Raw genomic sequence first — 144,179 nt, forward strand, 5'->3', positions numbered from 1 at the left:
CATGTACAATACCAACCAAAGGCTCACTGAGATCAGTTGAAAAACTCAGCATTATACCTAACAGGACAGATACACTCACAGATTTTTCTGAGATGTGCACCTCCCTGTGATATTTCATTGTTCATATCAAGGTCAGCTCTGGAATAATGCTCTGATATACCGTCCTAGGATATTTCACTACTGAAAACACTTTCAGATTACATGCAAAATAGCAATCACGAAGACCCTAATGTCACTCTAAATACACTTTTATCTTTTTTTCCTCTTTCCTAGCTAATGTCATTTTGAGGACACAGCATGAAGCTCTACTTATAACCCTCCTGGTGTAGTATATCTGAAAACTGGGATAATTAGTTTGGACAAACAGACCAAAGGCCAGAGCTGGAGGACATTCTTCTATGGACATGGTACAGTTCAGACTCTGTTCTGATTTCAAACAAATATATCAAGGGTCAATCACTGTGGTGCTAGTTTAGGGGGGTTTGTTTGTTTGTTTGTTTTAATATCATTTTTCCTTATATATGTAACCAATGACTTGGAACTTTGGTGAATTTATTGGTGAATGTATTGCTTGGACTCCTTTCCTAACCTGACTCTGCTCACTAAGCAATACCTTAGCATTTGGGTTTACTGGTAGGAATGTTGACCAAAATAGATCCTTTGCATCTTCACATGTTCTGCTGAGGTTGTTTTTGAATTATTGAGAAAATGGTAAAAAAGGAAAAAAAAAATGTGCTGGGCTGATTTTCAGAAGTAATCAGCTCACATAACACAAAACCCAAACTCACAGAAATACTTTGCTTCCATTGATGTTCCTAAATGATTTTCAGAAATATTTAGTATATCCACCAGTTCTTGCTACTGATATCACCCAATATTAAGCGTAGAGAACATTTGAAAATTTGATCATACATGTATCTTTGACACATACAAATAAGAGCTCAAACATCAGGCCATTTACTTATTACCATAATACATGGTAATGTATTACAAAATACAGAAATGCAACCTTTGTACTCCACCAGAGAGTGAACAGCTTTAAAGTACCATTCAGGGACTAAGTGTGAAAACTGTTCAAACACTTTGTGTGTCCTGTATGAGACAACAACAAATAAATAAATAAATAATGAAAGTTAATTCTTCTGAGTCTATGAAAAAATGCAACAATGTAGATGTACTCTGATGATATAGTATTTTGTTGTGCTAGGATTTTTATGCTGATATTTATATAAAATGGACATAAATATTTGTGGCTCTACCAGACTTTTCTCTCACATTGTTTCAGACAAATTACTCATAATTTCTGTCCTGCAGAACTCTGCCCCAGAGCCTTACAGAAACATCAGTCTCCTTCCATAGAGTGACTCCAGAGGAATGGGTGTTTCTCTCTTACATCCCTAAACACATTTGAAGGAATATTTATATAACTTTTTTCAAAATCTAAGAAGGAAGCTCATATTTTTTTTTTTCCTGGGCTTCCTGTAGGCACAAGCTCAAACTTTCCATCTCTATGTTTACCTTAAATATTTATATGGCATACATAAACTTGTATGCCATATTTGTACTCTGTTTTCTGAAAATTCGGACTACTGGATTTATATTTTCCCTGACTTTTTTTTCTCCCCACCCCCTCACCCCTTACTCTTATGGTTCAAGGTAGCTGGGAAAATTTTATTTGGATACACTACTTGGCTGGAAGAAAAATATTTTCATGACAATCAGAAAACCTTTTGTTTTTATGAGATTACATATATATATATATATACATATATATATATATATATGTATATAGATATATTATTTAGTTTATAATTTATATATATTAAAATATATAGTTTATTTATATATTAATATATATTATTTATATTTTATTTTATATATATCCCCCAAAATATCCTCAAAATCCTCAAAAAGTAGTTGCAGTTCTACTGAAAGGAAGTCTTCAGTGTAGTCTGCAAATGTTTTAGAAAGAATGGGTTTCACCAAAATGCTCACTTTTTCATTCTATCCCAGAATGAAGATATTTCAAAACTAGAAGATTACCTAGGAAACTAAAAATATAGTTCCCACCTAACTCGGAAAGAAGAACAGTCACATTCACTACTTAAAGCCATTTATTTTCTTTAATACTGTTTTATTTTCATTGATTAATGATCTCATATCAATAAATAAAATTTCTCTTAAAAAAAAAAAAACAAATTATTACTCCTTTCTTCTATATAGGTACATTAAGGAAGAAAAAGCTAGGTTCCAGAATTTGCATAAAGGACTCCACTGCCTGGATGACTCATGTTTGGGATGCTATGCATTCTCTTTAGATCTATAGTTCTGAGACCCCTTCAAAAAGTTGACCTGAATTACTAACTCCAACTTGAACAGCAAGGGAGAAATCATGGGTCTTTTGAAATTAATAGCAAAACTTCCAAGGTTTTCAATTGAGCTAGGTTTTCATCACAAATCTGTCTAATGTAATAAAATCTAGCTCATCAAATCCCTAGTCCTGGACTTTAAGCTCTGGACTTTCTTTTTACATTTACCACTGTATGGTTCATAATTGTAATGAGAATATTTTTCCCCTCTTGATGTAACATCTCAGGGATCAGCAAGTCTAGGTGGTCCTTCCACACCTAAAAGAACTGAAATTTTTTAATGGAAATTGGAGCACAGATGAATGAGCTAACAGCAGGGTTCATTTTTAATGACAGCAACAAGGAATTCTGTAATTAAGCACATTAAGGCAGAACACCCTCTTTGAATTTCAGAACATCTCTAGTTCATGCTCTAACATCTGTTTTTCTTCCACTGCTTTAATCTGCATCCTCCCTTCAGGCATCTTACACTAAGGGCTTGACAGACTTTCCTAGCTGACAGTAGCTGGCATCCTTTTAATTGACAAGGGAGACCACTGTTGAAAGAGATTGGGAAGAGCAATCTCTCTTCCCTCAGGGTCTAAATGTTCTGCTTTTGCAGAACTCCTGCAGGACATGCAAACTAAAGACTTGACCTAAAAACGTAGTTTTTGCAGAATCCAATGAAGAGCTCACCTGAACTTCACATATGTTCCAGTCTCTTTTTCTTTGGATTTTTGGCTGGAATCCCAAGCAGAGGAACTTTTGTATGTTATTCCCCATATAACTGTTATTTTAGCAGAAAGTGGGATAATCTCAATTTTCACAAAACACAAGCATATGCTTATGTCCCATTAAAATCAGATGTAAACAAGTCTCTACCTAAAATTGTTGTTATATATTTGGTTATAGAACTGAAACACATTCTTTTTTTTTCTTTTTTTTTTTTTTTCCCCTTTACACATAAACCAGGTATAGAAAAGTGCTATGTGTTGAAAATCATGAACGATTACAATAAAAGGATTTATGCCTCATTATACCAAGTGCATTCACAAATTTGCCATCCAGTCATGCTGGTTTTTACACACATTATGGGAGTTAGTCTGTTTAGATTGTATGCTTCTGGTCAAGAAGTCTTACCTTTGTGTTAGTATTTGATGCATCTGCTACTGCATAAGAACAGTGGTTTTAATCACTTGTTCTCCCATTGTTGTAATCCCAGTTATTTCGCTTTACCTGCTCTCTATTATTTATGATTCTTGATTGTATTTGCCTAGTTGAATAGCCACTCTCTGCTGATCTGCTCAGATTAATAGTACAAATTCTTTCTAAATACTGTTTTATGTGTATTGAAACTGTCTTGTATTTTTCGTGATCTGTTATCCCATCAGTGCACGTCATTAGGTGTCACTGACTGGGACATCCATTAAATTCATATATGGCTTTCAAGAAAGACTGAACTCCAAATCATCAGGACTACTTCAATGATGATGCAATAATTATAATTGAAACTCAGCTGATATTTCCAATTCTGCAGCCAGTATTCATGGTTTTATTATTTTAGTCTTCCACAAAATGAAAATTGATTATCTGGATATTTTTTAATTACCATTATTATTATTATTTTAATGAAAAAAATGAACTCTAGATTCGTTAATCTAGGCCTTCATCAATTCTAAAACAACTAGCTCCTCTGCATAAAATTCTAGACACAATATCATGGTTAAAAAAAACACATTGGTGAAGTAATACAACATGTTTTAAGTCTTGTTATTATTAGCCTTTTGAAAATAGAAACCTTGCTGAGATGTTCAGAAGCCAGTCATGGCACATTATTTCTCACTACTGGCTTAGCTCAGCATTGTGTTTGCTTCTCATTCTACATTCAAACACTTCCCTCAATCTATTGTAAGCATTCAGCTAGTTACAGATCAGAAATGTAAAACAAACACAATACTGAAATGAGAGTAATTATTATTAGGTACACTTATAGCTCCAGTTTACCACCCTGTTTTATCTGTTGGTTTTGTTTGATGAAAATATGTGCTAAAAAACAGACCATAGATTCAAAAAAAAGAACAAAGCAATTTTTCATTGGAAGGATATGCTCTCAGACACTGTATTCCATTAAGAAGTGGAAGCCCCAGGCTTAATGCCATAGAAAAATATACACAGTATAATGGCAAAAGCTCAATAAATGGTACAAATCACTTTCAAGACAAAATGTACCTACCCAGGAAGAACGTGGTCAAAGGGTAGTGTTTTACTAGTAACTCCATCACTCTTAAACTGGACCCTGTGATGTCCAACATGTCATCATCCCCCACAGAGGACTCCCCAGCACTGAGCTGCATTCCCCCCCACACCCTTTAGAAAACATTTAGTTTGTCATAACATAACATAAGCTAACATAAGCTGAATACGTGGATAAACCACACTATTTTGCACACCTCTCTTTTGAAGAGCTGTCCAGACTGTTGGCCAGTGTTATAACAGCTTCTATTATTTATTTATTTATTTATTTATTTATTTATTTATTTATTTATTTATTTTCCTCAGAAACCACATGCAAACTAGTTTTATCCTGGTTGTCTTTTATCATCTGATGTTACAATGCACTCTATACTGTCTGTAAGCTTCAGAACACATACTGACAAAAGAAGTAGTTTCCCTGGTAACAAGGACCATATGAAAGCTCTCAGAACATATCCTCCCCAGGAGTTAATTTGTTTCAGATGAGAAAGGTGATTACTTATAAGAAAAAAGGGAAAACAGCTGAGCTATTTAAGGATGAAATAGTAAAGAGTATGCCATGTTATTTGTTCCATATCCACTGTTTTCATTTATATGCATATGATATATATGTTTATTTATGTAAATATATATGTTCTGTGTAAAGTATCATTGCATAAATGCTAATAGAAGCTTGTAATAGACTTAGCTATGAAGAACTTCTCTGAGGGCTTCATTACATGACCAGAAATGAAAAATCATCTCTCAAATGAAAAGTTTAAATATTTCACAAAGATTCCAATAATGTGAAACATCAAAACACTACAGGACACCTCAATACAGTTCTAGCCAAAAGATTAAGAAATGTGAAGTGATTGGATTGCCAAAATTGAAGGAAAACAAAAACAAAACAAAAACAAACAAACAACAAAAAAACATCACATAGAATAAATAGTGGCAAAACTCACAACAATATTTAAAAATAAAGCTACCTTTGAGGATATGATGTTCATACACAGATATCTACATTAAGAAAAGTTCTTTCTGTTTCCCCTGGAATAAGTGGAAATATTATGATGTGATTGATTCAAATGGTCTTCCAGATGTAGAGTGTGGACTACGAATGATTTATGGCTCACTAGATTCCTCAATCAAGTACCATGTGACTATGATTGAAAGGGAAAGTTTTCTGTGCATTCATGAGCTGGAGAGCAAATGTCATCCAGAAGTGGGCATGGCAGAGGAAAGGCATGTTGCAAGAGTCATGTGGTTAAACCTGATCAGTGCAATGAAGGCTCAGGGTGACTGCTGATTTGAGAATGTATATTTCCTGAAATATAATCATTATATCCACGGAGATCCTTTGTCATAACATTTCAGTGAATAAGGATTCCTGTGTGCTTTAACAAGACCCATCTTTCTGAAAATAAAACAAATGAATGGCCAAAATATCACTTGGAAAACAAGCAGCAAATGAATCAAATATATTTAAGATGAAAAATGTCTGCCTAGATGTGATTATTGAAACAAAGGTTTTATTTTTTAAAACATTATTATTATTATTATTATTATTATTATTATTATTATTATTATTATTATTATCAGCTTGTATTTCTGTGTTTTCAGTTTTTGAGTGTGTTTTGTTACAGAACTGTAGGGAAAACTAATGCAAACATACAGATTACCTTGACCTTCACAGAACATTAAAACCATTAAAGCTTGGGTAGGTTATATTAGAAAGGTCTAGGTCTCTATCTGTGTTGTCATAACTGTGAGAGACAATAGAATGTCTTTTTTTTTTTTTTTTTTTTTTAATTCATATCATTCATATTCAAGTTTTTAAAGACAATGTAAACATTTTTCCTTTCAGTTAAAGGAGGTGTGAAAATTACTACCTTCTTGAGAAAGTTATAAATAAGCAACTAATGACAATGAAAGTATTTCAAAACACTTCATCAGAAATTTGAAGGAAGGAAGGAAGGAAGGAAGGAAGGAAGGAAGGAAGGAAGGAAGGAAGGAAGGAAGGAAGGAAGGAAGGAAGGAAGGAAGGAAGGAAGGAATTGTAATATATCTTTAATATCTCCATTCCCAGAAAAAAAGACATGAGTTAACTATTCCTACACTTCAGTCATACATTAAAAATGTATGAAGGAATTCCTATAAATCGTACCCTTTGCAGTGTGCCACACCTCAAATTATTTGGAAACTTGAGCTGAGCTCCAGCAGAAGATTGTGGTTTTCTTACTGAAGAGCTCTGCTTTCGGGGAGTATGTGTATTCCAGAATTTCCTTCTAACCTCAAAGTATTTCTGGTTACAAATCAAGATATTGCTTTTGTGTTTAAAAGACTTCATTGACTTGGACCAAAACTTTGAAGAATGTAGAAGTGCCTTCAAGGTCAAGTCTCAGTTTTAATAGTGCTTTAGGCACACTACCTAAGGACAGATAGGTTCACCAAAAGATTTCCAGTGTGTCTAAGAAGCTAAGTGCTCTCTGTGGGATGGCCTCTTAGTGTATGATTCTATTCTCAATATGAACTGTACTATAATTTCACTGTCATAGTTCCTCAAGTGAGTAGCGAGATGTCTCAAACTTTCCTGTCACCTTTTCCATCAAACTCTTTCTACCAAATTCGTTCCAGTACATACTGATGGAGTCTCACCCACCTGTGACTAGGCTTACTTTTATAGTGATTGTTGGAGAAAATCTGAAAGTTTAAAATATTTACTTACTTCATTACTTTGTCTTTTTTTTCCTTTAACAGAACCACTCTAATCCCAGACAGTACAACTATTTGGAAAATATATTTGCAGATGTACTCAAAATGAGAGGCTTTTTTTCAGTCTCCTTTCAGTCATTCTTACTGTTAAAAGTTCTTGGAGTCTATTGTTTGTTGTTTATTATTTTTTTTTTTTTAATAGGGAAGATAAAATTTCCCACATCTTTATCTTCCCCCTTTGGATTCTATGCCACTACTAAAAGAGTGTGCTGAGGAGCCCAGTCTCCTTAATGAAGATAAAATCATTCACACTCACATTTTTATTGCTTTTTCCCCTGTTCCCCCACCACCCCTTCTCCTCACTCTGAAGGTCTGGTCCCTTATTGAGATATCTCTCTCTCCTAAAATAATTTGTGATACCTTTTTAATTTTTGTTACTTCGCTAGTAATTTCCATACTGCAACCTTCTTCTTTCTCTCCCCAATCACTTTTGGGCAAAGGGTTCATAGACGTCAATGATGCAATTAGTAGTAATCACATTGCCTTACCAATGCTATTAATCACTGATGATCTCCTCCTTGTCTTCTGTGAGCTCCTGCATTTGCTATAAAGTAGAGGTTCTAAAATATAGATGACACCAAAATAAAAGATGATATTAAACTGAAAGAAAAATAAATTAAGGACTGACACCTAATATTAGTACTTACTTATTTTGTAATTGCCATACTAAGTAATTAATTATTACTGTTGCTTTTGAGGGTTTATTATGTTCTATCTATGTCTATACCTTTGTAAATACCTTTATATATATATATATATAAAGGTGTATATATATATATATATATATACACCTATATACACCTTTGTATACCTTTATATCTATGTTATATCTATACCTTTGGGGTTTGTCTTGTAATCAAGGAACAGCCCAGACATATAATTGAAATAAAAAGCTGACTTATACTCTGATATAAAGTAATGAGACCATATGGTAAAGAAAATCCTCTATGTTAATATCTAAGCATAGCATTTTTTTTTTCAAAATTGATTCAAGATGCATTTTATCTGTTTTTCCAAAGGGCAGAACAAGAGGATATGCCAGCAGAATAGCTGTTGATACCATAAAACCATCAAATAAAAAACATAATTTCAAATTAAACACTGGAATCCTGTCACAAACTAAACACTCCATCTGGTGCCATTTAACTGAAATAACTTTAAGGAACCACTCCCATGAAACATACAAACTTCAAACAACATTATTTTACTACAAATGTGGGCTATAAAACTTGATAGAAAAAAAAAAAAAGAAAGAAAACCATAAAGTCCTCAAGTTCCCTCTGAGCCTGAGCTAGAATCCAGATCTTCCTGAATTAAGTCACTTTCAACATGTTACAACAGATCATCATACAACTTAGGGTCCCAGCAGATATAAGTTTTATTTTCATAATTCATCCTCAGTTTGGCTGGGAATGAAGTAGCCACCTCCACATTTTTGGCACAAGAGCTTTCTTTACTGGAATAAGGGTCTGCTTATTCAATGGGGTATTTGGCAAGAGATCAGGAAAAAAATAATATCTGATTTCCTCTACACTTCCTCTTTTTTTTTTTTTTTTTTTTTTCTTTCGAGGTTTAGTATGAACTTTCTCTTCATCCTTCAAATCCTGCAGCCAAACTATAACTGCTTTGTTAGCTCCCTTTTGATCCACTTGCATACCCAATCTTTTATATCTGTTTTACAAATACTGTATTTTTAATGACATCGAAACCTGTGAGATGTGGAAATTTTTTTTTTTTTTTTTTTTTTGGCCTTAATTTCACAGCTTAATAGAATCCAAGATTTCTTTACCCATAGGATGATTATTATGCCAACATTATAAACCTCTATTTTATTTTACAGCTTAAAGATAAGTTTTCTTTTCTTTTCTTTTCTTTTCTTTTCTTTTCTTTTCTTTTCTTTTCTTTTCTTTTCTTTTCTTTTCTTTTCTTTTCTTTTCTTTTCTTTTCTTTTCTTTTCTTTTCTTTTCTTTTCTACTCTAAACATTCATCAAGGGCCTCTGCTCAGTATATAGCTCCTGCTCTTAAAGCCTCTTTTTCCTGGTTATATTTCTACTTTAATTATATACCAATCTACACTGTGGATTCATTAGTCAAATTGAGCCTCACCAGAGCCATCATGGTATTCCTTCCACACTACTTTTTAGAGTTTTAATATATTAATGCAAGGGATTGCTACAATAATTCTGCCTTTATAAATTAAATTTAAGTGCTATTCCTGAATTAAACTGAAATAAAGCACTAGAGAGTCTGGTGCTAGTTATAACTAAAAAAATTATTCTGTGCAATTTTGAATTTAGAAAAGTCTGAGCAAAACCAATGATTCAGACAGCAAAACTCAAACAGCTCAAGAACACGAGATTTCTGCAGACTTCTACAGAACATCATAAAGGTACAGCTGTCTATAACAAATTTCCCCTGACATAGAACATCTACTTCATTTCCCTCTGAAACAGAAATGGCACGTCTGTTTGGAGCTTGGATGAAGCCATGTTTTACCTGAATTTCATGAAAGACAGCAAGCTTGAAAAAGAAAAATTTACACACTGAGTTGGAAACCTCCATGCTTTGGAGCTAAGCAAGTAGTTGCAACTTTCTCATAGCTCTGTTATCCATGGCATTAGAGCTATGATGTTTAGCAAAAATGTGTCTATTAGATATGATACAGACCGGGATTACAATTTAGGCAAAAATAACAGCAAAAAAATGCTGAGAAAGTTGCAAACTATTGAGTAGAGTTTTATATTATATTGCTGCTCTCAACTTTATTCCATACCACCTATAATAGAGAAGAGCAAATGTGTTATTAGGCATCTCCATGCTGTTACAGGGGAATTGCATATAATAAAAAACTAATAGAAATTTTGATAGTGGTGATGTACCAAGGCCAATTTTAAAATGCTATTAATTTTATTTTAAATTCCATTGTACTTGAAGGGATATATCTAAGGTTTAAATGGAATGAGATGTTGTGGGAAGCTCTCAAGAGTTCCTGGAAGCAACTTGTTAAAATTCTGTTGCCAAACTGAAGGGAAATTGAGGATAATTTTAAATCTTCTAATGAAACTTCTACGTTCTCTGGCTAGAAAAACACATCCCCACTTGAAATGATTGGTCCCTGGTAGCCATGAAAACAACTAAGAGTAATTTATTTTGCTTTTGGAATGCACAGCACCAGTCCCAATTACATTATCAAAAATGTCTTGTGGACAATATAACACAGGCACCTACAAGGTTTTCATCTCCACTCCCTTTTCAATTACATGAGATGAAGCTTGTGCTGTCCTATCACAAGACTGCATTAATTTTTTTTTCCTTGGTCTTCTTTACGAGAAGGCTTGTGTTTTTTGTTGATGTTGTTTTTCTCATTTGTTTTTAATGGGTAAGAATATCAATAGATTTTCTGACCTAGCACTTTTCTCAAAGTGTGAGAATTACGGGCAAATTTACACAAACTATAGGAGAAAATGTATGTTGATGCCTGAAGGCAGTAAAGTATGGAGAATGCAGTATACCATTGTCTCCTTGATGTGCCTGAATATACAGTGTCTTGCATATGATTTTAGAGACTTTGTGATTGACTTTGAAACAACTTTGTGCTTTTATTCCATTTTATTTTATATTCTTTTGTACTTTTTATCAACACAGAGAGAGTTCTTGTGTGAAAATTTAGGCTCCAGTCCTGTAAGCACACACACATTTAAACAGCCAAATAACCCTATTGCTTTCTGGGGGATCTCTCATGTATTTGAAGCAAAGCATTCATATTCACATTTGCAGGAAAGTAATTTGCTAAAGGTATTATGAACTATGTGGATTACCATTATAAATGAATTTCTCTCCCAGCAGAAATGGCTAAGTCCTACCCCTTCCATAGCAGTGGCATGAAATAAAAACGTAATTTTAACGTTGCTTACAGTTTTTTCTCAGTAGCCATAGAACTAATTTTAGCTATTGGCAGACATGCACAATATTTAAAACCTTAAATATCAGTGTTACTTTAACAGGTTCCATCCATATGAAAACTATAGCAAGGAAATTATACATTTATAACTAATTCAATTTTTCTGTATCTTTTGTTTTGAGTTGAGGCAAAGTGTCAATATTGAAAAAAAAAATGTATATATAAGCAAGAACAGAATAGGCTACAGCCTTTGCTAACCCAAGATCTATAAAATTCTTTTAATAGATGATATTCTTAGAGAAAACAAACATGGATGTGAAATATTTACTCTTAGTACAAAATTCACAAAGTGTACTATAAAGTTTAAGTCACCACCTAATATTTAAGTTTCTAAGTCATCTTGTAATATCATGAGAATTTTAAAAGGCCAGTACATCAGAGGAAGATAAATATTCACCTGGAAACTATACAAATCTATGTGCCCTTTGCCACCAGAATATTTCTGGTAAAATTAGGTAACCAAGGCCCAAAGTATTGATTCCCCTAATGTATTTCTAATATCTTCCCTAGTATAGTCCTTGGAATGCCTTTGAAGATGTACATGACATAACTTATGCAGGACAAAAGCAAGACAATCCTTTTGAATTAATACTTTTATATTAAATAATTTTTCACCACAAGGAATACACAGAAATACTTCACCTAGAATTTCAGTGGCGGCCTATTCCAATGCTTGCACATTGTGAAGGAACTCTTTATTTCAGTTTGGGTATTCAAAAAGAAGTAGTCAATTTTCAGATTTACTTCAGGGTTGCTATACCCACCTACAATATCAAAAACAATCTCTTTGTTGGCTTTAATAGCAGCAAATCAATATCATGTTGCAGATTATACAAATGAACATAAAATAGTTGAGAGAATTGGAGTTCATTCTAAATGCTTTGCCAGTCTTAATGCCCATGTTTTACCTATCTGCATTAAAATGTTTTTATAATCTCATAGTACTGTATTCATTACTATCAGTGCTATAACTAATAATACAACAGACAATGTATTTTTTGAGAACTTTCACCTTTAGGTTGAGTTCAAGCACTAGAGATTTCATCTCAAAAGGCAAAGGAATGAAAATAATAGAATACTTTTATCAGGGTTAGCCTTTGTCACACCACAGTGAGAGACTGAGCGTGTTTTACTGATCATATTGTGGTACTAGTGCTGCCTGAAACATATATAAAATCCTAGCAATGTAAAAGGATTTCATTTTTCAAGTATTTCAAGTAAATGTAGCAGCTGTACATAAAACAGGACTTTCCAAAGCCTGGGTCTAAATTTGCTTCCATTAAAATCAGTATGACCTCTGTAATAACAGTCAACTGGAAAATGTCACACATTTTTGACTATTCCACCTTTAATTCTGCGAGTATTTTAGTTGCACAGCTGGTGCACTGTATCTCAATCAATCTGCATTTCTTTAAAGCACTCCTGTCATGCTGAATTGACATCATTCTTTCCAAATAAATTAATGTGTAGAAAGGAATGAAATTGTAGGAACTTTTGTTCAGTTACATTTCAACTGATAACATGTTGCCATACATGACCACAATACCTCTCTGTTTCTGTGGTTTAAAGAAGGTTAAACTGTGTAAAAACAGAGTTCAGATGTTCACCATATGTAAAAAATCCTTCAGAATGTATGATGTAAGGCAATGGTCACTCCTAAAGACAACATAACATGTAACATCAGTTGGATAGAGCAAGTTTTAATTTTACTGGTTGAAGTAGCTAAAACAACAGAAACACAAGACATTGTTTGTTGTACATGTTCTCTATTGAATCCAAAATCATAAAATACTATTATACTCTGGAAGCTATAATTTTGACATTTTCAGAAAAATCCTTGCCCTTAGATGACTAAAAGAAAGTCATAAATACAACTGACCCATGTTGTCCTCTCTTTTGTAAGTTTCAGTTCCACCTTTCATTAACATCTTTTGTATATCTTCATATTTGCCTCCAGAACAGACAACAAATTAATAATCTTAAGGAGATTTCACACTATGAGGAAAAATACCAGCTAGAGCTTCTGGTTTTACTAGTAGTTAATGAACATTACTACACTGCACATATATATATCTTGCAACAACCTATAGCTAAATGCAACTTTCTAGCTAACTATGGTCAGTGACCATGAATCACATCAAGCAACCTGGTTTATGGCATCAAAGATGTATGATATAAACATCCTGACTCCAAAAGTAGTAGACTTTTGGATTGTTTCCTCAGAGCTATCAAAGCAGAATTAACCACCTTATTCAAACCTCAGAGTAGCCTCTAAAACTGGATTTACAAATGTTTTGTATAGATGGAAATTTTATAATTAATGTTGATCTCTGTTATGTTTTCATACAAATAAGATTTGAATTGGAATTACAAAACACAACCAAAATTAAGATTCTTTAATATACTGAAGATGAAATGGTTTAGGTTTTTAAAATCAGCAAAATTATCTTAGGATTATGCTTGGGAGCATGCGTGGTGTTATTACTTATTCCATGTGATCCCAAGCAACCACTGAGAGATTAGTTATTTCACTTTACTATTACTATTCTTCTTCTTCTTCTTCTTCTTCTTCTTCTTCTTCTTCTTCTTCTTCTTCTTCTTCTTCTTCTTCTTCTTCTTCTTCTTCTTCTTCTTCTTCTTCTTCTTCCTACTATTATTTTTTATTTTCTGGAGATTGAATTTTAAAGATGAAAACATAGCTTAAAGGACAATGGTTTGACTTGAGCATCCAATTTCCCTGTGGATTTCACTGAAATTGTTTTTTTGTGATCTTACTCCTAAAAATGGAATTGACTGTAACACAGCAGGCATTGGATAACACAATGCTGACATTCAAAAACAATTAAAGTAGCTGCAGTTTTATTAATAGCCAGGGAATATTCTGCTTTCTAAAACATATGCTTTAGTTATACCATGGAAATTTAATACATCAGTTGTTACAGAATTGAGCCATATAGCTTTTAATAGTGAACGTTATTGATCATTAATCCTCTTAATTTATTTGGCTTTATTTGACAGTCTTTCCGCAGTCTTTCAAAGACTAGACTTAAACCTGAGATATCTAATAACAACTGCTTCTTATTAGTATAAAGCAGTGGAATAGTTTTTGTTGTTGTTGTTTTAATTGGAGGAGTAGTTTTATCCCGTATGTCTAAGTGAGAAATGAGCTTAAACTAGATTAAGTCACAGCCCTTCAAGGCACCTGGGGACAGAACACACCATCAACCAGGGCAACAATACGTAATGGGAGCACATAAGAAGAAATAAACAAAACAAGACAAATTTTCCAATTTTTTTTTTTTGTATTGTTTAAAAAATATTGTGGGTGGAAGCTGGAATTCCTGGCATTTTCCCTCAGATACATTCTGCAGATATATTTCTACTTTGTTGAAAGCACATTTCACCTACTAACTTATCCATAACTACAACCTGTTATGCTGTCATGCTTCCATAGATAACTTAGTATTTTCAAGAGACAATCAAAAAGTACAGGAAGTTTTGCTAGCACTTAATTTAAAACATTATATCTCCCTGACAGTCTAAGCAGAACTTTTAGTTGCACAAGATCTGCACGTCTCCCCTCTGATTATGTGCCTTGGCTTTTTGTCTTTCACATCAAGCCTGAACTTCTGTCCTTGATTTTCAACTTATTCTTCTTTGTCATCCCATTTTAGCCTGTCTCAGCATTTGAGTCACTTTTGTGTAGCTTCTTTGTTTGTTTGGTGATCAGTTCCGTGTGCTATTGATGTTAATTAAAATAACTTTAAATTAACTTCTTTCCACTAATGCTAATTCATTTCAATAAAGATGTTATCTACACAAATAAAAACACTGTAACATACTTCTGTAGGTTTCTGATGTGGATCTTCCTATGCATTTGGGGATGGACTTATCTCATCTGCATATTTAGACTAAAAAATTTTCATGGCAGGAGTTATGTCTCCTTCTCTTCCTGATTCTGTAAAGCAGCATAATGCTGGCACCTAGCAGGTAATTTCTAATTAGAATAATAAACCATGTTTTGCCAGGCATGATCTAATGTTTTCTTTTTTAAGGTTATGTAGCAAGTATGAGACAAGGTATTTTTTTCTTGAATTAGGATGGCTACTCAGGAATATTCACATTTTAAATGTTAAAAAATGTCTTGTTTGTTTTTGTTTTGTTTAACCAAATTCTTTTTCTTTAACCAAACTCATTTTTCACACTAAAGCTGTTTGTAGAGTACAGCTGATGTGATTTCACCTCAAGTAATTGGCAAGGAAGCCAGTCTCAAATCTATGACTTCAAAGTTTTCCAGAAAAATCTCACATGGAGTGTTGCTGAAATTGGAAGGGAAGTTCTCTGTACTCTCGAGCATCTCCATGTCCTTCTTGTAGCGAGGGGCCCAAAACTGAACACAGTACTCAAGGTGCAGCCTCACAAGAGACGAGTATAGGGGGACAATCACTTCCATAGACCTGCTGGCCACGCTGCTTCTTATACGAGCCAGGATGCTGTTGGCCTTCTTGGCCACCTGAGCACACTGCTGGGTCATATTCAGCTGACTATCAACCAATACTCCCAGGTCCTTCTCCACCAGGCAGCTTTCCAACCACTCATCTCTCAGCCTGTAGCTCTGCTTGGGGTTGTTGCGCCCCAGGTGCAGGACCCAGCACTTGGCCTTGTTGAACTTCATACAGTTGACCTCAGCCTATTGGTCCAGCCTATCCAGATCCTCCTGCAGAGCCTTCCTACCTTCGAGCAGATCGACACATGCACCTAACTTGGTGTCACCTGCAAACTTACTGAGGGTGCACTTGATCCCCTCATCCAGATCATTGATAAAGATATTAAACAGGACTGGCCCCAGTACTGAGCCCTGGGGGACGCCACTAGTGACCAGCCTCCAACTGGATTTGTCTCCATTCACCACAACTCTTTGGGCCCGGCTACGCAGCCAGTTTTTAACCCAACAAAGTGTACGCCAGTCCAACCTACGAGCAACCAGTTTCTTGAGGAGAATGTTGTGGGTAAAAAATGTCAAAAGCCTTACTGAAGTTAAGGTAGATCACATCCACAGCTTTTCCCTCATTCACTAAGCACATCAGTTTGTCATAGAACGAGATCAGGTTCGTCAAGCAGGACCTGCCTTTCATAAACCCATGCTGACTGGGCCTGATCGCCTGCTTGCATTGCAAGTGCCACATGATGACACTCAAGATAATCTGCTCCATGAGCTTCCCTGGCACTGAGGTCAAGCTAACAGGCCTATAGTTCCCTGGGTCTACCCTACAGCCCTTCTTGTAGATGGGCATCACGTTTGCTAGCCACCAGTCAACTGGGACCTCCCCCGATAGCCAGGATAAATGATGGAAAGCGGCTTGCCCAGCTCCTCTGCCAGTTCTCTCAGTATCCTCAGGTGGATCCCATCCAGCCCCATCGACTTGCGTACATCCAAGTGTTGTAGCAGATCACCAACCATTTCCTCATGGGTAGTGAGGGACACATTTTGCTCCCCATCCCCTTCCTCAGGGTACTGTGTATCCAGAGAACAACTGCTCTTGCCGCTAAAGGCTGAGGCAAAGAAGGCATTAGCCTTTTCCTCATCTTTTGTAACTAAGTTTCCCCCTACATCCAGTAAAGGATGGAGATTCTCCTTAGTCCTCCATTTTGTGTTGATATATTTGTAAAAACATTTTTTGTTATCTTTAACAGCTGTAGCCAGATTGAGCTCCAGATGAGCTTTTGCCTTTTTAATTTTGTCCCTGCACAGCCTTGCAACATCCTTAAACTTTTTTCTCCCCAGTGCCCAAAATCTCTGCGTGTATGTGAATGTTAAAAAACGTTAATTCTTTTCCCTATTTCAGTATTAATATTTGGTATAACAGAAACCTTTTAAAGCTTGCTCTGAAAAATATTCCATATTCCATAGACACACAATACCTGAGGAAGGTCTGCTTGTCCAGCATTCTTGCTTTATAATTGAGTGAAATTTTGCTGTTTTCTTCTGACAGGTCTCAAGCTCCTCCATGGCAGTCCAAAATCTTCCAAGCAGAGAATCCATGCCATGGGATGTGTGCTTCTCACATGTATAATACCTTTTGCTGGAAGAGGTTATACAGCTGATACCAAAAGCAGGGGAAAACTCAAACACTGCTTTGACTGTTTTACCAAAGAGTTTGTCATACTCATATCAGCTGCAGCAGCATTTGTACTCTTTGTAGCCAAATATTGACATCTCAATATCTTCTTTTGTACACAACTTCTGCACATAGAAGATTGGTATTCAAATAAATACTTTTAGGATAAAAACTGTCAGGACAAACATTATTATTTTTGCATTTTAAAAACGGCTGTGTCAGTGAAACAGCGTGTTAAAAATCCCTTTCTAAATATTTTATATTATTGCATCAGATGATAGTAATAATCATAGAAAGCCTATAGCTATCAACCACCATTATTATATCTCAGTATTTAAGCTAGTTTCACAATGACTGATTTAATTAAAGCTAATCAGAAATACTTTTTAAGAAAAACATTGGCCAGACACATATTTTCAGGTAATTAATCCAATACACGTATGAACTATTATTTCTTAATCATGGAAGGATTTGGTTTTTTACACATATAGTTATATGTATGTATTTTAGCTTCCATAAATATGCATTTATATATGTATATGGTATATACTTCAAACATAACCCAAGAAATATTTTTGTACACAGGAGAAGGAACACATTTTATACAAGCTAAGAATTATTAAATAAAACACCAGAGTACAGAGGTACAATCACCTCCATGGTCCTGCTGGCCACACTATTCTTGATACAAGCCAGGATGCCGTTGGCCTTCTTGGCCACCTGAGCACGCTGCCAGCTCATGTTCAGTGAGTGTTGACTAACACTCCCACATCCTATTCCTCTGCACAGCTTTTGAGCCACCCTTCCCCAAGCCTGTAGCTCTGCATGGGGCTACTGTGGACCCACCACTTAGCTATGTTGATCCTCATCTCATTGGCCTCTGCCCATCAACACACCCCGTCCAGGTCCCTCTGCAGGGCCGTACTACTCTCCAGTAGATTGACACTTCCCCCCACTTGGTGTCGTCTGCAAACTTACTGAGGGTGCACTCAATTCCCTTTTACAAATCATCAATAAAGGTCTTAAAGAGGATGGGACCCAACATTGATCCCTAGGGAACACCACTGGTGACTGGTCACCAGCTGGATTTCACTCTGTTTACCACCACTCTCTGGGCCCAGCCATCCAGGTAGTTTTTAATGCAACAAAGTGTACTTGTCCAAGACATGGGCTGCCAGTTTCTCTGAGAGAACACTGTGGGAGACTGTGTGAAAGACCTTGAAGTCTAGGTAGACTACATCAACAACCTTTCTCTCATCCACCAGCTGGGTTACCTGGTCATAGTAGGATGAGGTTGGTCAAGAAGTACTTGCCATTCATGAACCCATGCTGGCTAGGCCTGATCCCCCAGTTGTCTAGCACATGCTGTGTGATTTCATTCAAGATGACCTGTTCTATCACCTTTCCTAGCACCAAGGTCAGGCTGACAGTCCTGTAGTTCCCTGTGTCCTCCTTATGACCCTTCTTATAGGTGAACATCAAATTCTCAAGTCTCCAGCCATCTGGAACCTCTCCAGTTGACCATGATCACTGATAGATTATGCAAATTATGTCAGCAATCACATCTACCATCTCTCTCAGAACCTTCAGGTGAATTCCATCCGAATCATGAGAGGTTTATTCTGCTCCTTGTCCTAGACTTCCAGGCTGGGAGGCTGAGTACCCTGAGGATAACTGGTCTGACTAGTAAAGACAGATATAAAGAAGGCATTGAGAATCTTAGCCTTTTCCTTATACTTAGTTGCCATGTTTCCCACTGCATCCAGTAAGGATGGAGGTTCTCCTTGATTCTCTCTGATTTTTTTCCTGCATATGCTAGCAACTTCCTTGTACTCTTCCTGAGTTTCCTGCCCCTTTTTCCACTTGACATAAACTATCATTTTCTCCCAGAAATTCATCAAAAGTTCCTTGTTCAGCCACACCAGTCTTCTTCCCCACCAGCACAACTTATGGCACATGGGGAAGAAGATAATACTATTAATAATAGTTTAATAAACACTGCAAAGCTGTGCTCATTTCTTCTATTTATATCCAGAATTGTATACCTCTATTCCTAATTGCTTCCAATAAATTCCAATGCCAGAATCTGATTATGAATACTAAGGTTATCCAGTAGATTTTGGATTAGGCCCAACAGCCAAGTCAAAAGTCAGAGTACTAATACATACACAGCAGACCTTTTGTTGTTGTTGTTGTTGCTACCTCAAATGAAATTATAATTAATTACAATTTCTTATATTAAAATGCTGAATAAGAGTCTTAAAGTAGTGGCTTACTCAAACTTTTACCTGAAGTTCTAACAAAACCACCAGTTACCCAAGAGTTCTGATATCCAAATCAAGAATTTGAAACAGAGGGAGTGGTAAAATTATTTGGGCTGTCATTTACAGATTGGACTGGACAATCTTCTGATCGGTCTCACCTCAAATTACATAGACATCTTTAAATCTGAAGTTGTACTGCCTTGTGCCTGAACACTATGAGAGGAGGCAGGGTTTATATAAAGAAAATAAAACAGTTTGTGCATTGAAAGATTTTGTTTATGAAAGCATTAGTAATTTCAATAGAAATCTCATGGGATAGATCAGGTCTTGAACTAGACAGGTGAAATAATGAGAAATGACACTGAAAATGAATGGGGAGAGCAGAAAGAAAAGACCACATAAACAAAAGGACTGGAGAACACTATGTTAGGAAGAACATGACTTCAAAACATTACTTTAAAAAGAAAAATCATATTCAACAAGAAAAAGTTAAAACTGGACTAAAGACTTGAACTTGTCACTACAGGACAAAAACTCATAAACAAGAGTTTTAGGAAGAGACCTGGTATTGTAGGAAGTTGAATGAGTTCCAAAAAGAAAAATGACCTCTCATTAGTAGAAGGCAACACTAACACAAAGACAAAATGAGAGTGCAAAGGGGCAACAGAAAACAAAAAAAAAAAAGGGGGGGGGGAGTAGCAGAAAGGAAGGATAAAAGCATAATTAGAATGCCTTGAAGAAGCAGAGCCAGTAGACTGCCTGCTAAGGGGAGAAGATGTGCTTGTGATGTAATGAAAATGATTGATAGGAAAGTGGTTTGCATAAAAGGAAGAGAAAAGTACAGAGATGAAGATAAAAAGGAAATGTAAGGGAGAACCTATTTAGAAAGTTCAAACAATTCAACCTAGCAATTCAACCTAACAATTCAACCTAACAATTCAAAACCTTAATCACAATTTTGCTTACAATATGCATTTGTTTCTCAGATGTCTAGAACAAGTAGAACATGTAGAACATGTAAAACAAAAGTAGTAAAGCTAGTTTCTCTCAAGGTTGCTTGAGTGAGATTTTTTTCCATGCTTTACAAGAGATGTCCAAAAATGAAAGATTTTGTCAAGCAATAGTTCACAAAATAATAATCCTATAAAGTGCCAATTACTTTGGAACATAAAAGGGAAAAAAGTAAAAAATATATATACCTCAAGTGACAATTATTTATTTTTCAAAGAAAGTCTTCCTTTAATCTCAATCACGAAAAAAAAAAAAAAAAAGGTCTCTTCTTTATGTGTTTATAAATGTAAGGAAAATATTGGTTCCTCATATTACTAGCTTCACAAATATTATATATATATATAATTATATGTAAGTGTGTATATATATAATAAATATTATTATATATTTATAATAAATATTTATATCAAATATTTATTTGGTGTATTCCAGACAAATCAGAACAAATACATTGTTCATTGACATTAGAACCAAAAATATTGAAAAATTAGAACCAAAAGTATTGCAAATGAGTCCACAGTGAGGATCCATTATTTTTCTTCACTGTCGTAGCCTGGAATCATTCCTAATCCAAAATCATATACTTTTATTATTGCCATATTTTTAAATGTTGGCCACCTCAGCATATTTTCAATGTAATTATGAGTTGTGAGATTGGTATTTTAACATGCAGTATATCTGTATAATTGCAATCTATGCCTCAAAGCTCACTTTTCAACTGCTAAACTGAACTACAAAACCTCTGTGATATTGCTTATGGAAAATTCCGTATGCTTTTTAGGGCTTTTGACATAGATTCCTTCATGGTTTCCAAACAAAAATTTCCCAGACTTTACCAAGAGACTTGTTAAGGAAATAAATAAATAAATCATTTCACTGTTTTGTTTTCTGAAGTTATAGATCTCATAATAAAGAGAAAAAATCATTTCTGCCAAAACACTGCCACTGTGCAGACTAGCTGTCTGTAAGCTGATACGTGCCATCTATTGTTATAAATATAACACACAAACTTAAAAAAGGAGCAACCACAGTTAAAGAAAATGAGGCAGTTGTTGATAAATGAATTGAGCTGTAAGAATAATTTTATAAAACAATGGTAATAAAGAAATGCACTCACAAAGATGACCTAATGGTTTATAGAATTTCTTTTCTTTATCTTCCTGAAATCCTCAAGATGATTTTTCTGTGGAGGACAAAGACAAAGAAAGAACAAATTCACAGTAGAAGAAATGAATATTAATTTATAATGTACTGCTTAATAGTTTCAGCCAATGGTAACAGCAGGGCTTAAAGCCTTGTGAACTCCTATCAAAAAGGGTTAGCTTTTCTGCTGAAAATGTGCATGAATATGCAGTGGTACAAAGCTGAAGAAAAAAATAATAATCTGGAAGTCTCTGATCTCAGGTTACTAGACTTCTTCTTTCTAAAGACTTACTTGACCTTACAATGGTGTGTCAGTAAATTAGATTTAGGTAATTCTTTTCCCAAGAGATCTAATTATGGCTCATATGTATATTCAGCAATTCATTAAAAAAAAAAAAAAAGTATTATAACAGAATTACTGATTTGCATATACATCAAAATAGAATCATAATAACCATAATTTACAGAATGATTTTTTTTTTGTAATTTTTTTTTTTTTTTTTCAGAATAGTCTAATCATGGGTAATTTACATTTCTTTTTTGGAAGTGGCCAGCACAGATAACTTCTGCTCAAGAACATCTAATAATATGAAATTTAATTCTAATAAAATAAAATAAAATAAAATAAAATAAAATAAAATAAAATAAAATAAAATAAAATAAAATAAAATAAAATAAAATAAAATAAAGAAAAGTGAACAAACAAACAAAGAAAAAACGACTGAACAGATTGCCCTGTTTGGGTTTGACATCTAGAAGACAATGAGAATACAGTAATGGGAATGGCTTATGTTTCCTATTCCTTATCCACAATGCAATCTTGTTATAGAAATGGATTACCTGCAGGTTTGTGTTGTTTTCAGTTCTTGTCTTGTCATGGTAATAAGACATCAGAAGTTTAATGTTTAATATGCTCCATAAAATACAATAGGAAAAAAAAGATTTGTGGATATTAAAATGCTTGCTACCTCAACTTCTTCCCTTCAAACATGTATCTACCAGGTTGACAAATCAACATCACTTGTGCTGCTGCCTACTGCTTTCTAGTTCCTGGGAATGACATTACGTGCTTGGAAGGACATCACAAAAACATGCACAAAATAGTCCCTCAGAAGGCAATAAATGTTTTAGGTTGCTGGCAGCCCCAATATTTGGAGTTACCTAGCTGATGTTGTGATATGTTTTCATACTAGTGGCCTAGCTGTGCTTTACCTTTGTTAACTCGTGTGAAATCTACAAGCTGCTGTCTCTTGCAATGTGATGTCAGTTTGAGGTTTCCAGTGACCACAAAGACACCCTTAGCATCTTGTCAAGGTGACTTTGTATTAATCTAATTTAGTAACTGGGTCAGTATTTAGGACTTAAACAAACCAAGGAATTTGAAGATACTAACATGCAAGAAAGAAGCAGTACCCTCTTAATGTACATGGATTCAGACTGTAGCAGGTACTGCAAAGCTGATGGAAAGGACTGAATGGCTTTTAAGCCAATAAGTTAAGTATCTGTGAAGAAAAGCCCTATATTTGCTGTTTGTCTGCAGGTATACCTCACCAAGATTTGCAAGTCAGTGATATGTCTTCTCTCCCTTTTAGTGTGTTGCCTCTGGAAGCCTTCAGAAAGACAGATCTGTTTATGGACTTATGCTGAATTTACTTGAGAAGAGCAGAGGAGGGTGCTGAATTAATGTTAGCAACAGAGGGAGTGAGCCCATAGCTAGCAATACCTACATTTCATGTGTCTTCAAAACATACTATAGTCACTGTGTTTTCTGAGCTCCTCAGTTAACTGAAAAAAAAAAAAAAAAAGAAAAGAAAAGAAAAAAAAAAATGACATAAGCATAAAGCCATAAAAGTCAGACCAAAAGGAGCTTTTTGGTAGCAGTCAAACAAAGGCAGCAGAAGTTTAGGTTAATAATATAAAAAGTGCCACAACCTTATCCTACAGAACCACTGCCTTAATGTAAGAGTGTGTGTAATCCTTCTAAAAATGTCATTAGAAGATAATTTGTCACTCCAAACTGTAGTTACATTTACAGCAGAATATTTGTACAAGCTGGTTGCTGAAATACATCTGTTTTGATTCCTTAGTAAAGAGAGGAAAGGCAAGAAGCTCAAGCCTGTATTTACCATGGCACAGGCTCAAGATAAGCCTTAAAATTACTTGTTGGTGTCCAAACAGTGTGGTTTCCCCATCAAAAGGTTATTTGTTATAAAAGAGCTTTATTTGGCAAAATATTGGGAACATTCACTTTTTAATTAGAGACACAAACTTCTGAGTTATGACATTTTGTGATGCTTCTTTTCCTGATTATAAAAGAAACAACAAGTGCAGCAGAATATATTTCATCCCCTGGGAATTCCCTATAGGTCAGTTACACTATGAAAAAACAAACCAGAATCTGTAACACTGAGTATGCTTTCTTAACTCTTGAGGACTTATTTAAACCCTATGGAGCAGGAGCTTAGCTCCTGTGTTTTTGCTTTGTTTACCCTCATACTGCTAGAAATTTTTAAAATACATTTAATTAATTTCCTTTTCTTATAGATGTATATCCTAATTTGTAACTCCATTTTTATTTTGAGTATTTCTGCATTTAATTTTATCAGATAAGTGTGAGTGGATCAGATGACAGCTTAGGTATCATTTTTCTCTCTCCTTGAAAAAATGGGAGCTTTTATTTTGTTGCATATTTCTAATAAGTCTTGTTTCTCCCATCTAGATATTGTGCTGAGTGATTGCAAATCTTTACGTAAAACAAATTAAAATATAGTTGACTCACTGAAAGATGTATCAAAAATCTCTCCAAAATAATAAATAATTACATTAAATGGTTCATGTATTTGAATAAATACTAGATTAAACCAGATATACTTTCTTTAAAAAAAATAAATAAATAATAATAATAATAATAATGAAGAGGTGCAAACTATGAGGTGCAGACTTTGAATGCAACAAATTACATTCTCTGTTATTGCATAGGATAAGGCCCAATAAGCTCATTAAATAAAATGACTACAGTGTGCATCTGCAGCAGTTTTTAATGAATGCAAGGTCAATATTGCCTGTCTTTATGGATTATAATTTTTGTGAGGAGGTCAGAGGGGCTTGTTACCTGCTCCAGAGCTCTGTATCTTGGAGTTTGGTCTCTTGGAGTGGGATTAGATGCAATGGTAGTTGTCCAGACTGTTTAGTTTTAGAGTGTCACAAAAATTCTGCTTTAAAAATCCTTCATGCCTGAAAGAGTAACATCTTGCAAACCATGTACAAGAGGTTCAGTTGTAATGTTCCAATGTTTGTGAGAACCACATCAATCTAAAAACTACTGTAAAATACTGCAGGCTGGGCTGCTAAGGAAAGATTTGCTTGTCTGGAAGGAATATGTCAGAGAGTTAGAAGGCCTTCATACAGTGGCAAAAGAGCCTTTATCTCAGCTTTAGATTTACCAGCTTTATAAGAGGTATCTCTAGCTCTGGGCATTTCAGGAATAAAATACTGTAAAGCTACCGAAAGTGAAATTGTTTTCCAGTATGAGAAAAACACAGAAATTGCTTGAAATTCATTTTGGATGTCATGGGAAAACAACAAAAATACACAAAATCCTATGAAAAACCTGCCATTCCTGTTTTGTAGAACTGTGAAATAGAACTACATTTAAAGGAGGGCTTGAAAACAATAAAATGGATTAACAATTTCCCACATGATCATTTACCATGCCTAAGCAGTTTGGCTTATCCAACTGAAAATGAATTTTGGAGGCTCCAAAAGGTCCATGTGAGCAGAGATAATAGAATTAATCAAGGCAGTTTGCACAGGATTGAACCTAAAACACTACCTAAAGGGAAAAACAGATCTACATGTTCCCCAGCTGATGAGAGTTTTAAGGATCTCTTATCAAGAAAGATGTTTCACTGAATTCTTCATCAACACTTGAAACCAGAAATCTAACAAAATAAATAAATAAATAAATAATCGTGTACCACTGTTTAGGTCTGCAGAGGATTAACATCTTGAATAGCACGTGCACTGTGAATACGTTCCAGCAGAAAACAGAAAGAAAACCAACAAGGATAATCAGTACTATAGATTAGTAGAACAGAAATTATGTAAACTAGGATTTATCTGGGAAAAGTCAGTTGAAGAAGGCTCTGGTAGAGGCCTATAAAAATGAATGTTGAATAAACTTTTACAGGCAAAGAGGAAGTAACATGCAAAGAAATTATTTTACAAACAAAAGGAAATGCTTGCATAAAGGAGAAAATTAATCTGTGGAACTTAATACCACATGATATTGTGGAGGCCAAAATGGTTTCAGAGAAGGACCAGAAAACTTTCATGAAGAAAGTTGTTGCATAGGTGCATTTTTAAATTATTTAACATGATGGTCTATGCCCACCCTCTGACATTAGATATCTTTTAACTACTGACTGCCAGGAGCTGAGAGACAATGAAATGAAAGACCGTTTTAGAAAGACTGAAGAATCAGCACATGAAAAAAACAGGACAGCTGAGGTCATAAAAATAAAATCAGGATACTGTGTGGCAATATCAAATGCTCAAATAGTGCACACTCTTACAAAGTTAGATATGCTGAATGTATGTATGAAGATCCAAGGCAAAAGAATTGCAGTCAGATCCTGCTACTCATTATGGATGCATTCCTGCAAAGTGTGACAGTCAGTGATATGAGGGATCGTACACTGAAACATAAAATCTTTCCCACTTCCTTTCTTCCCACCTGGTGTTATGAGGATTGTGATACTTTCAGAAATGCTCATATTAGCCATGCCTAAAATTAGCCATGTAAAAATCTCTTCTCTACAGCAGAATTCAAGGTCTCCATCTACCTCAAACCGTAGAATCATAGAATTATAGAACACCCTGAGTTGAGACCCACCAGAATCATTGAGTCCAGCTCCTAGCTCCACACAGAACCATGCAAAAATCAAGCCATGCATTTGAGGGTGTTGTTCAAATGTTTCTTTAACTCCAGAAGGCCTGGTGCTATGAACACTTCCCTGGGAAGCCTGTTCCAGTGCCCAGCCACTTTCCCAGCATTCCGTATACTTTTAGCTTTTTCCCTTCTGGTGAGCTGACACAATAGTACATGCTCATTCATCTTTACTGTCTTGGCCTAATTTGCTCTATGACAGAGCTTCTTTGCCATGTACTTGCTTTGACAAGAGAATATAGCATGGTCAGGGGATGGAAAACATGCGCTGGGAGAAGAGCGTTCCTCTTCTGGGGATCTAATAGTATCCTCCAGCACATACAGGGAGGTCATCAACAAAATGGAGCCAGACTCTTGGCAGTGTTGCATCTGGAGCATGAGAGATAATGGGCACAAGCTGAAACAGAAGAGTCTCCGACTGGGCACAAGGCAAATGAATAAATCATTGTGTAGACAGTCAAGCTGTGAAGCAGCTTGCCCAACGAGATTGTGCAGTCTTCATTTGTGAGAGTTTTCAAGACCAGACTGGTTAAAAACCTGGGCAATCTAATCTGATTTTACAATCTGACTCTGCTTTGATCTAGTAGACTGTACTGGAGATCTTCTGAGGTCCCTTCCAGACTGAGGTTTCCTATGATTCTACATTTGATTTGACATTCTCATGAATTCAGTCCACATTTGTAACATATAAATGTAATAAAGGTTGGAAGTACATGCTATTTAAGACCAGTCTAAATACACAAAGATAGTATATTGCTTGTTGGGCATAATTCAAAATGACTGAATGGCTTAAAGATTTTTTCAATGGTAGGTGGTTTCCAGAAGGGTAAAGAATGGAAAAACTAATGAAGGGGTAAACAGCAAAACTACTGATAGACAAGACATACAGAATGCAGTGATACTGCAATCCTCTCCCTGCCTACTCCAAAAGATGATTTCATTGGAACTCAGTAATAGATGTCTTGGCCCATGGATGATTCACAAGGAAGTTCTGCAGCTCTGAGGATCCCAAAGCAAGAAAGCAGAAAAAAAGTGTAGATAGAATTAATACTGTTAGGAATAGTCCTTAATTTGGTATAATAATTTCTAAATATAAATTCTGTATAAATAATAAATGATGTTTCCCTTTACAGCTGAAGGTAATAGCAGAAAAATCTAGGGAATGGTCTGTCAAGATGAAAGTGCTATGAAAAGTTTATTTCCTATAAAACATCATGGTGGCATACAGTGGATGGGACAGGTGTATGAGCCGTGTTTTCTTTAGTTCATTTGTCAGCAGTCCATGAGTTTGCCAAAGATATTGTTAAGAGTTGCTATTTTTGTGGGGAGATAGGATTGTAGGATATTATTGTAGGATAATTATTGTAGGATATGTATTGTAGGATAATAAATCTGTCACAATAGACCCTGAAGTGGAATATGGGCCATATGGTAAGATAATAAAAAATTCAAAAAATAGCTAATGTTGATTATCAGGCATCATAAAAACATTGATTTCTGGATGTTTCAGAAAATTCAACTGGGATAGAAGGCTGTCATTTCATGATGTATTCACATATACATTCTACTATCACCAGGTGCTACCTGCACTAAAGAGAAGTTACACAAGTAAATTACAAGCTCAAGAAACCTGCTTAAGTTAAGTTATTTTAAGGAATTAAATATGAATGTGATTATAACCTGTGACATTCATGCAATAAGCATCTGCAAGGCCTTCCGTGTGGAATCAATGGCTACAACCCTGTGAATTTACTAAACCATTCTACTACAATAGCAATGATTTGAATAACCACCATTGAAACAAGAAAATATTAGCAACGCAGAAGAAAATGTTTACATGTACCTTCAGAAAAACAATAACCAGTTACTTTGATGTTAACCAAGCAATGTTTCAGGTTGGCACATGGAAAGTGTGCTAAAATTTTGCTTCATGTTTTGTGTTGATCTATACACAATCTGTTTTCTCTTTTCCCTCATCCAGTTTCTAGAATGCCTTTCATTCTTACTGAGCCTGAGTTTATTCTTAAAATAGACTCTACTAATCAATGTACCACAAAGCCAATACCAAATGCTGAGCCTTTTGTGAATTTACATGTTCTGATTCCCAGTTAAGTGGAAAATTAAGATTCAGAACATTTTAAAGATATCACCAAACAAGCATATTTTGAATCTTATTTTTTCTGAAGACTTATGGTAAAACTTGAGAGGTTTCTGAACCTCTCAAAGGATGTCCAGAGTCCATCATTCCTGAGATGATCAGAGGATCATTTCCTTCCTGTTGGTCACCAAAATGATGAGTCAGAGCCAAACAGGAAACTGATCATAACTAAACTTGCTGGTAAACATGGTAGCAAGACATTGCAAAGGTCACCTACTATCCACCTGTTGATTCTCCAATTCAAGAAGCTCACAAGCTGCTGAAAGTAAATCCAAATCCTATAAACACCACAAATGTGAGGGTTCTAGTAAATAATTCCTATCAAAGACAAGTCTATAAACAACTTATTAAAACATGTCAAACTGTCAAACATCTTTTATATTTTCAGTACCCTTTCCTGTACAGGATATAAATCATGGACTTTATGATATTACACTGTGGAATGCTGCTGGACATCATGGTTCTTTTACAAATGTCCTTAAGAACTTTGGACTAAGAGGAAGGATTTGGCAATTGTATTTCCAAATACACATTTCTATGGCCAGCTACCTAAAGAATACAATTTTGGAGAAGTTATGATATTGTAAGCAAACTGTCAATTCTACCATCTAGTGATTAATATTTTTACTATACAGTGCTCATCATACCTTGTTAGAGGGCTTCCTCCTCAAGCAACATATACCAGTCTTGGAAACAGGTGTCCTGATAGAACAAGCAGAGATGAAATTTAGCGACAATAGTTCTGGTAAAATTCTAGCATAGCCCACTTTCACTGAAGTCAGCTACTGAAAGAAATTTAAGGAATAGTTTTGTTTGACTGGTGGCACCTGCAGGAAGATATGCCTGTCAGTTAAGATTATTTCACCTGTATTATCAAACATCCTTACCTTCCACGCAACTTTCACAATGTTCACCAAAGCTTCCATACTAAATCTGCATGATTAATTCAGTAATCAAATTTCTGAATGAAGGGCTCCCCCAAGACCTACTACTTTGTAATCAGTGCTACTTTACCTAGTAAATCCTAAAAATTTATGTCTACAAATGGCTTTACATTTCCAATTGTCTGGTTCCTGAGCTGAGGTCAGCAAACATATCACAATGATCCTCAGTATTTATCCTAATGGAAAAAGTAGACCAAGGATATTTTAGTCCTGAAGAGAAATCATGTGGATGAGCTCACGTCTATATGGAAAAAATCTCTTTCCCTGCAGAACAAGGATGGGATACATCTACACTACCCATAGGGAATGGCCTAATGGGAATAGCTGCCTGTGCAAGAATAACCAGGCATTTGTCTGTCAGCTGGATGGTAGAAAGTAAGTTATGCCAATGAGTATATTAAAAATTAAATAGGAAGGACAGCTGTAATCTGGTGTTCAACTCCATGCTTCAGACCCATTTTATTTCACAGCATAAATATAGGCTTAGAGACCAACTTCATTGTTTGGAAAATAAAACTACTATGACTTTCTTTCTTTCTCTTAGAATAGAAAGAAAATAATAGTTTAAAAATGTAACAACTGGTAGAAAGTCATAAAAACAATCAAAAGCTTTATTCAGGAACATAATCTAAATTCTGGAATCAAAGAATAATTCAGATTTGAGGGGAATTCATGAGGCCATCTAGGGCAGCCTCTTGCTCAAAGTGGGGTCAGCAAAGAACATGGACCATGCTAAGGTTGCCTGATGAAGTGTATTGGAATCTCTTTGAGAGACACTCACAGCTGCCAGATGTATTGTGATAACACCAGGCAAAAGACAAAAGCCCAGATTTACCCAACAGAAGGGAATAGGAAATACCTGTGGAAGCAATGTATGCACCCTGAAGATTTTAAAACAAGCATTTGTCCTATCTACAGCAAAGGATTGCTCATCTGTTTAATATAACAGCCTTCATACATAGTTGATCCCCCCTGAAATAAATAGCTCTTTGAGAGTAATAAGCAGTGCATTAAACTCAAATCCAATTCCTTGGCTTTCAATACTATTGAGCATTCTGCCATCCAAATATTAAATGTGCAGCTGCTGCACTATAAGAGTGCCAGAAATTTATGGTCAATAAAGATCTGCCACTCGAGGCTAACATAAACGAAAAACAAGCCATCTGCCTAAAATCCAGAAAACTGCTTCAAACATACGCCTCAAATCCTTGGGCAGAACATAAAGATCTCACATGTTAATGGCATTTAGTATAGGTAGCCAGTAGTATCCTAAGTAAGAAATGCATTTTTAATCCTACAAAAGTAATGCCAGGATTTACCTTACTTCAGTTATACTGGACTAAACTCATCTGCAGCCAAAGAAGTCACAGAAGGTGTACACATCTTATGCATAAGCAGAGGTAACTTTTTGAAGAGATCTTCAGATCAACATCCACATTATTAAACTGTGGAATCTGTAGCAATGTAAGAAACACCAAAGAAATTCTTCAGGCTGCTCCAGAGTATGCATTAGCTTTCCTGAAAATATATAGTGTGTTACATTTTTGAATGCCTATTATGTGAGAGAATGAGATTTTTTCGTACATAATTACATATATAAGTGTTATTTGATCAGCTATTGAGTTATTTCCAATATATATAAGGCTTTGTTTTTTTTTCATTTAAGAGCTAGGAGTTGTGTAGGCAATGGATCTATCATTTACATAAAGGTTCCTTTTTACCCTTGAATGAACCAAAAGATAGAATATCTTCTATCCTTTCCACCAGAAGTCATGAAATGAGAGAAAGAAAAAGGACAGTGTAAGAACTGTGTTACACCTGTGGAAGTCAGTCTCTATTAAAAAGTTAGAAACAGAAAGACTAGCATTCTTTTCATTATGAGGATTTATGGAACAATACAGCTTTTTCAATGACAGACTTTAATGATTCTACAGAATATAATAACTTCCATCAAACCTTTTTAAGGATTCAAAGTTTACAAATAAAGTTTAAGAAGTTAAAGCTGAAAAAAAATATAATTATAGATATATATATATCCATCATAAAAAGAATAAATAAGCTCATATCCTAAAACAACATATGCTTTATTCTTTTTTTAATATAAATTTTGTTATCAAAGATTCCTATGCTTTAGGAATGCAGATCATTGCTATTATACAGATTTTCTTAAAAACTTAACTATAAAATTCATCTTAATTTGGGGTTTAGCGACATATTGATATGTGAGTACTCACACATACCATGAAGCAATTTGCCTTCATAAAAATAAGTTATGTTACAACACCAGGACACAAAGTTACTTTGTTATCAGACTTTGTTCTTCTCTATAAAAAAGATATTTTAAAGATTTTATTTATTTATTTATTTATTTTACTGCTTGTCATGTAGGACAGAGTGTGTAGTTATCAGGTAAAATATACAATTGTGCAATTCTGACCTTGCTGCAATCGGCCTAACATGGGCTAAAATTTTCGTAGAGAAACCTCCTAATGTGATGTTATTTATGGTCATCCCCGCAAGGGCTTCTTCGTGATGTTTAAACATGGAAAGAAGAAAAAGGCCACATGGCCATCTAGTGCTTACTGTGAGAAATGCAAGCGATCGACTTCAGAACATTATTCTCCTTTTGCAGCTTTACAGATCTCCCTTAACAGTCAAAACACTCAGCGTTTACCGATGCAACAAAGAAAATCGCAGTGAATGTTTTCTGTAACAAAGAAAATCGCAGTAAATGGGCTTATTTTGCAGTTTCAGTTATGCCCGTTAACAGTATTATTGTTTCTAGATTTTCACAGCACACTCATCAGTAAGGAGCAGAGATACTGGCACATGCACCACAGATTTTCAGAGACTCTCTCAGGGCTTGAATGAATAGAGTGAATTTCAGTAGTAGTTAGGTGCCTAACTGTGTTTGGTTATGTAAATAATATAAGCTGATAAGCTGATACCCCAAATTATTGTTCAAAACAAAATAAAGATTTCTTGCCTTTTTACATTATAGCAGGTTTGCTGATGACTTGAGCACACACTGCTCTGAGACAGGGTTATGCCCAGAAACCTGGCAGCTCTCTGCCATACAATACACCACGTATACCCTTGCATATGACATCCAAGAACGTGCTGCAAGTCTCACGTCTGGTCTTGCTTTGTGGACAGATTCAAACTGATAGCATAAAAGATAAAGACAGCCGTAATAGGATTCTTTGGCTTCAATTTGACCTGGTGCTGAACCAGAGCAACTATTTGCAGATCTATAAGTCAAAGCATGCTTGTATCTGTCAGTACGTGTCAGGGTGGAGTTATGACAAACAATTGTTACAGCTGTATGGCAATGTTTGCCTGTGCATTTTATAATATGTTCAGTGCAATGTTTTGTTTCCTTTGAAGGCAACAGAAATTTTACTATTGACTTTGGCTGCATTACATTTCTAATGAAATTAATTCATTTGTGCTTATATAGATTTATTGTATTAGTTGTCCTTCACAGAAGTGTAGAAATAGATTCACAAAATGAGTTAGGTTGGAAGGGACCTCCAAATGTTGCCTCACTCAATGAACTTTAAAGAAAGAACCCCTTCTCCTGCCATCAGAATACTTCCTGACATCACTCAAAAACTCAGGCTGAATCCTTTTTGCAAACTGACAATATTTTCAATACACACTCCCTACTTCAGCATGCTATGCCTGTCACTACTTGGTTCCACGGAGAAAGCAAAGGTACTGTCTGAAATCATTTGGAAAAATAGACTACCCATCCTGGTATGAGAAATCTCTCACAAATGCAACTTTTAGTGCTTCTGAAGATGCAAGAGACACAGTTAACTGTCTCATCAGTACATGTTCATTAGCAATGGCCCTTTTGAGCTTAGTGAGTTTTAATTAGCTCTACCTTTGTTGCTGCAGGGTGTGCTGCCAATGACAGCTGAGTTCACTAGCTTGCTGACACTGGGTAAACACAGTGATGTCTGCCACTGACATAGATCTCTTCTGTGCTTATAAATGTAGGTTCTTGTCCTACCTCTGCCTCATTTGTTAATTATAGCCACTGAGAATTATGCCATCAAGCTTTATTTGAAGGTACTTCCAGCATAAAGATAAAAGAAATTAAATGACATTGTAGTTAATGAGGGACCACCTGAGCCCTATAACAATTTCTACCAGCATATGGGATCTGGTGGGCTATTCAAGAATGTAGAAGAAATATCTGAGGTGATTTAATTCATTAAATAATTCCCCAGGTTCTCACTAAGTACGACATATACACAGGTCATATTGTTCTCCTTTTCTTTTTTCCAGTGTACAATTAATGAGATGGCACACAGAGGACTGGTTGGATTTAAATGTAAGAAGAGATGCCATATATGCAAATGTCCTGGAGGAAGCTCAGACAGCCATTCCACAGGACAAACATTAGTGTAAAGTAGCACAACATTATGCAACCTAGGTAACTGGATATACCCTACATGAGATGAAAGCACAGTAAACTGAGACAAAAAAAAAAAAAAAAAAAAAAAAAAAAGATATATCTTAAAAGCCATCTCAGGGGTTAGACACATCTTTTAATAGATTTAGTGAAAGATTTATCTAAATCCCTTCCACATATTGAAAAATATCATCCCATCATGCAAAAATTTATTCCTATCACATTTTAAAAGACCAGATTCAGTCCTAAGAGAGCTACAAAGTCCAGTTTGCTGTAAAGAAAATTGCAGGACTATAAGTAGTAATATTATGGGAATACTATAAGCACTTCTGATTATGTGCAATATGTTCAGTATACACTCTAGCTCTTGTCACTTCGGTATATAGATGCGGGATGGCAGAGAAAGCATAGAAACTACTTTGAGATTGTCCTTGCTGCACTACAGGCAGCATGTGTATACCACATGAAGGCAAGTTCTCACTCAAACAAGAACACTGACACACATGATTATAGAACAACTCTGGTTCTATTCTCCTCCTCTGGACTTCAGTGAAAATAGCTCTATTTTCACATAGAAATATTTAAGTACATATCATACATAAAGAAATCATTGAGATATTAAGTAATTTAAGCTTTCCAAATGTCTCGCTGTAATTGTATTTGAGGAAAAAAGACCCTGCAACAATTAAAGGGTGAATCCTGTTACACTCTTACCTCAAATTCATATCTGAGTCCCTTATTGCCACTCTATCAGAACAGTTCATAATCTTTCTATATTCATCAGTACTCTGTAACAGTCTGAAATATGGAAATATTTGGAATATATGGAAATATATGGAAATATTTGCAGATTTTTCTTGTAGATGAAAGAGAGGCATGGGCTGAGATCCATGGCAGAGAGGACAACTGAACAAAAATCTTTTCAGTCACACGTTTCAGAGTAGCAGTATCTTTCAAGCTACTGGTAAATATGTTCACACTTGATGACTTGTATGGTATAAAACAGATGAACAGATAAAACAGATGAAAATATACTTGAAGGAGAAATTAAATTATTTAGTTCATGAAATTATCTTCCACTTTCTTATTTACTGAATCTTCTCCATTTTCACAAGTAAGCATAAAGCTTTCATAACTTTACTACTAATTTGACAGAAGACTATTATACAGCATTTAACTTCCTTAGTTGATTCAAGGATTTCCTGATACCTTTTGAACTGCTACTTGATACCATTTTGCAAATGAAATGACTTAGGGGATTGGTAACATGATACATAGCGTTCACTTGCTGGTCTATGGTTGTCATCTACCTTCTGCCAATACTGATTACAGTAATGTGTAGTTGCTTGCAGAAAATGAATTGGAATTCCAGCTCTGCCTACTAACTGACAATAACTCTATCAGAAACTACCCTGACAACTGGTATCTAGGTTGTGATGACTCAATGAAATGGGTTAAACAAAAAGTACTGGACTCTATTTTTGTCCTTCTGGGACAGGATTGGATCACAAGATAATTCGTGGAATTACATACTGTCCATATAGTGGCTAGTCAATGACCAAATAAGGAACTTCACTTTACAGGATTGTCAATATATCACCCTTCAGGAGCATTAAGTTCACTTAAAAAAATTAACTTTAGCAGAAAAGGATGTTATTGCTTTTACTGAGGTCACTGAAAGGGTAATACCATTCTCAGTGATGCTAATGTGAAGGTACAGGGGTGACATGAGTTAATTGCCCAGTTACCATTCTATTATTGATTTATACTCTCTTGACATTTACAGAGAAATAAGATAGAGTTTACAAACACACACTCACAAAATATTAGCTACAGAAACTACTGTAGATAGTTGGACTTCCTATTGTTAAAATAGTTTTATGCAAAGGAATGAAATTAAGAAAAGACAATTTCTCCTCTAAATTTCCTTCTGTAAAGCACTAAGGGAAATAAATGGTTTAGTGGTGGGACTTGGTAGTTCAGAGTGATGGTTGTACTTGATGATCTTAAAAGTCTTCTCTGACCTGAAGTTTATGATTCCATGAAGCATTAAAACTATAATTAGGGGTTTTGAATGAAAGCAGGGAAAGGGGATTTGTCTACTGAAACAGTTTACTCTTCTAATAGGTATGTACATACAGAAATGTTCTGCCTCTCTGTCTAGCATAATTGTCATAGTTAAGGCCAACAAGAGAGTTGCATAAATACTTATTAGGCATACATGTTACTTTACATATATTTATGTGTCAAAAACAAGGTGACATGAATATAAATGCATTAGTACAAATATGCTTGTTTGTACTCTGACAATAGCTCTTGCTAAAACACATAAATAGCTTAAAAGACTTGAAAGATTATTTTCTCAAGTCTGTTCAGTCTGGTAACTTGGTTTGACCTCTTTTGTTCATTCACAAATCAGTATATGAGACTTTATGAAACCAAGACTTCTCAAGAAGGTTCATACAAAATTTGCTTGTGATTGTTTAAAATTCACATTTCTGAACCTCCTTCCCTGTTTTGGAAAACACTGTATAAGGAATACATGCTCTGGTGGAGAAATAAGTCTGAAATTCAAGTCATAGTACAAATCTCCAGCCCTGAGACCCAAACAAGGTAATGGAAGATGAATCTGATATGCTCTGATAGTTCAGATGCAACACAGGTCCAGAAAAAGTAGGTTCCAATGCACACAGTTCAAATCAAGCCCCTGAAAAAATATATCTTGGGTCTACTTGCATACATGTTCTGCACTCTTCTCTGAATTCCTAGGCTAGAGCTGTCAAGTATGCAGCTTTGTCCCTGGGAAGCCTGAGGCCTCTTTTCTTTATTGTATGAGTCTGGCCTTCTCCCAGGAACTTCTATTTCTCCCAACATCAGGAACATACCATTTTACCAGGTATGTGAATAAGGAACTGGAACAAAGAGAGCCTAAGAAACTTGGCAAAACATCACACAGTAAGTCTAAGAAAGCAGGAGAAGTAGCACATCTATAAAAATGTATAATTATATATATATTTGTATCCGAAGGATTATATATATATATCATCTGTATATATATATATATAAATCAGCTGTTCCATAATGATGGTAGCATAGAAAATAGGCAAGCAGCTTTTCCCGAGGACATCAGTCTTGGAGCCTCCAATGTATCATAAGTAAGAAAATTTCCTTTTAAGGTACTCTTTCCCAGTATGTTTATTTTGTTTTCTATCTTTTATATTACACTGGTAAGGCAATGAAGCTCAGCTGTTTTGTGATGGGTTTGATGCATCTCCATTTCTTCCAACTGCCTCCAAATCACCCAACTTAAGAAGTCTTTTTGTTGGTTTTGTTGTTGTTATTGCTGCTTGGTTGGTTGGTTTATTTTGTTGGTTATTTCTCAGGAAAAAGGTGGATGCTTTCAAATTCACTCATGTTAGAATGCTATCAAGCTACACACAGAAATTCCCTAGAAAATAAATAAATAAATAAATAAATATGAGTACTTAAGTAAAACATCCTACTCTCAGGCTGACAAAAACATGCATCAATCTTTCTTATCCCTTGAATGAAAGCAGTTGTTTGTACAAATCAATATGAGAAAAATACAAGAGAAACTAACAAGTATTAATTTACATTGTGTGATATGATTTATTTAATGTGCTTAATTTTATGGTGACCTTGATATATTTCTTGGGTATAGTGACTGAATTTTACTTATGATTTAATAGGTAAATATATTGTCTCTTAGCGATCATAAGTGATGTTTGCTTTTACACATTTTATTAAGCTATTAGTTTTATGTAAATTACGTAAATAAATGACAATGTAAGTTTAATCATCTATAATACCAGAATGCCTATGCTGTAAGTATGCTTTAGCTAGACTTAAGAGAGACTGTTATGTCACATGGTTCTTACTGGAAATGTAAATGTCAAGATGACTTTAGATTTATAGCTGTGTTAAATAATAGTGTTAATACAAACTTATTAAAATGCCATTCTTCTCCACTTTTATACGACATTAGAAATTAAAATTGCTCTGTACTGTTAACATAAATATGAACGTAGAGGAGTTTGATCATATCTTCTGAATGTTGCCATGCTCTTTCCCTCCTCAGATTTGCTGTCATAACTGCATGCAAGTCCAGATCTCTCAAAATCATCCAATTAAAAAGCAATCAAATTAACATAAATATATACTTAAGTTACACTGGTTCATTTTGACCTGGTTATGTCAGGAGTGGTTGGTGGCAGATCTCAGGTACTGGTAGCTTTCACCCGAGAAGGCGGGAAGTTTAGGAAGATGTGCTTGGAATAAGGGGAGGAATGTAGGTAGTGTTTCACTGTAGGTCTGTACCTATGCTGAAAAGAAAAGGTGGGAATCTACAAATGGAATAAATTAGAAAGCATTCTATTAAACAATTCAACCTCCAAAAATAGGCTTCAAAACCTATCTAAACTTCTGTAAATACAGTACCAAGCACAACACATTCTGTGATTCTATGAAAAATAGCTGGTAAATTAAAAATTTGTGGAAAGTTGAATTGTCTCATCGTTGCCTCTATGTGAGTGTAAAAAAGCCCAGATAGACCAATTAGTTTAACTATCATTATTAACCCAGACAGAAGGGATTTGTTTAAATGGTTCATTAGATTTCTTGAGTGCTATTTTTTCCTGTGGAGCCCAACTGAAAACATTGCAGAAGTTTTCATCAGTTGATGTCATGGAGATTGAATAATTCACGATTCTCAGCAAAAATTCATTTTCATCTGCCATATCTACACTGTCAATATCAATGTATACACGCTGTTTATCAGTAAACGCAGTGTGAGTTACACTCACTTATTGGCAAAACATCATTTTCTTTTGCCCTGCCTACATTTTGAATCCAACCATCCCTAACTGAATCAATGAGGTGGAACTACTTTTTGTAAAAATTTTATATCATACTCACTTTCCATCCTCTTTATCTCTGTTCTAGCCTGTTTCAGATCTCTGTTCTAGCCTTTTTCAGTTTTGCTGTGTTCTCACATTGATACTGTTTTAATCTCTTTCAGCAAAAATATCCTCTACTTACCTATCCCAGAGTTTCCAAGATATCACCCAAGACCTATATATCCTGGTAGGCTGTCTAAGGCAACCACTACATATTCAAACACAGACGTTTCCACTTTGAGGAAGGAGCCTTTCAGACTGACAGATACATATATATGCTGAAACTGTCACATATATTAACCTTTCAATCATTTTTATAGATAAGCATGAGGTATATTCTAAATGATATTAAAAGCATCATATAGTGATGGAGCAATACACTTCCCAAGTGTAAATGAAGCAAGAAACCATTAGAATGATGATCAAATGTGGCCAGTGCTTTTACATGTGGTATGTTGAATTACTTGCAATAATTATGGAATGTTCTTAATTTTATCTTTTGTTCATGTATGTATCTCTTGACTGTATTTTGGGAGGAAAATAAATGAATCACAATTTGCATTAAGAATACTCTGAACATGGCCTGGAATAAGCAACAAGATCAAAAGAATATCTCCAAATATACAGATATTGTCTTTGTTTGGGGAATTGATTTCACTGTATTTGTTCACATCACATCAGTAAAACTGCATTTGTGATCCCAAACCCTTATTTCTGCTCTAGCCTAGCAAGATTTTAGATTGGAAAAACAAACACCGTGAACACGATTTGCTCTTCCACACATTCTCTACCGTTATGCTAATGACAGCGTCTGAGATGAGGTATCCCACACCCTTCATTTGCATGATCAGAGGGTGTGCTTTCTCCAGGGAGGGAATTGATAGGATCACTGACATGGGTCAGGTGCAATAAACAGGCCAGGAGACCCCGGCTCTCAGACTCCATTTAGCAATGTATCTCTACACAATAGGCGAAAGGGTGAAAATGAGGGGGGGGGGGGGCGACGGCGAGCACTGAAGATTGGGGGGATGGATCCTGTCATCGCTGCAGGATTTTCCCACTCCGAGTCGGCTGATATGAGGTGGAGGAGCAAGGCCCCCCTCGCTCACTGCAGCGGGCAGCGCGTCCCAGCTCGTCTCGGCTCAGTTCAGCTCGGCTCGGCTCGGCGTGTCGCCCGCTAGGTGGCACGGCTGGGTCTCGCACCGCGCCTCGCCGCCGCCGGCTCCTCCACCCGTGCTACCTGCGGCGCTGCCGGGTGCGCCCCCCCGGGGCTGCAGCCCCCCGCGTTTCCCCCGTCCCCGGGAGCCCCCTCCTCACCTCCCGGCTAATGAGGGGAACGGCCGGAGGGAGCGGGGCACAAATCATATTAAAAGAGAGGCGGAAAATTACCATGGGAAACCGCCACGAGGCCGGTTTTGTTTCTCCCCTCTTGCAATAAACTCTTGTAATCTGCAGTCATTAGCATAATCTTCAAAGATCTTGAGGGGGATAATCTTTAAACTGCCTAGGGTACTCGCTGGTGAGGCTCCTAAATACCATATCATTGGAGGAGCGTCAATACGCTTTGAGGTGTCTTTCTTCGGGTTCGAGGGGTTCCTCTCCGCCTTCTGTTGTGGCAGACAATAACGTGGTCTCCGCCCTGATGGGGGTCAGGAGAGCATTGCGGGTCTGAATGCTCGGATCTGCTCTCTCTCGAGGGCTTTTAATTTACGGGGGGGGGGGGGGGGGGGGGAGGAGGAGAGGAAGGCACATATTTTTCCCTCGAAGTTTACTTTTCGTCAAGGGTAATTATCTCACTTGCATTTGAACTCTTCGGGGGACTAGAATAAGTTTCCAATCATTTGATTCCCCTGCTTGAAATCTATAGCTCTTTTGTGTGAGCCTTCAGAGCTCTGGAAATGAACAACCCAACCCGCGGTTTGCAGAAATGTTCATTGCAGCGAAGGGCGTGTTCGGGGAATACAAACAGCACCCACAGATAGTTGCCAAGGGCACCTAATACATCTTTGCATTACACCTTGAACCAGTCTGCTCATATCTCCGAGGTTTTATTGCACGGATCATAAATGATTGTAAAGTCTGCAAATCTTTCATGAAACCCTGGCAATTAATAGTTTAGCCAGGGAACCTTTAAAGAAAACAGAGCCTCTAATGCAGCCCTTGAAATCGGTTCATAGCCGCGTGGTGCCGGCGTAATCTCACGATTCAGTTTTAAGAGGTTTACAGCTTTTCTTTTTCTTTTGAACAATGCACTTTCTCTCGCACTCTGTTTTTCGAGGCAAGAAAACGCAAAAACATGAGGTAGTACCAGAATACCAGGTGCTCTCTGATGAGGGGTGAGGGGGGTAGGGCTCTGCAGAAGTCAGCTTGAACGCCCCAAACCAGAACCTGTAAAATTAGACCAGGTTTCCCATTTATGGTTTCAGGTAACCACATAAAACTAGCTGTTTCTTTAAACCGGTTTGGTCCTGATCGTTTCCTGTATTGCGTTTGTAAAGCCAGGAGCTCCCCATGACCCTAAGCGACTATAGTTCCCGGCAGCCGTTTAGATGGTTTTTGAAGGCACGTTGGGGTCCTTTATCAATTATTCGTGTTAACAAAGAAAAAAGGCGCTTGCCTGAAGATAGGAAAGTTTTTCAAGGGAAGCTCCTGCAAGGACAGAAGTGCCCTGTTCCCCATAAATGATTTACAAGCGATAGATAAGTAACAGGGAAAAAGCAGCTCGGGAAAGGGAGTGAGGGCACACAAACAGTTGCTTCACCCGCAGGTTAATGATACCGGGATGAGGCGAGGGGAGGGAGGCCAAGCTGCCGCGATGGGGTGCCGCCTGCCCGCCACCGCAGCCCTACCCTGCCCTGCCGGCCGCGGCCACAGCCCCAGCGGATTCTCTTGTTTTCTCCCCAAATAAAGTGCCCGGAGAGGGACGGCCAGGTCGGGGAAGGGCAGCGGCCGCCGGTGGCTGCTCTGCGGGAGCGAGCCCGGCTGCGCGCCCCGGGCACCCCGCGGGGGACGAGGGGGCTGAGCCAGCGGGCAGCCTCTTAGCGGGGGTCTGCAGCCACTGCCAGCGGCGGCCGAGTGCTTAGAGAGGTTTGTCCAAATTGCCACGGAAACTCTACTGTTCGGGGCTTCCCTCTCGAGGTCAGCGCCTGGAAATATTCGTTAACTGCGCCGCAAAAGGCTATGTGTATTTGCTCGCCGCCCTAACCTCAGTAGCGTCTCCCTGCCTTGCCTCCCGGGATGTAGTTGGGGGTGAGAAGTGGTGAGCGAAGGGGCATCACCTGCCCCTGCTGGCCCAGACGGTGCTTTCAGAGATCCCAGGCAGAGGATCCACGCTGCCGCCGTGCCTTGCTTGGTGTTCCCTCCTCAGCTGAGGGGGGCAGGACTGAAGTTTGGGGGAGCCCCTGCCCCTGGGGGGAAGCCGGAGGGTGACGCCTGTGAAATTTAGAGCCACTGCGGCTCTTCGGGAGGTCTCATGATTTCGTCGTGGAGGTGCCACGTGAAAATGCTGCTTCGGAGGTAACACTGGCGGCGAGGTGACCGTCAAGGGACTCTATCCTGCCCCCCACTCTTCCTCAAAAACGTTGTTGATAACTAAAAGAGGCAACCACTTCATAAAAAAACATTTAAGAAAACGCTGAAGTCGAAATGAAAGCCACTAGTTAGATTAAGGTTAAATCAAACGTGGCCTTATGTGATGAGATACACACACAAATATTCCCCGCACAGGAAAGAAATTCTATTTACTATTCTTCAGGCTATTTGCTTTTGGTACGAAGCAGCACCTTTTCCGCAGAAAGAATAAAATAACGTTTGTACGCGCTGAGGTGACTGGAATCAAAACGTCCAGCCACCCCCCCCCCCCCACCTTCCCGCCCCTTCACACCGTAAAATCTGCTCACATCTCAGTTTACGATCCAGATTCAAGTGTGGAAATAGAGTTGCTACAGATGACCACTTGGCTTTAATATGTTAATTTTATTTTAATTAAGACAGCAAAGAGATGAGGACCCATCCTTTTTATTCACGTAAGCAAACTGTTTATTAGCTCACGGCACACAGCTGAGATTCTCAAAAGAAAGGTAAAAAGCGACCCCCATGTAGGTGACAGTCACTTTTTAAACCGGCTATTTGCTCCTGCGGATCGCTCCGAGGCGCGCTGTAGCCAGCAGCAGTAACGTTTATTTCACTGTCAGTACTGCCCTTGCCTGCAGTATTTTATCTGTGGCAGGCGATGGGCAAGAACTCCTCAGGAACAAGTCTTCCTCGGCGACTTTTATTGGCCTTTTAAAAACCACCTCTGAAATAACACCGGAGGACTTCGGATGTATTTACACCTTCCTTGTGGCTATCTGGGCGATTATTTCCAGTGATTATTAATGTTTCGTAATGGGAGGGAATTGTCAAGCGAAATTCCCTTTGTTCCCTCCAAGTGACAATCGAAAGCCTCTAGAAATTGGCTCCAGAGTTTCCACGGGGAAACTCTGGAAATGAGGAATTGGCCATCTTAACGAGATACAACAGCATGGCAAGGTACCACCGGTAAGAAAGTAAAGCAACCTTGCTGATCTCCTCACTGGGGAAACCAATCAATCACCGGCCGCTTACAGAGGCTAGAAGAAAAGAACATTTTTCATATTTTTTTTTCCAATCTCCTTCCTGTGCAGAGCCCGCGTAGTGCCTCTCCTCCGAGAGTGCCGTTAAATCACTGACACGGGTGTGCGGCTACGGGAGCCAGACACGCTCACGCATCAAAGCAGACCCTTTCTGCGGGGACTTCCCATTCTCGTATGGGACCTTCTGCCAAATTTCCTCCTCTTGCACTGCCACCCGTCGTGTTTCCCGCGTCCCCCACCCCGCACGATGTTTGGAGGTACAAGACGACACCTTCACCGCCTTGAATTACTTTCTTTCTTCCTGATACCTCTGAGGGCGTGAGCGGGTGATGTCGTGGTCAAGGCGTTAATTATTGTTTCGAGTCTGTGAATGTGCAATGTCGGAGGACAATGACAATTATTATTTTATAAATACTTCCTTGTGTCATGACCTCCTCCCTAAGAGGCCGACGAAGTGCCTGCAGTGCTGTGAACAGCGAGTTTGCGGTGGATCCTCCTGTTTAGCCCCGTTCCTTTGTACAATCAGGCACCTAACTAAAAAGGGGAGGCTTTATTTTTGCTTTCCTCCCCCTGACGGCTTCAGAGGAGCAAAGGGAGCGTCGCACGGGGAGGAACCTTTGAGATTTCTGCTCCCCAAACCCCTGGCTTTCCAACACCGTGGAGCCCCGAGGGCTGCGGTTTGGCTCCCCCGCCGCGGGCCGTGCCGTGCCGAGCCGTGCCGGGCTGTTCTTGCGTGTCCCCAGCCCAGGGCCGCCTGCAGCCCGGGCTGGTGCCGCTGCTTCCGGCACTTTCTCTGCCCTGAGCACCGGGCCCGTAGCGGCCGCTGGCTGAGCCCTCAAGCCAGGGTGCTGTGCCCTTGGCCCCGCGGGGCTTGGAGGAGACCCCGGCCCTTGCCGTGCCACGGGAGGGGGGTCCCCACGAGGGGGCACCCACTCACGTTCCCACACAGCGGGAGGGGTTGCCGGGGGTGGGGGGAATGAAGCCAAAACCCCGCCGCAACACCGCGGCGAACGAGCCCAGCCCGCAGGGAGGGCGCAGGAGAGCCCAGGTGCGGCCCGCCCGAACCCCAGCGGGCCGGGCCGGGCCGGGCCGGGCCGGGAGCGCCTTGCGCGGCCACGGGCGGGGCAGGAGGGTGCCCGCAGGGCCAGCCTCTGTCGGCAGCAGCTTTCAGTTTTCATTGAGCCTGCTGGTTACTGTTTAACATCCCCACCCACGTTTCAGTTTGTTTAGTAAATCGATCTGATGCTTGTACTGAGGCTGCTGCCCTGTCGCCATTGAGCAAAGTTAATTCCCCCCCCCCCCTTTCCACACACACGCTCTCCTCCGCCTCCTTCCCTCCCGCTACAGCATATGGTAAAGACGGTGCCAGCGGCACCCAACAAGTCACGCAGCCCAGCGCCGGGACGCCCGCGGGGAGCCGGGGGGTGCGGGGAGGCAGGCGGCCCGGGGGATGCTGCCGCCGCCGCCCTGAGCTGCGACCGCGCCGCCGGAGCCCGAAGGACGGCGCGGCCCCGCCGGTAAGTCACCGGGGCTGGCGGCCGCCCACTGACCCAGCCCCGCCGCAGGAGGCAAACGTGCGGAGCGGGGAAAGTTGGCCCGGCTGGCGTGAGACCGCCCGGCAGCCGGTTTTGGGGGAGGACGGGGGGGGGGAAGGTGTTCTGTGTTTCATACACACGACTTTTTTTTTTTTTTTTTTTTTTTTTAATAAATACGTCTGGTCACGTGTCTCGTCGGCGCCCCGGGGCGCTCCGGAGAAACGCGCAGAGCTGGGCACAGCCTCGGGCCCCCGGGGCGGGGTGTGCTGCCCTGCCCGGCCGCCGGCGGAGGCCGTGGGAGCGCGGCGATGCGCGGCCCCGCTGCACGCTCCTGCGGCCCCGGCGCCGCCGGCCGGGAGCGCTGCTACCACTGCCCGGGGCTGTGCAGGCATTTGGGACGCTTTCGCAGTCCAAGTTATGTTTTTGGACTGCGTTTAGGAAGATCTTCTGCTTGCCTCCCGCCCTCCCCCCTCCCCCCTTCCCCCTTCCCTCTTTCCCCTTCCTCCTTCTTTTTTCCTCCGCCCCCGCCCTCGTGGTCACCTGTGCAGCAGGTGGATTTGTTATGGTGGGGCTGCTCCTAGTAGAACTTCTTGGCCGCTGCAATACACCTTGGTAAGGAATCCCGGAATACTTCTAGGGGAAAAACAATGACAAAAAAAGAAAATCAAAACATTAAAAAGGCAAAGCAAGCCAAGAAAAAGTATTTCAGGGAGATAGAACGGTGGTGCCAGTGCATTAACAGTGCTGCAGGTGCATTGAAATGGGCTACCTTAACTTTGCTGAAGGCAAACTTTCAGATGTTAACACTTAATCTGTTCCTGTACACTGAAATAGGAGATGTAGTCAAACATTTTCTGAAGTAAACAGTAGATTGCAACGATAACACTATTTTAAAACAACTTTTCACATTTGTAGTAATGAGCAATATCCCATAGTGATGTATGGTTATATCAGACCTTCCTTTTTGTAAGCCATTTCTTGTACAATGCAGCACATACTTTAATTTATTGTGATTTCTCATCGATATTACAAAGACAGTAGTCTAGTTTAAAGTGACATCTTTGTTACTGCTGCTGAGTTTGTTAAAACTGATTTAGTGAATGAGAGTGATTATGCTGCACATATTTCCAAGTCCCCGAGTCTTTTGTGTGCTGGAGAAAACTACAAAGTGCTATGTAATTCTTCATATTCCTTAAGAATAGCAGTTCTCACAACTTATATAGAAGGCATATTAAATATTTATATATGTGCAGGTGCTTTTCAACTGTTAGGAATTGAATCAGTCATTTCATTCTTCTTTCCTTTTTCTGGTCATATGATAAGGGAAAAAGGAAGACAATGCTGTGTTGAAACTCAGTTCATGCTTCCCATTATCACAGAATCATCGAATCATTAAGGTTGGAGGAGACCTTCAAGATCATCTGGTCCAACCATCACCCTACTACCAATGTCACCCTCTAAACCATGTCCCTAAGTGCCAGGTCCAACCTTTCCTTCAACACCCCCAGGAACAGTGACACCACCACTTCCCTGGGCAAATTGTCCCTTGGTCTGTGAATCGATGAGAGGAAAAAAATATAATTTAAATTATATTTTTCATCAGCCAGTGCTCAGCTCTCTGTCCCTGTTTTGCTTACCAAAGCATACCAGACTGACTGAGGGTCACTTCATACATATGAAAAAGAATGCAGTCAGGTGTAGGACAAGATCAGGATGCCATCATCTTGCTCATGGAATCAAAGAATCACTTAGGTTGGAAAAGAACTTTATGAAGTTGCCTTTCATTTTATTAGCTCAAGCATTTGGAGCCTAAAACTGATTTCCCAGAACTAATTCCTTACCACTTTCTCTGTGACTTATATAATTAGAGGAATACCTATATTCCATAATTTTGTATTCAGTGGCATTGATGTAAAAACAAGGCAATGCAGAGATCCAGTTTGGATTTTCAAGACGGCTATTGTAAGTACCGATGTAAAATATACTGGGAAAAGTGTCTGTTGGCATTGAACTAACACTGTCGTCTATCCTGCCTCCAACCAATGAAGAGCAGAGGAGATACAGAGAGGAAAACAGAATTCCTGTGGCCTGGCAGTATCTAGTTCCTTGGATGGTCAAGTGATATTTACTGCTAATTTGCACTCATCACTAAAACAGTTTCAGGCCAGCTCCTTAACAAAGGTATTCCAGTATAAACACACCTTTGCTACTCCTATTCCTCCAGAGGTGAAGGCCTAGTATAGCTTTGCCACATTTGAATTTCTGAACCAAATCCTGTTTGATCCCTCTGAGTTTACTATAAACTGCACTAGTGCAAGAACAGAACTTAGTTCTTCTGATCCACATGGATTCTGTTTTGAACCATGCTGCAGAATTTATAACAGATTGACTCTAATGCAAGAGGTTGTTCCTGTTGTCTCTTCAAGCTCTTTAGGGCTGGTGTGGAGAAATGAGGTCCAGAACATATCACCAAAGTTACCTGCAAATCTTCATCACATAGATCAGTTTCCACTGGCTTTTTGTCAGCTACAAGAAACAAAACACTACTTTAAACATTATTCATTCTTTTTTACTAGATTGTTAGTATAGACTTCATGAGAAAATTCAAAGGTACCGATGCGGCAACCCATTCTACTTTTGTATGGTCTATATTGAAAAGATTCTGGTAACCGTTAAAGCTACAGAAGTTTTGGAAAATCCATCAAATTTTATGCTTGCTTATTTGGGAATTGGATTTTTAAACAAAACAACAATAATAGTTCTCAACTTGATTTAAGACTGAGTCATTGCTATAATGTGGTTCTGAGTTGAGCAGCTGCACTTTTATTTCTCTCGGATAGCAGGGGCAAGGTACTCCATTTATTAACTGACAAACAGACTATTTCAGTGTGGGAATTTAGCTACCTCACTTCTCAGTGATTTTAAAGTTCCATCTTCATCTTGTAAGCTTTGAAATATTCTCTGTTTATTTTTATTTTATTTTTTTTTATTTAAATGAAGTGGTTTGGTTGTTTGGAAGTCTCTCTTGATTCCTTTGTGTGTTTAAAAGTGACTGAAACAATTCACACTGTTTGAAGCTAAGCCTGAAAATTAGCATGATTTGAATATCTTGTGCCATGTTGATATGAGGTATATACCATCAGTAATTGCATTGTTCTGGTACTCAAGCCTGGTAACATACATGACTGTTTTAGAATATAAAGAAAGATTTTATTTCTGTAGTAAATAGTTACCTGTTGTATATGGTAATATGTTCTGTGATAGAATTTAATTTCACAAGAAAAATATTGCTGCAGCATAAGGTAACTTAACATTACAGAAAGGCACGGCTCTTAGGTTTTAATGTCTTTTAATGAATGATGCATTATGTAACATGATGAGAAAACAAGGAAAATTCATTTCTAACAGATTAAGATGTTTGAGTGTCTTGAAACAGCTTTGATTGAATCAAGTATTTTTCATTTCAAATTTTCAATTTTAAAATAGCACACCCTAAAAATCAGGTCAGAATGCTGTGTGCAATGTCAGAGCTGAGATATATCAAACTGAAAGGCTCCAACAACATTTTCAAACCTTTCTCAATTGTCAATTTAAGTTAATTGAAAATGAAAGGTCTTGGTTTCAGGATTGGGCCATTTAAATAGAAGCCTGCTGCTTTCATTTTGTAGAAGGGCAATCTCCTTCCACATACGTGTTTTAAAAGGTTCATTCATAATTCTCCCTTCACACTTCTATTGGAAATGACAGAATTCATTATTTTGAGTTCTTGAACTATTTTTCTGCAACTTGGGTGATGAATTGTATGAGATCTAGTTCATAACATGGTACGGCAACCCACAAGATTTAAAATTCTAACAGCTCGATCTGTTGCTTTATGGCGCTTGGCTGGCAAAGGTGCATGAAGCCTCCATGTTCATCTTCTACCCATAATGGAGTGGTAGGTTGGGATTTTTTTCTTTAATACTAACTAGGAAAGAGACTAGCACCCGTATTTGGTAATTCACTAGAGGTATCCAATCTACAAGGATATACATTACAGTAAGCTATATAAAAGACACTGAATTTTCTTTGCCTCCAGCTTATCTGGGAATCCAAACACAAGAGATGTATATAAATATTGCTGTTTACACTCTCTATTCCTAACATGGCAAACTTTGCCCCAAGACTTCTGTTTTTTAATTATATTTAATTCTCTGATAGAGGAGGAATTTTTTGGTGCATATGTACAAAAGTACCTGTTAAAACACAGGTTCTGATGGGAGAGGGGATTCAAGAAGTATTAATTAATACTCTGAACTGTTCCCAAAGTTAAGTTCTATCTCTGTGAAATGGTAAATATGATTCAGCTTGCAGCTGTAGTGCATCTGTGGCAATGGCAATGTTGCAACGAGAATCCCCCGATCTTTTGTACGGGGTTGCTCTGCTGTACCAGCCTAGTTTGTACTTGTCTGGAAAAAAAAATAAAATAGTAGCAATGCTTACCAGCTACTTGTTTACCAAAATAGGCCTCACTAGCAGAAAGGTAAGCATACCTTAGAATTTCCCCTTTTATTTGTTAAACAAGACATTTGTTCATTAATTGCTGTAGTTTGAAGTATCAACACCAGGCACAGAATGGAACCTGTTAATGCTCTCAGAGCTTTCTCACATACTTAGACTCTTAATTGAAACCACCATGTTTCTTCATATGCCTCAGGCACATTTTGTGACTCTTGCAGCTAGAGATTTTTTCCTTTTTCCTTTTTCCCTTTTCCTTTTCCTTTTCCCTTTTCTTTTTTTTGAATTGATGACTGTGATGAGAAAGATTACTCTTGTTCATATTACTTGTCTCAGAGTCATGCTCCAAAGTGTTTTGCAGACAGCATCTTTTGATATGCCCTTCAAGATAATAGTATTTATTCCTTGTGCAAGGAAATGTCAGACTGACATTACATTAGCAGATGAAATTCCTTCAGTAGAGGTCTAGAGATGACTCAGAGAAATGAAATGGTGCCCACACTGTGATTATACATTGATACCCACCCACTGTCCTCAGTAGCTGTAGTCATGTGTTGGTTTTTGTCTGCTGCTACAGTTCCAGGAGTAATTATGATTTTGTGAACTGGCAGGATTTCATTTACCTTATTGCTAAATACTTCACCTGTTTATTACTTTTCTTCTCTCAACTGCCAAACAAGGTAAAAACAGTCTTTTCTGCTGGACCGTTTAGTAGCCATGCAGTGACGCTGGCAGTTTGGATAGAGACCTCGTACAGTGCCGGCTACATCTGTGGTTTCATATGATTTCTGAGCAGTTAACCTTCGATCCATATTTCTTCTTCTGTCATCACAGAAATGGAGGTTGACTTTTTCTTATGAACTCTGAAAACAAAACATAGGTTTTACTGCTAGGTCTGACTTTGTTAGTAGTTGCTATCTACATAATAGGTATGTATAAGCATTACTTAATACCCTTCTTAACTTTTGGGAGAAAAATGGTATTCCTATCTCCAGTGTCCAAATCAAAAATATTTTTAAAGGACTTACATTTTTAAAGAAGCTTTAATGTCTTCTGAGCTTATTGTCTCCATTCATGTTTAACAGTATTAAATAGTCTTTTACTATTGTTTTTACTTTTTTTTTTTTTTTTTTTCCCCTTATCCTGTGGCTCTTTCTTTCAGCATCAATGACTTTTTCATTCACTTCAGTTTTGAAGTGCCACAACATGGTCTGACATTTAAAGGAGAACTTTTGATTTAATTACTGTAACATGAACAACTTTAGCTGTGATAGTAAGGAAAAAAAAAGGCAAAACAAACAAAGGAAGGCACTCAGTTTTATTGTGAGAATCTTGAGAATCTTTCTGTGTTTCATTTCAGCATATTCTAGATAAATTATAGGGATTCACAGTATCCCCTTTAAGAGTTTGGGTTGACACCCAAGCTTACTTGAAAAGCCCAAACGTTAGATCAGAGATGAAACACCATCAGCAAAAATGAATTTCCCCAAAGAACAAAATTAAACACAGGATTAAGGTAATTTTTTGTTTGTTTGTTTGTTTATTGATTGATTGGTTTAGGGCTATTTTGGTTTAAAGTTAGTCAAGATAAAAAGAAAATAAATAAAAACAAGTGCTTTTCAGATTCTTTATCTCCTTTGCTATTGTTATTTTTCATTGAGAATAAAACATGAATGGGACGTAGTAGAGCTTCAGCTTCCAGGAATGAACAATATGTATTACATTAAAAGATGGAGGTGCATTCTGTACTTCACGAGCACGTTTGGTTTGAGCCTTTGGGTTGATTTGGAGTCCATTTTCCCAGCCAGATTTCTCAGGCTTTATTAAAATGCATTTGTTTGCAGGTAAATAAAAGCAGAGAAGAAACTGTACATACTTCTTGATGCATTTCACACAGTTCAGTCAGGCTTGACTGAAATAACTGAGGCAGTTTATGGCATTAGCACCATTTGCTTATACGCTTCATCTTCCACCTCACTTGAAGGTCTTTGTCCCCATAACAGAGGCAACAGAATGCATATTCTTGTTTCCAACGGAGGTAGTAGTTTACATTGCTGAATGCAGAGCCACTTACATTAACGTAGTGGATTATGAACATCAGTGTCCAGGTGTGGGTGCATGCTTGCCTCTGCTTTATCCATAGAGTGGAATGGTTGGTTCTAAGAAGAGACGAGGCTGAAGTTGTAGAGTACTGCAACCAGATCATAACCATAAATTGTTATGTCAGAAATATTATCTATGCCTTTTCTTGCTCCCAAGAGTGAGCTGTACTGGTGGATGTGTAATGGTAGGGATATTTGTGTGCTTGAAAATTGATTGAAAGCACTTCATCTGTCGTTTTTAACATCATGTTGATCAGTGTAAAATAAGAGAACAAGCAACTTTGCTATAGAAATCTTTCTAATAGAAAGTCTGTAAAGACCTTTTTAATAACAGATAAAATATGGGAAACTTTAAATAAATAGGCTTACATTTCAAGGACAAGGAAATGCTAAACTATTTACAGGTTTTAGCTGAGAAAGGAATTCAAATTTTAGCAAAAATTTCATCATGAATTTTGCTATCTAACTTAATAGTAGAGTTTGTATCTCATTTTAATCCACTAGGCCAAGTAATTTATTTCTCAATATGTATTTGAGGCTGAAAGAAGGTAGAAAATGAAAAACACTCCCAATGATCGTTCCCAAGTTTCTATGGTATCATAAAGTGTAAATGAGCATTCTGAAATTAAGATACATGTATGAATAGGAAAAACCTTGGCAGGTAGAAAAAGAGCACATCTTTGACTGGCTTGAAGAACATATCTAAAAGACTGCAGAAAATGTTTTAACCCTTTATGATGTTCTTTTGCATGTAGCGGCTTTGAATTTATAAGGCTGGCCTCTTGCTTTCCACAACAGGAATGAAAGCAATGTTGTAAAGCAGCTCAAGCCAACAAGGTGCTTGTTAAACCTCTGCTGTGTGAAGAAGGTTATGAAGGAAAAGAAAAAAAAATCCTGATACAGAAGTATTTCATTAGTTGGGCAAAATAGCAGAGTTAGTTGTAGGGAAGCTGCAGTTTAGAATGAAACACATTATCAAACCTAGAAAGACAATGTGCTCTGAGAGGTCACTATGAAAACAGCTTCTTTGTCTGCCTTGTCTGGTAATTTTAGGTGATCAAAGTAATAGATTTCTATTTCTCAGTTTAAGAGCACTTTCTACCTCAGACAAGTACAACTGATGGTAGAAACTGTGGGGAGTATAGGCATCAGTAATAGTTTAGAAATGTCAAAAATGGCTAGCGTGGTATACTTCACCACAAAGGGTATATGCCCACCACAACTGTAGCTTGTGATCCTAGAAGATTAAAGATTCTCCATTGCTCTTAGCTAGATAAAGAATCCAACATGTCCTGTAATCCAGGATGAGACAAGATATATTTTTTCAGATAGCAAGAAAATCTGCCACTTTCTAGTGGCTGCTGCTTTCAGGAATCCTTTTATTTCAGCTAAGATGCTTTCCTTATAGAGTTTGTATTTGTTGTGGAACAGAACATACAGGCATCCAGGTGTCCTAGTCCTAATACCAGTGAATTCAAAATCCTAGCTAATTTTGTGTCACACTCAGTATTGGCTGTTTGAAATGACCCTGACCTTACAGTCAGCATAGATATAGTAGAACTGTGAGAAAAGCTTTTGTACGTACAAAGGTAAGTACAAGTGTTCCAGTTAGGAACACTGGGCGTTACTTATGGTGTATCTCATGCTTTAGATACATCACTTAGATGAATATACATTTTCTGTGGTTGGGAGTAAATATGTGAGTCATACAGGTCTGCAACTTGCTTGCTTTTTTTTTGCCCTGAAACAACAAAAATAATGCTGTTATTAGTATGTGACATAGTTAGATTCCTGTTGAAAATCAATAACCTTCCCTTAAAACAACCCTTACATTCTTTCCTAAACCCAGTTAGAATCATTTTGTATGCCTCATTAGCCTTGCAATTTGAGAAAGAACAAAAGAAAGAGAAAACAAGCCAGCCACCTACTGTTAAACGGTGTGCCTCATTTACATTTTCCAACCAAAGGGAATGTTTATGACACTAAATATATCTGTTAGTCTATAAGTACCTCTGTTTAGAATTGAGCAGGACAGTGGTTCTCAAACTGAGTCCCATCAAACATGTAGTAATGATTCCCAGTGTGCTGTAGGAAGTTTGAAACCACTGCTACCTTCCTTCTTTTGTCAGCTATGTGGCTTACTTACATAGGAACTAAACAGATACTGAATGCATTCCTGAGGATTCTGTGCAACTGCCTGTTAGAAGGTGGGTGGTGAATGTGAATAGATATGGGCATTTTATTTTTTTAAAAGTAGGCCCAATACTTAAGCACAGTTGGCATTTAAAGGAAAATGTACTGAGCTTCTGAAAGGAAAGACACTATACAATGTAGAATAATATTGTTGACTTTTAAGTGAGTGTTTTGGAAGTTGATTGATCAGATTATGGTGGGAGAAAGGGTCACGTACTTTTATGTATAGTTGTCAACTTTTAATTATAGTGAACCTTTGAAATTCCATGCAGTAACCCTGTGGGAATCAAACCAAATGAAATAAATGAGATGGAGATGATAATGACCTACAGAAAAACTGAAGCTCGACATTATTTGAGTTAGAAAAATATAAACTGTCATATGTAATGCATGTTTGAAGAAATAAGATTTGCTACACTTATAAGTACAGCAACACCTACTTTTTCATGTAGTAAAATGTGTAGCAAACCAAAACAGATGCAGCTATATTAGACAGTTATAAGATGGAAAAAAAAAAAAAAAAGCTTTTGACAGCTCCTCTATTAAACAATTCTTACTTTTTATAGTTATTTTTACTGTATGTATGTTTATATTTAGTTATGACAAGCAGTCAATGTCTAGGAATTTTATTTGAATATATTAAGCAAGCTGTTTGCTCTTCTAAATTTTATTCTAAAAAATAATCTCAATATTTCAAAGATTTGCTTATTTAATTATTTATTTAGGAAATAGATCCTTAACATAATATTTAAAATAATAATTAAAATAAAATAAAAATGGAAGAAGTGATTGACCAAGTTTTGGCAACTTATGTCAAATTCTTTAATTTCTAGGAATTTGACTTAAAATATGTTGGAATAATATCTTATATGTATTTTGCATGACATGAATCTTCTGGTAAACTATTTTTAAATAGAAAGTGAAGGTTTATTAAGTTCTATTAAAAAATAGAGCTGTGTCTCTTGAAGGAAAAAATACCACGCATTTTCAGTTTTCTGAGTATTTCTTTGTGTTTCATTCATCCTGTTGACTTTTTACTGCACTTTGTGCTCAACATTGAGAGGTTAGACTTTTTATATATTCTGTGTTAATACCTATGTTCAAACAGTTAATTTTAATTTTTCTATGGATGTCTCTAAACAAGGAATAAACGTACACACATTTTTATTTAAGCAAAGTCATTTATTTATATGAACTTTATATTACCATTATATATCTTTATCCTATTTTTAGTGTAGTCTGTTTCCTTCAGAATTGACAATTCACCTTTAGGTGAATTAAGATAAACTTGCATGTTATTTATAAGTGTTAGTACTAATAAAAAGTGTTTTTTTTTTATTATTTTTTTTTTCTGTGTATAAAGGCTGATCATATATGTATGCTTTGTGTGTGTGTGTGTGTTTGAGAGTTTGAACTTTTTCTTTTTTCTTTTGTTTGTCCTTTGAGTAACCCATCAACTTTTGCTAAAGACGTAAGTTGAACAGCTGGCTACATATGAAATGTAGCTGGTTGGCTGGTAGTTGCAGCATGAAAAAAAATGTGGCATACCATGATTTGCTTCCATTGCTGTAGATTTCTTCCAAGCAAATGTTTTGGTGAGGGAAAGGGTGAATGCTGGAGGACTTTTTTATTAGTATTATTTTTTATTTTTCATAACTTATTCATGGGGAAGGAGCAGGAGCACCATTCTGCGTGTTAGAGGATGGATTACAGTCTGTACATCTGTAGGACTAGAGAGCTTGTCTCGAGGACAGAAGAAAGTGTAACTGGATTGAAAACAGATGAGTGTCAAGATGAGGAATGTGGTGAAGATGCGTGTAGAGTGCATTTTCAAAGGCTCTACCCTCCTACCTTATGTTTGGAAGGGATGAAGTGAGGTGGCTTGCCTCCAGCACCTGAAGTGGTTATGGCCAGGAAGACCATAGTTCAGGTATCAGTTCTAGCAGCTACTGAACAGGGCTCCAACTTCTAGTTGGAGGCATCTTTGAAAAGAGACAAAGGCTGCAAAACTTTACATTACAAGGTCTTGGTTTCTGAGTAAACTGTTGCCTCATGGTTTGTGGGTAAGAAAAACACTGCATCTGCACGCCAAGGAAAGAGAATGTTTCAGGAATCATCAAGCAATTTGAAGATGTAAGAGAAGACCTGATTTGATGCTGAGATTATGAAATATGCAAACAGTTCAAAAAGAACAGAGAAAAAGGGCAGATAATGAAAGAGATTATTTGTTTGGGCTCATTTAAAGCTTTGGTATAGGAAGCCAAGAGGAAGCCTAGAACTTGAACAGCAAGGACAATGTTGAATAAGATATGAATGATAACAAGTGTCTACAGATAAACATCACTGAAGATGGTGTAGTGGTTAGCATTTAGGTGACTGATGACCTTAGGTCTGATGCTTAGGAGGTAGTAAGGTGATAACCTGGGAGAGAACAGAACAGAGGGCTCAAAACTGAGCCTTGCAGGACTACGTAAAAGAAGGATTCTCTGCTTAGACGAAAATGTTGAGGCATGTAAAACAAGTTTTTCACAGATAAAGCAGTAAGAAGAGATGTATATTCCCATCCAGCAATGGGAAAGCTGAAGGCATTAGAGAAATATGTGTGCATTACAAGGTGTGTGTACATATGCATGTTAGAGGGTTACTTTTAATATGTTGCAGGTTCCCAAGTTCATTAGGGTCTTATTCTGTACCATATGCACACTTATGGAATCATACTGCAGTAAACCTGATAAGAATGATGTAATTCCCTGAAGAGTCATGGAGAAATGCAAGCAATTTTCAGCTGAAGCCTAGATTTTTAAAAGTTCAGCTGAAGTAAAATAATGATAATAATGTTTTTATATGTTATAAATATATAAATATGTTTTTATATAATTAAATATAAAACATATAAATATTTTTTAAAAATTATTATTATTATTAACACTTCCTATTTCAAGCTGAATAAAGAATTCCATGTATTTCTTTTCAAAGTGAAACTGTTTCAATTGTCATGGGGGCTCTAGGAACATCTGCATCAAGCTAGATTATGCTATTACTGTTTCATGTGCCACATCATAACAGTGATACTGATATGATGTGGCACATGGGAATCATTAGCACTAATTCTGCACACTGTTGATGATTTCTCTGCTTATCATACTTTAATTAGTTGAGTTACACCAGTTTAAAATAATGGCAACAGAAGGAAAAATGAATTATTTTGTTTTTATTATAATTCACAATCCTTGTATGAAGCATTTTTGAATTTAGTGATACCCTTCTTTGCATGTAATTCCATTGAAGCAATTGTATGACTTGTACCTCAACCATGGCACATTTTGGATACAGACAACTACTTGTTCTTGATTGCAAAAATTACTTAGAGGCATCATTATATGACAAAGTGTTTTCTCACCATAGAGAACCTTAATAAATGTCTTTGCTCAATCCTTTCATCTGGAAATCACTTTCAAGATCAAGAAGTGTATTTCAGCAAAATCAGTGATTAACATTCACACTCCTGTGTTACTGTAAGGAGGTCTTGTTTTTATTAACACATTCTCATTTGGCAATGAGAGAGGTGATAGCACCTTACCATAGTTCAGGTTTACTTGATGAAGCAGACTTGCAGACCTTGAGAGAACGGGACCCATAGGATTGGTCGTGGTCCACTTTCTCATTTGTGATTTTCTCTTTTTCATTTTGTTTGAGATTGAATTTGAGAGAGGGCTTTGTTCCGGACAGTAGTTTATGGCAGTGGGCTGAAGAGATGAGATTTCACTGAATCATAGAACTAATACACAAAAAGAAAATATGTGAAAATTGAAATGACAAGGTAGAGTAGCTTGGTTGTTGAGGTAGATAAAATAACTAGGTTCTCAGGGAAATGAGGTGGGAATATTTTCCTGAACTAGATTTAGTTTGAACAAGAGCAGTTGAGATGGAAAACCTAGACATTATAAAAACTTGATAAAAATAGAAAAAAAAAATACGTTTTTGTCCCTCTTTTTCTTGTAACTTTATATTGAAGGGTCTGTAATGGTGTGATATCACGGCCCAAAGGAAACAAACTAGAGTCCATTTTTTTCAAGGTAACACAGCTAAATGAATCATAAGTATATCTGATCAGAGTGTATTTCTTTTTACTTTATTTACTATGCAGCATTACTGTCTGAGCAGCTTGTGATGTAGAAATGCACAGGAAAATGAGTAGTATTCAACAAAATCAGAGTTCTTTTTCTTTTTTTTAATCTAGAATAATAGTATATTTATTTTATTTTATTTTATTTTATTTTATTTTATTTTATTTTATTTTATTTTATTTTATTTTATTTTATTTTAATCTTTTCTTTCTTTCAAATCATTGGGGCAAGATGTGACCGATCTAAGACATATGAAGTACCCTTTTGTGAACAGAAGAATAAAGTCAGTTCAGTATAATCATGCCACAGCGCTGACAGAGATATACTGTTTTGAGCTAAAAGAACCAGAAGGGCTGCTGGGTTCTCCAGTTCCCAAATAACTGTCCCCCTGTGATGTGACCAGAAGAGAGAGAATTATTTTGCTTTTGATTAATAAGGATTTAATTTCAGTAAAGCTTCTTTTAACTCTTTTACAAATGCTCAGGGAGAAAAAGTCGGCACCACCTTTGGTGGTACAGAAGGGAGCATGCCTTAGGGAATGCAGAGCTTTGCAAGAAGCAGAATAAGCCTGGACTGAACCCCAAACAGGACAGTATTTCTGATTTTTTTTAGTGCTCTTGTTTTTAGCACCGGAACAAATGTCCGTTACAGTAAGATCACATCAATTTTGAATGTAGGACAACTGTAACAAATTTGTCACTTTTTGTCAATTTGCTAAGTTTTTATTTTTTCTTTTCTTTTTTTTTTTTTTTTCAGAAGTGTATTTTTTTCATATTTGCTTTTTGATTTTTTTTGTATGTTTACTTTTAACTTTCTGTATTGCATCTACTAAATTCCCACGCAGTATTATTTACTACTAACCTGGATCATGTTTTTTCACCACAATTGTTAATCTGGCATCAGATAACTACATTCTCATCCCAACACTTTGAGCTATCTGTTCCATCACCAGTGAGGAACACTAAACATAAAGTGTCTTTCTTTTTCCTCTTCTGCTCTTATTCCTCTTCCTTGCATAAGCAAGTGGTGACATCTTACACTGTAGTTTCACTCTTCCATTTTGCTGTTGGCTGCTGTCGATGGCTGCCTAAATTTAGAATTATTTATGGAACTGTACAAAAATATATGATGGGAAAGTTTAAAAGTCAGTAATTTAAATTGACTGCTGACTCCTAACTTTCCATGCACCTGAGGTTCAAAGGAGACCCCAGACTGGTCTGAACCATCACTAGGTTTTTCATATATTGCACTAATGCTTGCTAGCCTCAAGAGACTGAATGCTGTTTGCTGGCATAATAAAAAGGTAGCCTTTGCTCTAGGACCGTTAGTGCTTTTAAAAGTATTATCAGCAAAGTTAATATTTCTACTGCAGATTTGACTTTCACAGCCCCTTCCCTTCTTTATTTGCCAAAATAAATTGGCTTCATTTTTGACCTGTGGAAAAGCAGAGTTTACTCACTCCATTTGTTTTTCTTTCAGGATGACACACTGCCAAGGAGGGAGAACTTTTAACTCTTTGAAACTACCTTTTATAGTTGTTTGCAACATAGCACACTCATTTATTTGGTGTAAAATGAATGAACTTGTCCTTTTTGAAAAGTACCAATACCTCTCTTTTGGGAAAACTGATGTCTGGATGTTCTGGAGGTATTGTTAGGGGAGACAAATGCATAACTTTGAAGAGCCATATGGTATAATCAAGACCTACAATGTCCAATGTAACCATCACAGTAGCTATAATAAATTGACTGAACATTGCAAAATAATGTAAAAGTCTTTTTTTTTTTTTTCCTGATCTAATTTTACTTTTTTTTTTTTTTTTTTTTTTTTTTTTTTTTTTTTTCTGATCTAATTTTACAATCCCCCTTACTTCTTGCTGCCACCTGCTGATATTTGTACCTGGCCAAAAGGAACTTGGCTGGAAGTGATTCTTTTGAATCCTCTGAGGATAGCTAGTTATTTGTTAAACAGAGCAGCGAGACTGCCAAGTTCCTTTCTTAAAAAACATGAAGTTAATTAGTCACCATGATCAGAGCAAGAGACTGATGAGGCATATTTAATATGAGTGAGAAAAGTGATCGTCAAAGAAGAGAGAGAATTTTATTAGTGTAATATTTTAATTAATTTCCCTTTTTCATTCTTTTGCTGTACAAACATCACAGAAACAAACAGTTCTGATAACTTCCCTAGTTTTTCCTGCCCTTACAGGAGCACTGTTAAGTAACTGTTAACAGTTTAGTTTATGTTATAGAGGTTAGAAGTTACTGCTGTGGTACCTTGAGAGATGGAGCATATGTGATTACAGGGAGGTACTAATGAAGTATTATGACACTCAGTGAATCTACCCTTGTTTTCACCCCTAGAGAAATAAACTTTCACCCCTAGGTAATAAACTAGAACAGAATGGTATTTTAAGGCTTCAAACACTGCAATTTAATATCAGCTTTTTTTTTTTTTTTTTTTTTTTTAAAGTGCCTTTTGTTGTATTTGACAATTAAAACTTTTGAAAGTAGAATTTTACTCCTTGATTCAGTAAAAAAAAATCTTCCCAATATCTTATTTTTTTCAATGTGTATATATATATATATATATATATATATATATAGGGAAGTGACGGTCCCCCTGTACTCTCAGAAATACGGCCCCCTCACTAAAAGAAGGACATTGAGGCCCTGGAGCATGTCCAGAGAAAGGCTATGGTGAAGGGCCTGGAACACAAGTCCTATGAGGAGCAGCTGAGGGAACTGTTTTTTGTTTTTTTTTGTCTGGGGAAGAGGAAGCTCAGGAGAGACCTTATTGCTCTACAACTTCCTGAAAGGAAGTAGGGGGGAACTGGGGGTCGGCCTCTTCTCACAGATAACTAGTGATAAGACAAGAGGGAATTGCCTCAAATTGTGCCAGGGGAGGTTTAGGTTGGAAATTAGGAGACATTTCTTCGCAGACAGAGTGGTTAGGCATTCCAACGGAGTCCAGGGAAGCTATGGAGTCACCATACCTTGCGGTGTTTAAGAAAAGGCTTGTCCTTAGAGACATGGTTTAGTGGGTAGGGAAGTAGTTGGACAAGATGATCTTAGAGGTCTTTTCCAACCTTAACAATTCTATGACACACACACACACACACATATATAGAATGCATATTTTATGTGTGTATATACATGCATTTTACATGTGCACACCTTGCAGTAGGATTGAAAATGCAGTGATCACTGTCGAACAATGGAGGAAGACACAGCTCTTGCTCACAAAACATTTGATGAAGATCTTAGACTTAAGAAATGAAGTTGTTTTCTACAGCTAGCTTGTCTTTATTCTTATCAAAACTATGGGGCTTTCCAATGTCAGGACACTTGGTGGGTGGTTACTTCTTAGAAGAATAAAGAGGACTTATCAGTGTTTGCTTAGGATATATTACATTCTCAGCCATAAAAGTAGCTATGCTGTATATAGCACTCATAAATCTTCAACTAGTCAAGGCTACTGTCTCTTTCTTCATGCAAGTTTGCATTTAAAAACATGGGCATAAACCAATTGCATGAAATAGTTGTAATCTCAAAATACCTAATTTCTTCACTGCTGGTTTTGAGAATTGATACCATAATTCAGTTCACAAAATTGTTCAAATTACTTATCAACCTTGCTACAGAATCACTGTCTTTGTCCTTAGAGTGAAAACATATTTCTTGGGCACATACTCACCAGAGGGCACTGTTACACATATTCTTAGAGATTATGTTTTTAATTATTTAATTATTTATTTATTTGGGGGTGGGAGGTGAGTAATTTCTGGTCTTGGAAGAAATGGTGTATTAGTATTGATTTTCTTAGGGGAGCTGTTGTTAAAAAGGCAGTTTGAACTGTGTTTTAGTCTCTTTATATGGACAAAGTACATTCTTCCTAGTCATAAGTGAACACTGCTACCAAAGCTGACATTTCTGCTGAAGAGGACCTATCTTTTTATGAATTAACTAAATTATGTCAAGCCCCATATAAATTAGAAGAAGTGAATCTAAAAATTTCTGAACCTGTAGATGTCCACTGAATCAGTAGCAGAAGAGCAATGATATTTCTGTTCTTCTTATTTTTTGTTGAAGAAAATGGACAGGTAATATCAAGGAAAACCAGTAATTCAGCTTTAGATAATTATTATGTCTTCAGTTGATTAAGTAAAAATACATATTTGGGTATTGAGGCAACAATATGATTACAGAGGAGATCTTTATATCTACACAATTACACAAGTTTGTATTGATATTAGGTAAATAATTATAGATGAGAAAAATAAATAATGACAAAGTAAATGCTTCAGGCTATATTTTATTGTGGAAATAGGCTAGTTTTGCCAATTTTATTGAGAAAAATTTTACTCCAATGTCTCTTCAGCCTGATCATGTACTTCCTGATTATTTGTATTTTTTTATAGCAAAATGTGTTCCATATGTGCTTTTTTCACTTTTTTTTTTTTAGTGTTTTTCACAACAGCAAAATGAAATAACACATGCCATATAAAAATGGACTTCCCCACAAATGAACACAGCCATTTATTAAGGATCAGACATGTTTCCAGTTTTTACTGACCATGCTTTAACACATATTGTGGGTGAACATCAATGACTTTTTGATTGCAGAGTAGACTTCTCATTTTTAAATAAATTCATTATCATTGATCTGGTTGGCATTGGTTGCAGAGAGAGAGCTGCCATCTAGAGTCCAAGCTGACAGCACTGCCTTTTATGCTACCAACGGTGAGGTGCTTCTTTGTCTATGCAGAAGAACAAGGGTAGGAGCATGAGAACCACCATTCTTCTTGTCCTTTCCACAGGAAGTTGTTACACATCATCCTGGTAAAAAGAACGGTCATTCTAGCATGCTGTTTGCAAGTAGGAAGATATTTGAAGGTATTATTATTTCATCTATCTTGCTACAGCATGATCCATAATTACTAATCTGTCTCACTAGCCCATGTCTATGTCACTATATGCCTTTGTATCAAAGTACCAGAATGTCATGGAAAATGGTAAATGCCACACATTTTTTTTTTTTCTCCCCCTTATATAAAGGTCTGTAGATGAAATCCAAGGAAATATAGCGTAAGCTCTGTATAGAAAACAAAGTGTTTAAGTTATAACAGAAAGCATATTTCCAGCAGGATCACCCACTTCATAAGCTTTTACATCTTTCAATAAGTTAGTAAATACAGGGAAAAGATGTTACTGATCTTGGTGTGCCTTGATGGAACTCCTGGTGCTATGTGTTCCCTGTCTCCTGGTCCCTGACTGTCCTGTCCTGAGAAAGCAAGCAAATGCCATAGCTCCTGTGCCATCATCAAGAATGCTGAGAGGGAAACAACAAGTCTACTGCCCTTATCCCAATATAATTCATGGCTAAGACTTGGGAATTTTGAAGTGCTTTCTGATTGGGACTTTAGACACTATCACAGCATAGTCGGTTTTCCAAAAAGTCTTCGGCAAATTTCCTCCAGAAAGCATTGAAAGAAAATAAGCTATCATGTGTTAAACCAAAAGATTTTTCCTGGATTAATGATTGTTTAATAGATGGAAAAAAAGGGTAGGGCTAGGATTAGGCTTATGGTTGGCTTTTGTAATGAAAGGATTGCTAACAAAGTTATACATAGACCTTTCTAGATAAACAGATACTTCTGGGATTTCTGCTATTCAACATATTCATCAGGGCTTCTTGAAAGGGGTTGATTCATGATGTAGCAAAGGTTGCTCGTGCTGCAAACCTGTTGCATCCAGAGTGCACCAAAATCTTGAATATTGGATGTGGATCTGGTAACCCACTTAAAAAGATGTAAGAGGATTTGCAAAGATACCCTTTACATGTCATTTTGGTGTCAGTCACTATGGCAGCCATCACAGTGATGATACTGGGCAGGTTTTTGTAACTACTCGAAAAGCTTTTGGTAAAGAGCAGCATACTCAGGAGCATGACACCATAGATCTGTTCTCGACAAACTCTGCACTGGAAATCCTAATAAAACAGATGTGTTAAGATAGTCAGACAACATAGAGATCATGGAACTTCTAAGTGTGTCACTTTCTTTTTTATCGTTTTGTGATTTTTGCCGACTTTTCTGCAAGTCCAGTTGATTATACTTAGCACAGCCTTGATTCCATATGCTTGAATTGTTGTATCAGTGAGATTTTCTATAAAATAAGTTACACATGAATTGTAGGCCATTATCTATCATTAGCTCATCTAGAATTTCATGGTGAACTAAGTGTTATGTATAATGTGTTTTCTCAATTGCTACTGGCTGTGTTGTCTTCGTATAGCAGAATGTGACTGATATACAGTGCCATGCAGTTGGACTGATGGAAACCAATTTTTTAAAAAAGGGACTTAGTTAATAATTGCAGATTTTTTTCAGTTATTTTAATTAATGAAGAGGCATGTATACTACTAAATTTTAGATTTAGTAGTATACCTTACTCATGAAATTCATATCCATGCAGAAGAAAAACAAGGAAACGACCTTGAGCTCTTTTTTTTTTTTTTTTTTTTTTTTTTTTTCCAGGATATATTTACCACAAAAAACTACATTTTCAAGTTAATCAGTTGGTGTTTGTACTTTCCAAGAACATTTTTCTGGAAATATGTCTCATTTTCACCTGGAACTGAGCTCTAAAACTTGCCTACAAACATTTATGATTGCCTTAATCATTTACAGTTAACTGACAACTGATGAGCTCAAGACACAAATGGTCTAGCGAAGACAAGCCCTTATCAGCATACTTCTCAAAGGAATATACTTAGGACTGGGATCAGATTTTTACAGGGGCTCAAGCACTAGAATATATATGAATCTTTTGATTTGTATAAATAGATATCTAGTGAAATACAGCTTCCATATCTTAAGCAGTGTATGTAAACTCAGCTTCTAGTCTGCCAGCAAAAAGGAACGGGATGATCAAAACCATCATAAATAATTATGGGTCGTAGTTCTCTTTCATGTTACAGTGAGTACTGCAGCTGTGTGCATGTGTGGAGAAGTGTGGAGAAGTGTCTTGTGTGGCACAAAATACTTGCTCCTTTTCACCTTCTTAATGTTAGTGATCCCGTCCTTCCGTCTTTCAGTCTTTCAGTTAAAAGTTATGCATTTCACCTTTCTGGTTCCCAATAGGATGAGGCTAGCCATTATTTTAAGAGCTATAGGTTCTTTTGCAGCGCATATATCCATCTTAAGGTGCCTGAATGTTTTTGAAAAATCTCTGGATCTTTTTTTTTATGGGGGTACACGATCTGTGGATTGTATATACTTCTCATTTCAGTTTGCTCACTGATACTTTGCTGAGAATATGAGTTCTCAGCAGGTCTAAGGTCTCTGTTCTTGGCTGCTTCTTTAGAATTTTGAACCATTTTAGTGTATCACACTTTTTTATATATTTTCATTTCATTTCATCTCATCTCACTTCATTTTGTTTAATTTCCTGTAGACTAGATACTGCTTTGCACATTTTCTATACCATGTCTTCCAATACTTAATAGAGTGTTTCAACTAAAATCAATGTCAGCCTATTAACATATTAATAAGTATTCTTATGGCACAAAACAATGGGAGAGTTTTCTTTCTGTCCCATTAAAAAGTGCAAAATTTTTCTATATAATATTTGATCATCTTTGATCAGACTTGCCATCAAGCCATTATCTGAAGATCATCCTAGTTCTAGATCTACTTCTATTTCTATTTCTAAACTCGAATGTACTTTCTAAATGTACTTATTGCTAACAGTTTTAGCTAGCTTTCCTCACAGGCTTTTTTTGAAAGTAGTATCCCAAATAGTATATTTTTTTTGTGATACTGATAAGGTTTGCGTCCTTTGTCCTTCAGTACCTTCTAGAAGATACTGCATGTTGCTATTGTTGCAGATGTAGTGCTGCTTTGTAATAATTTGCTCATTTTGTGTGTGGATTTGGTTACTGATTGGTATATTTTATGACTGTGTTCAGTTAGTTGTTGGAAGTTTATTGAGTGAAAATATTTGTTTAGCTTAATACAGGTATGTTGGAAAATCAAGAAGAGTGGCTTGAGAAAGCAGTAATCTAATAACACCCGTGCTACAAGTAGTACCATTCACTTTTACATGTCTCTGACCAGCAATGGTTTCACTGATGAATTTACCAAAGTGAGTGGTAAAAATCTATGTGCATTAACATAGGAAAATATAATCCTAGTAATATTGAAAAGGATACGGGACAGGTGGGTAGGCACAGAAGAGTAACACTGAAAAAATTCAGGGGCTTGAGTGAATTGTAAGGTAAGACATGATTAATTTCATCCAGAGGTTGTGAATAAAGCTGGTTGATCATTCTACTTTTCTCTGGTTACAGGTTTCCCAGGAGGAAAAAGATAATATCTTAGCTGGATATATGTGCTATACTGTACTGTAACCTACTGTACTGTAGGGGACCTTCTGTCTTGGGACATTCTGTAGGTCAGAAAAATCATGTAATTTCATAGAAGAGATGAAGAATTGGCAGAAATTGGTATAAATCTCATCCTGGGTTCAGTGTTGCATTTTATTACAGATAGTTAGAAACACAATTTTATTTGCTAAAGTTCTAAAGGATTAAAAACAAACAAACAAACAAAAACCCACTGATTAATATTTTTTTTTCATATTTGGTTTAACATTTTGTTAATTTTGATAATCAACTTGCTCCTTTTTTTAAAAATTTTCACTGTCATTATTTTATAGATGCTTTTTCAGGAAAATTGTTGGACATATCAATTATACTAGTTAGCTATATACAACTTACAACTTATATACAACTAAACAACTTATATAGTAGTTGCCTAGCAAATATCATTCTTGTCAGATACCTCTGATAATGTTAATCTAATAGCTGAAGAATAATTAATAAATATAATATTATATAAATATAATGAATGCTTACAGTGTCCTGGAAAAGTGTCTGTTAGAAAATCCAGGAATAAATCTGTTATATTTGTATAAATGCATATTTTTCAACTTCATAACTTATCAGCACATTTCATTAAATATAATTATATTGTGTTCAAACATGACTATTTCATAAAATTGTCACTAACTCAACCTGCATAGCCTTCTCTATCTCTTTGTATACACAAAAACACGCTATACCTGTGGTGAAAACCAAATTGTAATATAAATCTGTAGATATTAATTTTACTGTATATTCTGTTAATTTATTTACAGTATCCAGGTAAATTGGCACCGGTTTTCATTCTGGAAATGAAAATTGTAACTATTAGTGTGAATATATTTGCTTATCCAACTTCAGTGCCAGCTTTTGCTATTAAGATTAGTTAAAGTACACGTTGGCCACATTTTAACTGTGAGTACTTAGAATAGTTTAAACATGTAAGTAAACAAGGCACAGTGCATATAAGCAGTGTCATTTAAAAGAAAAAAGGAAAAAAAGGTCATCTGTAGAAGTCAGCTACAAATTACTTTTTCCAGTCTAGTTTCATTGCCACTATTTAAGTTACAAAAATTCTTTTTAAAATATACTAAAAATGTTTTTTTAATTATTATTATTATTTTATTGCTTGGTAATTCATTCTTCGTTATGGACGTTCTTCCTTGATTTATTTTTAGTTTCTTTATTCAAAAAGGTCTTCAAATTTAGGGAGGCATAATGTTGACAAAAAGCTATTTTCCTAGTCTTTTCCCAATTGCCTGAGACTTTGCCAAGAACATAAAATTATGTAGAGGAGAGCAAAATATGGATTAAACAAAATTCAACCACCCTGAAAGGGGTATTTCTTTGTTTTATTTTTCTGCCATTGTTTTCTTAGTTTCTCCTTTTTTTTTTTTTTTTCCTTGTATCTGTCCACGTTTTGTTCTCCTTTGTTTTTCAGTGAAATGAGGTGATTTATACACAGTGCTTTACTTTTGTCCTGGCTCTCAATAAAATAATTCAACACATAGCTCTATTTTATTGTATTTTTATTTCAGCAAGCTTTTTTTTTTTTTTTTTTTTTTTTTTTTTTTTTTTTTTACTGTAAAATACTTTTCGGACACTTAAAAATTCAGATGTAAAAGGACATTTTTTTTCTTCAGATTAGTTTTTGACCAACTTTAGAATAAGCTTTTTGAAGAATGTTGCCAAGCTTTTTCAGTATATCATGTGCACTTGCTTGTGCAAACACAACCTGTTTTATCTTTTTGCTTACAATATTAATGCACCGTACCACATATTGTCCTGGTCAGGTAATTTGTTTGTTCTGAGCAGTTGCTAGTGTATGGCTGGGCTTCCACATTTGTGTAGCTCATCCCAGTTTGAAGGAAGACAGATTCCCTGAGCATATTGTAGACGAACAAAACACTGCTGACATCTACAGTAAAACAATTTCTGATAAAGTATCTCTGGAAAAGTCTAGAGCGGATGGGAAGAGTAGGAGTAGGAGTATTGCAGCAGATGTGTATTACAGCAGGTGAAATGCAGTTTAAAACCCCAGAATTTACTGAAAAGAGAATTCCAGATCTAAAAAGTGATTCAAAGACCAGTCCTGTCCAAATTGCCACAGAAAATGTATAATTACACTCTCGCACATTTGTTATGAAGGTTTTAAAGAAGAAAGTGAAATCTGCTCATTTTTCAGTATGATGTAGTAATCCAACAGAGGTCTCTTCCAGGTTCAGGAATATTATGACTTTTTCATCCGGAAAAATGGTTCCATGAAAGGATTTCTCTAATTTCAATACCAGTCTAAAGACATTTTAGCTTCATGAAATATAATGTTTTTAATTTATTTTAAAGTGTTCTTTTTCTGTAGGGAATGAATTAAACAAAATTAAAGAGGGAAGAGATTGATTGAAATTGAGTAAGTGGGACAGGGAAAGAAGAAAGAGAAATGTTGGGCAGGAAATACTGGAACATACACAGCACGTGAGTGAGGTGAAACTAAAATGATTTTGTAGACATTTTATATGACAAATTGGCAACCCTAAAAAGATAAAATAGATTAATTTTCATTAAAAGAGAGAGAGAGAGAAAGAGAGAAAGAAAGAGAGAGAGATAGAAAGAAAGAGAGGTAGAAAGAAAGAGAAAGAAAGAGAGAGAGTGAAAGAAAGAAAAAGAAAATAAAAACAAGGATGGTTGAAGGGTGAAACTAGAAATATCCAAGCTGGAAATAAGTTACTGTTTTTTGACTGTGACCATATTTGTGACTGTTACTAATCAATGCCATTGGTCCCCTGTGTTTTTGGTAGGCCGTTGATCATTTTAAAATCAAAATGGATTCTCAAAGGAGACGAACATGTGCTTGCTCCTGGTTATGAATAACCAGGTCAAACTGCACTTTTCTGTGTTAATCAGAAGTCAGGGTGGATTAGTGGTATTTTATTAAGAATGTATTTTAGATTGGCACAGCAGTGACTGTAAAAGTAAATACAACATGCTGTAGTTAGTACATCTTCAATTTGACGCTTGTCAAGTATTCTGAGAAGAGGAAAGCCTGAATGGCCATCAGATTCACAAATACATAGATTTTGTAAAAAACTTTCTTACCAGTAATGATGTCTGTATTGTCTAATAACAATACCCACCAAACTCTATGTTTCAGCCATTTTATGTATCTAGTTTGGATAATACAATTAAAGGCTGAGTCCAACATTTACACATTTTATTACAGTCTCAGTGCAGATGTGCACATTTTTCATTGCATCTAGCCTGTTCAAAGTGTGGGCAGCAGAAATGCGGCCTGAGCACACCTGGTGAGGCAGACCTGATGTCTACTCATAACCATTCTACCTCACCTAACTACTCTACAGGTATTGCTTTAAAAGAAAATGAGTTTGGGCTGAATTTGAAAAAAAATAAATAAATTCATACAACTAACCATTTTTTTTCTGTGAGCTTTTTGTTTGTTTGTTTGTTTTTCATGGTTTTTGTGATGCAGGCTGTAAAGTATTGGGCATGTCTGAGAATAAAGCTAACCAGGGATTTGAGATAGAGGAGGAATTAGTAACAGCTCCAGGTATCACCAGGTACGAAGGTCTCTGTCATTAAGGACCATGACTAAATAAACAAGCTGGGATATGATTGCTTTATTGCTCTTTGCTCATTTTATGTCATTTTATTACCTTAGTAATGGCTATAGGATTAGGTGTGTAAGGGAGTTCTGAAAATGTAGCACCGAAAGAAGTATATTAAGAAGTGTGTGCTTCCTATAGAGATTCTAAATTTTCCTAATTATGGATGATGGAGAGGCTGATTTAATTTGCGTAGAAAATTTAGGGTAGGGAGAGAGGTGCAAAAGGGTTTAAAGAACAGATCAATTTCTAGGTTTCATCCTTACTTTAGTATAGCTGATAATATTATGCGCCTTTACAGTGGCCCCAGTGGGAGAGGAAATGTCATTACATGTACTGCGCTTTTCCTGCACAGTTAGCCAAATGGTACATTTCAGTTCCACAGTCGAAGTGTGAAAATATGCAGATGAGAATTAGGTTTATGTATACATAACTACTAAATAAGTCCTGATATTGCCAACTACTAAATAAAACACTCTAATTTCTAATAATGACAAAACTAACCTCATACACTATAACAGCAGTATCACTTCTGAGGACAAAAAGTACTTATTGGCTAATAATTTTACTGTTTTCTGTTTTGCATGCACTGCAGTTTATACGATCAATAAGGACTACATGTATAATGCCTCAGCAGACCTACAATCTAGACTGTAAGAATATCTGTTCTTGACTAAAGTCCTGTTACATCTTAATAAGGGAAGATATTTTCAGCCCTGGTGTCTAGAAGGTGTCAGTTTATTCCAAGGGAAAGAAAATATACAATCCATAACATTTCTAGTAAAATAAAAAGCAAAGCAAAGAACACTTTCTTAGGTTAAGCCTTTTTTTTTTTTTTTTTTTTTTTTTTTTTTTAATAGGAGAACCTGAAAATAACATGCTCTTACTTGGAATTTAGTAGTAAAGAATTAGATTTGAGAAGCAGAAAAAAAGTCTCTTTCAGTGTACTTTAAGTGTATTTTGTTTGTATTTAAGGATTTCTTATAAATGTACAGACTACAAATGCGTAATAGTGTATTTAATTTATAGGTAGCATTGGCAAAAATGTGTATAATGCAAAAAAAAAAAAAAAAGGGAAAAAGAGGGGGGGGGGGAGGAGGGAGAAAGGTAGTACTGCTCAGCTAAAGCTTTTAAAAATGCAAGTCACTCCAGAAAAATTAACATGGCCGTAAGATGTGTAAGGTAGTTCTCAAAGTTACTACAAGTTGTCCCTTGCTTTCCTCCATACCTTTATCCATTTTGAAATTCTCTGCACATAGTCAAACTAAACTTACTTTTCTTTCAGACTTTCCTACTACAAAGCCTATTTCACTATGTAGTTTATCCAATACGTAACATTAGAGTTATCCAAAACCCAGGGAATCTTTTATTCATATGCTTCTCTGTCAACAGTTCGAGTCTTAAAAACATTTTGTCTCTTTTTCGCTATATATAATCCTTGCAGATAGTATTTCAAGAAATTGAATAAATTCTATGCTTTTTCGCTTTACAAGTGGAAGAAAATCTAGCAACATTGTCTGATGACTTAAGCATTTTCTTGAAGTTTCTTTAATCTTCTGAAATGCCTTTGTACCTTGAATGAATGCACTCTATTCTCAGCATTTATAATCAAAATACATACGTTTTAGAAGCGTGGTTGGTTTAGGTTACAGGTAGCTTAGCATTTATTTTACTCTTGTTTACTGCAGGTGTTATCTACAAGTGAGGATGGAAACACAACCCAGGAAATTAGCCTTTCTTCATCTGTATATGGGGAACTGAAGGTTCTGCACTCTGCTGTTTTGTGCTTGAATGTAAGTTTTGCTGCATGCTTCAATATCCTTCTTGCCTGCTAGAGATTATATAGTTAGCTGTTCTGTTTTGACATGCCACTCTCTCAGAAAATTGTGACTATTTGAAGACACAGCTGTCTGAATGATCATGTGCTCCTGAAAGCCACATAAACATCTATGAAATTTAAGAAATTGGTGGTAGGTTGGTGGAAGATATGCCTAACACAAAGACGTTTACCAATATGTTGTACTGCATATGTCTATGCATCAATTATACATAATTGATATGTTGTTCAACCAAGGCTGTTGTGTATTCCATTTGAGACAACTGCTCCTTCAGCATATATTACTATTCCACCTGTCCAGATTGTTCAATATCCTTCTGAGAAAGGTGACCAGAAGACCTATGAATCACTAGCTTTTTCTTTAATTGTCTTGCTTTAATCAGCTAATTACTTTGCAAATCCAACAAATATTTCCCTTGAAGACCCAGCACTGAAGGGCAAATATTTTATTTTTATTTTTTATACTGTTTTCATTAGACTTTGAATGATCAGATATTCTCTAGTTTGGGGCCTTAGATATACAACATTTCAAAAAATATTTTTCCTGTTTCCACTTCCTTAAGTGAATTCTACCGTGACCTTCTGTCCCCAGTGAACTCCATAGTTCCCATTTTTCCTACCCAGCAGAAACTCACTGTTTTAATTCAATCACAGTTGGTTCATCAGGATGATTTTTTTGCACATTTCCTGTTTAATTATGTAATGCTTCTTTTGCTCAGTTTGTGTAAACATCCTTTGGACTTGTTACAATTTGATTTTCTGTCAAGGATAGGTATGAAGAAGAGAAAATGATGGGCAGAGAAAATAATGCTGGGGTATATCTTATTTGCAATTCTAATAACAGCTTTGTGAATTTGAACACGTTAGTAAAGAGCACTTCACTCAAGTGCACATTACCACAGAACTTTCTAAGCATGCCTAAGAATAATGCTACTCCAATCTGGGCAAATTAGATGGATACCACTTACAGCACTTGTTAATTATGTATCAGCTGCAGTCACAGCATAATTCTGTTAATTGCTTATCACACTAAGGTTAACTTTCTGTCATTTGTATTTGTTTAACACATAATTAGAATACCACACTTGATATTGTTCAGTGACCACTTAAAAAAAAAAAATCACGATACAAGTGTTGCACACCATAAGACAAAGAGATATTTCCTAAATCATCACTTTGGCTGAAGTCATCAACCCAAATAATAACTTTCATAAATCAATCTCTGTCTCTTAAAACCAGTTAAGTTCCTTGCCTCTGCCACCGAAGTGGAAGTTTGTTACAGTACTTTAAGCCTTCCACATTTAGAGAGTTTTCACTTGCCAGCCTAAAAATTATTCCTTTGTTCTTCTGATGGCACTATTTTATTATCTAAATATTTTTCCCCCTACAGCATTCACCATGCATGATTTATTTCCAGAAAACATTCCCTCTCACTTTTCATTTCCCTGAGATGGGCAAACCAACTCCTTTTAGCCTCTTTCTGTAGTATGTACATTCTCATGTTCTGAACATGGCTGGGAAGCCATTAGTGCTCCTTAACTCCAGCTGTAATGGTAGCTTTTAAGCCCTCCCCCCGTGTAGATGGAATCAGAAATACTGTACACTCTCAGATGAGTGACAGCAGGAGGTGTAGATGAGTTCAGGCTCTATGAAATGTGCCCAGGAGTACAGGTAGAAGAAACTGTCTGATTTTTAATCATGGCTAAATGAACGGATGCTACAGTATTTTAGTTAAAATTGAAACAGCTAAATCAATCTTCTCAAACCAAATCCATCATGGTAACTTAATTTATGTATATATCTTAAGCATAAAGAATGTTTTAGCAATTTAGCTAGGGGAGGCTGGAAAGGCATTATGGTCCTTAGAGAACTGGGGAATAATCTTATACAAGGGGGAGAATTAGAGGACTGGCTGGGGAGCAACTCTGCTGAAAAAAATCCAAGGGATATTGGCAGATAGGAAGCAGAGCATGAGCCAGTAGTGTGTGCTGGGGCTGTATTAATAAGATCAAGGGAAGTGATTTCTCCCCTTCATTCAGCACTTATTAGGTATTATCTAAAATTGTGTATCCAGTTTGCCCTCTCCTCTTCTGCCATGTAAGAAGAAACATGGATAAACTGCAGCAAGTTCAGTGGAGGGCCACCAGGATGGTCAGTGGCCGGAGCACCTGCCCAGTGAGAAGAGCACTGGGTGAGGCACCAGGGATGTCTTAGCCTGGACATGAGATGGCTCTAGTGGAAGGAGCTTTACAACAGCTCCCAGTACCTCAAAGAGACAAAGAACTAAGTAAAAAAGATGTAGCCAGGCTTTTCACTGTGGTGAGGGAGTGGGGACAACAGCCTATGGACATGAGTTGAAACAGAAGTGTTTCAGTCTGTATGTAAGGAGAAAAAAATACCCCAGTGGAACCAGATCTGGGTGAAACCAGATCTGACAGAAGAACAGAGTGCCCAGAGAGTTTGAGCCATCTCCATCCTTCATAGTACTTCCAGATAGGACTGAATAAAGCCCTGAGCAACGTGGTTTGACCTGCATTGAGCAGGAAGTTGAAGTAGACGATCTCCTGAGGTCCTTGAAATTAATGATTAAGAATGGAATCAGGATTCCTCATATATATAGTTTTATTTCATATAGTCCTGTAGACTATAAGAAAATTTAGTCTTCATGAGTCTTGTTGGATTTATAAAACTTATTACTGGGTGCTATACAAATGCACAGCTTTTTAGTTCACTTCTATATCTTTTCTTTCTTGGCTGCATTTTATATTCTGATCCCCTTCAGGAAATAAGAAAAAGCCAGACATTTTATTTATTTTTTATTTACTTTTCCTTCTCTGCTTCATCACAGCAATCTGCTGCAATACTACTTTAGTCAGTTTAATTCTCTTCAAACTTGGGAGTTAGCAAAGTTTTAGGAAGAGATCACGTTTCCTGTTAGACCAAGCTGCTTCAAACAGCAAATGTTAGTATGACATGTGTGAGGAGATCCTCTGGTGCAGAAATTGTTGCTGCTAGGTATAACAGTCAGTCTGCTAAACAGTGCCTGCAACTCTAGACCTTACATCACCTGAAAAAGAATATCCTGTCACAGCTAACACTTCAATTCACCTGCAGATTCTGAACTTTTTTTTTTAATAATTAATTTGTTTTATTTGTAATAAAACCTTAACATAAATGGTTAGATACGCCCATTAATGACCTTTTTGTCATATGCCTAGTTTGTCGTCTTAGTTTCTTTACACCCCACCTCTTCTGACTCAGAAACAGCCTTCCTGATTCCTAAACAGATATATTTGTTCTGTGGTTCTTTCTTACCAGGAGATACTCTTCTAGTGTGCTTCTACTTATTTTTGGATACTGAAAGACTAACTTTTCACAGGAAGTTACTCTTACCATGCTCCCAAATCAGTTAGTGATATTTAAATACAAATGTGTTTTAAGTGCTCATGTATTTATAAAACTTACTGATCAAGTAGATTGTTACCTTGAATATTTTCTCACGTGTAATTAAAGCAATATCATTACCTGGATAATAAATCAGCTTTAAATAGAGAAGGTTGCCAAGGCATTTAATCAGTAAATAATACAGTTTACAGATGCTCTTTCCTCCTAAAATTTCACCTTTCAGGTGAAAAATTGTATGTCTTGACAGCATTATTTTGAAAAATAACTAAAACGTTGGGGTGCAACATTTTTTTTTGTGTCTCTCCTGAAATATATTTAATAAATCAGTTGTGATTTCTCCTTTTGTTCAATATAGCATGTAGCTTTCATAAGGCAGCTTAACCTCTAGTGGAGATTCCTGTGGCTGTATTTATATCTTGGATTGAAAGCATAACAGTCCTTTACTCAAGAATTGCACCTGAACGGTGTACCAGCAGACTGGGGAACTGACCTGCGTTTGCTGCATGCCTTGTATTTCAGGCATGCCTTGTCCCCAGACCCAAGAAGGTACTGGCTGGACTCTTATCTTGTCTGCATGCTTGGTGTTCCTTCCAAATGAAACTATAGAAAATACAGTCACCATCCCTGAAGGTATTTATAGTGTTGTCACCTCTGGAAGTATTTAAGAGGATCACACAGAATCACAGAATTGTCTAGCTTGGAAGAGACCTCAAGATGACCGAGTCCAACCTCTGACCTAACACTAACAAGTCCTTCACTAAACCATAGCACTAAGCTGTACATCTAAACGTCTTGTAAAGATCTCCAGGGATAGTGACTCAACCACTTCCCTGGGCAGCCCATTCCAATGCCTCACAACCCTTTCAGTAAAGAAGTTCTTCCTAATATCTAACCTAAAAACACCCCTGGCGCAACTTAAGCCCGTTCCCCCCTGTCCTGTCACCAGGCACATGGGAGAATAGACCAACCCCCACCTCACTACAGCCTCCTTTAATGTACCTATAGAGTGCAATAAGGTTGCCCCTGAGCTTCTTCTTCTCCATGCTGAATAAGCCCAGCTCCCTCAGTCACTCCTCATAAGACTTGTTCTCCAGACCCCTCACCTTGCCCTTCTCTGGACTCGCTCGAGCACTTGTACTGGGGAGCCCAGAACTGGACACAATACTCCATGTGAGGCTTCACCAGGGCAGGATCACCTCCCTTGACCGGCTGGCAACACTCTTCTGAATTCACCCCAGGATACCATTAACCTTCTTGACCACAGGAGTACAATGCAGACTCATGGTTAACCTGCTGTCCACCAAGACTCTCAGGTCCTTCTCAGGGCTGTTTTCCAGGTCAGCTCCTAACCTGTACTGGAGCATGGGCTTATTCCTCCCTAGGTGCAGGAGTCTGCATTTGCCCTTGTTGAACTTCTTGAGGCTCCTCACTGCTCCAGCCTGTCCAGGTCCCTCTGAATGTCAGCACAACCCTCTGGGGTATCAGCCCCTCCTACCAGTTTTGTGTTATCCACAAACTTGCTGAGGATGTACTCTATTCCATCATCGTCATTGACAAGTAGGTTGAACAGGACTGGAGCCTGTGTAGGCCCCTGGGGTACACTGCTAGGTTCAGGCCTCCAACTAGACTCCTTGCTACTAATCACAGCCCTCTGAGCTCTGACATCCATTCAGTTCTTAATCCACCTCACTGTCCGCTCATGCATCCCACACTTCCTGAGCTTGCCTCTGAGGATGTTATGGAAAACAGTGTCAAAAGCTTTACTGAAATCAAAGTAGACAACATCCACTGCTCTCCCCTCATCCACCCAGCTAGTCATTCCATCATAGAAGGTTATCAGGACGGTCAAGTATGATTTCCCCTTGGTAAACCCATGCTGACTACTCCTGATCATTTTCTTCTCCATGTACTTGGGATGACTTCCAATGTAAGTGACTCCATCACCTTTCCAGGGATGGAGGTGCGACTGACTGGTCTGTAGTTTCCTGGGCCCTCCTTCTTGCCCTTTTTGAAGATGGGTTTAACATGGGATTTCTGCCAAACCTTAGGCACCTCTCCTGTTCTCCATGACCTTTCAAAGATGACAGATAGTGGGCCAGCAATAACTTCTGCCAGCTCCATCAGCACTCGTCGATTCATCTCCTCTGGGCCCATGGATTTGTGGGTTTCAAATTTGCCTAAGAGATCTCTGACATTTCAGTTCAACCCACAATCAAAGACAGGTTTGGTGAATCTGTTTAGAAGTGCCAGTGTCTGTTCATTGTATCTAAAGGCAGTTAGAATTCTAGTTTGCATACAGATTACTATGTTGTAGGCGCATGGACTCATGTGATAAACACTACCTTTAATTGTCCTTTGTTTTGGTTCTCTGTTTGTAAAAAGAGGAATATAGTTTGACCCTCTCCTACAGATACAGAAATAAATTTACTGACTCCAAGATTCTCAGATATAGTGATGAAGCCTACATGAATACATTAAAAACAAGGAATATGACCATATGAATATAGCTGATGTCTAAAAAACCACACAGGCACAAGAGTTATCTATAAAATTTAACACAGAATTGATCGTGTAACTTACACTATTGTAGTTACACATAGATTGATTTTGATGATTTGCGTTGTGGTTTTGGTCATAACTGCACCTCTGACTGTTTCTTAAAGTTTCCTCTATTGACTGTTTCCTAAAGTTACCTGGACATAAAGGTAAGCTGAAGTTCAATTTTGCAGCACTGCTTCCCTACCAATATCAATGAATTTTTCGTGTTCATCTTGATCTGTTTTCTGGTTTGTTCGTCAGACAGATAAGTCCATTTTAGCTCTCAAATATTAATCATCAGCTTTCTAAAAGAGAATTTTGCTCATTTTGATCTTATTAAAATTGCTGTCAAAAATTCTGTTGGGAATACTTTTATTTGTATCTCTTAGAAGCAATGAGAGTTAATGTTTTATTACTACCTGAGAACAAACTGAGCATGACTTAAAAATTAAGAGTTAAACATTGGCCAATTGCAGAGCTGATATCTCTGTGTGTACAGCAAAGAATAGACTTAAATTTCCTTCCACAGATAATTATTTTTTTATGCACAGCGGGTTGTGAGTTTATTGAATGCACAATGCAGATGCCTCTGCCCATAAACATATTAAGTGTCCAGGGCCTTCCCAACTCTTAGGAAAGCCAGTTTTATATTTTCAAGGAGACACTGTTGTACTTATGTATTTCCTGAAACCAAGAGTGGCTTTGTTCTCTTAAGGAAAATAATGTAACAATTTCATTGTGAAATTTCTTGGTTTAAAAGCTAGCATAATGGTTTTATTGGCCCAATTTAGGGTTTTTGGAAGCTTTGGATTGTTGGTTTTGACACACTTTGGATGCTAGATTTTCACCAGTATTTAATGCTGTCATATATTATTGTTCTCACAAGGAAAAATATCCTTTTGAAAGTCAGGGTATTTACATACTGGGCCCCACAGAAGATTAGTTGTTTTAAAAATTTTAATATTTATTTGGTGCATAAAACTGAGTTATTCTGATACTTTAAAAAACGGATCCAAAGTATCCTTGAAAGCAGGGCGAAGCCAGAGGAAACTCTGGTGGAGGTCCGTAGCGGTCCTGACGTGCAAAATATACGGCTTTCTCCATTCCTGTTGTGCCTTCATGTAGTATTTTGATTTTTCTGACCCTTTGCAGTACTTTCAGTTTAACCTTGTAGTCTTTAACACACTCTGAACTTTTCATTAACTGATTTTTGTAACAATAAAAATGAGAGAAGTTGTCAAGCTAAGCATAACTATGCCAGTGGCTTGGAAGAGTTACGCCGAGTGTGTTGACATGAGGTTCTCTCTGCAGGAATGTGATGAGTCAGTTCAGACTCTAGTTAAAAATTTTAATTTTAGACAGAGTAACTGAAAATAATGGGACTTTTCTGACCATCCAGTTATTTAAGTAGTTTTTTTTATGTAGGACTGAGAGTTATATAGTCACTAACATGGGCAGAAGTTTACTGAATTTGTCCTGAACCACTATGTAGAATATATTACCTATTCAGCAAGGGATAGAATATAGAAGACTTGCTGTGATTAATTTGTCAGAAAAGAAAGATTCTAGGCAAGCTTGAAAACAAAACAAAACAAAACAAACCTTGCCTAGATACTGGTTAACATTTTTTTTTTTGAACTCTTTTATTGTGTATGACAAAGACAAGGGTGTTTATGGAGAAAAAGAATATATAAAATATGTATAATTATATGGTATTTATCAAGGTAAACATGGATAAATTATAAGCTCTATAACTGGCTATGTAAAACTTTTTTTTTTTTTTTTTTTTTTTTTTATGAGTAAGTTTGAATAAAAACCCACCAAGAAGGCTTAATAAGAAATTAATAATCACCTGAGGGTGACTGAACAAGAATGTTTAATCTTGTTTATCGATATCATGATATTTTGCTTTTATCTTATGCCTGAATTCTTTCCTCTTTTCTTCTCAGCTCATTCTGCTCTTCAAGACAAGTCTCTGATTAATTTTCCCGTGTGTATCAGAAAATAATAAGTTACCTGATCTAAGCAAATAATTAACAAGAGACTTTAGTCATTTAACAGTAACTCAGCAAATCTCTTCACAAAAATGTATGCTACAAAAATCCTTTAAGCCCTGTAAACTGGCAAAACTTCATGGCTATTCTGAGTATTCAAGAATAAAATGAACTGAATAATATTCAGTTAAAATAGAAATATTAAATACTAAAGTCTACCTAATAATAATCCACATACCTAACAGTAAGCCTTATCTGTTGCTATGTAAAAGCAAAAGTATCCTATTTTTTTATCCTACCTCCCCATGAAAAAGTACAATTATCTAATACTGCCTGCTAACACCAGATAGGGTTAGCAAATTTACTGTTAATCTGGACACAAAGCAAGCACGGGAATGGATTGAAGTGGCAAAATTCAGATTTACTACTAGCTTATGAAGAAAATCTGCATGCAGACAATATAACATCAAGAATTACTGGGATCCAATATTTAGGTTAAAAGTCTCAAATGAGACTTTTTACGACAAAATAGAAAGCTTTCCCCTGCCAAATACATTTTTATAGCTATAGTCGATAATAATTCAGGAGTCAAATCCAACTGTTAGAAAAACACTGAAAAGAAATTCATATGTGTATGTATACATACTCATATACATGTGTATATTACATAAACTGAGATTTTAAATCTGCATATCTTTTGGTATCTACATGTGTCTCAAGGTCTACTGTCTCCAAATGCCTCCTGGAACTGCTAGATAAGGAAATATAACTACTTTGTGTCCTCAGTCTTCTTCACTTCCTAACCCCTAATCTCCTAACCAGGAACACTACATCATGACTGTCGTCAGGCTTCCACTTCACCATTAGCTGTCCCTCTAAATCTTCCCTTAGAAAGGTGCTTCTTCAAGAGGCACTATCATGACATCAGATTCTCCTTCACACAGACACACTGCTCTCCACCAGTGTGGTTGCACAGCTGCTATCTGACATTTTGTGGTGGCTTATATTCAGTGGTCCATATGTGACTTCTAGGCTATGAGATAACATTTCCTGGTCAATTTTAGCTCTTCAATTGTTTAATTATTTGGTGTAAGGCTGTCCAAACCTATGCTAAGATGGAAGCCGAGTAATCTCAGAAGAAAGTTTGTAAGTTTCAGTTGCTGACATAGAATTATTTTAGGTGCAGTCCAGCTCTCCTTAGTTGAAGAAATTCACTGCAACATGAGGATAATGAAGAAGTGAAATAATAATAGCAAAAATCTTCCTGATTTTGGTATTTATTCAAGGGCTGGTGGCTGCCACTGCAGGACCACCATGCACAGGAACACCACTCTTTTTGCTAGATTGTTGACAGTAGCAGAGCACATTGGGAAAACACATAAGATATTTTCTTAATAATTTTGGTCTGTGCAGAAAGCAGGTACTTTCAACATGAGAATCATCCTCAAAACATGCTTTTCTCTTACAGAGAGAGAGAGCTACTAAGGGTTTCTTATCTAAAATGTTTTCTACTTTGAGAGTTTCTATTCAAGACACTCCCTAATGTTCTGCAAACTGATATATGTGAGCATGTGTATGTGATAAATAAAATCAGATAAACCAAATAGTTTTGTTTATCTTGACCTTACACAGTGGGTATAATGTCTTCACTTTGCATATGGCTGCATTATATTAGTGTTGCTATGCTAGTATAACATCTCCTCAGTGACAATGTGGAATGTAAGAGGAATAGAATCATAGAATGGTTTGGGTTGGAAGGGACCATAAAGGTCATCTAATTCCAACCTCCCTGACATGGGCAATGACACCGTCCACTAGACCAGGTTGTTCAAAGCCCCATCCAACTTGGCCTTGAACATTTCCAGGGATGGGGCATCCACAGATTCTCTGGGCAACCTATTCCAATGCCGCAGCACCCTCAGAGTAAGGAATTTCTTCCTAACTTATCATATAAATCTCCCCTCTTTTAGTTTAAAGCCATTACTCCTTGTCCTATCACAACACTCCCTGACAAAAGAGTCTGTCCCCAGATTTTCTGTAGACCCCCTATAGGTACTGGAATGTTGTTTTAAGGTCTCCCTAGACCCTTCTCCTCTCTAGGCTGAACAACCCCAACTCTCTCAGCCTCTCTTCATAGGAGAGGTGCTCCAGCCCCTTGATCATCTTTGTGACCCTCCTCTGGACTCAATCTAATACTTCCATGTCCTTCTTGTGCTGCAGGGCCCAGAATGAATAAATCATTTATCTTTTAGAATAAGCTGCAGAGGATGATATTGGAATATGGTGAGAGGATCTGAAAGTAGACTATATGCTTACCTAGTGTAAATTATCTTCAAATGCTCCAGTAACAATTTATCAGGCTTAAAATATTTTACAGCTTTCATATTCCTTTGATATTTCCCCTTAAGTGCAGACAAGCCCCCAGTGGATGCAAGATTAAAATTGTAAATTGCACTTCATAGAATTTGAAATATTAAATCAGCAACTGACCTTTGAAACTCTGATGTAGACTAGTCATAGACATCCTCATAACAGTCTGGGCAATATTTCCAGCTTCCAAAATGTACTAAATAGTGTGGGTCCATACCATTTGACAAGTCAGAAGCCAGGCATGTTCTTTATTTTCTCTGTGTATTCATATTTATGGCTGTTGAAGTAGGCGATTATTGCATTAGATGCTTTATGAAACTAAAAACATAAAGACAGTTCACACCTCACAGTAATTGTTTCCTGTTACTCCAAAATGAAAAGAAACAAACAAAGCAAACAAAAAACACACAAACAAAACAAAACCCCACAACCCTCATCATAACTTATTAAAGAAGTCTGTGTATTTTAGCTGTATGATGGAGTTCAATGTAATGAATAACCAATTCAAGTGAAAAAAGAGGCAGATTCAGTATGTGCAAGTATCTCATTTTTATAGAATGCCTGGGGTGGTCTAAGTGTCTAAAAATGTGTGTAATAGAAACAGGCTTAGCCTAGATTTCCCAGAAAGATTTATACTTATGTTTCACCTGGCATGATTTGTTGCAGCTAATCTTACTACCTTGTTTAATACGTGTGTCATGAAAACCTATTCTGGTTTTCATTTCACTTTTCTAGTATTTTATTTAACACCTGTTCTTTCAGGACACAGTGAAAATGGAGATGTAAAATGAAAAAAGACACAGAAGCCTGTAAGTGCCAGAAATTTACTCGGTAAAGCAGATAGTTGATACTCTGTTTCAGAAGTACGATGTTGCCTTTAATCAGATTACTGGAAGCAGTTGTGCTGTGCATTTACTCTCATGATTCACAAATTGTTCTGAAAATTCCTTTAACCTTAACTATCTCTTTGAGATAACAACATTGTCCTTTTTGTGGTTTGGAACTATGTTGTTGTTTACTGGGAGGAAGGGGAGGGAAGACACCACTGTGTTAGAGACTTGTACTGTTTTAGAACTGTAGAGGACATGGCTGTAGCTGTGTAGAAACTGTAGCCATGTTTCCATCATGATATTTAGGTTTTAAGCACAAGAGATAATCTATGCTCCAAGAAGTCCAAGAAACTGGGTAATAACATATTTAGATTTATCAGTCTTTTTTTTGGATGTGATTCACCTTTGACATTTTTGTTTTCAAAAAATAAAAACAACCTGATCTCTATCACGCATAGTGATACTGCAGCATTACAGATATCTTCATATCAATCACTCAAATCATTTTATGTGTAATGGAATATAAGCAAACATTTCCCAGCCATTGCTCATGGATAATTTATGAAATACTTTGGGGTGGGTGGCGGCAGAGCTGATGCAGCCTCCCTGTGAAGATACCTGGTGTTGAGGATGCATTACAGAAGAGGGACACTCAGTCTCTGCTAGGATATGGAGGTGTATGTTTATGAACCAAAGGTGAAATTCTCCACTGGTGTGAGGAAATTTATGATCAGTTTCCCGCATATCAAGCTTTTAGCAAATAAACTCTCTGACTTGGAGATCTTTGGCTACGTTGACTGTTGCAAGGTGATATTATGGCATAAGTTCATATGATTTCATTAGGCTTTGTTATACAGGCTCCCTGACTGCCAGCAAATGGGAGAAAAGACATTTCAAAACATGCGTTATTAACATACTGAATAAGTATGCCAACTTATTGACATAAGTAGGATGTCCATTACAACTCACTGTACATGCAAAACAAAGAGATACTGTGAAGATATGTTCCTTTTTCAGAACACATGGGAAATAGGAATACATACATTTAAATAAAGACCTTATTATAGGCACCTACATTTCTTACTAAACTAGAATAATAAAAGGATGTATTGCTACTTATAAAAAAAAAAAAAAAATCAATAGTGATAGTAACCTGAGATTTGTTTTTATTTTCATGAAGACTTTTATGGAAACAACCTTGATTTTATTAGCTTGTGCTCTATTTTATACCACAATCAGAAAGAATGATTACATTTAGTATGGAGAGCTGAACAATTAACAGGGTTAACAGTCCTAAAGATAAGATAGGAATGCTTTCTGTATGTGACAGTGAGGTCAGATGTAAATAATAAAAAATAAAAATAAAAACATATGAAGAAAATATTATGCAGTTTTCTACTTCTTCAGAATTAGTGTAAAAATATTTTTGAAATATAATTTCTTACTCAAGTTTGCAGTATCACTTACCTGAAAGGTCTATTTTGCAGTCCAATTATACAACTTTAAAATATCTGCTTATCTAAGGCTAATATTTCTTGGCTGTCAGCAGTAGATGACTTAGAATTTGAAAGAACATATACTACAAGCTGCAAGGTCACAAAGATTTTGAAAAACAATGGAAGTGTCTAATATGAAAAGAATACTGCTGTACATTGATTTGAATGCTAATGAACTTTATAAAGTTTGGACTGACAGGACCAAAAGCTGTTCATTGACTTCCCTCCTCAACTGCTCTAGTTTTGGGACAGCATTGTGATCCACTTCAGACATAAAGAAAACATATTGATATTTTAGACTAGTCATTTACTATACATTAATGGTTCATGATGCCAAAAATCCCCACATGAATGCAGATTTTTTATGAATTTAAGATTTGACTGCAAGTAATTTCCTTAGCAAAACATGAAGAAGTATAAAGAACATTAAAATGGCTTTCCTATCATTATATTTTTTTTTTTACATATCAAAAAATCAATCAAAATTAGTTTTTATATGACAGAAGCACTAATTAATTCCCTCTCTTTAGTAGTCACTGAGGGGCCTGTTTTGGCAGCATTGAAGAAGTTCTATTAACAGTGGAAAGAATACTAGGATTTGATCATGTCATATGTGATATCTTCCATTTTACATTCATTTTCTTATTTCAAAGTTATTTGTATGCCAAAGTGGTTTTGGATCTGGAGTTTTGAAATAAAACACAGCTTTATTAAACACAGCTTTATGATATATTAAAATATATAAAATTGTATAAAACATATTTTTTATAAAATGATATAAAATAGTTTATGTTTGTTTTTGAGCAACACACAGTCTTGGTATGAAAAAGCCAGAGATGATTAATTGAAAATTTTATCAAGGAATTAAGGAAAATATAAGGAACAAAAGATAATTCTAGTTAACATGAAAAATTAGTATATTATTTTATATATGTTAGTATATTATTTTAGGTATATATTAGGTATATATATTAGGTACATATATATATTTTAGGTATATATTAGGTATATATTTAGGTATATATTTAGGTATATATTATTTAATGCAATGAATCATTTTATTCATATATCTAGTAACTAGTTTTGTAGCAAGTAGTGCATTGCAAAAAATTCTATTGAAGAAACTTCAGGCTGAACCATTGGAGTGTAATAGGATTCTATCTCATGATGAAACTACCGTGAGTTCCTAAACAAATAAGGGATGTCAATAAAAAAATAGCTTTTCATCAATCTAAATTTGCAAAGATACCAATATGCTTTAAAAATAGGGAAAAAATAGTAGTTAGAATCAAAGATAGTGAAACTATACACTAGAAATTTGTGAAATGGCACTTTCTGAATAGAATTTCATGTTTGTAGACATGAAATTGTTTAACATAATGCTTAATATCTTATAACTTGTTTATTTTCTGCAGTGTATAGGAAGTACAGCAGTAGGTTGAAAAGGATAGCCCCCATGGACACCCTCCAAAATTTGCAGAGAATTTGTCCAATCAGGAACATGATCAGAAATATTCTTCAGTTTGGGGATGGCTTTGGGATAGCCACTTCTTTAGGAATCCTATTGTAATGATTATGCCCGTGGTGTCTGCTGGGATCAGTGTCCACAAGGATACAGGACAATTTGTGCCTCATGTAATAATGAGGACTGGGAATTTGGAAGGATGAATTTTGAAACTTTTTTTTCTAGGTTGTCTTCTGAGAATGTCCATTTTTCATTGATAGTTTGCCTGATGTTGATTGCTTTTTATTTATTTATTTATTTATTTAGTCAAGGAATTATTTTATGATGATATTTTGTGGCTACCTATAGTGAACAACAACTGCAGGCACTCTTTCCATTCAAATAAGCATTTCAGTGCTGTATGTATAGTTGCCCTTGTTAGTTAAGCAACTTGGAAAGTTTTCCTATGTACATAATCTTTAATATAACTGTTCTGAAGTGTAAAGGGTAGTTCTCAGTACAGAATTACTTGGGAAGCAAAAACATTTGACATTTTGCTAATTAGCAAATGAAATTCATCTTTCCCTCGGATACTCGATTAACTTTTTTTTTTTTGTGGTTGGGGGGGGCGGTTGGCAAAGGTGGAGGTTAACTGGATTTGTACATGCCATGTACACCAGCTGATGAGCAGTGGACCTACTTAAAATCTCTGCCTTCTTTTTAGAGAAGGTGAATTATATTTTTTCTTGCGTCTCTGAATGTTACTTGAAAACAGCATGCTTTCATCATAACCTAAGACTGCGTAAGATCCACTGCTGCCATTACGACACAGGATGTGATGGAGGGAATCTCTAAGGTTTCCTTTCTTGCTGTAGCATTTGTGTTGCTTGAGGTCTTGGTTAAGTGCGCCTACACAGTTGCTTGTTGTCACTGTTAATAATAAATAAATAAATATTGTTAATATTTAAAAAATAACAACTGTAGAAATAGGTATATTTTTTTCTTTAAATAATGATAAATATATGGAGCTTGAGCATAGTCCATAATCATATCACATTTATTTATTGTTGAGAATAGAGAGAGCAAAATGGCATGCAATCCATTTACAAGCAAGTGTGGTTTGTTTAGGACCTTTTACACTGCAAATCAACAACAAAATGTGTAGAAGGTCGTAAGAGATAGGAAGCTTCCTGGATGTACTTGGGTTCACGGAAGAATTGGAGCCAGTGCAACTCCTGATAAGGTTATTCCATAAAGCATTCCAAGATTATCAGAAGGGTTGCACTGTATCATAAAAGAAAAAAAAATGCAGACAGAATATAGCATGCAGAAGCAGTTTTCCAGCTCCTCCCATTGCAGCACGCAAGAGACACGGTTATAGTTAACTTTGGATTATCAATCACTGTGAAACAGAATGGAAAGGTTGTACATTTGAGTAGCTTTTTCACTGTTTTTGCACTGAATGATGAGGCTCTCAGAACCAATATTAGACATGGAAATGGCAAACTACAGTGAAGTTTTAGATCCAACGTATACTGCTCTGGAGTTTGAAACTATGCAGATTCTGTATAATGGCAATGGTGAGTTCCATGACGCAAAATCAAGCCATTTAGCAGAAAAAGTGAAGTTTAGTAATGTTATAGGGTGGTAGCTAAATGTTTTATTAATGGAGCTTTTGGGGATTGTTTTCAAACTACAAATCTGTTCTTTTACACTTCATCGCTAACTCTAAGTTAATAGTATTATAATTCTTTAACATTAAGGGAAATAAACGAGAGGTTATATGTAATAAACTAACTGAACTGTACTGTCATCAGTCAGTTAGTCAAAGGAAGAAAACGGTGTATTCAGCAGTTGTTTTATTTACTGTAAGACAAATGAATAACTAGTATTGACGATTTGGACATGAAGTCTATTTTGTATATAACACTCATAAGGACAGTATTTCTGTCCTTATGAGTGTTATATACAAAATTTTCTGTCTTTTCTTTTCTGTCTTTTTTCACAAGCCTCTGGACAAAATTGTCCAGAGGCTTGTGAAAAAAAATAAAAATAAAAAGTCTACTGCTTCTTGATGTCTAATTTCTAATTATTGGACTAATATTTTACTTATTTAACTATTAATTAACCATTCTAGATACATGTATCTGTGAATGAGTGTGATTATTTTAAATCATGTTGGCTTTCTACAGGGTACAGTTTAGCTGAGAAAACCTATTGGTATTTGGCTAATGTAGCATTAGCCACTCTACTTACTCTAGGTGGAATTTTTTAATGCAAAGTTTTTTTAGAAATTGAACCAGTCAGTTATGCTTGAAATAGGAAGCACACCATTTAATTCTGCCATCTTTTAGCACTGATGAGAAAAATAGGAAATCTCAGACTATTAAAGTGAAGTGTCAGGTGAATTAAACTAAACTAAAATAAAATGACTTTCGAAATCTTCTAATGTATTTCAAAAATTGTTTTAGCTTTATAATAAAGCATAATTCATAGATATAGTGTATATATTATAGTGTATATAATATACATGAAATATAATATATATTAAAAGGCAGAACAAATATTTAGTGATTTACAGGAAATATTCAGCACCTGCATTTCCTATATATATAAATTCCTGCCATAGGGAGCCCAAGTTAGTTTTGTTGTTGAGCTTGAAGTTTTATTTGAATGTCTTAGTAAATAGAAAAATAGATTTGGTTATTGATTTAGGAAGAAAAACCTTCACTGTCAAAATGATTTTGAAGCTATCAACAATGATTATGTAACTTTTAGATGATTTATCTGATTTTTCTTTCAATATGGGTGATTTCATTGGTCATTTGTGTTTTGCTGAATTGCACCCTTCAGATCTGTTAATGTTACATAGAATGGGAAAGCAGATTAGGGAGGTTATGCTGTGTTGCGTTATGTGTTGGTGATACAGTTAAATTATTCACTGTAAATGATTAGTTTGACAATTATTAGTTATTGAATGTAGTCATTTTCTGTTTAGCATTTGCTTTGAGCTAAGCTTATGTGCTTTATGTTAGAATTTATCAAAAAGATTGACTTCGAGTTACAGTGCTAGTCTGGAACAGAATGTCTCTTCTGAACTTTCATATGTGTATTTTTGAAACTTCATTAATTAGAACTATTCAGAGAATGTTAACTGTCCACATTCAGACAGATTATGCAGTTCTGTTGAAATCTGAGAACTTTACAAAATCAGGTCAATTTCACAGATAATTTCAGAATAATAACAAGGAAAACAAGTATCTCCATCTCTCTCTTTATGTGTCTATATGTTTCTATATACAAACACATACATGCACATAAAAAGAGATACAATTTTATTCTTTATAAACATATGCATGTACTATATTTACTATATATACTATATATATAAGAGCTTACAAAGAAGACTTTTATATTTCTCCAGCTAAATTATTCTGTAAACCATTCTAAAAATAGTTTTCCAGTCATAACAAACCCAATTTTAAAATAATAAGTTCTTCATATAACTGAATTGTTAACTTTCTTATTTTTATATGAGCATTTTATAATTTTCATCAAACACATCTCTGTAAAACAGGAAAAGTTGGTGCTTCTTCTCTCTTTGTCTAAAAAAATCGATTTAAATTTTAAGATCCTTGGAACATAAGCAAAATTATATTATATGTTTGCATAATACATTTCAGATGGATCCACTATGACATGACAAATTATATTTATCAATATCAATAGTTTTACTTTTCAATCTGACCATTCTTCATGAACTGAGGTACTTGAGTTTTTAATGCAGGCTTGAATATCTAAGTAATGTGAAACTCTTTCCTCTCTGACTGAATAACTACAAATGTTTAATACATACTGCAAACTGTTTACCTTTTCATAAGACTAGAAACATACTCAGAAAATGTCTGTTAAACCTTGTGACTCAAAAGAGAATAAATATGACTATTCTGTTTTAAGGTAAATTTCTTCAGTATTGTTTACCACATTCAGTGACTAAATGTTAATCATATGTAGATAATCTCTCATGGAACTGTAAAGTCTACACAAGTCTTCCTTTGGGAAATTTCTTCAAGGAAGTTAAACCAAGTCATCTTAGCATTCATTTTATCATTTATTATGCAAATATATATATATATATTTTATATGTCATGAATGCAATTGTTTCTTTATATGATAGGAGCTGGCAATAATTTGTGACTACAAAGACAATATATATCTTTGCCAGCTCAGTGGGCAACACTAGTCAATGTCAAAGTTACTCATCATGTTAGTTAGAACATATATGTAATTATACTTACAAAGTTATACTTTAATTTTTAACCCCTTTCAATTGGATAGAGTTTGGAATAAAATTATTTCTGTTGTGAGTTTCATAAATTCTGCTAATCTGACTCTATCAATTTGGAAGTATTAATCAGAATGACAACCAGATATAATCATACACACTGTGGTAAATAAATAGCAGGTGTCAATTAAAAGAGAAAAGACCTGAAAACCACTCAATTTAAGTATAAATTGGTCATGGAATCGTTGTTGAAAGTCTTGTCTGTAACTACATATGTTGTTCTTGCCTCTCCTCAGATAGTTCAGGTGAAGCAGTCAACATGAATACTGTTGACAGTGGAGTCAGCAGTCTCTGTGCAATATGTGGAGACCGAGCAACGGGAAAACATTATGGTGCTTCCAGTTGTGATGGATGCAAGGGATTCTTCAGACGAAGTATACGGAAAAATCATGTTTATACATGCAGGTATTAAAGAAGTTCCTCTAGATGCACCAAATTAATGAATGTACCAAAAATTACTTTCAGACTTTTTCAGAACTTTCAGAATTTGTAAGGGGTATTTCAGCTTTATCTGAAGGGAATTCTAAACAACATTTTAATGGAGTATGTAAGTGATGGTATGTTCTCAAAATTTGGAAAAAAAAAACACCTTCCACTCAAGACTACTGAATTGGACTATCTATAAATGGCTTCTCTGAGGTGAAATTTCTGTAACACCGTATATGCTTTTATTATTATTATTATTATTATTATTATTATTATTATTATTATTATTATTATTATTATTATTATTAGTGAATGTAACATGTAGAATTTTATTTATTTATTTTTGCTATGAATTATATTCTTTTTGTCTCTACTAGAAAAAAATTGTCATTGTATTACTAAAGACTAAAGAGCTTACTTTTTTATGGTTATAAAGGGCACCACAGAATCACAGAACAGTTAAGGTTGGAAGGTTGACCTCTGGATGACCTCTGGAGGCCATCTGGTCCAACCCCCCAGGGACACCTAGAGGAGGTTGCCCTGAACCATGTCCAGAAAGGGATCTCCTGAAAAAAAAAAAAAAAGAAGAAAATATATTTTCTTGTCTCTTCACTGGTAATGTGGAAAGTGTGATTCTTAACTGTTTTTTTTTTTTTTTTTTCTTTCAAAATTGTTCCTTAGAAGGCAGTTTCTGAATAGAATTTATGAGTCTTCTGAAGACAGTTCAAGCACATCTACACATCTTTCCACTTTGGTGACACACTGCTCCTTTTAGTGACAATTCCCCACTCCCCTCCCCTCCCCCCTGTCAGTATGAATGGCAATCTCCTAATATTTGGATGCTTAGCTGTCCAAATTGTCATATTGAACGTATGTGTACCATATTTGAGGAATTGCTCTGTGCATGCACAAGTCTGTAATATACCAGTTTTAAGTCATGCACAGGAGTACTCTGTGAGTTTAGACACATCAGTAGCAGAAAACTTATTTATAGCCTTGTTGCTGGAAATGTTTGCTCAGCTCTTCCTTGAACACTGAGCTTTCTTATAAGGAAGTATCTGCCTTATAGGTAGATTATGTTGATATGTCATAGACATGCTTCCAAAGTGGTGTGACATGGTGTGACAATAACTGACTCCAAGCAGAGCTCTGGAAAACATACATCTATTTATATATTTATCTGTGATTTATCTAATACATGCACAACAAAAAGGCAAAAACAAATGGAGAAGAGAGGATGTCTCATATCCATTCTCTGTAAGTACATCTATCTGTAAGGGTGAATGAGAAAGCTAGGTAAGCTTACTTGTAGTGCTCTGTGCATTTCCTCATGTCTTTATTTTATTGTGGTATTCATTTTTTTTCTCTCGCATTTCCTGTTTAAGTTGTCATCTGTAATGACACAACTTGTTCATTGGTATTTCCTGGAAAAAGTAAACTCTGCCAGACAAAGGTACCAGTGTACAATGGGCTCCTCCATGCTTGTAACAGTTGACATTTACATCAATTGTCCCATCTTTTTCCTATTAGTAGGTTTTCTACCCTTCCTCCCCCACTCACCACCTTTCTGTATAGGCAGTTGCTGGCTTAGTTTACAAGTAAACTGAGGTGTAAAAAATGCACATAACTCCAAATTTTTCTACACTTGTCCATTCCAATAAACACTTTATACACGCACACATGCCTACAAAATAAGGAGGTATACAATGCCTCTCAAGACTGGCTAATGGAAAAAAAATGCATATAAAAAGTGATTATAGACATTATTCTGTCAGGACAGATTACTTAGTTTTCATAATCAAGGTGGTGCTTTGTTAATGCTCTATATATTTACCTTCTTTTTTTTCTTTTTTTTCGTCTCTGATAGATTCAATCGACAATGCGTTGTTGACAAGGACAAGAGGAATCAATGCAGATATTGTCGTTTAAAAAAATGTTTTCGAGCAGGAATGAAAAAAGAAGGTAATATAGTCATTTACTATTTGATATACCAAGAGAAATAATCTGAATGTGTTTTAAAATTTAATCAAAATTAAAAAACATAACAGCAGAATAATTCAATAGAAAAGTCTGCTCTAGTGCCTGAATGATGGAGAATTGCTTTTATACTGAGGTGACATATGCATCATCTAATTTTCAGGTGGGTAAGAAGTTTTAACACTTTGGGCATTAGAAAACATTATAGGTTTAAAGTAAATCTGAAACTGTTTAATGCATGAATCTTGGCACTAAAATTTATTAATTTCTAAACATTGAGCTGTATGCCTGGAAAAGTTCAAAGCATGAGATTTTAGTTCAAATTTTTATTTTTTTTAACCAAATTTGAATAATAAAATCCACATCTAGGATTTTGTTTCTACATTACTGAAGTTACAGTGCCAATTTACTTGTTTTCCCCTTAATTTTTGATGTTTGAAACATTTAAACAAGAGGAAGCTTTGTTAAATTGAGAGAAAAAGTACTGATGAGATTAATAGAGGTAACTGTCAGTAGAGTGTCCATAATCAGAAAGACTTCTAACCTCACTGGGGTTCTCATTCACGTGTATGGGAAGATTTTTATTTAGGCATCTCCATGGCAGACATGAAGAAACATGGGTATCCCAGTGATCTTGTGGAAGTGGAAGGATTAGATCACTACAAAGCAATAGCGAAAGAAAGGCAGTAAGAATATCAGAGAATTCTTGTACCAGGTTGTTGGGCCTGTTGCTTCATTGCCAGTTATAATCTACATTATAGATGTAGATCTATAGGCAAAAGACATGGATGTCTTATAGGCAAAAGACATCCTAATCTGGTTCAAATAAGCAGTTAAAATGGTTCTTTCATCACAAAATTTATGTTTGCTGTGATACTCTTTGCAACCTGTTTTATTTGTAACATGGTATGTCCACTTGAAGGCCAGTCTGCAATGTGAGCACATGGCTCTCCTGTACTGTAACTAGTCTATATCAGCTTTAGTCTAGACACAGCTTTCCTAATATGAGGCTTTTTTTTTTTGTGTGCGTGTGTGTGTTTGTGTGTGTGTGTGTGTGCATTTTTACCGTAGTATTTCTTTGCTAGTGATCAGGTTGTGGTATGAGATAAAAAGAATTTTTTCCTTGCAAACACATGGGAATATTCTAAATAGAACAGTGCTGTGAATGTATGAAATGGGTTTGCTAATTTCTGTGGAGCACAGTTTAATCTTCTGAAATTTTAATTAATAAAATTAGTAACGTTGGGTATATATCATCAATCTAAAACAAAGAAAAGGGGAGACTTTCAACTCCATAGCAGCTGTAAAACTTCTGCAAAAAGCAGAACTTTACAGACATTCAAAAACTGAAATTAAAGAACAGTTTACCTCAGAAGGGACATCTGTAAGTCCAGGCCCCCATTTAAAGCGGGGCTAACTTCTAGCTTCCGTCAGGTTGCTAAGGACCCTGTCTGGCCAGGTTTAGACAGTCCCCAATAGTGGAGATTTCTTAGGCTCTCTCAGCAACTTCTCCCAGTGCTTGACCACCCTCATTATGAAGATTTTTCTTCCTCGTATCTAACTGGAATGTATTATATTGCAATTAGTGTAGTGTCCATCACCTTTTGTCTTTTCACTGTGCATCTGAGAAGAATTTCTCTACAAAAATTAGAACCCCACCTCCACTTCCACCTTGGTCCTCTGCCATATAAACAAAGACACATTTCCCTGCTTCACCTTGGACAGCCTGTGGGTTACATCACCATAGCCCTCCACTGGACACCTCCCAGTTTTCCAGTGTCTCCCATATACTGGTGAGCCCAGTGCATGGTTTGCTGACACCACCACAACACATGCTGCTGACTTATGTTTAGGAACTGAAAAGATATATCCTATTCAAAACTTTTAGTCTCATTTACATTGTTCTGCCTCTTCTGATCCCACTACCTGTAGAACTTTAATTTTTCCTTGTGTCTAAGCCATGTTTATTCAAGGCTTGAAATTTTTCAATTTACTAAAGTAATTGAAAAGACTAAACTGTAAATTTCACTACTCATATTCTATTTTAGACCTCTGTACACCATCAGGTTAAATCTTATACTGTAACTGTAATATAGTCTATATGATGTATTTTCAGCTTGTTTTCAGCAAATCTCTCTTTCAGTGTGAAAGTGATAAAGGGCTTCAGCTGGCAGAGGCTATACAAGCCATCTTTGAGCAAATATTCCCACTTACTATGCAGATGGAGTCTGAACAAAAGTTTTAGGAAGACAAACAATCCAGTCCATCAGAAATTATACATACACAAGAGCAAATAGAATCATTTACCTATGTAAATCAGTGTTCTGCTAGTGACTTTCACTAGTGATCGTCAGAATAACGTACTATTTTTCTAATACCAATCATTGCTGACCTTATTTTGACCTTATTTTAAGCACTTAAGCTGCAGAGATCCAAAGTGAATGTTTATTCTCCATTCTTGTAAAAAATGCTATTTGCGTTTGTTTGTTTCATGTCTGCACAAACATTTAGCACTTTGTGTTTATCACCGTGCAACATTTCTTATTGTGACCTTAATAAAAGGCCCATCATTGAATGTCCTTGGCAAAAAGTTACTACACCTCAGGAATAAACTGTGTGAATTGTTCAGATAAACCCTGAAAACTATTTGGTGTATGGAATTTTTATTTATTTATTTTCTTTTTTATTGAAGCCTTTGGTACTACTTCTAAATTCTGTAATGTAGATTGTTTCCCACAAAACAGCAAACATATCTTTGGAAATAAAGCTACTGCTCTTAAAAGATGATGAGATCCCTTGTGCAATGAAAAGATTTTGATCAGCATCATTCTTTTGTTGTTGTTGTTATTGTTTTTCTTCTTTTTTTTTTTTTCTTTTTTTTTTTTTTTTCCTTTTTGGCCTAATCTTGGGCAAGGTCTGGGGTTTAGAAAAATTGGGAGGTTTATTTTCTCTTCTTCCTTGAATTCAAAAGTAAGCCTTGTTGCGTCATGAGCCTTCTGTGTACTAATTAAGGATTTCTTATCCAAAGTGCTTTTAACTGGCTTTTTTTTAAGACACCATGAGACAGAACTTACTTTCCTGGAAGTTTTTTCTTGCTTTTTAAAATACATTATATATATTTTTGTACTTAGCTAATGTTCTGTAAACTGGCTAAGAATTCATTTTCACTGAGGAACGTGAGATTTAAACCCTTAAATTACATTACTAGAGGATTTAGCCATTCATTCTGTTTCAGGATTTTTCACAGAAATCCAAGAGTAGGACTTTCATATTTCCTCTCACTCAGACATTTTGTCAGTGGTGGTGCCTCTTGACCTATTCAGCAGTACCAAGTGTCAATTTCTACCATTGTCATAAAGCCTCATTTACTGAAGTGGGTAAAATAAAAAAAATGACAGAATATGTTCTAAAAGAAGAAATATATATATATATATTTAACTTTAATAATGACAGTCACAAAAGTGCTAGCAATTCAGTATCTAGATGCAAGTAGTTACATTTAGTTTTACAGGCAAACATCATTATATGAATACGGACCATGAACAGGTATTGTCATCTTTCCTCATTACACAGAACTAAAAGCAGAAAGTATTTTTTGAGTGTCGTATCTTTTGTTTCTTATGCTTATCTAGTAAACCTCTGAAATGATATTGTGTGGTAATGTCTACAAGTTAATAAATGAGACAATTATTTTCTTCCAGCTGTACAAAACGAACGGGACAGAATAAGTACAAGAAGAAACAATTTTGATGGCTGCAACATTCCATCTATTAGCACGCTGTCACAAGCTGAGACACTCTCCCGTCAGGTACTGAGATCCACCGTAAAATTATTTCCTGATTTTAAGAACATTTATGCAATAGTTAAATACTTTCAGTTTCTCATTGTATTAAATGAAGATTGTTTTTTCTCCTACTTGCAAAATGCACCCAGCTTTGACTTCCTAATGAAAGAATCAGCAATAGAATACCTTCTTAAAGCAAAGTCAATAAAAAATTCTACTTTGTCCAGGACAATATGTCCTAGGCACCTTTCTTAATAAAGCTTTATGGTTCTTACTGCTTTTAAATCAGTTGCTGTCTCAGACAGCTTGTGGCATCTATCTATCCTTGAGACTGGCTTTCTCATGAAAAATTAGGGAAAAAATTGTCCAAAGCCATTAGGTTTCAAAGGGGTGTGAACACTCATTTCCTTAGGTTCTTTTGAAAATCCCATTTTTAATATCCTTAGACATTATAAATGCAGCAAACAAAAGTGTTCCAACTGTAGTCTATTCATATCTCACTTTTAAATTTTCTTTGTCTCATCTGAATTTAATTTTCCTTTTTTTTTTTCTTTTTTTTTCTTTTTTTTCATGTTCAATCAATTACTGACTGTAACAGTCTCCAGTCCTTTTCTGCAACTCAGATAAATCATGGTCATTGATTCTGCATTCTTGCACCTCTTACTAACTTACTTAGAATTTAACTGCCACCTTTATGATTTCATGATGAATGATTTATACATCCCCAAATGTTTTGTAATCTCATCCTTTATCAGCATCTCTCTTACGGTGAAACTGTCTGTAAAGAATTGATTCAGGAATTACTGGATGATAGTCTTTGGCACATATTGCGTGTCTTGGCAGACTAGATGAACATAATGCACCTTCCTACTTTTCATACTATACATATACCTATTTTTACCTCCTTGGTAATTCTTTGAACTTGCTTATTGTGCTTTGTGTGTGTGTTACTCCCTTAATCGTTTCCAACTGACACCTGCAGTCCAGCAATAAGAGCTATCTTAAACAGAATCATGTCCTGAGTCTTTTCTGCCACAAACTTCTTTTCAGCTGTTAGCTTCTTGTCCTAAAACATCATCTTGTGCATACATATGAATGTATTATACTTATTACTTGTTATGTTGTAGTGGAATAGAATTTCTCCCAATAAGCCAAGCACATATGAAGATATATATAAAAGTCACCTCAAAGACCAAGAGGTGACATTAACATGACGGAAAAGTGATATCCTTCAAGTCTTTTTTTCTTTTTCTCCTCAATCAAACGGGCCTGTAAGATAAATTCAGTCCTGAGAAGAGACTTAGAAATGGAGGTAGTGTCACAAATAATTGGCTCAGTCCTTCAGCTTTGAAAATGAGGAAGAAGATAGCATTCTTCCATTTTATTTTAATTTTCATATTAAAATGGGGAAAATAAATTGTCTTGTCCCCTAATATGCTTCATGAGGGCAAATTGTCCAAGTAAAATGTTTTTTCTCACAGTTACAGGAGAAGCTTTCTGGATCATGTAATTGTGAAAGGGACGTGGTAGATTCTCATATCAGTAAAGATATGAGTCACTGACACTTCTCAGATCGTGGGGATATAGTGTCATATTGTCATGTTCATCAAGTTGATGACTCCCATGTTGAACCCCAGAAATGAGGGGCAGGTCAAAGTAATGAAGAAATAGAAAAAAGAAAGTTTACAGCTTCATGTCCTTGTAAAGAGATGCAAACCTAAGAGTTCATTATGAATCCCCAACAGAAGTTCACAAAGTGATTTCAGAACACGGCCCATATTTTTTCCTAGAAGGTGTAATTTATGAAGTTTGATTAAATTTAATCACTTTGATTAAAGATGGAGAGTGTATCAGGTTCATGAGTCGATAAGTCTAATGATTTAAACTGCCTGTTCTTTCCCCTCTTTGGTGGTCCTTCCCACCAGCTGGTTGGTGGATGTCTTTTTTACTATGTCTTTTTCTTGTAGATCAGAGAGTATCCTGCTATCAAAACATTTTTTTTATTATTATTATTTTTCTTGTAGATCAGAGAGTATCCTGCTATCAAAACATTTTTTTTTATTATTATTATTATTATTTTTTCTGTGTAGGTATTTTTGAATCATGATCAAGACTCCTCTTTTCTGGAAAAAAAAATGAAATGTTGAGTTTCTTTATTCTCTTACTGTACTGTGGGTTTTCTAGATTGAATGACTCTGGTAGTTCTTACCTGAATGCTATTCAGTATTTTCAACTTTGTTTTTGTAGAACAGATACCAGAAATGGATTCATGATTACAGCAGGGATTTCACAAATGGTCTGCCTACAAAGAGACAATGTCTCTAATGTTTTTCCTACATGATAGCCTTTGAATTATGTCTGAGGATTTTTTCACCTGCCTGGCTGCTGTATTCCCCTGAGAAGTAATGTTCAGATGGTTAACAGCCATTACTGTCTAAGCTGTTTTCAAGGTTTTAGGCTACTGAATTATGTAGGAAGTGTTGAGCTTTAGTTCAGAAGTGCAACTCCCTTTGACCCACCAAGTAAAATGGGATTTTACCATGGATCCCAACGGGGGATTTAACATGGATCTGCAAAAGAGGGGAATATGGTAGGAGTCAACGCAAATAGTATCCAGCATCCTCAAATTTGTAGCTATGTAAAAATAAAACAATCTTTTCTTATCTTGGGACTGGGGTGGGGGCAGCAGCTATAATCAAATCACCGGATTTCCCAAGGATGCTTTCCTAAGTTAAATAGAAGGTGAAACTCAGATTCAGAGGTCTCATACAGAATAAGGAGCAACAACAAAACAAAGCTACAACAACAACAACAACCAACTTTTTTCTTTTCTTTTTTTTTTTTTTTTTTACTATGCTGTTAAGCTGTCATATAAATTCAATTATACGAAGTTCAATATTATTATTTTTTCTTTCAATATGTTCAGATCTCAATCTCCAGTCCTGGTGCAAGCACTGACATAAATGCTAAGAAAATTGCTGGTATTAGTGATGTCTGTGAATCTATGAAGCAACAACTTTTGGTCCTGGTAGAATGGGCTAAATATATTCCAGGCTTCTGTGAATTACCGTTGGATGACCAGGTACAAGAGGAAACCAAAGAGAGAACTTTAATTACTGTTGTGTCTTTTCTGTGATTTTTAAATTTTATGAGTAAACGGTCTTGTTTTTTTTTGTTTGTTTGTTTGTTTTGTTTTGTTTTGTTTTGTTTTTCTGATCAAATAGAGTTGGGTATTAGATTTCCACCCCCCCCCTTTATTTTTTAAATTTTATAGCATTACCACCACAAAAATAGAGGAAATTTATATGACTTCAGCCTTTTAAATCAAGAAATCAAGTCTTCAGCAAACCAATACATCCGTCAGTATTTTGTGCTTTCTGCATTGTTTTGCAAGGAGATACCAAGCTGAATGTAAAAATGAAAAAAAAAATCTTGTAAAAAAAGAACTCTTTTTTTTTTCTGATCTTGCAAAATGTTTATTTTGTGCCCATCTTTTTTTATAATATGGTTTAAGACATCCTGCTATTTAATATGAAGCATGTTTACCTTAGAAAAAAAAAAAAAAGTCATCAGAATCTCGAGTAATTGCCAAACACGTATTGATGTCATTCTATAGCAAGTAATCTTTCATATGATATAATGTACTCGAATTATATTGTATATAACAAGAGTGTGGGGAAAAAATCATGAGACCTTGATGGGTTCTTTAGGGTTTTTATGTGACAGAGGTCTGACCTATCATCACATCTGTAATACACCTAATGTTTAGTGGTTTTCAGAGTCAGCCATGCTGGCACACTTAGAACTGTCTTCATGTAGGCAGTCCTTTCACTGGCCGCCTGGGTAGTAGGTGAATTCATGGCTCAGGATCTCCTGATTCCAATCCACTGACATTTGATTCTACTTGAAAATGCCTCTGGGAAGTGTCATTAAGAAATTCTTTTTGCCTCTTCAGTCTTTCAGTTTTTAATAAAGTCCCATGAAGAAGGTTAGCTCATCCTTGGGTTTGAAACTCAAACTGAGCTCATTTGATGGTATACTCTTTCCCAGGTATATGGAGTTGTTTCAGGCAACAGAAGATTCCCTCCAAAGTAGGCTCTTGATGCTTTAGTAAACCCACATTATATATGTGTGCACATGCTCAAAGTACTGAAATAAGTTAAAAATCTGTTCATGTAAAAGAGGGAGAAAAATAATGTTAGATCTTTAAATACAATGGTTCCATAAGGGCAACAAAAGCAAGCAATAAATATTGCTGCTTTTAACTTGTTTAGATGGCATGAAACAATATGGAAAGGATCAAGCATCATTAAAAAGTTATTGGCTTTCTTAAAAAGAAAAAAATATATTGCTTGGAAAGATAAGAGATAACTTAAGACTGAAAACACCCTTGCACTGCTCAAAGAGTATGTCTGGGAAATATTCCTGAACTTTAAGTACCTTAGAAAAACAATGACGAAGGTATTGGGAGTTAAAACAAATGGCACATTTTCATTTGTGATAACCTCTTTCTATCAGGCATTGTGCATTTACTTATCAAGTAAATTATCAAATTTATGTATATATATATATAAATCAAGTTTATTATATATATATAATTTATCAAGTATTTAGAAAAAAAAACAACAACAACAAATCAAGTAGTTTGGGAGAAATGATTCTTGATCTTGGAGTCAAACCATGGAACATGTCAATGTGGATAAGTTAACTCTACTGAGAATCTGTCAAGTCTTAACACATTAAGTATTTCTAGGTGCTGTGTTCCTTTATGTTACCCATAAAGTATTGACTTGGATTCATAAGAAAAGACTTGCATGCAAAGACAGAAATTCTGTGAGGAAATGGAAGTCAGTGCTTCGAGCAAACATTAAAAAGGAGAGTAAATATGTGACAAAGAGTAAAGTAATGATCACATTTTGAACTGCCTTCCTGATATGAATCAGGTTTCTTTGTTATTGACTGTAGCAGATATTTTAGCATATCTGGCTGCGTTGGGAAAAAAAGCTCTTTTAAGTAACATAAATTTTTGGTTCAATGTGATAAAAATGAAAGAGTGATACTGCAAAATTTACCACCTTAGTTCATTCCAACCCACTGGAGTCTTTAGTACCAATTTACAATTCCAGAGCAAAATTTGATAATAAAATAAACAGTAGGAAATGCAAGTACAGTATTTATTGAGAAGTATTCTTCGGAGCTGTAAGTTTAAAATCTAGACCAATGGTTAGAAGTGACAAAGTATTACAAGTTAATTACAGTGTGTTATTAATTCAGTGCTACAAAATGGAAGGTCTTTTCATTTAGTTTACATTGTATCTTGGAATCTTAACAGTACCTATAGTTGAATGTACCTGTGGTAATACGCATCCTCATTTCTTTTCCCCTCTTTAGAAGTTTTGCTTTATTTCCTAACGAATCTGCTGGTTTTTGTTTGTTTACTTGTTTTTGTTTGTTTTTGTTTTGTTTTGTTTTGTTTTGTTTTGTTTTGTTTTGTTTAAGGTTGCCCTGTTAAGAGCACATGCTGGGGAACACCTGTTGCTTGGAGCGGCAAAACGGTCTATGGGGTATAAGGACATTTTACTTTTAGGTAAATATTGATTTTATTTCAATTAATAACAATGATGTTATAGTACACTAGCAACCATGTAATCACTTGAGTGGAACAACTGTTCTGGCACAATTAAAGCTATACATTCTGTGAATGCTAAACAGCTATTAAAGACAGAATATCACATGTCCTGTTTTAGCAAAAGCAGGACATTTTTTATGTGAATTAACATGGATAAAGATCAGATATGAGAAACAATTCAGAGTTCCTAGCAAATTGTTTCCTTATACTAGCAATATTTCTGGCATCTTTGTTCCATTAAAAATAAGCAAAACAAACAAACAAACAAAACAAAACAACAACAAAAACACATAATAAACCATTTAAGAGAGGAGTCTCTTAAAGAGAGGAGTCATTTCAGTTTTCATGAAAACTGTTTATCTGGCACTTTCCTGAGAACTCTTTAGACAGAGATCTTACAGGCTAGAAAAGCCTGTAAGATCTTTCATGCAACTATTTTTCCCAAGAGGTCTTTCACTGCTGCCTTGACAGTCATCACATGTTCACCACGTAAAGAGCAATCCTTTTGTCCCCTGTTGTGTGGGAGACAGGTACATCCATGGCATGTTAAGGAGTGTCGCATGTGTAACAAATCATGAGACAAACTTATTGATGGTCACTGTAAATGACACCTTTTCTGAGTTATATAAAGAGACCATGTATAAAGGGGCATTGTCACATGGTGGAAGTATGTCTTCTGTTCATTCACACAACAGAGAAGCATAGTCATATGATGAGATGTGTGCATAATGACCTGGATTATGACATACTCTGCCAGTCTCAAGTGCACCCTGCCAAAATGGTCTCGCTGAATATGTGCAGTACTTTGGCTGTTTTGTGAGAAAGCATGTAGGTCTTCTTGGAATGTTGATGTGTGTCAAGATTATGAAGAATATGGACTTATCAGTGTCGTAGTACAAGAAAGTTTTCTGCTACTTGCTGTCTTTGGGACTGACTTTTCATAGCTCTAAATCAGCTTGAATTTACTTTCACACATACCATAACATTAAAGCAACAGAAAGATATTAGTAGAGATTGCTCTGGAGATGTTACTGGCACCAGTGATATTTTCAAATTAGAAACTATACAAATGACTTCCTTGATGTAGCTTCTTTCTCTAGCTGCAGTTTTACTGACAAAATTAATGAAATAAAAATGAGATATATACATTTTCGTTAGGATTAGTAAGTAATAAGGACAAATAATGAGAAAATAAACAGAAAATTATAATCAGCATCACCAGAATCAGCATATATACAAAAAGAAGAAACAATTTGAAGCTGTAAGGCATATTTCCAATGCCTAGAAGTAGATGCCTATATAGTTTATGAGTCATTTTGGCATAGATCTCTTGTGATATAATCATCCGTTTTTCTTTCAAAAACTGCTTTGTGGCTTCTGGAAGCTCTATGTTTTACCCACTGTTCTCATTACTTATGTTAGATGATTTCTGTACAAAAGTTGAATGAAGATGCCAAAAATGGTCACTTACCCAATATCAACATTTAAAATGATAAGAGCAGAGAAAATTGGTTCTTTACTGAAAATTTTCTGATGCTTCTACATTTTAGTAGGAATAACAGGATCATCTGTTGGATAAAGAAGCATTCCTTCTGTGAAAGAAGTTTTCTTTGTCCATGGACAAATCCTGATCATTTAGCTTGGGATATGTTATTGTAATGGAGGAGGAAGAATTTTTAGATTGATTTACATTGCATTTATCTTTCATATAAAGGCCTACTTCTTCCACGTTCATGCATTCAAATGTCCATCTTAGTCCTATAGACTAAACAGTAACTACACGTTGCCATATTCGTCCACACAGCTTATTGACTAGGTGAGAGCTGTAATTATTTGCAAAATAACAGTTTTGTATGATATAACAGAGAGCTATTGAATAAAAAACAAACAAAAACCAATTTGATAAAGCAAAATGAAGAATACTTTTGAAAATGTTCCTCATATATTATGTTACATCTAAATCTTTATATCAATCAACATGTTGGTATTCTTTCTCTCCAAGGTAACAATTACATAATCCATCGCAACAGTACTGAAGTAGAGATCAGTCGAGTGGCAAATCGGATTCTAGATGAACTAGTTCGACCCTTCCAGGAAATTCAAATAGATGACAATGAATATGCTTGCTTGAAAGCAATTGTATTTTTTGACCCAGGTACATATTTGAAAATATTTCAGAATTATTGCCAATTATTAATTTTGTTAAGATTATATTGAAAATAATCTTTGTTCATGTAGCAAGTGCTCATTTTGTTGTTGTTGTTTGTTTGTTTGTTTGTTTTTTGTTTTTTTTTGTTTTTTTCAGATGCAAAGGGCTTGAGTAATCCAGTAAAGATTAAGAACATGCGGTTCCAAGTCCAAATAAGTTTAGAGGATTATATCAATGACCGTCAATATGACTCCCGAGGAAGATTTGGAGAACTTCTGCTTCTCCTGCCTACACTCCAGAGCATCACTTGGCAAATGATTGAGCAAATACAGTTGGTTAAACTATTTGGAATGGTTAAAATTGACAGTTTACTTCAGGAAATGTTACTGGGAGGTAAGATAATAACCTCTCAAATTTACCATGTTTTATTCTGTTGAGTTTAGCATACAGGGATGTTGAGAGAATCATGATGTAAGCAAGCACAGTGAGTACTGTGAGTACTGTGACAATGACTGAGCTTTGGGTCATATAACTGTTGGCTAAAGTCTTGGCTGCTCATGTTGTTCCCTCAGTCCTACAACTTGATTTTACTGTATTTTTCTCAGTCATTGCTGGATATCTAAACATAGAATTTACACTCACAGAATATTTGAGGTTGGAAGGGACTTCTGGAGATCATCTAGTCCAACATCCCAGTCTCAGGCAGGGTCCCCTAGAGCACATTACACAGAATCATGTCCAGGAGGGTTTTGAATATCTCCTGAAAAGGTATCACCCATCCCCTTCAACCTCTGTGGGCAACCTGTTCCAGTGCTCACTCATCCTCACCGTGAAGACATTTTTCCTCATATTCAGATGGAACTTCCTGTGATTCAGTTTGTGCCCATTGCTTCTCATTCTGTCATTGGGCACCACCAAAGAGACTGGACCCATCATCTTGACACCCTCTTAAGATATTTATATAGATTGATAAAATCCCCTCTCTGCCTTCTATTCTCCAAGCTAAATAGGCCCAGCTTCCTCAGCCTTTCCTCATAAGAACGATGCTCCAGTCCCCTAATCATATTTGTAGCTCTCTGTTGGACTCTCTCCAGGAGCTCCATAACTCTCTTGTACTAGGGAGCTCAGAAGTGGATACAGTACTCTAGATGTGGTTTCACCAAGGCTGAGTAGAATGAGAAGGTTACTTCTCTCAACCTGCTGGCAACTCTTCCTAATGCACCCCAGGATACCACTGGCTTTCTTGGCCAAAAAAAAGCACACCACATGGTTAGCTTGTCTGCCAGGACTCCTGGGCTCTTCTCCGCATAGCTGCTTTCCAGCAACTTGTACTGGTGTCTGGAGTTGTCCTTCCCCAGGTGCCAGACTTTGCACTTTTCCTTGCTGAATTTCATGAGGTTCTTGTCAGTCCACCTCTCCAGTGTGTCCAGCTCTCTCTGAGTGGTAGCACAGCCCTCTGATGAATCAGCCACTCCTCCCAGTTTTGTAGCACTAGCAAACATGTTGAGGATACACTGACTCTATCCGTTCATTCACATCATTGATAAATAAGTTGAACAAGAGTGGAACCAGTACTGACTCCTGTGAGACACCGTTAGCTACAGGTCTCCAACTAGATTCAGCACCACTGATCACAGCCCTCCGAGCTCTGCCATCCATCTCCATGTTCTCAGTCCTCCACGCTGGCTCCTCTTCGGTCCCATGTTTCCTGAGCTTGCCTGTGAGGATGTTGTGGGAGATAGTACCAAAAGCCTTGCTGAAGTCAAGGTAGACAACATCCACTGGTCTCCCCTCATCTACCCAATCAGTCATTCCATCATAGAAGTCTATCAGGTAAGTTATGCATGATTTCCCCTTGGTGAATCCATGCTGACTACTCCTGATCAGCTTCTTTTCCTCCACATACTTAGAAATCACATCCTGGATGAACTGTTCCATCACCTTTGCAGGGATGGAGCTGAGGCTGACTGGCCTGTAGTTTTGTGGGTCCTCCTTCTTGCCCTTTTTGAAGACTGGGGTGACATGGGCTTTCTTCCAGTCCTCAAGCACCTCCCCTGTTCTCCATGACTTTTCAAAGATGATGGAGAGTGGCTTAGCAATAACATCCAGCAGCTCCAACTGGGCCCATGGATTAGTGGTTATAAGGTTAGTTTAAATGACCTTTAACCTGATCCTCTTCAACCAATGGAAAGTCATTCTTTCTCTAGACTTTTTCTTTGTCTGCAGGGCCTGGGATTCCTGAGGGCTGGCCTTAGCAGTAAAGTCTGAAGGAAAGAAAGCATTCAGTAATTCTTCCTTCTCTGTATCCCTTGTCACAAGGACACCCACCCCATTCAGCAGCAGACCCACATTTTCCCTAGTCTTCCTCTCTGATGTAGTTGAAGAAGCCCTTCATGTTGTCCTTGATATCCCTTGCACATGGATCCTAGCCTTCCTTGTTGCATCCCTGCATATTCTGACAACGTTCTGATATTTCTCCCATGTGGCTTATTGCTTTTTCCACATTCCATATACCTCCTTCTTCTATTTGAGTTCTTCCAGGGGCTCCTTGCTTATCCATGCAGGTCTCCTAACAAAGACGCTCTCCTCTCCTCCGACAGATGAATCTCATAGCAGGCCAGGTTTCTCAAGGTGAATCTCATGGTCTGAGTAGCCAAACCCCTGTCTGTGACACCAGCCGTGTTACTGTTTGTTGATTCGACAGATTTGATTGGCCCTTTCAAATCTCTTTCCTTTGGCTGTAAAAACTACTTGCTTTTGAGTCCCTTACTGCCACTCCCAGGGCTCTGTAACCTTTCTTGATATTCCTTTGACTGCTCCTATTACTCCTATCACTGGTGCCCACATGAAACAAAAACAGTGGATAATAGTCAGTGGACTGAACTAGGCTTGATAGTGTCCTGATGACTTAATTTCCTGATACAAATGCCCAGTAAGCATCACACCCCTCTAGAGAATGCTTCAGGTCGGCTATACGTGCTTTTGTACCTCTCAAAAGAGAAGTGCCTACTACTATCACCTGTTGCTTTTACTTAGTTGCGCTGGTTGTTATACTGGGAGCAGATTCCTTAGGTAGATTGCAGAACCCTTACAAATATTTAAATAAATCCACTGTTACTGCAGTCAAAACTGTGCAAATAAACATAGTGCTTAATGTGGTTCAAGTCTGGTTAAATTGTTTAATGAATACCCAGAAGCAATTATTCAAATTGCCAATCAAAATATTTGCTCTACAGAAATGTAATTATTGCAATATAAATTGCTGGCAACAACATGTTCTTTTGAATTGCTATGTGCTCATGTTATTTTTGCAGGTACTTCTAATGATGCCAGTCATCTGCACCATCCAGTACATCCTCATTTAGCCCAAGATCCAATAACTGGCCAAACTATCCTCATAAGTTCAATGTCTACTCCTGTACATGCAGAACAGATTTGTAAGTAATTGCAAGTTAGCCTTCTAACATAACATTTCAAAGCTAGAGTTTAAAATATTAATTATATTGGTGACCTGTCAGTGCTCATAGAGTTATTTCATCATCGTTCCTAGATTAAAGTAATTGTACATTAAAAACAGGTACTTATAAACAATGTTATATAAGAGACTTTGACTTGAATTTAATCTAATTTTAACAATTCAGCACCATTCTGATATATCATTGGTTTCACATGAACAATTTTTAATAAGTTGAGAAATTCTGATAATGTCCTATTTACTGAGCATGCTAAATGCAGAAGAACATCCATTTGGGGCAGTAGTATGTATATATGTATGCAGAATAGGCAAGAATATAAAAATACACAATTCTTTATGAATTCTTTTCCAGCAACTCCAGAAACTCCATTACCTTCCCCTCCTCAAGGCTCTGGACAAGAATACAAAATGTCTACAAACCAGGCTTCAGTAATTGCACAGCAGTCTATTTTGAAACAAAAAACATTGTGATAATGTTTCTCTCTTTGTCTTGCTCTTCATACCTTCCTTCTTTATCCCAGTCTTTCCCTTCTTCCCCCTTCCCTCCTTTCCTTCTTTCTTCCATTTTATGCACTAAATAAATTGATAGGACACTTGCACATTAAAAATCTCAGGATGATAAAGGAGATTATTTCCTCAGCAGCCACTACTGTGGGTATTTCTTAAAACCCTTCATGATTTAGAAAGTAATACACGCTGTTCTAACTGACATGTGCAGCTGTAACTGTGGCTACTGAAGTGTGAAAAATGTGTATAAAGGTTGATACTATCTTCTGATCTTTTAACTGCACAGATTTTTTTTTTATCTTTTTTATTAATTTCCTGTTGTAGTTGTTGTCTTAATATTATTGTTTTAGATGTGTATATAACTTTTTTTTTTTTTTTTTTTTTTTTTTTGTGACTGAACTGGTTAGTGCTCATTTAGCTGTGAATTGTAGACATGAAAAAATGGATTAATCAAACCAAAGACAAGATTCCATAAATAATAAGGCAGTAGGCTATCAAACAAAGCACATGTATTAAATAAAAAGGAGAAAATACTGAATGGATAGAAATATACACCCCCCCCCCCCTTTTTTTTTTTTAATATCCTAATTTGAAAGAAGCATCTCTTTCAAGTAAAATTCCCACAAAAGATTTGAATTCTCCCTGCTTACCTATTTGTATGAATCAAAGAATCTGCCACATGCAAAGACATTTGGGGACTTTTAAAAATCTGCATACACAGTAATGTCTATATTACTCAACTGGACAGTGCCTAGGCATGGGTGCAGACACCAGAATGCTAGCATTTATATTTCTAAAACGTTAGAAGGGGACTCATAATGTTTTGTTGTCAGGACTAACTATTGGTCTCCCAAACAATTTCTGGGCACGCTTTGGGAATTAGGCCAGTCTTTTCACTAGGCACTTTGAATATGGCCAACTTTCTTTACAGAATATAACTATAGGAACGTGGCCAGACCACACCACTTGACCTCAGGGCTGGAGTATATAGACTTTGTACTGTTTAATTTAATAGTGTAAATGTAGCCATTGTGTTTATTTACCTAACTGGCTGGTGAATGTGTGTTTCAGCAATCACTTTAAACTTTACCCACAGAATAGTTGTAGTTTTGTAGTAGCTCTCTGTCTAGAGAGAGATGGCTTACTAACCCAAGCAACAGACATGTCTGAGTTCACCTTCAGATGTTCCTGTTTTGAGCCATGGTATTTCAAACCATGAAAATAGCCAGCACATCAAATAGTCGCTCTGTGGATTTCAAACTCTTAGAGTCTTCAAAAGCTTGGGACGAATTGACTTACTGTGAAGAGCCCCCTTTACCATCTTCTTCCTTTACAATTTGGAAGGATCTAGCATTGACTAAAGTTTTGGGTCTGGAGTCTATATTAACCCATCTGGATATGGATGCACTGTTGATTTGCACAAAGGACACCTTGTGCAAATCTTTCAGTAACAGTGTGTGAAAATGATCTTGTTATGATATACAGTGATTATGCTGTTCATACAGTACTGGTGTCATAAGAAAATTGCCACTTCACACATTTTATTTATTCCAAACAGCAATGTTTTTCCTTTAGTACTTTAGACTTTTTATTCCCAGAAGCTGTAAAGGAAAGAAACAGAAAAGAGAGAATAAAATTTTGCAGTTTGCTGAATTATTACAAAAAGAAAACACAGGCAAGTCAGAAATTCTTCAAGGTGAGATGTTGATCATCCTGAATCAGACACCTGCCTTAATCACAACATCCAAAGGTGGCATAAAGGCATTGAACCTCTCATTTTTAAAGTTACTTAAACAAATGGGTACTATTCTTCAGATACTATTTTGCAAGCAGGAAATAAATACACAGTAAATGCTGAGCTGACCTAACTGTTCAAAAGATTTTTAATGAAAATACATCTACCACCAGGTAGATGCTGTTTTTCCTTATGTTATTTTGAAGTAGTTGCATTTGTACTTAAGTCTGCACACAGTAGCTTTTGAAGTTTACTTTGCTTTTTAGAGAGTGTTTTTCTTTTTGCTGGTTACCATTTATTTTTTCTCAATTCATTGCTTTTTTGCAAGACCCTTTTAGTATGAGTTTTTATGACAAAAAAAAAAAAAAAAAAAAAAAAAGTACCAAAGTTTTCCCATCAACTTTAGAGGGATCAGGACTGTACTATTTCTCCAAGCAGTTCATTATCACTTTGTGCAGAAACATATAAAGCATGCATGAGAGACACCCAGAAGTTGACTGTCTGGGGTCACTTTTATATACCTGTCATAGAAAGACGGTGAGTATTTGTCTCTAGCTGGATCTGCATGACTTCACTGGATCAGATTAATTAAGCCCATTTCATGAACATGGCAGCATTGGTCTGACTAAAAACATTTAAGTGGAAATAAAAAGTAGTCCACAAGTTGTGCCTTATATGCACATAATAGTTGAATGTGCTTAGTTTTCACACTGTAGTTTAGGTATCAAATGTACAATAAAATGTCCTCTCACACTGCCAAAATGTACTAGATGAAAAATATACTTTAGTATTTTATCTTGCTAAAAGGTGTTATCTATTTTGTATGATATATTACATTTTTGAATAAGAAGAACACCACTGTAATTTATTGGGAAAAGCTGATTTATTTTATAAATGTAACATTATTTTTGTAAACTTAATTATGAAAAATCAAAAATGATTAGCTTTGTTAAATATTAAATTATAATAAGATGTAACTTTATATGGTTGAACTCTGATACTAAGTTTTTGTGTTGAACATTTGAAATTGAAATGGTTGTTGGAAATATTTCAAATGGACTGTTTTTCATCAAAACTCAATAAAGAAAAATGAATGATCCAAATTACACATTTGCCTTTTGGTATTTTTTTTTTTTACTATTTACATAAACAATTATGATGCTTTATAATGCTTATCTTTTGAATAAGTATAAAACCATACATGCTTTCATCTCTACAGTATTCACAGAATCACAAAATGGTTGGGATTGGAAGAGATCGATGGAGGTCATCTAGTCCAACCCAGCTCAACCAGGATATTGAAATCATATGAAAGAATATGATGGCAACATTTTAGTTGATTCTACTGTAACATGACAAAGTAATACATAGCTATGGTTTTCAGTTTTTAGTTCTGCCTCAGAAAAGTATTGAAGCCTGTTCTTAATTCCATATGTGTTTAAAATGAAGCATATGTTCAACAGTTGTGGGTTGTTTTTTTTTTTGTTTGTTTGTTTGTTTTCTGGACAGGGATAACTTCAGAAATCACTCTTTCCTTGCTCTAGTGCACTGTTATTTAGACCAATTTAGTTACATCAAAGAAGTTATTTACTTTGTAAGTAAATACTTTTAGTATACTTTAGTGAGTAGCTTTTGAATAGAAGTGGGTGTGAGGATTTTATTTTTTTTTGGGGGGGGGGAAATAGCACAATGAATTGGGTTATTTGCTTTTGCTCAAATGGTCTCTAATTTGGAGTGCAGAGCTTCAGGAAAAAGCTGTCATGGGAGGCAGAAGAGGCTTCTCTCTGAATGCTGGAGATCTTCAGGTCTCTTTGAGAAACTTGTCTGTGGCTGATTATTCTAGATTAAAGATTTCTCTGCTATTTGCTTGTAAATGCTGACTTAGTTGAAATAAGTTAATGATTTTAAGGAGCAGAAGAGTTTTTTGTTTGTTTGTTTGTTTGTTTTTCAGCTTAAAATGGAGAAAACATGGAAAATCCCCCAAATCTTCAATGCCATGAAATGTTGACAGACAGACTCTTAAAGGATTTCCATAAATCAACTTTAAAAACAGCTTCAATAGGTGAATCAGGAGTGTATCTTTTACAGAGAGAGATGGATGTATTAGCTTTCAGGTTTAATCACTGCGTAAAATTCCTCCCATCTAAGGAATTCTGAATGTGGGTAAAGGTATTGAGTTCCAGGATGCTTCTGTGACAGAAAGTTTAACATTGTTGGAATAAAGGAAGACAATCCATTATAACTCTTGTTTCATATTTGTGTACTTGGTAGTTCTGTTTTCACCTGAATAATGTCTGTCCTTCTGTGATTGAGTAAAATGTGTCTTTCCAACAGACTGTTTCTAATCGCTCACCTCCAATATTTGTGTCACTTAGAATCACAAAATAATAGCATCATAGAATCATAGAACGATTTGGGTTGGAAGGGTCCTAATTCCATCCCCCTTCCAATGGACAGGGACACCTCCAACAAGATCAGTTTGCCCAGGGCATCACTCAACCTGACCATGAACACTTCAAGGGATGGGGCATCCACAGCTTCTCTGGGCAACCTGTTCCGGTGCCTCACCACCCTCTAAATAAAGAACTTCCTCCTAACATCTAATCAAAACAGACCACCTTAGTTTAAAACCATTCCCTCATGTTCTATCTCAACATTCCCTGATAGAGTTCCTCTCCATCTTTTCTGTAGGTCCCCTTAAAATACTTGAAGGCTGTTGTAAGTTCTGACTGGAACATTCTCTTCTCTAGGCTAAATAACCAAAAGTCTCACAGCCTTTCTTCATAGGAGAGGTGCTCATCTGCTCATATTTGTGGCAAATTTTTAACACCACCTTTTCCATGAATTATTTCATACATCTTCTATATTCTTTTGCAAATGCCTACGTTTTTCATTTTTTCATGACAGTAGGTTTCATCTTTCTCTTCATGTTCCTAAAGAAAGAAAGAAAATAGTACATTCTTTTTTACAGCAAGTTTAAGTCATTTTGTTAACAGGTTTCCTTCTCTTCTGTCAGTTTTGTAATACAAAAAAGGAATAAAGCTCTCATCAAAGCTGGTGTTTATCACTACTTCCATCTGGTTCCTTACTGTCCTGTGGTAAATCCAAACATTTTAATGAATTCTAAAGTCTACTTGTCAATAATGAGCCTTCTAGAAAGTCAAAATCTAAACTTGATTACAAAGAGGAGTAAGGGTGCTTGATGTAACAGCTGCTCCAGGTTACACCATGGTGGTATGGCCTACACAGCAGTTCTTCATTGCAACCACTGGTGATTCTGGGCTTGACACCACTTTTACCTTTAGAGAAGTTGATTGTCACTAGTGTCTTAACACAATGAGTTAAAAGTCCACAGGGTGAACAGTAGCAAGTGCTGATCAAGGGGTAATTTCATCTGGAGCTTAAGCTCTGTGCTCTGAGATGAGAAAAAAAAAAAAAAAAGCCTAGACATTCACATTTTTACATTTTAGACATCCACTCATTCTACTTGTGTCTGAATAACACTGTCTGGTCTCTTTGTAACAAATCTTACTCTAACAAGAGAGTACTCTCAATGAAATAACCTTATGAAATAAAATGAGATTATGACTGTTTACAGAAAAAAAAAAACAAAAACATTTGACTAGATTAAGATGCATTACAGTCTTTCAAGGAAAACAGTGAAAAAATGAATGAAATAAGGCTTTCACAAATCTGGTAACATCATTGATTTCATGAAGATATCATCAGAACCTCTGTAATAGAGATGAGAGCTTAGACAATCTTGCTCAAGACAGTTTGTTTGTCTGTGGTCCAGTGTATCACTTGTTCATTGCAAACATCGGATTAATTTGGAACAGATTATTTCTATTTATTTATCTATCTATTTATTTATTTATTTAAGCAGGTCTGGAAGCATATCCCAGCAATTTAGCATACCCTCAGACAACTTGTTGGCCTCCTGTGGGGTGATTGTACAGGAAGGCATGTGTGCATTCTGCATCAACGTTCAAAGATCCTTTCTCTAAGCATTATTTAAACATATTTCTTATCAATGGGTACTAACACCATAGGAATGAAATGAGACTCTCCATCTAACCCATAGAAGTAATCAATCACTTTTACCATGACACATGCTTGTGGCACAGGTGAGCCTGCCAGTTATATAGGCCTGAACTATATGCCCTGATGGAGCAACTCTACAAGTTTCCTTATTTTGGGAACATCGCAAGACACAAAGCACAACACTGATGATAGTCAGGACTCACAGTCACCTTGCAAAGTAATCATGATAGCAGCTGATCCAGTATGCTAACTTATACTTTATTTTATATTTCTCACAGGCCAACAAACGTGAGATAAATACATGGCCAATTTTTAGTTTAGTTGTGTACAAAGTCAACACTTTGATACAACAGTGGAGAAAAGAGAAGCACTGAAGTTGGCAATCTGCCGACCTCTTAACATCCATAAGTGGTACTGGCCAAAGGCAAACCACTTGATCTGCAGGTCCCTTGTGTTGCCTCTTAGAATAGTCCTCATTCTCTACCTGTTTGGAATAAAACCCAATAGTTTGAGTTAAAAATACTGTCTAGCTAAATGTATGCCAAATTTATAGAAGCTTAGTTTTGATATCATATACGCATATTTCTGCTTAAATGAAATAGCGCAGCTTATGTTACATTTTGAACAGCAAGAGTTTTTTTGTTTGTTTTGTTTTTCACCATTTTTTGACCCCCTCGCAACTGAATGAATTTTTATGAATATGAATGCCTAACAAAATATCCCATTTTTCAGATGCTTGCCTTTGGTAATTTAAATAATGTAAACATGTGAACATAGAAATTTTGCATTAAGAGGCAAAGGCAATCTCATCAATAGAGTTTATTCAATATATTTCCAACATCATCTGTTCCAAGATATAATTAAGCTTACCATGGCCCAAGACTAATTTGCTGTGGTTGCCAAAAAGTGAAGGAGATAATAATTGTAACAGAGGACAAGAATTTTCCATATAATTTTTTTCATTGTTATATTATTTTTTTTTGTTTGTTTGTTTGTTTTAATGAGGATTAGTCTTGATCAGAAATACAGTATAAGGGAACAATACTCTAAAATATGCAGACTGATGTATTATAGAATAGCAAAATTATATTATATATTATAAATATTTAATTTATTTACTGTGAAGTACATTTTCTTTTGCAATATGAACTAATATCAATTTTCATCTCAACAGCAAATTCATGATTTAACTGTAGAATGATCTGTCATCTATTTCAACTCATTTTTTTGCAGGTTAATTAAAATTTAATCCTGTGAGTAAATACACAGAAACAGATATTCCATCCCTGTGACACTGTGCCTGTTCAGAGACTGACAGCCTGAGGTGGTGCTTATTAACCAACAAATCGTTTGAAAATGAAAATAGGAATGGAGTCCTTTAGGAAGGCAGAAGAGGAATCTACATCTTGATTGTGAGAAAAGCACTGCTGGAGTTTTCAGTTTTTAACTTACAGAAGAAAACACCTGTTTAAATTGAAATTTACACTTAGAAGATAGGGGAATTGTGGGGAAAAATGCCTTAGAAAAATGAACTGTTGTAAGTCTCAAGGGAAAACAGAGAAGATAAATTCATGAAGGTTTGATGAGTACAGAAGGACAATCAGCCAAGGAACTAAGAACTATTGCCTTTTTCAATGTCTCAGCTTCTAGAGGTATATGAATATATGAAAAGGATTTTTTTTTTTTTTTTTTTTCAGTTAGAGTGAGCTTTGAGGCATCATGGTTCCAGAGAACCTCCTCAAACAATGAAACTTACACACAGAAAAATCAGAAGGCATATTATTTTGATCTGGAAATAATTTAGTTTATTGATTATTTTATATATATATATATATATATATATATAATATATATACACATATACATATAAAAGTCAATCTTTCTGGTATTTTGAATGCTGCTTCCAGGTTTTAAATGCTTGGAATTGACTGTTCTATTTCAAATTTAATCTTCATGTTCTGCCTGGTGGCGGTGTGAGGAATTAAGACATTAGAAGGCTAAAAAAAAGAACAAAAAAAGAACCACAAAACAATAGTAACTCTCAGACCTAAAGAATATGCCTTCAACAGCACACTAAATAGACTCATGGGACCTACTTCAACTAAAGCATGTTAATGGAACTAATTTGCTCAAATTACTGTCTTCAGCCCTAATAATATCATTTGCTGGTGATAAAGGTCCTTTAGTGTAATAACTATTAATTGCATTACTCTGTCTCCTCTTTCACCTGAATCTTATCTTTCCCAGAGTAAGAGTCCTTATTTATTTACAGCTTAATTTATATTGAATCTTGTGCTTGAGAATCCTTGAATCCATCAAGCTTGCAGTACTTGTGTTGTCACACTGTTAGTCTGGTTTCACGTGAGTTCAGACTGAGATTCTCTGGGAAAACAAACAAACAAACAAACAAACAAACAAACAACACCTACTAGAATAACTAGGAAGTGCAAGAGAAAGCAGCAGATTTAGAGGGATGCAGCACATCCTGTCATTTCTGTTACTTACTGCTTCTGAACTCATTGCCTACTATTTATGACCTCTGAACATGTTAGCAGTTGCATGGTAGTTCCTCATGTCACAGGGAGACATATGGTGACACAAAGGTCTATATCCTGCCATTCTTCTCTGTGCATTCTACATCTGGACTAGTATAGGGAGTGTTTGGAAGGATGTAAGCAGAGAAGTTATTTCATGCTATTCCTTTATTTAAAAAGCAAAATTCATGAGTTATTCTTTGTCTCTTTGAACTTTATTTTGTTCATGAATACTAATGCTAAAATAACTGAAAATGTAAGATTTGGACTAGATCCTTAGTTGATACTTTTCACTTTCTCTACTGCTCACCTTACTAAAATCAGTTTTCAGTAGTGTTCTTTTTCTGATAAAACTCAATTTTATTACTAGGTAGCTTAAGATTTCTGTCTAAGATTATGACATGACTATGTGACGGTAATGAGGAATAACAATATTTCTGTAAATAAAGTGTCATTACGATCAGTATGTGTACCACATGCTTTAAGGCTGTTCTTCTCTGAAGTTCTGTAATTTGGGTGCAATGTGCATTACAGGTTAATCCCCAGAATGCACAAGCCAATTCACCAATTTAAAACTCATTATTTCCTGTCACTTTGCTTTAAACTACAACCACCATGTGAAACAAAGCTGTGCCCGTTGTCCGCTGTCATTTGCTTTATATATGGAGACACTGAGAATTATTTGTTGACCTTTGAAGTAGAGTGTCAAGCTCCTTTAATATTCTTTCATTTCAGATGATGAGGAATACAACTGAGAGTGCTCAGTCAGTCCCACGTGACTAGTGTCCTCTGTGGTAATGAGGCTAAGTGGTGCAGATGACCCCTAATGTGAGAAGGAAGCATCAGATTGCCTGCTCCAACATCTCTGTAGGGCTGCATCACCCTGTAACTGGAATGAAACTATTTTCTGTTTCTTTTCCTGTGGAATAACAGCTCAGCCTCCACTAAAGCTCCTGCTCCATTTAAATAGTCCTTACTCATGAATTAGCTATTTGTTTTTCATATGAAAAATGTTACAAGGAAATATTATGACACAATCCAGAATATTACGGTGTTATGAGAAGAAAAAAATATCTAAAGAGTTTAGCAAGTCTTTGTTGGAGTTTTATCAAATTCTGTTATATAAGTAATCAAGTTTGAAAAGAGATAACAGGGGTCTTATTATCTCCCTTCATACAGAAATTTAGAGTATCTGGGTATCACCCACTAATGTAGCCTAGTCTATACAAGGAAGCACCCACCCTCAGGGCGTAATGTAGAGCTCATCAGGCTGCTAAGATATTTGAGATATAATCTGGAATAATGCTTAGCACTCTGACCCGATCCAGTACAGCAGTTAGGCAATGCTTAACTTCAGTGATATGGTTGACCTCACTGGAGCTACTTACTCATGGGCTAAAAGGTACATTCCATCACATTGTGCTGTGTAGGGACAGTCCGCATGCCACTGCATGTCACCCTGCAGAACTGGTGATACTGCAGTACTGCAACTCATCATACAAATTACTGCTATTTCAGCCACAGTATTTAAACAAAACAAAACAAAACAAAACCACTACACAAACTACAAAAACACAGCAACTTTCAGCAGAACAGCTGCTCTCTCCTAGCCACAGAAGCCCATGTGGGAAGACAAGATGCAGACTGAGCCAAGTGTCTTGTGTAAATGGCAAAGACTGCCCCATCTCCTCATTATTTTGAATACAAAAAGAAGATCACAGATGGAAAATTATGACTTTTATCACTGGAAATTGTTGAGAGAGCTTTGAAGGAAGTAAGTTGTTCTTTTTAGTTTCATATGACGTGTTGGTGGAATGGACTGCTCAGCCATCAGCTGGGTGGACACTTTTCTCCACAAAGCTACAGTCACAAATGGAGTTACACTCACATCCTTGCAGCAAGGTCAGTGACTGAATCAGCTATGAAAACTGCTCTAGTTTATAACACCTTTAGACATAGGACCCCTCAAAATGAATCTAATGATGGGAACTTTGCAATAAAGCTAATACGAAAACGTGAACTTTGGCACTAATCTTCAAAGATTCTTTGGCACCTAACTACTACTGAAATCAATGGAAGTTGGGTACCTAAATAGTAATTATGTGCCTATGTATCTCTGAGGATCTGTGCTTTTGATCTCCAAACCTGTCAGTACAGCTCATTACAAGCTCTACATTTGCTTTAAAAAATACACGAGGAATGAATTAAGGATAAGATTAATTAATAGTGGCATTAACTGTAGCAAAGCAAAGAGACAGATTGCACTGACAGTGAAACTTAAAAGGATAATGGATTTAATGGCATGTGTTTTAATGGGAAAAAGTAACCTACTGCACAAGACTGTCATATCTGAAAAAAATATGTCTACCATTTACAGTTCATATAGGGACAAAAAGGTTTATATGCTGGCAGTACATAAATCACTGAGATCTTTATAGAAGCAGTGATATATTTTTCCTCATGGAAGTCGTAGCCCAATTTTGTGTCTACACAATCTCTTTGTGGCTCAAGGGGCTGACCTACATCAAACGCCCAGTGCTGAAGAAGGATGCATCCTGAGTGGAGATAGGCCTTTTGAGTAAAGGTCCATTGAAGAACAGGAATGAAACCTCTCCTCTTCATGTTTTACTGGCTAACACAAGGATCTCACCATATAGCCAATATAATTTAAGGTATGTCCCTAAGCAGGGTAGGGACAGAGCCCCTAAAGCAAGTCAGAAGATTTGACTAGTGGGAAGTGAGGTAGAAAGTTAAACATTCCTACTCCAGATACCTCCCATGTAGAAATTTGAATGAGTGATAACCACCATAAAAAGAAGGAAGAAAAAGATGTGTCCTTATTGAGCCTTTTTCCTGAGCAAGCTGTGGATCTCCATAGGAAAGCTTGATCAAGTTCCAAGTTATTGAGGCTATGATGCATCTGCGTATGGATACAAGTTAGATTTTAGGAGCTTTTCTAGGGGACTTTGGTGTTAGGAAGAGCAGAATCTTGATGGTTAGAGTTGGGACCTGTGTCCCTCTTTGGTCCTGTGTTCTTCATCATGATTCTATGGCCTCTAACTACCTCTGGGCTCTCACTGACAGCTGTCATATTGCAATAATTATACTTTTGTTGGTATAACAATAAGCTTAGTGATTTAATGAGGCTGATAAGGCTAAACTGACATCAGACCTAAGCTAGCATTTCCAGACATTTCTGTACAAACTGCCATCAGACCTAAGACAGCATTTCCAGATATTTCTCTACTAACATTGTATTCTTCACGTGTTATTGCACAGGGTAGACATGGCATTCTGTTGGATCCCTTTATAGACCTACTTTTCAGTGGTTTCTTCAGAGGATTCTTTGCCACTTCCCTGAGTCTGACTTCTTAACTGATCCAAATGATTACAGAGGCAGACATGATGGAGAAAGCAAGTAAATTTTAAAATTGACAATAAATGAATATTGTAACTGTTATACTAACTTATAGTCAAGCTGATAAAGAATGCAAAACATGATGACAGCAATATCTTTATCTGGAAACGATGTGGTAAAATCTGTGAGTGAGACTTAAGTGGGGAGAAGGTTTCATCCTAAATTGTTAGAAATGGGAAGTAGTGGCCTGCGACACTGATTTCAAAGTCTGATGGCTGTGGTCTGTCCCTGCTTGCTGTTAACATTTGAATTGCAGTAGTTCTTGCTGTTCCAGATGTTGTGGGTAGAAAAAAATGAAATAAAAAAAGAAGCAAACAAACAAGGAAGGAAACCTTTGTTACGATATTAAGATGAACAATTTCAGTTCCACAATCCCATGGTATTGAATTTAAACAGCCGAATGGAAAAGGAGTGGCTGAAGAACAAAATGCTGATAGATGAACCAGATGTGCAGGTACGGTTAAGTGTATTTTTTGGGGGGGAGAGGGAGGAGGGTAGAGAGAGATAGAGGAAAGGAGGAAAAGAGGAAGGGAGGAAATACAAAGGAAGAGGAACTCTTGCCTAAGCCCTTCCTTCATTCTGGGGCTGCTGCTGCATGGCCAGCCCTCAGGCATAGGTTAGAGCAGCCCTGAGGCTACCGTGCTAAGTAGACAGATCTTTCTGCAAGTGCAAGATTACTCCCAAAAGAATGTTATCGACTGCTGTGTTCAATTTTGTTTTAAATGATTCATGTACTAATTGAGCTTCTACTACTTACCAGCTGAAATATCATTTGACCTCCCTGTTAGGGAACACAGTCTTGTTCTGGTGTCCTGATAATTGTCATTGCATAATTGAACACCACTATCAAAAATAAACAAGTGACTGCAGAATAAATTCAAATTTGTTGTATGAGAGTAATCAAGTAAATGTATTGCTGCAGCTGATTTTTTACAAGCAACTAAAAAATGCTTCAGGGCACCAATGCAAATAGGCAGAAACCAAAACCTAGCACAAAATGAGAACAATAATCCCCAGTGTTACAAGTGCTACTTGTTCAAATGTCCTAGCTCATGTTAACAATAGCAAAATAGCAGACAATAGTATATGATCTTCATAAGTATTTGCTAACCCCAGAGTACTTGAAAGATGAGTTAGCAATGGAACAGTAAGATAATTTAGAGGCTCCCTGCCAAAATTGCTCTGACAAATATTCAGTTGACTGGTTGGCCTATGTATATGCTGACTGAAAGAATCCCTTCTTTCACTACTTTTTATTTTATTTATTTATTTATTTATTTATTTATTTTTAAATTTCCTGTGGTAGCTAATGGATCTTAAAACACTTTATTTGGACATTGCTTCTTTACAAGTATTCATCTGTGCCACAAAAAAACAATATATATATGTTTGGCACAGATCCTTTCCTTTCCAGTGCTTATTCATCTTTCGCAGAGGATAGGTTTGTATTGGTGCCTGCAATGGTAAAAAAGTGTGGTACAATTAAACTAGTCTATAAAACCTCAGTTTTCAGGGAGACAGCAGTAGTGGCATCCAATGAGTGGCCAGTGGAGTTAAGGAGACACTTGTTCACATAACTAGACAAAAGACCTCAAGGGACTAACCCAGGAGGCATTTCCATAATTACTTGGCATCTTCCCCTGATCTTTTCTCAGAAAGAAAGGTTAATTTTTAGTTTTGATGAAAGGACTCGTTCTGTATCTAAAAACATATTCCAAATCTGACTTGAAGTTTCGTGAAAACTGAGCCATTCTGGATTTAGATTTGAGTTGGTTTATTTCATTTGTTTGTTTATTATCTTTGTGTACTTTTGTTTACCATGTAAAGAGGAGTCAGAGCAGCTGATATAACTTATTTGAGCAAAATTTGTCCATGAAAAAAATGAAAGAGTAAGTGCTCAATCAGTCCATGAATCACCTGTACTGTGGTGATTTTCTCACTCGTGGCAATAGAATCTCATCAGGAGAGGGAGTTATCTGGAGCCAGTTTGTCTCTAGGGCAGGTACAATGACATAGTAGTATTGCCTCAGAACTAGCATCTCACTTGCAACCCTGCAAGCTCAGAATCATAGAATCATAGAATATCCTGAGTTGAAAGGGATCCATAAGGACGATCGAGTCCAACTCCTGGCAGCACACAGGTCTACCCAAAAATTCAGACCACAGAACTAAAAGCACAGTCCAAACGTTTTTTAAACTGCAACAGGCTTGGTGCCATGACTACGTTCTGGGGGACCCTGTTCCAGTGCGCGCGTGATATCCAGCCTGAACCTCCCCTGTTGCAGATTGACTCCATTCCCTTGGGTCCTATCACTGATCACTAAAAAGAATAGATGGGCGCCTGCCCCTACACTCCTGCTTGTGAGTGCTCCTCATATGCTCTTCATATGTCTTCCCTTGTAGGCCCTTCACCATCTTTGTAGTCCTCCTCTGGATACTCTCCAATAGTTTCACATCTTTTTTGTACTGTGGTGCCCAGAACTGCACACAGTACTCGAGGTGAGGCTGCACCAGTGCAGAGTAGAGTGGACAGTCACTTCCCTTGACCAACTAGCAATGCCATACTTGACACACCCCAGGATACGGTTGGCCCTCCTGGCTGCCATAGCACACTGCTGGCTCATATTCAGCTCGCTATCAACCAAAACCCCCAGATTCCTCTCTTGCTGGACTGCTATCCAGCATCTCGTCCCCAGTCTGTATATAAAGCCAGGGTTGCCTCTTCCCAGGTGCAGGGCCTGGACTTACTCTTGTTAAACTTCATGCGCTTGGTGATTGCCCAGCTCTCCAATCTGTCCAGATCTCTCTGCAAGGCCTCAACAGAGTCAACAACTCCCACTTTAGTATCATCAGCAAACTTACTTAAAACAACTTCTTAAAACATACAACTTCAAACTTACTTAAAAGAACTTCCAAATCATTTATAAAAACACTGAAGACAACTGGCCTTAAAATGGAGCCTTGGAGGACCCCACTGGTGACTGGCTGCCAGTCTGATGCAACCCCATTTACCACAGCCATTTGAGCCCTACCTGCCAGCCAATTGTTCACCCATTGTATGTTTTGTCCAGCTGTATGCTAGACATTTTGTCCAGTAGGATCCTATGGGAAACTGTCAAAAGCTTTATTGAAATCCAAAAAGATCACATCTGCTGGCTTCCCTTGATCAAGTAGATGGTTGATCTTAACATAAAAGGAAATCAAAGTTGTTAAACAAGACCTACCCCTTATGAACCCACATTGGCTTGGTCAAATTTTCTGTGCCTTGAAAATATGTTTATTTCCAGCCAGATATTCAAGGGCCATTGCAATAGAGCTGGATGTATATGATATTCTATTTGGCATCATGCATTCTGCCAGCTTCAGTGTGAGCTTCACTGTAAGCCTGTAGTCTTTGTTTTGAGACTGTGCTCTAGATCTTGGCCTCTCTCTCACCTGGTGAAAAAGTCTGATGCCCTAGGGTTCACAGGTCCTGGATGTGCTTTGGGAATCAGCATAGGTTACATATAGCTTATGTCTCTTTTCCATCTATCCTCTATCTCTAGAAGATTGTCTGCCCATATATACCTAAAAGACTACACAACCCTAGTCTACATGTGTTGCTCAGTGAGGTGATCGGTCTGAATAAGGATTATGTAATCTGCAAAATAGAAACATTGAGGTTGATCAGCTTGATGTACTGACATGCAAGATACTTTAACTATAACCAAGATAATCTGTTTTTCTTTCCATGAGTCTTATGTAACTTTGTTAGGATAAAACTGACAAAGATGGTATGTGTATTTCTCCCTGATAAACAGAAGCTTCTATAATGAAACCATCAATCTGATGGATGAGGGGGAAGCAGTGGATATTGTCTTCCTGGACATCAGTAAGATCTTTGACACTGTCTCCCATAAGATCCTCATACGGAAGTTGAAGTATGAGCTGGATGAGCAGACAGTGAGGTGGATTGAAAACTAGCAGAACAGCCCGACCCAGGTAGTGATCTTTGGCAAAAAGTCTAGTTGTAAACCAGCAATAGGCAGGGTTTATTGACCCCCCGGGGGTCAATACTGGGTCCATTCCTGTTTAACATCTTCATTAACAATCTGGGCAATAAGGTAGAGTGTACTCTCAGTGAATTCAGAGCTGACATGAAACTGAGGGAAGTGGCTGACTCACCATAGGTTCATGTTGCCATCCAGAGAGACCTTGCCATCCAGAGAAACCTTGAGAGTCTGGAGAATTGGGCTGCCCAGGACCTCATGAAGCTAAAGAAGGGGAAGTGTAAAGTCCTGCACCTGGGGAGGAAAAATTTCAGGCACCAGTATATGCTGGGGTCCACCCAACTGGAAAGCAACTCCACAGAAAAGGACCTGGGAGTCCTAGCAGACACCAAGATGAACATGAGTCAGCAATGTGCCCTTGATACTAAGAAGTCTGTCAGTATTCTTGTCTACATAGATAAGAAGTATCATCCACAAGTTAAAAGAGGTGATCCTTCCACTCTGCTTATCATTGTTGAGGATGTACCTGAGTACTGTGTCCAGTTCTGAGCTCCCCAGAGCAAACATACAAAACCAGAAATTAAATGCACAATTGTGAACCAGTTCAATGGTCTCTTCATTATATTACAAGACACATAACATAAAGTGAAATCACATCTGTCCTGGTTTCAGTTAGGACAGAGTTAATTTTCCTCCTAGTAGCTAGTAGGGTGCTATGTTTTGGATTAGGATGAGAAGGGTGCAGATAACATGCTGATGTTTTAATTGTTGCAGAGCAGTGCTTACACCAAACCAAAGACTTTCCAGCTTCTCATACTGTCCTGCCAGCAGGCAGGCTGGAGGTGCAGCAGGAGCTGGGAGGGGATAGACCCAGGACTGCTGACCCAAACTGGTCAAAGGAGTATTCCATACCATCTGATCATGCTAAACAATGTATATGGGTGGCTAGCTGGGGTGGGGGAGCCGGCTGCTTGGGGCTAGGCTGGACATCAGTCAGCAGGTGGTGAGTAATTGCATTGTGCAACATTTGTTTTGTACACATTATTAGTAGTAGTACTATTGTTATTGTTTGTTATTGTTATTGTTATTTTCCTGTCTTAATAAACTGTCTTTATCTCAACTCAAAGGCTTCACTTTCCCATTTCTCTCCCCCATTCCATCTCATCTCTAGGAATTAGCATGCTCCTTGGCCACCAGCCTTGCTGGCCAGCAACTGGGGAAGCTGTGGCAATGCAGTGGCCGAGAAGTGTTGAACCATGCTACAGCCCAGCACCCAGAATAGCCCTAAATCAAGCACTGACTTCCCTGCTTGCAATAAAAATAATCAGGAAAGTCTAGGACCTGCAGGACACATAGAGTCCCTGCCTCCAGGCAAAGAGTATTTTTGGTCTGACATTGCTCATTAGTTTTGTGTTACCTCTGACAATACTTGTTTTTGATTTTATATCTCATTATCAAGATTAAATGGAGATTTTAAAAATTGCTGCTTTGATATTTGATTTATAAATAATAGGGTGTTAGATGGATATCAATAACCTAACTTTTTATGTTACAACCCAAATGTTTCATAAGACCTCAACAGGCCATAGATTTATATAGGAGATGAATAAGGAACCAATATGCAATATTTCTAACACATAACTCTCATATGCACACAAAATAACCCATAATTCCAATTCATTTTAGTAGGACAAAAGCAATCTAAAATAGAAATAAAAACAACTTCATATTACTTGAAAGAATTGAACTCTGATGTATATTGATGTTCATAACTTTCAGATTTTTTTTTGATAGAAGAGGTTCTTTTGCAACATTTTTAGACATTTACTTGTCTTAAATGTGTAAATTTGTCAGTTTATTTAAATAAAGTATATGTATTATGGTTCATACACATCAATTATATTTGTATTTTTATATTATATGAATCAACTGTTATATTAATGTAAAGACTGTCACAATATTTTAGGAACTCTTACCAGATTCAACTTCTTGGTCCGTTAATTATACAATGAACATTGAACTATTTTAGCTGTGTCAGCAACGTTAGTGAAACTGACTCTTCCCTCCTGGACCAGTATGCTTTCCTATTTTATGTACACTCATGCTTAGAAATCCAGGATAAAACATATATCTTGTTTATTCTGTGGAAACTCCAGCTTATTGTAGCACATGAAGACACTAATTTATTTATTTTTTCGTAAAATTATAAAAGTTTATCTTGCTATAGAATATCACCCCAGTTCACACACTATAGTGATATAGTGATATTCTATAGTTTAGAATATCACACCCTGTTCACTATACTCAAGCTTGTGAGGACAATCCTAAAAGAACTCAGGAGTTAAGACATGGAAAGCTATTTCCAACACACAAAAAGTTATTTCCAGCCTAGTCATTTTGCAATAAAGCATGTTCCATTTCTCTAAGTGTTCACTGTAGACACAGATATAAAACAACATTCTTGGTATTCAGAAGCATACTGCAGCAGCCCATATAGTGCTGTGCTCTGCACTTGGAGCTAGAACAGAATTGGTATCACACCAGTGTTGTGTCTACTGCTGAACAGTACTGGCACTGCATCAGGACTTGCTCTAACCCTCCCTCTCCCTCCACCCCCAAGAGACAGCAGGCTGGGGGTGGGCAAGAGGTGAAGAAGGAACATCACCAGGCAGCTGACCTAAACCAACCAAAGGCATATTCCATATCATATAGTGTCACACTCAGCAATAAAAGGTGGAAAAAGGGAAGGAGAGCAGAGGGGTGGGCTCTCATCTTGAAAACGTCTGCCCTCTTGAACAACAGCTATGCATGTTGAGGCCCTGCTTCAAGGATATGGTTAAGCATTGCTTGTTGGAGGGAAGTAGGGAAGTAGAGAGTAATTTCTCTCTGCATTTCCACGTGGACTTTTTTTTTTTTTTTGTGTGTGTGTGTGTTGTTTTGTTTTGTTTTGTTTTTGTTTTCTTCCCTTTACCCCTTTAGTCAAATTATTTAATTAATAATATTTTATCCTTAATATTTTTTCCCTTAATAATAATTTTTCCCTTAATTAAATTATCCTTATCTCAACCCATGAGTTGTTTCTTTCCTTTTCTTCTTTCCCTCCTCTTCTGAGAGAGTGGTTGTAATGGAGTTCAACTGCCTAGCAAGGTAAAACCACCACTAAAACGCCAAACCAAACCAAACCAACAACAAAAAATATTCTATTGTTTATTGGATCTTCCACACTATAAATAGAATTGTCACAGTATCTGCAAATCTAAGTGATCGTATTACACTTAACTCAAGCACGTCATTTAAAAATATATATCAATAGTATTAAAATGGTCACAGCCTCCACCTGGACACAGAGCAATTTACCACCACTCTCTGGGTATGGCCTTCAAGCCAATTCCTTGTCTATTGAATGGTCCACCCTTCAAATCCATATAATTCATATAATACATCACATTCAAATGCTGAAATGTAGGTGATGCTTCAACATTAATGCAATAAACTTAACACCTTCAAAAATGGATCTTGTTTTTATGAAAAGTCAGCATTTATTTTAACAGGCATGGCACAGTTTTGCATAGTCAAAGAATTACTGCTGATATAAAGATGGTCTGCCATCCCTTACTGGATGGTAATTCTCTTGGCAGATACTGTAGAGTCTATCATTCCCAGAATCTGTAATATGTTTTCACTACCATGATGAAAACCAAGTATTATTTTCTTAAAGTAGCATAATATAGTCTAAATTGAGAAGATTTTAATACAGTGCTTCTTCTTTTCTTGTTGGAACATAGCACATGTACTACCATCAACTCATTCCTTTTCTGTTGAAATTATCTGAAGAACGTTATCACTTTTCCCTGAAAACAAGGAATGTGCAGAAAATCACAATGTCTTGTATATATGTTACAGGGAATCTCTTTGGACTATTTCAACACTTGCTTCTCAATACAGGCATGTAACAATACAAGAGGAGTAAGTGCAGAATCCTTGTAGCTTGTCAGTGCTAATTCTGGACTAACAGGAAGAGTTGGGCTTATATTTCAGTGAGATTGAAAGGATTAATCAAACAACAACCAAGGAATCTCATGGATATGCAGAGAACAGTCTGTTGCAGTGAGCCAAATTGTCAAGGAAACATATAAATAAATAAATAAAATCTTAGGTTCCTGCATGCCCTTTTTAATATTCTGTTTCATTTTCCCCAGTCCCAACATTACGAGGGGAAAAAGGCAAAGTGCAAAGAAGTATGGAACTTTTCCTTTTTAAGTCTAAAATTTGCCCTGAAATAGGACTCTTTTGTTTGCCATCAAATTTCGTGAAATCAGGCTGCTGCTTTTTATGTGTAATATATATTCATAAATTCTGTGCAGTTCTTCTTCCAAAACTAACCCCTAATATATCCAACTCCTAAAACTCAGAGTTTATTTTTGGTATTGACATCTGAAAGCCACTGATATACAGCTGGCCTTAATTGGAATTGTTTTGGGCAGGCTCAGTAAAACAGAGAAACTGAAAGAAGGTGTTAACCTGACATGCAAAGGCCTTCAGAATCACACAGTTAGGGCCATTGTGTGGTCAAAATTTTCTGCTGTACTTCTGTACATTAAAAAGGCTTCCTAGTGATCTTTTGATCTTTTGTACTTTTTTTTTTTTCTTTCTTTCTTTTTTTTTTTAATATTATTTAAATAAACACAACAAAAGAAATATTTTTTGCTGTCCTAGTTCTGGAGAACTTTTCTTACAGTTTTGATAAATATACCTACATTTGAGTGCAGCTAGTGTTTAGTGTTTTTCCATTAATTCATATTTTTACTTGGGCTCTTCTGTCTGCAAAATATGATTAATTTTAAATTAAAGAATGACCTAAACAGTACTTGAGACTAAACCGAAATGTTTTATGAAATATGTATATTGATTTTAACCAAATGCAAGCTTTTTAGATAAAAAGACTCTTTGATCCATATTCAGTGCACCAAAAACTAACTTTCTTCTAACTTTCTTGACTTTGATCATACAAAGGCATAGAGAAGATCTTGCCAGAGATGAAATGCAGAAGTGAAAAGAGGTGAAAAATGGATGAAGTGACATAACACTGGTAGAGCTTTGTTGTCCTTGCTGTACTATACTAGAACAAGCACTTGCTAAAAAGATGGAACAGAGCAGCTCAACAATTTTCAGCCACATAGACTACTTGAGGGAAAATTCAATAAGTAAGTTAAGGATACCAAGCCATAATCAGGCCTTGGGGAAGAAACAGTATTGAAACACAACTTTTTTTGACGGTTTTGAGTGTAGCTCTGGTGGTCTGTTTCAAAAACTGTCAAAACAATGATAAGCGGTCTTAGGAGTTTAGTTTGATTCTTAAACAATATAATTTGGCTGCCTTCTGGATATTAGTGCCGTTAGCAATTCAAAAAATAAATAAATAAAGAGAAGAGATGTTAAAATAGAAAAATGGCAAAGCTGAAAGTAGAGTAATTACTTTTCATGGCATCCTTATTGAAATCAATAAGATTGACTAATTAAGACATCTAAGCTGAAATCAATAGGATCCAACAGCTAACACCTCCTGGTAGCAATAAGCCAGCATCAACAATTTTGCATGTATACTAATGTGAAAATTAGCCAATCTGATTTATATTATTATTAAGTAATTAACACTTTCCCTAAAAACAATGCCATTCCATACCTAGTATGTGTTCCAAAAGAAAAACTGATGAAATTGATATACACTCCATCTTGTAGTGTACATCTGCAGTTTGTTACAAAAGGACTTTGATAAGCTTGATGAAGCCAAGGGAGCAATAGGCAATTAAAATGTATGCTATAGCCAATAGTGTGAAATGAAGAGCCAAAAGTCCAGCAGTCCAAAAAGAAGTAAAAAAGGAGTTAAAAAAAAAAAAAAGTTTTTAAAAAAATTAAAGTTTTTTTTTTTTAAAAAAAAAGCTCCCCAAAAAGCCTTTTTTAATGGGAAAGCCTATGATGATAGAAACCACAACACCACAACACAGTTTCCTGCCATCTCCTCTACTGAGGGTCTGAAGTTTTGCTCTGTTGTCCTGCAGTCCTCCAGAGTTAAGTTTTAAGTTGCAGAATTAAGTCTTCCCCAGAACAGTCAAGTTGCTTAGGATTAGAGCTAACACTGCACACATCTGAAATAGATGTTTCTTACACAGTATTTGGACTTGTGCATCCAAAACAAGACTACGTAAATGATAAGAACACTTCATTCGGGTGTGGGAAAAACTGGATTCAGATGCCTGTTCTGCTTTTTCATGGCAGAGAGCTAGCCTAAGTCCTTCCATATCCAAAATAAAAATTGCTGGATTAGATAAATACTCCTTTTAGTATTACTAAAATGTTTGTAAAGGACAAGGCCCAATAAGAAAATTTACACTGCACTGGAAAGCCAAGTTTGTTATGATTTAGAAACTCAAATGAAAACTTGCAGAACTATGCTGACAATTCTTGGTCTAGGTACAGCAGATGCAGAACTTGAGTAGATCTCCTACGTGTGTCTGAGAACTTTAGAGTTCAATTTACTCTGCGGTGAGGTACATCCTCTTTCTGTTATTTTCTTTGCAAAAAGGCAAACCAGTTTAAATTCATGAATCTTGCAGAGGGAGGGTTAATAGCCAAGAATGCCATTAGGTGTGAGTTAAATTTTGCGGTGCTGCATCTTCTGATTTTTAAGGGCATAAACCCTTTAAGTTTCTCCCTGTCTCTGTTCCTTGCCCATAATAATGGGACAGGAGTAACTATAAAATTGCAGGAACAAGGTTAATGGGACCGTGTAACTTCTGTGCATGGATATCTAGTAACACAATAGCAAGTAAACATAATGAGCCAGTGTTTCACACACACACACAAAAAAAATAAATAAATAAAAAGAAACTCCTTTGCATTGTAGACTGCACTAGGTAGTTTTTCTCAAGGTTCCAGGCGTTCACTGTAAAATGAGCTCTAACACAGGTACTACATACAGAAAAGCCATTTCCCTGCCTAAAGGGGAAAATGATTTCTGTAACAATTAAGTTTTGTAATAATAAGGCTGTTTTTAATCTGTTTACATCTTTGTGACATCAAGGAAGGAACTTCATCATATAAATACAGTACAAATTCCATGAATAAGGTAAAAATATATCTATATTTTAACATAAGCATTCCTGTAAATTATTTTTATCAATTCAGTCAAATAAGAGTCTATAAGCAAAACATGACACAGATTAAATATCAAGGTGCATCTGCCATGGTTTAAGCCTGCAGAGCTCTATGTGATACTTCTCAGGAGAATAACTTCCATTTTAAGTGTATTATATTCATCATTCTTTTCCTCCCCCTCTTTTCGTTTTACATTTTAATTCATTTTATGGCTTCCCCTTCATCACATTAGCTTTTATTTTCAAAATAAGCCATTTATGCAGCATCTTTTCAAATGCCTTTGCAAAATTTAAATATATAATGCAGCTACATTCCCTTTATCTGTCACGCTAGCAATATCTTCAAAAAGTCTAGTGTATTTGGAAAGCAAGAGCAGCTCTTCTAACATTCTTACTGCATCTTGTTAACTAATCCCCTTGTCACCACCTCACTTTCACTTTCTTCTGTCACAAATTAATCCATCAACAATCTTGTAATTCGAATGATCTGGTTTCCTTCCTTTTCCATGAAGTGACATTAACTCGTATTTGAGTTGTAAGAAGGCTGCATAGTTTCCACTGAACAAAATATAATCAAATCTTACTTCTTTTAAATGCTACTCCAGGGCTTTGCTAGTTACCATGCAATGCTGTCAAGGATGTTTAAGAACTTAGACAGAGGTAAAATGCAGATTGGTTAAGATGTAGGATCCAGACCCTGCTGGAGCTGATATAAAGCTTCCTGTTGATTTTACTACCATGGCACTAGCACATCCTTCTTTTATGGAAGCAACCAAATTGATTTTCCCCTATCTTGGTGAGGTGAAAGTAGAGATCCTTGACTGTGCTGTTAAACTATGGGGAGAGAAACAAGGCTGAGATTACCTTATAAAAAAAACTTCAGAAATAAAGCCTGTCCAACACTACAGAATTATCATATATTGGTAATGAGAATAGTGTGCAAAAGGGATTGTGGAGTCCCTGGTAATTAGGCTTTTAGGTTTTCTGGACTACTAAAAACCGAAGTGTGCTACTAGCAGGCAGAACCAGCTCAAGTACAAATTAAAGCCATAGGCAGATGGTACTGTGTTGTCCCAAATATAAAACAAAAGGCATCAGAAACAATAATGCAAGTATAGTTTTAACAGACAATCAATCACATTTTCTGGCTGACTAGAACCACCATTCTTGCTTTTGTCCAAGTTAAACAGAAGTTCCATGCAATACACACCTTACTACAGGCTCTGACTAACGTGATAAGTTCCCTGCTGTACTGATCTTCAGATAGCTGTTTACACCAGTGCAAAATAATTGTAAAGATTTTCCGACTGAACTGGACAGAAGTTTATATCCTCTTGCTTCTTATGTCAAGGCACATTTGACAATAGGAGATAATAGACAGCTGAGAACAAAGCCACAGGAATTAACCTAAAACTGCAATTTAGCAGTCTTCTCTCTGGCTCATATGCACAAAACCTCCAGACAACTTTTAAGACCTTCAATCTCTTTAACCTCTTTCATCTCTAAGATTTTTGAAACTGTGAATTCCAAAGTCACTAGTTTCCCATGAAAAAATACATCTTTAAACTTTGTGTTAGACCTTAACTACATGCCTTGAAAAGGAGGAGGTTTGTGGTAAGGAAAAAATGACTATAGTGATTTCACAAGAGATTGGCGAACCTCATTCAGTATAGCATCTTCTATCATCTTTTATTTTGTAACATGGAAGATTAATTAGTGTGAAAATTTTATGCATAATAGGTTTTTCTCATTTGCAACCTTCTGCAGTAGATATGAACAACATAAAATTTTGAAATACTAACAAATAATTTTATTTTATTTTATTTATTTATTTTTTATTTTTTTACATAAATAGCTTTTGGAGTAATCTTATACTCTATTCCTTTCTTAGGCCAAAATTAAACTTCTTTGAGGAACTATTTTTTTTTTTTTCTGAATTTCTTCAACATGTAGATTCACAGGAGGTCTTTTCCTGTTTTGTGTCATTCTGCTAACACTTCGAGATATATGAAAAACTTTCACAGCCTAAATAATTTGATTTTAGGATGAACCCACACTCAGATAATTTTAGCCCACAAAATAAGTAAGTCAGGAAGTTTTGAAGGTCTGAATTTTATGTGATGAACATGAAAAGGATTACAACTAATGCTGTATGGTAATGGAGTCTGTATCAACAGTCTCCCATGCTGAGAAGTAAGACTCATGTTTTATACATCTGATTCATATGAGAGGAAGAAAGGCACACTTGAAGATAGAGATGTGCTACAATCCTGCAGCTGAGCACGGGGGGATGCATAATATTTTCTGTAGGAGGAAATAGCAATGGCTGCAGCAAGGAGTTAACAGATGCAGAACTGGGTTTTGTTTTCATCCAGAACTCTCATCTCTTCAGTATTTTATCTGCAGAGACCTTGATACATGAGATCTTATGATGTAACACAGCTAGCGTTGGGATCAAATGTCAGGGAAGCATGAGGACATTCAATAGTAGATAGGGAATGTGTGAAGCCTCACAGCTTGTGAGGGACACACCTTCATGATCAGACTTAAGTAGCACAATGCCACCTTGCCCAAGAAGCACTGTCATGCTCTGCTGTGTCAGCAGTGTCTTATGGCATAACCTGCCTCCTAGGAATTTCACGCTTGGTGACATGGACTTGGCTGGTCAATGAACAGGGTTTCAAGATAGTCTGCCATTAAGGAGGCTGCCACAGCAGGATTTCCTCCTGTCCACTGAGTGCCTGTGGGAGCTTATCTAAATTCTGCCATCTGTAGGCCTCATTTTCCCCATTTGCTAACTGAGAACATCTAATCCATGTCATTTCCGGAGCACTTGGAGATTGCTGAATATTAGTAACAGTTGTATGCAGCTATCTACTAAATATTAACTCTTTTAGGAGTAGGTTAAAAAAATTTAGTGCACAAGCTCCAGGAATGTGCTTGGGCACAGAGATTTGCAGAGGCAGCATGGACACAGAGACAGCAGTAACATGCAGTGGGACCCAACTGTCCATTATTACTTTTTATGTTAATTTTCTGCCTTTATGGCTTTTTTATTTTTGATTTTTTTATTTAATTTTATTTCAAGCACTAGCCATTGGATGCAAAAGCAATTATTACCCCTGTATGAAAGTTGTGCTTTTTCATTTCCATCTCTTTTATTATAGCAATTGAATTTTCATCAATGACCCGTATTTCTCCTTATCCCTATAGGACGGAGACTTTTTCAGTTCTTCTCTCCATTGTTCTTCAGTATTGATCAAACAATTTGCAACCTGTCTTTCCTTTAATGTCATTTCCAAAATGCCATCTATTTAGCTTCCTGTCTCTCCCAGGCAAACATGTGGTGGATGTGATCTTATCTAACACAGTATGGTATTATTTCTGTATTTAAATGCCACATTATATACTTAAATGGATGTATTCTATGCAGGAATTCGTGAAGAATGTCCTGGTAGGTGTCAAGCAGACCCTATTGTTATTTTAAAAGTGAATGAGATAGAAGAATGGTTTAAAAATAGACAAATAAACAAATAAAAATGATATTCAGAGAGATTTATAAAGGACATCCCTAATACCTCCTTCAACAGTTAGACGAGCAATGAAAAAGTCCTAGGAGAGAAAGTCATCTGTTCCTATGTAGGAGGACAAACATTTATCCAATAACTCTTGAAGAAGCTTGAATGGTTAAGTTCTGATCAGTTTTGTACTAATGTAACACAAACAGTTTCAGAAAGTTGACTTGCTGTCTATGTAAGTGATATTCTTAAAGCAATATAGGTGCTTGCACTTGCATTTTATCACAACTTCTCTTTAATAAATTCTTTTTCACTGATGTACAAGTTGGATCCTGAAAACTGAAGCCTTCTGATAAGGGTCAAATCTTAATTTAGAGATTTATTTCTTTATTTGTAATTAGACAATCTCAATTTATATATACATGTATATATATATTTTAAATAAAACAGTTTTAGTTTGCAATGTGGAGTGTGTCAGTGTCTCAAAGAAAAAGGCTTCTTTAGTCCTTTAAAAAGGAAATAAGGTTTTGAGAAGACCTTCCAAGCAAAAGAAATAAATAAAATGGTAAAACAGTTTACAATTTTCTGTTGAATAGAATATATATTAATTTTATATATAGCCATACTTTTATAAATATTTTATATAAAACTAAGTTATGTATGCGTTTATAAGTATTTGTATAAATATATATTTATAAATTATATATATGTACGTGTACATACATACATACATATTTCTGCAGACCTTCTGCTTTAGAAACCAAATCAATGTCCAAACTGCTTTTGCTGTGCTCCACGTCCATACATTTTTGCCTAGGTCTTTCCCTTCCTGAAACTGGGATGGACTGCAAAAGGCTACTCACAGAGTCTTAACTGAAAGATTGGAAACTCAATATATAGTATGTAAGCTGTTGTAAGCAAGCTTCACTCCTGAAACCTCTGTAGTGTTTCCTAGCTTTGAATTTAAGGATTCTCCATGAAGCATTGAAATAAAATCTGATCTTAGTCGTTTATAACAAGTTTTTTCACATCAGTTTGCACTCAAAATCTCCAGAAGTTTGCATACGAGCCAAATTGGCAAAAACAGATGAAGAGTAGCTATGTTGTTTCAGATCACTGGAATGATGTTCTTAGAAACAAAGAGCTGCAGTCCATGTTTGCAGTCCAGCTCCTTTCCTCTTCCTAATCCACAGCTCAGTTAAATAACACATTTTCTTCATTCAGGCCTCCTTTTATCTTTTCTCCTTCTCATATATGTGGGATGATTGTTTTTTTGTTTTGTTTTGTTTTGTTTTGCTTTGCTTTTTCCTCTTTACTATCACACTGAATGTTGCTGATAAGTGCTGATGAGAAATTACTTAGGCCAATCCTAGATACATACTTCTTTGTTTTCCCTTCAGGTCTGGCAATACCTGATCCTTGCATTTGAGAATAGCAGGTGGCTTAGATTTTAATACAAGGTAGTGCCTTAGTTCAGCCCTAGAGTGGTGCTGGAGAAAGGAGATGCATTAAAGAATGAGGCAGAAATATTTTTCTCAGTGAGTCTCGCAAAAGAACAAAACTACTCTGTCTTCTATGCCATGTGATCAAAAATCATGGGATGGAGTTGTATTGGAAAGGAGAGAAAACAAAGGTTCAGGGCTGGTGTTCTGGGTCAGTAGGTTCCAAATGTATACTTACTTTTACATCTGTTGCACTGATTTATATACAAGGTGGAGGTTAACTGTTTTCTGTTTTCCTGATGATACAACTTCCTCTGAGCTCAGACCATATGCTTTCTTTATACTACCTCAGAATAATTTTATTTATTTTATTTTATTTTGATGAGGGGATGGAGATGAAGCAGGGGGAGATTTGACTGGAACTGGTGAAAAAAAAATGTACCCTCTGTGCTTGTTAAAAATGTATATCAATCATTTACACTTTGCTCCATTTGTTAGGGTCTAGCTGTATTTTTAGTAGCAGAAAAATATATGCCCAAGACTCTTGCTTCCTGCTATATCCGTTATAGTTGTGCTGAGGATGGTCAATGGTTAATGGCTTTCTATGATGGTTTGTGCTGGAGAAGTGAAAATAAAAATTAAAATATTACAATCAGCTCTGTAGAATGGAAAATAAATTAGGTATATCTTGATAAAAAACTGCCAAGAGAAAATATGTTTTGAACAAGGGGATTGCAGGGAGTCTCCTACTATATCTCCTGTAGGGTAGGGTGAGGTTTGACTAACATAGGCATTTGTATATGACCCTGCTTCCATCTTACATTGATGTACTTCTGCCAGAGGTAGGGAAGTACCTTTCCTTGCAGAACCAGCAGACCAGCAGAACAGTCCTAATAGGATTACATTGAAGCAAAGCCTTTCTAAAATGCTGTTGAAGGAAATGATATATAGGACAGGGGTTTTCCAAAGCTGTGAGATACTGTGCTGGTAAAACTGTGCTGGTTAGTGGCGTAAAACATTTGCTCAAGGTTTCTGTAGTAGGGCAGATACCCTGATGTAGCTATTGTAGACTACTTAAGTGCAACATCATTGGAAAGTATGCAAATCTATTGGCCTCAATGGGATTATTCTTATATGTAAAGTTGGACACGTGCTTTAGGTCTCTGTTACTTCCACCCAAGAGGTTCTGTTGTTAATTCAACAAGAAAGTGAAGTAATTCCTCTGGTTCTTACCTCCAGAACATCAGAACATTTCTGAAAGTACTGGTAGGAAAAACCTGAAATATATTATATATATATATATATATGTGTGTGTGTGTGTGTGTGTGTTGAAAGTTTATAATGAAATGGATTCAATTTTTCTCACTAAAGATAATAGCTGTGGAATTATCCTGTGGAATTACTTTTTGATGGAAGTTTAAGAAGTCCAAATGTTTTCTTCCTCTTCCTCTTCCTCTTCCTCTTCCTCTTCCTCTTCCTCTTCCTCTTCCTCTTCCTCTTCCTCTTCCTCTTCCCCTTCCCCTTCCCCTTCCCCTTCCTCTTCCTCTTCCCATTCTCTTAAAAAGGGAAGAAAAAAAAGACCTGCTATAACTGTTGATAGTAGTAGTTTGTTGCCATCCCAGGTTTGAATAGTCATTGGAAAACATTGAAATATACTTGAAACATACTTGAAACATACTTGAAATCAGTGGGACTGCTCATATACTGCAAAGACTTTTGATGGACCTCGGTCCTCTGAAGTGACATATTGCAAAAACCATGCCTTGTTTGAAAATGGTGGTCTGGAGAATACAGTCTGGATAAAATAAAATATTGGAACCATCTATATTACAAAGTAGGCAGAAACAAACATTTCTCAGTAGAAGTGTGTGAAAACAGTGGTCTCTTTTGCAATGGAAATATCTATAGGAGGTACTTCTACTGTCTCACAACCACGTGCTTAAAGATGTTAATAGCATGAAGCATCTTTTAAAAGCAACTGATAAACCTACTAATTTCTAACATCTCTGTGTATTTGTCATTTACCATGAAATATTTAAATGTTTCCTACATTGTTTAAAGAACCTGTCTATAGTTAAATAAAAGAAATTCTTCTACTGCCCATGCTACATATTTCATTTTATCTGTATGAGAAATGCGAAACTAGGGAATTAATAATTATTTCACTTGAAAAGGTATGAAGCAAATTCCATTGCCTTTGTCTGATTAGAATCTTCCCTGCTGGTTTAATTAAAAATGGCCATGTGACAACCAAAGAAAGCATTTCTCCTCTGGGGTGGAGGGGGGAGGAGGGAATAGTATTGTATTTTCCAGTAAACAGTGAATCCTGAAGCTCCAGAGTTGTAAAATTTAAATGCTTAATGCAAATGAAAAATGCAGTCTCAGGTCAGCTATAGACAAATGTCACTAGACTGGATGCAAAATGCACCGCAGGCAGAAAAGATGACATTTATCAGTCATCCATACATCAGTAACTAAAACAATTTTAGGGTTGTCTAGACAGGCATCTATTATTCCTTAAATTTAAAAGCTTTAGTAGAAAGACAACAGCAAATGCTCTATTTATATTTAGGGCACTTTTTCGCTTTTTTTTTTTTTTTTTTTTTTTTTTTTTTTTCCCCAGAAGAGACAAGATAGGGTAAGGAAAAACGGTAGTTTTCAACATGAAAAGTATGAATTTGGTTTTATTTCTCTCTCTCTCTCTTTGTTTTATTTACTTATTTATTTATTTATTTTTCTGTCTGGTCAAAAGAGATTTTCTTGGCATGTTCTGAAGGCAATTTAAGTGAATTATCAGAGTGTGCATGCAATACTGGCTGTAATTATTACAGTACAGACCTGTAATATTGAGCTTAATTACTGTGTACAGTGTTTGGCCTTTATGTTTTCTGCTTAATTTACCCTGTATAGTTAATGTGAATTTAGTGAAATCATTATGCACCTTTCAGGTTTCTTCTTTGGGAAAAAATATTTACACTCTCAGAAGGAAAAAAAAAATAAAATAGATACAAATATTGAAGTAAATCATCATGGTGGATGGATCCCTTTTCTCTGTTGCTCAAGTGAAGCCAGTTCTGCAAATATATACACATGCTAAATGAAAGTCTGTGAACTGTCCCATTAGCTGTAACAGGACCACTTGGAAGCTACAGTTTCAACATCTGACTAAATATTTTCACTATTTAAACCACATGCAGTAAGGTTTTTCTTTTCTTCTCATTTTTTACCCCATACACTACCAAGCATTTTTGTAAGACTGAGCACAAAATTGCAATTGTTCTCATTTCTGTGGAGAACACATACTACATATTTTGGAATGAATGGAATTATTTGTATGATGAAATTATTTATACTGCTGCTTTAAATTAAAGATAATCTGTGGATATGCTATACTTAAGCAGAAGCAGTATAGCCCTACTCATCTGCAGTCTGTTGTCCATTAATATTTGCTCTGTTCACAGGTTTCTCTTTTGTATTTCCTCCTCCTGTAGGGGGAAACAGCACAGTGTCAGATTACCTCTCTGGCAGCATGGCTGGACCGTTGGCTATTCAAGCCCGTTTCTTTAGTGGCAGGGATTTAGAACCCTGCAAAATGCAAGGTCAGTTCTGGCTGTCACATGAGGTACAGAGAGAGCAAGCAGAGGAACAACTTGGTAAAAAATACAGAAGGAAAAGATATTACTTACACAGTAGGCCTTAACAGAGTGCCCTGATTTTTAAAAAGATGGATCTTTTTAATGGGCAACAATGAAATACAGATGGCTTGTGAAAGCAGCAGTAAGAAAATCTTTGAAAAGTAAATAATAAAAATAAAATAAATCAAGGTTTCAGGTTCAACTTTATTCATTTATTTTCAGAAAAGAAAACTGCTGTAGAGCATAACACCTATATACGTTGAAAGGTTTAGAGGCTTCCTCTCCTCTCCTCTCCTCTCCTCTCCTCTCCTCTCCTCTCCTCTCCTCTCCTCTCCTCTCCTCTCCTCTCCTCTCCTCTCCTCTCCTCTCCTCTCCTCTCCTCTCCTCTCCTCTCCTCTCCTCTCCTCTCCTCTCCTCTCCTCTCCTCTCCTCTCCTCTCCTCTCCTCTCCTCTCCTCTCCTCTCCTCTCCTCTCCTCTCCTCTCCTCTCCTCTCCTCTCCTCTCCTCTCCTCTCCCTCTCCCTCTCCCTCTCCCTCTCCCTCTCCCTCTCCCTCTCCCTCTCCCTCTCCCTCTCCCTCTCCCTCTCCCTCTCCCTCTCCCTCTCCCTCTCCCTCTCCCTCTCCCTCTCCCTCTCCCTCTCCCTCTCCCTCTCCCTCTCCCTCTCCCTCTCCCTCTCCCTCTCCCTCTCCCTCTCCCTCTCCCTCTCCCTCTCCCTCTCCCTCTCCCTCTCCTCTTTCTTACATCTCCAGTTCCTCTACACTTCTTACATTCAGTGTGGAGGGGATACATTCAGTGTGGAGGGGATGGGTATGTGTGACATTATGATTCTCTTATTTTGTCAATTTGGCAATATCACACAAAGGTAAAGAAACTAAGGCACAGAGAGATTTCAGTAACCATTCCATGGATTCACTTGTATCCAGCTACATGAATGATACTGCTGAAATACTGTTTGGAAAGAACTTTGAAGCAATTAAATATATTACAGAAGTGCAAATTAATACTGCAGTAAAATGTGTACACAGTAAATCCCCTTACATTTAATTTGGCAGAGGTCATAGGAAAATTCTGAATGTATGTGAAAATTCAGACTCCTTTTGGTTAAAAGAACATATATAACTTTGACATCTTTATCTTTTGTTTTGATGGACGACCCAGATTTAACGGGTGCTGTTCTCCGGCAAAGCTGCCACGCGAGAAAGAAACAAATACTTCATCTTGGACGTCCAGGCCCATAGCATTTGACACCGCTGGAAAAGACCCATCCATGAGCCTCGCAAGGAGCAGCAGCACCCGAGGCCGCCGCCCGCCGGGGACGGCCCGGGGCAGCCCCGCTGCCCTCGTTCGCTGCCGGCCCCGCGGTTCCCCGGATTGGCGGCCCCTGGGGCTCCGCTCCGCCGCTGTATTTGTCCCAATTCTCCACTAGGTGGAGCTGCAACAATATTTTTCCTGTCTTTATGCTAAACAGGAAATAACCTATTTGAAAAGCAATGTTCGTTTTAACAATTCAAATGTATTCCTGTTAATTTGTACTTGATAAAGGTTCAGAAGTCTTTTGTTGTATGTCTTGTTAGCCTGCATGTTGCACTTATAGCATTTGCAAATTTTCTGTTTGATCGCGAGCCTTACCGTGATTTTTTATGTGGCTGTATACCTTCATTTATTTGTTTATATGAGTATATGTATGTGTATTCCTGTGTTTATAGGTGTGTGTGTATAACAGGTGGGAAGAAAGAGCTGTGTCTTCACTGTTGTTACTTGTGAATGGATTGAAGTGATAAAACACAGACCAATGTCTAGTATGTACGTAATGTCAATATATTGTTCAGAAACAGATGGAGATTAAGGAATTGACTGATGTGATTGTCCTCTGTGTAAAACTTGTTGGGTCAGTACCCAAAACTGAGAAACAGGATAGTGCTTAGCTTTCAGAAAACTCATTTTCTGTTTGCATTCCTTTTGGACAGTTTATTGAAGTGGGAGTTCAACACCCTTGTATCCCTCTTTAGCATCTAGTTATCATGTCCTCTCTTTAAAGGGTCAGGACCCCCTATGGCAGATACCTCTAAACATGCAGAGGTGGAAAAACAGTTAATGAAAAGTAAAATATGCCAGATGTCCAACTGTGCTCACCCTTGGAGTTGACTGTCTATAAATTCAGGCCTACCATTATTAGACTGGAAGCACCTGTGTTTTGTTACTGAGATTCAGAGACATGGATGTCCTTTTAGATCTGGGCTGTTTGTGGAGGTCAGGATACTTGAACTGCCCAAGCATGCTCTGTCCTTCCCTGTTAGGCATGGGTGCTGCAAAATGTTCATTCAGATGCATGATCTTCTGGCACTGTCTAAACATTTGCTACCTCTGGCTTGTGTGGTACAATGAGCTGTAAAGGGTGTCTCAGGGTTCAGCAAGTAGCAGCATGTCTGATCAAGGGGACCAGTGTTGATATCTGTTCCCCAGAGATAGCACTGGCTTCCCTTTGGTTTCTTGATTAAATGTGAGATGCAGTTCCGATTTATCAAGTCCTAGGCCCTTTGTAAATCAGATTATTCCTCATTTGATGCTGGATACAGTATCAAACTGGCAAGCTGACATTCCCAAAAGAGTCTGTGTGATTTTTGATGCACAACTGGAAAAAAGTATTTAAATCCTGTTGCTTGTTTTGAGAATCCCAGTCAGTTATGAGAGGTTCTTCAACACCAGAGACTTCTTTTTCTTTGCACTTTATCAATGAGAACCAAGGGGATGATGAACTAGCAGTACCATTTAGATAATACCAAAGATAGTGTGTGTGTTTGTGTGTTTGTGGGTGAGTGGGTGGAGAGGAGTCTTTGAATATCTCCAGTACAGAGTGGTCGTAGTTTGAGGGCTGATTTTCATTGTGCAAGGCAAAGTTTAGGTTACCTGAGACTGTGAGGTCTGTCTGAGGAATGCAAAAGGTGTGGAGGGAGATGGGAAAAATGATGTTTGGCAAGTGAAGAGTCTGTCACATTTTTACACAGGTAGGTTTTATATTGGAATTAATACACTTTTTTAAATCAGATATCGTCCTGACTACTTGTGATTCATAAAACCTATGAGTTTTATGAGATTCTTTTTAAGTTCTTGTCCAAGTGGGAAACATTGAACACTTGTTTCTCAATTAATATGTCAGAAGATAAATATACCTGGGTACCTTTGGTCTAGAAATTCTACAAGGTTATGTTTTTACTTAGTCATTTATCTGAAATATTACTGTGACTGCATCTCTCAGAGCTTGTATAGTATTTCCTTTTCAAGAGCAGACTGGAAAGAAGTTCTGCATGCAAAAGTACAGGCAGAAATGTCACTACAAGCCTGACTTTTTGGTGAAGCTTTACTTTAGATTTCTTTTTCCATGAACCACATTACTCAGCTCTGATATACAAAGCCTTTTAAAGCAGTCTGTAGTACACCTTTTTCCAGTGAAGATGGGTGTCTGAATTGTGCCTTTTAAATCCTCTCTGTGCATTACAACAATAATAACAGATGGAATTTAACACCAATTTTAATGCTGATCAGCTGTAAGAATGCAGTGATGCATTTCAATCTCTTTCCACACTAACAAACTAACAAACAAACAACAACAACAAGAAACTTCAGGCAAAGTTTCTAAACAGCTGTATATCAGACTAAAGTAAGAAGTACAGAAGGACTTCTAAAATGACATTTTATCAACAGCAGAGTGCTTGTCTCTATCTTTTTTTTTTTTTTTTCCTTTAAAATATCCTGTAAGTTTTAGAAAAAGAAAGAGGGTTTTAGAGCCTTTTGCCTGCAGGATAATGGCTGAAAGAACTGCAGAAAATGGGGGAAATTTTCAGTAAAGATACATGAACCCCCACAAAAATGACCAGTCACAGAAATCAGTGAAAGTGAGACTTTCATGGTGTGAGTAGGTAAATTGCTAGGGTAAGCCACGTGAGCAGATTCCAATCTGACTGTCCCAGGAGCTGTATGCATACTGCACTCATCTCACAGTGCATGTGAGTTTTCAATATTGGTTCTAGGTGAAGAAGTAGGTATGGTCTGTTGCAAACATAATAAAGGGTGAAAAGTTATCTATAAGGTACGGTGTGAGAGGATGTAGTAGGAATGACAAAATATTCCTATTGTGTATATGTGTATAATGG

General features: G+C 36.6%; 1 protein-coding gene across 5 annotated transcripts; it reads left to right on the forward strand.

Annotated features, from left to right (window-relative positions):
• The first annotated feature begins 45,119 nt into the window (after positions 1 to 45,119).
• HNF4G (hepatocyte nuclear factor 4 gamma) lies at positions 45,120 to 111,402 on the forward strand. 5 transcript variants are annotated; one of them, XM_068672126.1, is made up of 12 exons: positions 45,120 to 45,375; positions 72,042 to 72,146; positions 83,260 to 83,306; positions 90,849 to 91,017; positions 92,906 to 93,000; positions 96,717 to 96,823; positions 99,726 to 99,881; positions 102,299 to 102,386; positions 104,431 to 104,583; positions 104,734 to 104,970; positions 107,892 to 108,014; positions 108,405 to 111,402. In XM_068672126.1, the coding sequence occupies exons 3-12, from the start codon at positions 83,285 to 83,287 to the stop codon at positions 108,521 to 108,523; spliced, it is 1,269 nt and encodes a 422-aa protein (XP_068528227.1). In that variant the 5' UTR covers positions 45,120 to 45,375; positions 72,042 to 72,146; positions 83,260 to 83,284; the 3' UTR covers positions 108,524 to 111,402. The 5 variants fall into 5 exon arrangements, with proteins under 5 accessions (XP_068528227.1, XP_068528228.1, XP_068528230.1 ...); XM_068672127.1 differs by lacking the exon at positions 83,260 to 83,306; XM_068672128.1 differs by lacking the exons at positions 45,120 to 45,375; positions 83,260 to 83,306 and adding an exon at positions 66,573 to 66,591.
• Positions 111,403 to 144,179: the final 32,777 nt, after the last annotated feature.

The sequence above is a fragment of the Anas acuta genome, chromosome 2 (genome assembly GCF_963932015.1).
Source record: "Anas acuta chromosome 2, bAnaAcu1.1, whole genome shotgun sequence".
NCBI classification, from domain to species: domain Eukaryota; kingdom Metazoa; phylum Chordata; class Aves; order Anseriformes; family Anatidae; genus Anas; species Anas acuta.

What these genes read in the sequence shown, in the direction of transcription:
- HNF4G (XM_068672125.1), top strand. Translation starts at nt 87,730, where the DNA reads ATGATGAGGCTCTCAGAACCAATATTAGACATGGAAATGGCAAACTAC. An exon ending in TCAGGAAATGTTACTGGGAG is followed by an intron (nt 104,971 to 107,891) that starts GTAAGATAATAA and finishes TTATTTTTGCAG; the next exon opens with GTACTTCTAATGATGCCAGT. An exon ending in TGTACATGCAGAACAGATTT is followed by an intron (nt 108,015 to 108,404) that starts GTAAGTAATTGC and finishes ATTCTTTTCCAG; the next exon opens with CAACTCCAGAAACTCCATTA.